Genomic DNA, 144,179 nt, shown 5'->3' with positions numbered 1-144,179 from the left:
TATTTCTCTTTTATAAATTGTAGCAATCTCTTCTGCCTCTGAGGTTTTTCTTTAGCCTTGCTCATTCTTCCTTCAAAGCTCAGTATGTTCTTGTCTCAATATCACTAGCAAGCTGAGCTGTGATTCCCCTGTGTCTAGAAAATACAGGCAGTTTCACCACAGATCCTAGGTTGCACCATGGCTACTTTAATCCAAGAAACTTCCATTTTTCTACATTTTGCTTACTGTCCACTAGCCTTTCCTCTATCTTTGAGGTAGCAATCTACATGCCTTAATTTTAATAAAGCATCTCTCACAGGGCACCTTATTAAATGCCTTTTGAAAAATTAAATAGCATAACATCATTCACATTCCCCATATCAAGGCTTTCTTTATAAAAAATCCATTATATCATTCAAGCGTGACCTGTTCTTTGCAACCCTGATGACTTGCTGTGGCTTTCTAAATGTTCACTAATGTCATGTCACATTATGGATTCCAACTGGGTGGTTTTATGATTTTATGCTACTTGCTGGGAGTTCTGCTCAGCCAGGATACATTATGGGAAATTGAGGGTATGCTGAACACAATTTTATTATTTGCCAAGGGATAGTGGCACAGAAGGGAAAATTACAAATAACGCTGTGGCACGAAGAATCAAATAATTTTAGGTAGAAAGGCAAAGACAAAGGGGAAGGGAGAGAAGTGTCTAGGTGTTTAAGGGCATGTCATCAGGAATGATGAATTCTTTATTCCAGGTGAAATTTCAGTATTACTCTGACCCAAGCCTCTACTGTTGTTCTTGTCTCTGAGTGTGTAAAATGTTGTTTTCTTATAATTCCACCATCAACCACCCAACTCTTCCACAAAACATTCTCCTTGTCTTCACCCATGGTCTCCGATTTCAACAAATCCTCACACCTTCATCCTCTTTCCTTTTGTCTGAATAAACCAAAATATTTCCATTTTACAGGCAGGTCTTAATATTTCCATGATCTACTTATCAAGAAATAGCCAGTCATAAAACATAAGCTCTGGTGTCCCCTGAGGTTCTATAAATATCTCACCTCTTCCTTTCTGTTTATTACTAATAATGATATTATCTTCTTCCCTTTATGCACTGACAGTATCAAACTCCAATTTTTCCATCTCTGTTTTCCTCTGTTCTGTGAAAGCACTTATCTTTGCTCCTTGAGTTACCCTTAATTTCCTCTGCAAAGCTAACGAAAGACATTTGCCTCCTACCACAGACATCTCCTGTTAATTACTAAGCTAAATTCCCCAACCACAAATAAAATGAGACAGTGCAGTAGTTTGGCAACTTGATTTACACTGAGCTTTCATCTCATTTCCTCTCTATCATAAAGATCTCCATTCCTCTCCTTCAGTATCTCCAGCTTCCAACCCTACTTTGGTCCAACCACAATTGAAACACCTATTTTTGCTTCATATCCACACTGATGTAAATCATCTCCTTCACAACCTGCCAGTTCTCAATCTCACCTAGAATTTTTAGATCATAAGGCATAGAAGCAGAATTAGGCCATTCAGCCCATCAACTCCATACACCTGCCTTCTCACTATACCCTTTGATGCCCTGACCAATCAGGAAACTATCAACTTCTGCCTTAAATATATTCACGGACTTGGCTTCCATCACAGTCTGTGGCCAAGCAGTCCACAGATTTGCTACTGTCTGGCTAAAAAAATTCTTCCTTACCTCTGTTCTAAAAGATCACCCATCAATTTTGAGGCTGTTCCCTCTAGTTCTGGATACCCCCACCATAGGAACCATCCTCTCCATATCCACCTTATCTAGTCCTTTCAACATTTGGTAAGTATCAATGAGATCCCCCACATTCTTCTAAATTCTAGTGAGTACAGGCCCAAAGCTGCCAGACACCCCTCATATATTAAACCCTTCATTCCCGAAATTCTTCTTCTCATAATCAGTCCTGTGCCTTCTGGCTTACCCATCCAACCTTGCTGAAATACACTGGCTCCTGATTCATTAATTTTCTATTCAAAATTCTTAGCATTTGTTTTAAGTCTCTCCAGTTCCTTGCATTCCCCCAAGTCTGCAACCTCTCAAAGCATTTCATCGCTGCTGATGTGAGTGCTACCGGGCAATAGTTATTAAGGCAGCTCACATTATTCTCCTTTGGCACTGGTATAATTGTTGCCTTTTTGAAGCAAGTGGGAACTTCTGTTCGTAGGAGTGAGAGGTTGAAAATGTCCTTGAATACTCCCACCAGTTGGTTGGCACAGGTTTTCAGAGCCTTACCAGATATTCCACCAGGACCTTCCTCCTTGCGAGGGTTCACTCTCTTTAAAGACAGCCTAACATTAGTGTCTAAGACAGAGATCACAGGATCTTCAAGTGCAGCAGGGTTCTTCACAGCTGTAATTATATTCTGCCTTTCAAAGTGGGGCATAGAAGGCATTGAGTTCATCTGGTGGAGAAGCATTGTTGCCATTCATGCTATTAGGTTTTGCTTTGTAGGAAGTAAAGTCTTGCAAACCCTGCCAGAGTTTTCATACATCCGATGTTGCCTCCAACCTCATCTGAAGTTGTCTCTTCGCCCTTGAAATAGCTGTCTGCAAATCATACCTGGTTTTCTGGTACAAGCCTGGGTGGCCCGACTTGAATGCCACAGGTCTAGCCTTCAACAGATGACATACCTCCTGGTTCATCCATGGCTTTTGATTTGGGAATGTGCAGTAAGTCTTTGTAGGCACACACTCAACAACACAGGTTTTAGTGAAGTTGGTAACAACTGCAGCATACTCATCCGGGTTTGAAGATGAATCCTTGAATACAGTCCAGTCCACCGATTGAAAGCAGTCCTGTAGACGCTCCTGTGCTTCCCTTGCCCATGCTTTCTTGGTCCTCACTACTGCTGCTGCAGTCTTCAGTCTCTGCCTATACTCACGGAGTAAAAGTCCAGCCAAGTGTCAGACTTCCCAAAGTGAGGACGTGGAATAGCATGGTAGGCATTCTTAATGGTGGTGTAGCAATGGTCAAATGTATCATTTCCTCTAGTATTCCAAGTGATCTGTTGATGGTAATTGCTCAGTGATTTTTTTCAGACTGGCCTGGTTAAAATCTCCCAAAATGATCATGAGGGCATTAGAATTTGCTTTTTCATGCATGTTGATCCCATTGCTCAGATCATCTAAAGCCTGATTGATGTTGGCCTGTGGTGGAATGCATACTGCTACCAAAATGACCCCAGAGAGCTCCAGCGGTAGGTAAAATGGACGGCACTTAACTGCTAGATATTCCAGGTCTGGTGAGCAGAATTGTGACGGCACTGATATATTCCTGCACCAAGAAGAGTTGATCATGAGGCATACTCCTCCCCTCTGCTTTTGAGAGACTCTATAGATCTATCCTGACAGTGTATAATAAACCCACAGATCTGAATCGCTGCATTGGGGTTAACCAGGATCCGTGAAACAAAGGACACTGACCTTCTCTTTTGCCTCTCCTCCCCACCCCCCCCCAATCTTTCTGCAACTAATATCTGTTTTATTTTTCCCAATTTTTAAGAAAGGTCATTATCATTAACTTTTTTGCCTTTCCAAAAATACCATCTGGCTTGCTAAACAGTAGTATCATTATTTCAGATTTCAGATCTGGGTATATAGACATTGTTTCCATTTGTTTCTGCAACTTTGTTCACTAGAGAAGATGATGTTGGCAATATACAGTAAAAATAGAGCAAATCACACAATTAGAAAGGTTAATAATAAAATAACTAAATGTGGTTAAATGGTTCCCAACATTCAAATTTGAAAAGTCAAGAAGAAATAGCTCCAAGGCTGTTGAGAGAAGCTGCGGAAATTGCCAAAGCTCTAACCTTGCTTTGATATCAGAATTAAATCAGAAGATTGAAACAATTGGAAATATTATATGCTTCTTCAAAATAGGAAGAGAGACAAACATGACTCAGCCTAAACCCATCGACGGGGATATTTTAGTATAACAAAGATCAAAATTAGTTGCCATGTGGCTGAGCAACATTTTAGTCCTGTTTACTGACCTTGACTCTACCTGGCAAAAGTCTGTCAATTCCAGTTTTGTAAAAGGAATTTAGGTGTTAAATCAGAAAGAGATAAAAAAGAAATTAAAGTGAGGTTTAGTTTGACAGGATCTATCAGAATAACTGAAACAGAAGACTTGTCATTGAAAATCAAATTACAATACACTTCTGTCTTTTGAACTTCATCGCGCATGAGCAGGATCACAGACCACTGTTAGTGAAAGACAAGAAAATAGCAAACCTCTGCCTTGGGTAATTGAATCTAATTGCTCTGTATCCAGCATACAGTTTAGCACACCACTAAAATGTTCCTATTTATAAAACAATTCTCCTTGTTGTGGTGGAAGGAGATACAGCTCCTGATATTGAGTGATGGTTCGAGGTTACATATTAGCCTTACAGCTCTTAAAGAGAGAACCACAACAGCTGAAGCACATCGAATATCTATAAATTCTCCTTACTTGGGTGAGCTGTACTCATTGTAGTGCAAATAAAAATCAGATTCAATAATTCTCATTCTAGAGTTTATTTTCAGCACCATAAAAGACATGTTAAAAATTAAATATGTAAGTAGAATTTTTTTATGGAAGTGCATATCAGGAAAATTCAGTTAGGTATGTGGTCCTGGGCATTATATGGAATAGAACATCCCTTGCATGTTTAATATGCTCTAAGGTCTTCCTTCTGTTTCTTGTGTGGTTATTGACCATATGGAGGAAAACAAGTAAGTCATTGATCTGGTTGTAGGCTACTGAAGAGGTCAATGGAAGCGAGAGACCTGAGATTAGGACAGGAAGAGGAGAGGTGGTTCTTCAGTAATGGGATAGAGGTTCAGATTAATGCCATACTTGTAGTCCTGATGAAGGGTCTCGGCCTGAAATGTCAACTGTTTCCATTTCCATAGATGCTGCCTGACCTGCTGGGTTCCTCTAGTATTTTGTATGTGTTACACTGGATTTCCAGCATCTGCAGAATCTCTTGTATTAATACTTGTAAGAGATGATGAAAGAGATCCAGTGCATAGAGTCAGAGAGATGCAGCACTCAAAAAAGCAGCATGTATCATCAAAGATCCCCACCATCAGAATTAGCGTCATGACCTCTTCTTGTTCAAAGTCTGAAGACCCACACCACCAGGTTCAGGAACAGTTACTTTCCTACAACCAAAAGTTTCTTGAAGCGACCTGAACAACCCTAATCCTACCTCAGCAATGGAACACTGGACCACAACTGGCACTGCCATGGATTGTGTATATAATTGTCTCTTTTTTCACTAATGTTTGGTTTTGCACAGCTTCCTCTTCCCACTCTCTCTCTCTCTCTCTCTCTCTCTCTCTGTCTCTGTCTCTCAACTCTCTTGTACTATTTATGTATAATTTATATTCTATGTGTTGTCTAGATCTATATGTTTGTGATGCCGCTGCAAGTTTTTCAGTGTACTGTATCTCACTGTACATATGTGTATTGTGCACATAAACAATAAACAACTTGTAAAGAACCTCTTTGGCCAGGTCAGACCAGGCTAATCTGACCAGCAGGCACCGATTTACAGTAAATCTACACCATCCCATTTTATTCTACCCATACTTCCATCAAGCCTTCCAGACTCTATCACTCACTAATGCAATAGAGGAATCTTACAGTGGCCAATTGACCTGTCAACTGACATGTTTTTTCGGATGTGAGAAGAAACTGGAGCACTGAGAAGAAACCCATGTGATCACATGAGGAACATGCAAACTCCATAGAAACAGCACCAGGATCACTGGAGTTGTGAGGCAGGAGTTCTACTAGTTACAACCGTGATAGACTTTTTTCTCTTTAAGAGGCACTTAACTGAAGCAAATCCCCTTTGCTGGGTTCCACAGGCCAAGACTTTAGGCAGAAAATCTTAAAGCTTCAGATGTTAGAATCTGACAGAAAAACAGAAAACAGGAAGCTGTAAAGGAGAGTTAGATTGAACCAATGTCTCTGGAGAGATTTAAAAAAGAGAATATTACATACTGGTGACCTTTTATAGGAATGTAATTAGCAGTTTTTGACTGCATATCCCTGGAGTGTAACTCCAGAACATCTCCGAAATGGTTGGATTTAACATATCCCTTAAAAGTTTTTACGATGTTGATGCAAGAAGCAATATCCATGATTTGAGGTGCTGGTAAATCACAGTTTATATTTCTTCAGTCTTTAAAATATAAAGTACATTTATTATCTAAGAATGTATGAATTATACAAACTTGAGATTTGTTTTCTTACAGGCAGCTGCAGAGCAAGAAGCCCAAAAGAACCCAGTCAAAAAAAAAACCCAAACCTCTCTACGCACAGAGAAAGAGAAACAAAAAACAAATCATGCAAACAATAGAAGCAAGCAACAACAATAGCATCACGAACCAAACTGAGTCCTTAGATCCAAATCCCGAGAGCCTCGCTGCGCCTTGCTATTGACTTCCATTTTTCATGCATCGCTTTGTTGTTCTGATCTCTGTTCTCCCCTGAGACCACAAAAAAATCACTTGCTGTGAGATACACCAGCACCCATTCCACACACAGAAATGGTTGCAACCTCTCATATTTATTCAGTTCATCAACATTTCTAGGCATCTGCTGCCTGTCACTGCTGGTACTATACCTACGGACCCCTGATTTCACCCACTTCACACTCGATCAACATCAAGATCCCAAACTTATCAGCAACGGGGCTTCTGCAAGCTTCTGTCCTGATGAAGGGACTCAGCCCAGAATGTCAAATCTTTGTTCCCTTCCATGGATGCTGAGTTCCTCCAGCATTTTGTATGTGCTTCTGCAAGTTCTTCTATAATTGCTGTAGCGTAAAACAGGCTACAAGATACAGCGTCTAACCAAAACAGCTTTTATTGAAGGCAAATGTGCTCAATGAACGATAATGGTTAATACAACAATATATCAGATGTCACTCCATTCATGGAATGCATATTTCTTAAAGGTGTAAGAATGTTCATATATGCTAATCATTGTTTCTGCTACATGACAGAGTTTCTAAGAATATTTTCTAAAGAAATATCACTTTGCTTTCTATTTGTTTAAATGGAATCAGAGTTCCACCATTTATTTACTTGAAATGAAACTGAGTCTACAATGGAAATGTGCTGAGATTTTTCCAGCATATCTGAAAAGACTACTTAATATTTTGGTTGTGTTTCTTTCATGATTACATGCATAATTGCACTTGCACTGATACAACATTGAAGAAAATGTTCTACTGCATCACTCCTTATGAAAAAATGGGAGAGGGAGAGGGGAGGGAGAGAAAGAGGAGGAGAGAGAGGGGAGGGAGAAGGAGAGGGAGAGAGGGAAAAGGGGAGGGAGGGGGAGAGTGAGAGGGAAAGGGAGGGGGAAATTCTCTGGATGTTGTTTCATTAGAATAGCCTTGTTAGAGTTGATATGGAGATGGTGGAAGAGTCTAGGACCAGAGGGCACAGCCTCAGAAAAGAGGGGCTTCCATTTAGAATGAAGATGTGGAAGAATTTCTTTAGCCAGAGAGTGATGAATCTGTGGAATTTGTTGCCACAGATGGCTCTGGGAGTCAAGTCATTGGGCTAAGGCAGAGGTTGATAGGTTCTTGATTAGTCAGGGCATGAAGGGCTACAGGGAGTTGGCAGAACAATAGGGCTGAGAGGGAAATAAATTAGCCATGATGAAATGTGGAGCAGACTCGATGGGCCAAATCCCTAATTGTTCTCCCATAATTTATGGTCTTATATGATTAAGTTGTTCAAAACAGTGCGAAAATGAGTCAGAATAGTAGGACCCAATTCTCTTTCATGGTGAGAATGAGCCAACACTTTGCATAGATACAATGCTTTTAAATATAGTAAAGTATTCTGAAGTGCTTCTCAGGAGAAATATCAATCAAAACTGGACATTGAGCCATGTAGGGGATTTAACTAATGACCAAAGGCTTGGCTCTAAAGGCTCTTAAAGGAGGAAAAGAGAGACAATTTAGGGAAATTAGAGCTTCAGCAGCTAAAGCTTGACTACGTGTGGACCAATTATATTTACAGATGATTGTACGACATACTGGAGTGGCAGAGAAATCACAGAAGTTTTTAGAGGCGTGCTGATTACAGAGATCGAAAGGGGTGAGTCCATTAATGAATTTAAACACAGATGTCAGAATTTAAAAAACTGAAGCAAAACTTAACCAGAGCCTAAAGCAGTCATCATATACGGAAGTATTTGTTGGACAGAAATAGGTGTATGTAGGACACAGGTGTCAGTAACTTGGATGGAATTTTCAGTAAGTAGAACAAGACCAGAAGGACAAGTATGGACAAGTCTAGAGAGAACAAAGGTCTGGATAATGGCTCCTACAGCAGTTGAGTCAAGACAAGGGGAGGGTCAGGCAATGCTGTAGAGCTAGAAGTAGGCAGTCATAACAGTGCACACCTACACGGCAGAAGATTATCACAAGGTTGCAAACAGTTCCTCTCTGGACAAGTCAGGGAAAGGGATGTAGTCAACAGCTAGGGAGCAGAAATTGTCCTAGGGACCAAATAAGATACCTTTGGCCTTCCCTGTACTTGAGTGGGGGAAATTTCTGCTTATTTACTGTTGTATCTTAACTTAGCAATTCAGAGTAGCCAGAAAAGTGGTGATGAGATACCGCTGAATATCTTCATTGAGCCTGCATTTCATCCTGATGTTACCAAGTGTCAGTGCGCAGATGGGAAATAGGAAGAGGTGAAAGATTTTTCCTTGGGACACATCAGAGATAACAGATTAAGAACATGTATTACTGATACCAGATTTTTATTTCCTGTTAATGCTAAACTGATTCTCAAATTGCCGCAGAGGTATTTCACTCATTCTTCAATTGGTCCTGGCTGTGGAGTTCAGTAACATAATCATTAGACTGCTGTTCCTTAGGATGCATTAACTACTATAAAAAGCATGTGTGATTGGGGTCAAAGAAGAGCACACCTATTCAGATTAATTGTTGCAAACATCCAGCTTCCGTGCTACAATTTCAAGGTTATTCTTTGTGAAGACGGGAACACTTGAAGAAGCTATACTCTGAAGTATGTCAGCTCTTTGTTTATGAGTAGTTCTCCATCGGATCGAGACGGTTGCCCAGTTTCAGTGTATTTGTTCTGTTAATACATGGAATGCTGCAGCAGCCAATGGAAGTCCTGTTGTTATTTCTAAAAAATCAACTAACAGCAAAAAAAACTTTCCAATAGGCAGCTAGGCACCTATGATGCTGTAATTAGTGTCCCCTATTTGCAACAAGCACCAAGGGTTAACTGACAACCAGTGGTACATCAGCTGTAATCCTGTGTGCCCTTCTGATTTTTGATGGACAATTAATTCCCAGAGGCCGCACAGCCTGAAAATAAAAATGACAGCTGCTGGCAATTTGTGCTGTTCATCTGATTCTAACGTTTAGATTTATATCACATTAATCCACAGAGTCTGAATTGCTAATGATATTTTCTACTTCAAAAGCAACAAATACTTGTATTTTTATTTCAACTCTGGCATAGAGAACACCCATAGGTACTTTACCAAAGCACAAGGAAGAGGAATTCTAGAGCAAAGATGGGGGAATTAGTAAAAATGAACAGGACTACAAAAACAAAATATTTGTAAAGCCTGGTTGTCTGAAATACAAAACTGAAAATGGAAACATTTGTAGGAGGGAAGGGTTAGATCGATCTTAGCGTAGACTAAAAGGTTAGCACAACATCATGGGCCGAAGGGCCTGTACTGTGCTGCAAGATTCTATGTCCAAACACTGGATATGGAAAACCAAACAGCATCCATGGAAAGGGGAGCAGTTATCTTTCAGAAAGATTACTTCAATGAATTTTTAATGAGGATTTTAAGGAGAGATAGAGGTAGAAGTGTTTAAAGAAAGCTATTTGAATGGGGATCTAGGTAGTTTTAGCTTCTTAATGGAAAAGGAGGATGCAAAAGAGCCTACAGGAAATTTTGAGTTTGATGTTGGGGGGGGGTGGTGGTTTCGCTAGGATAGAAGAATTAATGGAGGAAGTGATGTGTGAGACCATAATACAGAGATGGGAATTGGAGACACTCAAGAACCTGAGGGCCAATGGATGGAACTCAAGAGAAGGGAGAACAAAATAGGCTAGGATGATTCACAGTGCGTAAGTTTATGGAGGGTGGAGGATGGGAGCCCTGGATGCCAGAAGAGCACTCCAATGGCCAACGCTGGAAGTGGATGAGAATTTCAGCAGCATGTAGACCACCAAAGGACAGAAATGGACAATGTTATGGCCTGCTGAGTTCCTCCAGCATTTTGTGTGTGTTGCTCAGATTTCCAGCATCTGCAGATTTTCTCTTGAATGTTATGCCACTCCTGTTAGAGCATGGAGTCAGAAACACAGTTTGAAGTTGAATCAGAATCAGAATCAGGTTTATTATCACCGGCATGTCTCGTGAAATTTGTTAACTTAGCAGCAACAGTACAATGCAATACATGATAAAATAAAAAGAAAAAAATAAGTAAGTAAATCAATTTCAGTCAGTATATATATGTATATTGAATAGATTAAAAACAGTGCAAAATCAGAAATAATATATATAAAAAATAGTGAGGTAGTAATCATGGGTTCACTGTCCATTTAGGAATTGTATGGCAGAGGGGAAGAAGGTGCTTCCTGAATCACTGAGTGTGTGCCTTCAGGCTTCTGCACTTCCTTCCTGACAGTAACAATGAGAACAATGGCAACATTTTATGGGTCATGTGATGGGAGCAGGATGGTGCACTTCGTGAGGAGAAAGGCTGAGGGGAGGAAAGATGTAGGTAGAGATAGTAGGGAATCAATTCAGGTGTGCAAGATGAAATCAAGGCCTGGAGGGGCGAGTTACAGCATTTGTTAGGAGGACAAAATCTGGTTGGCTGTTGAGAAGGGGTGTCATTGTAATAGTCCGGTTATAGGAAGGAAAACTGGTCTTACATTTGGAATGGAGAGAATTGGATGTTGTGATTTAGCTGGGTGAGAGTGATGACTGAGCAAGAGAGACTACAAGGAGTAAGCTTTCAATGTTGTGGACTTACCTGAAATAGGAACACAGCACTGCACCCAAGATCCAGAGACATGCTCAGCTAAGGCTCACTTAACCATTTTATAAGGACCTTCTTCTGTATGTTTGGGCTGTATCTTCCTCGGGCACACAGACTTGAAAATCACAGAAAGGGTTGATGAGGCATGCAGTGAATGAGGTTGAATGTTTCCATGCACGTGTGGGCTTCTCCAATGCATTAGTGCATAAACTATGCTGAAGCAAACTAAGATGATGTACATTTCCCAATGAAATTAATTTGTGTGTTGCATATTAGCACTGTGTCATGCGATATACATTTGTGAGCAATTAGCCCACGAGATGGGAATCAAACACAAGTCACCCAAGGTGTTGGAGTTGGCTGGTGAAATTTGTCATATCAAAGTATGCGGGGCAGGAGGTTTAGGGGAATAGTGCACCGCTGTCACAGAGGATGTATTTCGAGCTTTGGCTGGACTGAGATCCTTCATGAATGCTTCAGGCTGACACCCTTCACCAAGTCCTAATGAAAGGTCTCAGCCCGAAACATCGACTCTTTATTCCCCTCCATAGATGCTGCCTAACCTGCTGGAGTCCCTCGAATATTTTGTGTGTGTTACTCAGAGATATTCAATTACCTTTCTTTTGTGCAACCAAGCAAAGATGAGAGAACTGAAATGCAGAAACTGCAATTATTTACACAGCTTTTTTGTCCAACTTTATCATAGAAAATCAATATTATGTGCTGCTACTAAATTTCAGCCGCTGAGTAAACCTTTATCTACACGTTAATCTGGTCATTTGTTTTAATGAGATATTTATGTTTCTCCATGAGTGTTCAGTGACCTTTCTCAGATCAGTTATAGTATACTAAAACACATATAAGCGTTTGTGTAAAATGACTCAAATCCTATTACATTGATCGTGTTGGACCTAGAAAGCAATTGTATCATTACTGAAAGTTAAAGTGTGCATGGTTTTCAATCTGCCAATTTATTTTTGCTTTTCTATAATATCATCTCTTAAAATATGGCTTTAAGAATTATCAGCTACAATGGTGAAATTATACATTTAGCTGATACAATGCTAACTCAGTCATTTTATACTGAATGTGAAGTTAAAGTAGTAGATTTGCCTATTGAAGTTGGCTTTTAAATTGAACATAAAGTAAAAAGTATTAGGAAAAACATAAAGTGATTACTATTTATTGTCAATTTTCCTTACTCTTTATCTGGAGGAGAGCTCTGCTGACTAGTGTTGTGATCTAAATGGAAAAAAAATTGAAACCTAATGCATTAATAATGAAGGCAATCCAAGAATAATTAACAGTTGAATATATTGTATGTTTTCTGCTGTATTTGAGGAAATACACAATTAATTGTACAAATAATTGAGATAAATTAACAAGCTTATTTTTTTAAACAACAACTCACACTTCTCCAACTCTGTATATCTGGGTTTATGAATTTTTAACATGATCCCATGTGGAACCATCAAAATATATTTCAGTGAATGAAATCATTATTAAAAATAATTTTTAGTTATTCAGTTATTGAACTAAAAATATACACAACTTTAATACTGCTCCTGGTAGATGATGTCTAACCAATCTTATAGAGTTTTTCGGGGAAGTTACCAGGATGAAGGCAAAGCTATGGATGTTGTCTACATGGACTTTAGCATGGCCTTTGACAAGATCCCACATAGGAGGCTGGTCAAGAAGGTTCTGTTGCTCACCATTCAAGATGAGGTAGTAGATTGGATTAGACATTAGCTTTGTGGGAGAAGCCAGAGAGTGGTAGTAGATGGTTGCCTTTCTGACTGGAGGCCTGTGACTAGTGGAATGCCGCAGGAACTGGTGCTGGGTCTGTTGTTGTTTGTTATCTTTATCAATGACCTGGATGATAACGTGGTTAACTGTATCAGCAAATTTGTGGATGACACCAAGGTTGGGGGTATAATGGACAGCGAGGAAGACTAGCAGAACTTGCAGTGAAATATGGACCAGCTGAAAAATGGGCCGAAAAATAGCCAATGGAATTAAATGTCGACAAGTTCAAGGTGTCATACTTCGATAGGACGAACGAGGGTAGGTGTTACATAGTGAATGGTAGAGCATTGAGGAGTGCAGGGGAACAAATGGATTGGGGAATACAGGTGCATAGTTCATTAAAAATAGAGGCACAGGTAAATAGGAATATTGGCCTTCATAAATCAATGTATTGAGTACAGGAGATGGGATGTTATGTTGAAGTTGTACAAGATGTTGGTGAGGCCTAATTTAATAGAAACATAGAAAACCTAAAGCACAATACAGGCCCCTTGGCCCACAAAGTTGTGCCGAACATATCCCTACCTTAGAAATTACAAGGCTTACCCATAGCCCTCTATTTTTCTAAGCTCCATGTACCTATCCAGGAGTCTCTTAAAAGACCCTATTGTATCGGCCTCCACCACCGTTGCTGGCAGCCCATTCCACGCACTCACCACTCTTTGCATAAAAAACTTACCCCTGACATCTCCTCTGTACCTACTCCGCGGCACCTTAAATCTGTGTCCTCTTGTGGCAACCATTTCAGCCCTGGGAAAAAGCCTCTGACTATCCACACAATCAATGCCTCTCATCATCTTATACACCTCTGTCAGGTCACCTCTCATCCTCCGTCGCTCCAAGGAGAAAAGGCTGAGTTCACTCAACCTGTTTTCATAAGGCATGCTCCCCAATCCTGGCAACATCCTTGTAAATCTCCTCTGCACTCCTTCTATGGCTTCCACACCCTTCCTGTAGTGAGGCAACCATAACTGAGCACAGTACTCCAAGTGGGGTCTGACCTGGGCCCTATATAGCTGCAACATTACCTCTCAGCTCCTAAATTCAATTCCACGATTAATGAAGGCCAATACACCATATGCCTTCTTAACCACAGAGTCAACCTGCGCAGCTGCTTTGAGCATCCTATGGACTCGGACCCCAAGATCCCTCTGATCTTCCACGCTGCCAAGAGTCTTACCATTAATACTATATTCTGCCATCATATTTGACCTACCAAAATGAACCACTTCACACTTATCTGGGATGAACTCCATCTGCCACTTCTTAGCCCAGTTTTGCATCCTATCGATGTCCTGCTGTAACCTCTGACAGCCTTCCACGCTATCCACAACACCTTCAACCTGTGTGACATCAGCTAACTTACTAACCCATCCCTCCACTTCCTCAAGAAGGTCATTTATAAAAATCATGAAGAGTAAGGGTCCCAGAACAGATCCTTGAGGCACACCACTTGTCACCGACCTCCATGCAGAATATGACCTGTCTACAACCACTCTTTGCCTTCTGTGGGCAAGCCAGTTCTGGATCCACAAAGCAATGTCCCCTTGGATCCCATGCCTCCTTACTTTCTCAGTAAGCCTTCGATGGGGTACCTTATCAAATGCCTTGCTGAAATCCATAGACACTACATCTATGGCTCTACCTTCATTAATGTGCTTAGTCACATCCTCAAAAAATTCTATCAGGCTCGTTATGCATGACCTGCCCTTGAAAAAGCCATGCTGACTGTTCCTAATAATATTATACCTCTCCAAATGTTCATAAATCCTGCCTCTCAGGATCTTCTCCATCAACTTATCAACCACTGAAGTAAGACTCACTGGTCTATAATTTCCTGGGCTATTTCTACATCCTTTCTTGAATTAGAGAATAACATCTGCAACCCTTCAATCCTCCAGAACCTCTGCCGTCCCGATGATTCAAAGATCATCGCCAGAGGCTCAGCAATCCCCTCCCTCACCTCCCACAGTAGCCTGGGGTACATCTCATCTGGTCCCGGCGACTTATCCAACTTGATACTTTCCAAAAGCTTCAGCACATCGTCTTTCTTATTTTGGAAGATGCTGTGCAGATTTGGTCACCTGCCTACAGGAAAGATGTAAATAAGGTTGAAAGAGTAGAGAGAAAATTTGCAAGGATGTTGCTAGCAACACGCACAACACATTGGAGGAACTCAGCAGGTCGGGCAGCCTATAAAGAAGGTGGGGGGAGGGTGGGAAGGAGAAGGCTGGTAGTTTCCAGGTGGAAATCCAGTAAGGGGAAAGATCAAGGGGTGGGGGAGGGGAAGCAGGGAGGGGATAGGGAGGAAAGGTGAAGACGGAATAGGGGAAAGCACAATGGATAGTAGAAGGAGGCGGAACCAAGAGGGAGGTGATAGGCAGCTGGAGGAGGGGGCAGAGTGAAACTAGGATGGGGAAGGGAGGGGGAGGGAATTACCGGAAGTTGGAGAAGTCTATGTTCATACCAAGGGGCTGGAGACTACCCAGACAGTATATGAGGTGTTGCTCCTCCAACCTGAGTTTAGCCTCATCATGGCAGTAGAGGAGGCCATGTATGGACATATCTGAATGGGAATGTGAAGCAGAGTTGAAGTGGGTGGCAACCGTGAGACCCTGTCTGTTGTGGCAGATGGGGCGGTGGTGCTCGAAGAAGTGGTCCCCCAATCTGCGTCGGGTCTCACCGATGTAGAGGAGGCTGCACCGGGAGCACCGGATGCAATAGATGACCCCAACAGACTCACAAGTGAAGTGTTGCCTCACCTGGAAGGACTGTTTGAGGCCCTGAATAGTGGTAAGAGAGGAGGTGTAGGGACAGGTGTAGCACTTATGCTTGCAGGGATAAGTGCCGGGTTGGAGATCCGTGGAGAGGGACGTGTGGATCAGGGAGTCGCAGAGGGAACAATCCCTGCGGAAAGCAGAGGGGGGTAGAGTGGGAAAGATGTGCTTAGTTGTAGGGTCCTGTTGAGGGCGGCAGAAGTTGCAGAGGATAATGTGCTGGATCTGGAGGCTGGTGGGGTGGTTGGTGAGGACAAGGGGAACTCTGTCCCTATTGTGGTGACGGGAGGACGGCGTGAGGGCGGAAGTGCGGGAAATGGAGGAGATGTGGGTGAGGGCATCATTGATGACAGCAGAAGGGAAACCATGATCCTTAAAGAAAGAGGACATTTGAGATGTCCTGGAATGGAAAGCCTTATCCTGGGAGCAGATGCGGTGGAGATGGAGGAACTGGGAATAGAGAATAGCATTTTTGCATGTGGCAGGGTGGGAAGCGGTTTAGTCGGGGTAGTTATGAGAGTCAGTGGGCTTATAGAAGATGTCAATGGACAGTCCATCTCCAGAGATGGAGACCGAGAGATTGAGAAAGGGGAGAGAAGTGTCTGAGATGGACCAAGTGTATTTGAGGGCTGAGTGGAAGTTAGAAGCAAAGTTGATGAAATTGATGAGCTCAGCATGGGTGCAGGAAGCAGCACCAAGGTAGTCATCAATGTAGCAAAGGAAAAGTTGGGGAGCAGTACTAGTATAGGTTTGGAGCATAGACTGTTCCACATAACCAACGAAGAGGCAGGCATAGCTGGGGACAATGTGAGTGCCCATAGCTACACCCTTGGTCTGAAGAAATTGGGAAGAGCCAAAAGAGAAGTTATTAAGTGTGAGTACCAGTTCCGCCAACAGGAGGAGGGTGGTGGTGGTGGGGAACTGGTGAGGTCTATTGTCCAGAAAGTAGCGGAGGGCTTTGAGGCCTTCTTGATGGGGAATGGAAGTGTATAAGGCACCACCTGCCTTCTCCTTCCCACCCTCCCATCATCTTCTTTATCGGGCCCCTGCCCCGTCCCTCTTCAGTCCTGACCCGAAACGTTGACTGTTTGTTTCCATGGATGCTACTCAAATGATCTCCGTTTAGGTAGCAATTGAGATAACCCCAATAGCTTCTGTGGTACTGAACTTGAAAAAAAAGAGTATTAGTTATTCTTCATAGAATTGACTCCTGATCAATCTCCAGGGAAGCATATTTACCGACGCCAGTCAAGGACAGGATTAACTATTGTTTTCATCAATAAGTAGTTTTAAAACTATGCAGATCTTTATAAAATTAATAAACAAGGGTTAGAATAAGTAATTCAGGGGGTCAAGATGGTGCCAGCGAAGATTCCTCAGATGACATCTTCCAGATAGCAAATCTCTTCAATGATTTCACTTTTTCTATGCCTTCTGCTTGTTCTTTTTGTTTTGTCTGTGTTATAGAAACTGTTGGAATCTGTGACATTCAGTTTGGAACTCAATCGAATGATCTTGTGCCCTGCTGCAAACTGGGAGCTGCCTTGCAGAGAAGATCAGAAACGGGGACCCGAAAATACGAGCTGACTCGTGGAAAAGACCAGAGATGGGGCATGGGGTCATGAATGATTCCATCTCTAAGTGGCGAGGAAGATTGAAGCATCGAGGTGAATGTAGAGGGGGTCAGCGATCGCTCCTAACGGAGGGCGCCAAGGCAGTGACAGTCAGCAGCCAGGTCAGCGGTTTTTGGACTTGGGTCGTCAACATTTAGACCTGGCATGGTGGTTTTTCTTCACGGAAGGATTGAGTTCATGCAGCTACTCTCCTTGTATGCTGACGGAAAGATGTTTTCGATATTCTGAGACCTAGGTCTGTGATTTATACTGGTCTCCTTCAGTTTTATGGTGTTTTCTTTCTTGTGGCCGATGGCGGGTGAGTAATCAGTTAAATTTTTTGTGTGTGAGAGGGCGGTTGGGGGTTTTGATGCTGCTGCCACTGTTCTTTTCTGTGAATGAGGGGTCGGGGATTGTTATTGTAGCTGTTTCTTTCTGCGGGGAGGGCATGGGATTTTGGGGTCTGCGGGTTTTGTTTCTTTTTTTTGTGCTGGGGGGTAGTTGATGTTTTTTCTTTCAACAACTCCCATGGTTATTCTGTATTTCATGGCTATCTGGAGAAGATGAATATCAGAGTTGTATTGTACATGCATACTTTGACAATAAAATGAACCTTTGAAGGCCAATACAGATACCGTATGTATTTTCAGAATGCTACTGTACCCCTCCCCCCCACCCATCCTTCATACTGCACTGTTATTGATGGTGATCATAGAGTGAGGAATAAGCAAAGCCCACCCATACAATCCCTTCATGCTGGAAATGGCACTGCCATATACTCAGTTACGATTCTTGAGTCTGCACCTGAGACATGCACCTGCTATTTAAAAGGAGACAAAAAATGTTATACATACCTTACACCAAGGCATAGCATCCGGCATGCATTCTTTTTTTTTGCAACTCAAAGAAGGTGACCATTATAAAAACACTCTCGCTCCCAATTCAAAAAATTATAGAGCAGAAAGAGATCTTTCTGTCTCATGCAACCATGCTGATGTTGGCTACTCACTGTAATTAACCAACTTAATCTCCCTTTCTTTAAAGATCATCCCTTTAAAATAATTATCCAGTACCACTTCAGATAAGAATGCAGTCTCCACCTCAGTACCCTCTTGTGGTGAAGTGCTGCAAAAATATTCTTCCTGCTTTGTTCCTGTTTGCTTTTGTCCTTCACATTTACGGCATGATTATATGCTGACCTTAAGTGCTCTATGTTGCTTTGTCTCTACACTGCTTTAAATAATAAATGGACCATGAAGCAGCAGAGAAACTCATTGATGAGTTTGCCAGGAACATTGTTGATGAAAATCTAGCACACAGATTGGTTGCATCAGTACATATGCGTGAGGAAGAAGTGTAAGACAAAACTGCACATAAGTTCAGAGTTGGGAACGATGACGATGCCAAATAGCCACTGACTGTCCACCTGGGTGTCCGAGGTATTGATAGCGTACCTTCCTGGTGGTTCAATGTACACATTATTGTTTCATGTACAAAATTATTACAAGTAATATATAAAACTACCTTCAATGTATAAGCTGTATACATAATGTAAATTGATTTCATGTTTACACTTGGATCCCATGCTCAAGGTATCTCATTATACAGATGTGATTATTCCAAAATATCAAAAAAATCCAAAATCCAAAACACTTCTCGCCCTAAGCATTTCAGGTAAGGGGTGCTCAACCTGTATTAATAAAATATAATGTCAAACTTTGTATACCTAGCACTTTGAGGTGTGCAGCATTTTTCTCTACTGACACTACTAAGGCAGATACATTCACATTGCTCTCTGTGGGACACAGATTAGTCCAGCTTTCTGTCCAGGCCCTCTGCATAACAGCAACAGCTTTTACCGCAAATTAATTAATTGTATATGAAACACGTTGGAATGTTTCTGGAAAACAATGTTTCATAACAAAAGTTCCTCTCCTCAGCAACAACAGGAAGAAAGTTATATTAAATTACCAAACTGACATGAACAAAAATGAGGATTCAACCTACACAATGTCTTCCACTTTGGAAAGCCCACACAGTACATTGATCACAGAATCATGTTCTTAAACAGTGCTTTGATTCTTGGATTCACTACTTTTGAATACTGTCACTGTGAAAGTTTTCCAGCTCTTGGGTCTAAGAATCTACATTTACTAGTTTGATGCCTTGAGAAACAATAGATCAGAAAGGAGAAGTACATGGAACATCAAAACAGACCAGCAGCAAAGTATAAAAAAGTCATTTGATAATACTGTACTGAGGTTATTTTAGTAGACAACTTTTAACAATGAAATGCACACATTACCTTTTGAAATAATCAAAATAACAGCACTTAAATTGTGGCATTCGGTGTCACTACTATATTTGTGAAAGGTCGAAGCAAGTAATTTCTCCAAAGACATTTAGAGGTAGATGATTACCACATCATATTCCACTATGTTTAAACATTGTTAGACGTTTGCAAATTAGATTTAGGAATCTGAACATTAACATACCTTCTTCCAAGACCGAAAGACATCATAAGGTACATGATGTCGTATTAGCTGAACAATACTTAACACGTTCGGATGAAACTATCTAACCTGATAATTTAATTGACTGCTAATCTTTATTTTGAATATATTGTTATGTATTTAACATTTCAGTAATATTGATTAATATTGTAAATATATGGTTTGATTAAGCATTCTTGTTCATTTAAATAATTCATTATGGGTTATTTGTAAACTACGTGATTTGCATACATCATGACGCTACTACGTGATAAGTACATGCCTTGCTTAAAGTAAAAATTGAAGTACATATGTTTATCTCCTGGCTCCCCATTTTCCTTTTTTGGAGTTACAAAACATAGCAGTGATGATGAGGTATCTTAAAACCGAACCCAAGATGACTACCTACCCATTGAAGCACAGTGAGACATTCAAGTAAAAAAAATGCAGCGGAGAAAAAAAACAGTGCAGAATGTGCTTTTTTTTTAGAAAAGGAGACGTTTGACTTAAAAAAAAAGCAGAGGGCAGAGAAATTCACCTGTTCATAAACAGTGAGCACCAGGTGATAATAATCATAAAAAAGAGCAGGAATTACTGGCTATATCGGAAAGATAGACATGTTCGATTGCACAAGGGATAACTGGATATTGTATGTTGAGCGAATTGAACAGCATTTTAAAGTGAATGGCTAGCCAGTGAGAAGCGAGTGCCAATTTTGCAGAGCACATTGGATTTAAAAGCATACAATTTGCTTAAAGGTTTAACTGCTCCAACCAAACCAGCTGAAATGAGCTTTGCCTATATCATGACTGTTAATGCAGGAATATTTAGAACCAAAGCCATTGCTTATTACAGAATACTTTAGGTTTCATAAGTGGAATCAAAAGGAAGGGAAGTCCATTTCAAAGTTGTTGGCTGAATTGAAACAGTTGTCTGAGCATTGTCAATTCAGTGATGGGTTTAATGATGTATTGAGAGATTGTTTTGTTTATGGAATTTTACAAGAAAGCATTTAAAAATGGCTCTTAACTGAAGCACAACTTGCATTTAAAAGACCAGTTGAAATACCTATATTGATAGAAACAGCAGACAGAGCCGTAAATGAATTGCAGTCAGGAAATAAAGTGAGTATGAACAAAATTGCAATGTCTAAGTGGAAACCTGCCTGGCCAAACAATTTGTACTACTGTTGTGGCAGGGGCTCACATACACCAGATGAATGCAGTTTCAAAGGCAAAATCTGCAGAAAATGCAACAAAGTAGGACAAAGAGCATGCTTGGCAGACAAAAATTAATGGACTACACAGGGAAGAGAAAAAAGCTAAAAATTCAAGTTACAGTTTCAAAAGAGCACTATTCTGCACGCTGCTGATGAAAAATCTGATAGTGTTAAGGGTGACACAGGACTGTGTAGTCTTGAAATTTATAATGTGAAAATAAACAATAAACAAACAGTATGGTTTACACCAGAAGTGAAATACAAATTAATTAAAATGGAAGTGGACATTGTCTTGGCTATCTCAGTTGTTCCACGAAAAGTATTGAACGACATTTCAAAGATACTGAACTGAAGCCTGCAGATATCCAATTAAGAATTTGTACTGGCAAAAAGATAACTCCTGTGAGAATGACATTTGTGACAGTGAAATACAATAACCAACCCCACATATTGGGCTTGTATATGGTAAAAACAGGAGGGCCAACATTGTGGGGATATGAGTGACTGAGACACTCAGTCCCTCTCTCTCATTGGAAACTAACAGGTGTCTCTTAGTCCTTCTTTCTCAGGGAGAGATCTGTACCCTGCCCGGTGTCTCTCAGTCCCTCTCTCTCAGGGGGAGAACTATCATATCTCCTACAATAGAGTCAACAGAAAGCAAATAAACAAAGTTACTGGATGATGGTGCAACTGTTTCCATACTGTACACCATGAACCATTGCTCAACCAAAGACAAATAGGTATTGGTGCCAACCTCTGTGCCTCTGATTAGAGAGCATATTGGACCAAAGGAAAACCTGTTGCTTAGAGGAATTTTGAAACTGACAAAAGCAGTGGTCTGACTACAACAGTTTTTGTAGGCAGCCTATCTGAGAAAGCCTCTGATATGTTAATCAGGCAATGACTTGTGAAATGTGGCTATGTTTTAAGCTGCAAGGGAGTTTGATAAGCTTCAGGAAAGTTGCAAGCATGCGACTTTTGTGAGTATAAAGAACCAGAATCTACTCTGTGTGCATTAAGGCTATTGCATGAACATCAATTGGGAGGTGAAAAGCTGAAAGTAAAACTGGATGCAGATACCAAAGCTCAGCTGGATGAATGGAAGGCCAAAAAGAGTGAATGGAGAAAGAAAAACAGAGGATTTGTCAGATGATGTTGATGTGGGGAAACCAAGAGGAGCGATCAGATCGTAAAGGGAGCAATAGAAGGATTAATAAGAGAATGATCCACTGTACTAAATGTGCCTTCCCAAGATCAAGATGCATAAACTAGAAGAAGAAAAGGAAGGGGAAGAAAGGTGCCCAGAGCTTTCAGAAACACTTCCCACAATCCCAGAGTCAACTCCTACAACCACAATGGACCTGAGATTTTTTTCACAGTCACAAGTCTCACCTGCAAAGCAGAGTGACCTCCTTGTCAGGAAAGACGTTATTCTATAGGAGTAAGAAATCCTCCATGGTAGTTGCATCTTTAGGCCTGAATGGGACAGTTTAAATTTACAATGCTGTGGATGTGTATAGTAGTTCTATTATATAGTATACTGTGTATATAGTTGAGATTCTTTCTCTTTTGAGTTGGAATTTATAGCTAATCAGGGAAGGGTGTTGTGTATATAATATTTCGGTAATATTGTAAATATATTCTTCGATTAAGCATTCTTGTTTGTTTAGATAATTCATTATGGGTTATGTGTAAGAATACGTGAATTGCATATGTCATCACGCTATCACATGATACATACTCACCTTGCTTAAAGTAAAAATGGAGTATACACATTGATCTCCCGGGCCCCTTGTTTCCCTTTCAATTAGTTTTTACGTTTTGGAGTTAAAAAACTTTACATTAATCTTTAAAGTAAAAGATGCAACAGCTGTTAAAATCATAAATGGATTAATTGTATATGAATGAACCAAGAATTTCTGCACTGAGTAGTATAATTTTAGGATGAATGATTAGAATCATTCAACAGATATTCGTAAAGTATCAATATAGAACAATGTCAGAAGTTACTAGTCTTATCACGGGAATCCATTCCAAAAATATATATTTAGGTATGTATGGTCTAACAGGTCACTAGGAATGAATGAGACACAATGAGGAGAAAAGAAATAAATTGGAAACAGGACTAGTGACAATATTCTGAGAAATGGCTTTGACTCCAAATGGTCTCCTTCAATAGCATGGAAGTACAAAAGGAAGACCTTATTTTTTCATTAGCCGGCTACAGATAAAAAGACATGTCCAAAAGTAATTTTCCAAAGGAGAGCAGGAAGGTCAATCTAGTCAGGCAGAATCTGTGGAAAGAGAAACAGAGATAAGTTGCCATTCCGATCGAGGATCCTGATCTAGAACAGCTCTAGAAAATGGAGTAATTTGCTGTCCGTGGGGAGCTTGGACATTCTCTGTGTGACTGCTTGGGTTCCCTCAAGGTGCCCCAATTTCTCCCCACATGTGAAAGATACACAGCTGGGTAGTTTTACTGGCCACTGAACTGCCCATAGTTTGTGGGGGAGAGTGTGTGAGTGTGTGTGCGCGTGCGCGCGTGTGTGTGTGTGTGTGTGTGTGTGTGTGGGGGGGGGGAGGGGGCGGGGAATGTGGAAAGAATAAAATAAGATTAGTTTGATTCTATGCTTGGTGGTTAACTCTGTCTCACTTGGCTAGAAAGCATGTTTTGAAGCTCTGATACCTGGTTTTATTTCAGATTTCCAGCTAGCACAGGATTCAGGTTTTGGCAAGTGAAATTGTTTGAGATTAACACCTCGCTAAAACTATCAATGAACTGCACCAATGAACAGTGCAAACAAGTGAGATCTGGTGATTTATCATTGGATTTGTTGCTCTTACTCATCCCTCAGGAATGAGAGTGCTTGAGTAATTGGATTTGCCTTCTTCAAGAAGAAGTGGTTTGGGGAGGGTCGGTTGCGTGTTCCCACCCGGTACAATACCTAAACATCATAGGTGGCAATAGAACAGGGAGGGGGAGGGGCCGGATGATAGTGGAGGACCAAATTGACCAAACTCATCTATTGTTTGGACAACAGCCCTCAACAAAGAACACTTACACTCTTTGAAGGATGAAAGAGGGAAGCTGAAGGTTAACATTTTGAGTCTTATGCATCAGAGACAATTACTTTTTATGTTGATTTTGCGAAGCAAAATACATAAAATGCTGGAAGAACTCAGCAGGTCAGGCAGCATCTACGGAAATGGATAAAAAGTCGACGTGACGGGCCGAGACCCTTCCTCAAGACTGATTTTTCAACATAAGTAATAGATTGCCCTTTGTATTCCCGCCCGGCTGGGTACGCGTATATTATGTACAGAATCCCTGAATGCAGCGACGAGGTTAGATGTCCAGGTTTTGGCTGACCACATCTTCAAACCAGTGGCCCTCATACTTCTTTCGATCCTGCATCAGGTTGGATTACGTGTAGATTGCTCCAGCTCTTCCGGGTCAGAAAAACAGGGAAAACCTAAGCAACTGCCCCCACCTCTCCTCCCCAAAAAAAATCACAGCGGCGGAGCTCGTGGTGCATCCGTCGGACAAGTCCAGTCAGCGGAGTAAGGCAAACGCGAGCACACCCCACACGCCACCACACACCCAACAGGCGGCTTGTTTGTTTGCAGCTGCCAGCACCATGAAACAGTTCGGCGGCGGCAGCGGCAGCGGCAGCAGCTAAGAGATGGAAGATAAAAAGCCAGCTGGCATCAGGCACATCTCCAGCCCTGGGCGGTCAGGAGATGCAGCCAGAGCCGGGGGAGGAGGCGGCGGCACGGTGCATCTGTCCCAGTGCGACCTGAGTGTGATCAAGGGGGAGCACGGCCAGTCCGACCCGCAGGAGATCATCCGACGAGCGCTGGACTTCAAGAGCCAGGGCAACCAGTGCTACAAGGAGAAGAAATTCCGCGAAGCCATCGGCAAGTATCACCGGGCACTGCTGGAGATGAAGGGCTTCCTGTCAGTGGGCGACTCCGAGTCCTCGTCCTCCGCGGTCCAGGTTCACCCTACCCCGAGCAGAACGTCCGTGAAACTGACCGAGGAGGAGAGGAAGCTGGTGGAGAGCAGCGAGATCGAGTGCTACAACAGTTTGGCAGGTGAGTCGCCGTCAGCCGGTACGCGATCTGTTCGTGACCCTAATTGTTGCCGTGTGTTTCGATAAGGGAGAGTTCGTTTTTTTTTTACTTTCGAAAGAGAAGAAGGGGTTAACACCATTCGCTGTCTCTTAGCAGAATGTTTTGGCTTTCTCAAGCGAGAAGCAGCGAACATGGAAATCACAATCGAAGACAGTTAAGCGAACGCAGTGAGATGAGCGACGAACCGAACTGCACATTTTTGTTGGTATCTCGCTCCACCTGTTCCTTTACCCTTTGATCATCCATACTGTCTTGGGTGTTAACATTTGCAAATGGGATTTGCTGAGATCTCATATTATGGAAATAGTGACATCACAGTGTAGATTAGTGCAAGGTTTAGTGATACAGACCATTACAAATGATCCACCAGGATGTTATTCAGTGAAATATTCCTCACCACGTGAACGTCCTTATCAAATACTGATAAATGCATCAATGTCAGAGGAAACAGCAATTTCTCTGTCAAGAGCAAACACGTTATTATAAATTTATGAATCAAGCACAAGTTTGAGTTTGGACTGCTTGGCTCAGTATTTAAGTTCTATCATTTCATCATGAATGTTTTTGAAGGGTGCCTGTTGACTTGTGGTACCAGCATCAACTAGTGATATGGACCCTAAAACAATTTACAACACCCAGAGCTTAAGCAGGACAGGCGACCCATGCAGCAGGCATAAGGGAACGGTTGTCAAGATCTCACTGCTTTTAAGCACAGGGCTTAAAGCCTTTGCCCACCCATAATGTTTTTGCATATCTTTTGGGTAAGGGAAAGATTTGCTGCAGTATGATATGTATGAGGCCTACATTCTGAGCCATTGCTATTCACTAAACACAGTCTGTATTTTCTATGTTATGAATATTTCAGAAGAATATATTAATGAAAGACCTAAAGGTCTTTGAAGAAAGTGGAAAAATCTGAAAGATATATTAGATCAAAAAGCTGGTAGCTTTTAGCATTTAATGTGTTTATGACTCAATATCAACATCTAAAATAAGCAGTTAATGGTTGCATATAAATTCACATGATGTCAAGCGGAGATCATGAATTAATCGGTGTCATAGTTTGCATACAAAATAAATACATTAGCACAGTGCAGGGAAGCTTCAGCCTGATCACACGAAACTCTGAAACATAATTGGAAAAATTGTCTCAATTTTCTGTAGTGATAGTAATAATTATACATGAGACCATTAGGAGTGTGAAAGGTAGTTGTGAGGTGGCCAGCCACTCATTCATCCATCAAAGAAATGGTTGACCTATAAATTAGGCACTGCATGAAGGTTTCAAGCCAGCTTGTGCACATCAGAGATTTTCTTCTTCTAGCTGCCGCAATTTTGTACTAAAAGCTGTTTCAAGTACATATTTCATGTAAGGCTTGGGGCATTCTGCACTATAATGCAATTTGAAGAAAAAGCCTTATTGATCTCCAACATTATGCAAAATGTGTGGCCACCTTACCTTGTTTTGCTGTAAGGTGATGAAGCAAGGTAAAGAAATTTTCCAAGTCTGCAAATGGAGGAGTGCATGATGGTCTACAGTATTTAGTAAAATGGGAATGTCATCAGCTGATGCCTTTCTGCTACAACATGCAAAAGGTGAAGTGACATGAAATTGTTAAGAATGCCTTGTAATCGCAGTCGGTTCTGAAAGATGTCATGAGAAGTTGGAGAATTCCAAAATTGGTCTGCTTTTCTATATGCAGTAAAGCACCATAAATTAAAATATAATAGTTAATAATAGAATATTATTGGAACTAATTTAACATTATGATGCTATATCTTAGTGTGCACTGCATGTAAATCTATTATAGTAAACTGCATGTTGTGATATTTAGCTGACTCATGTTCTTTCTGTGTGTAGAAGTACTTAGAATGGAGACAAGATAGCTAATGCGGATATTCGTTATTTCTTGAGGTCATTTAAAAAGACTCCGGACTGTTCTAAATTTAGAACAGCCCTGCCTTGTGAGGTCAAGGGACTACAAATTGAAAGAGGTGTATCTCAAGTGGCAGAACTAACATTAGTTCTTTTGTAGTTTTCCTGAAATTTGATTGGAAAGATTGTGAGGCCAACTTTGGGTGGAGGTTTGGATCTGCAGAAGGCTAGTGTGGTTTCTCCATCTACACCATTTCATGACTTTGATATATACTTGCATTTGTAACTTTGATGATTTTTCCGAGAGGATGTTGATGATATTATTGGGGCAAATAGTCATCAGGGATTTTGCTCTGACCTCTGTTGGAAGTGTTGTGTGTAGTGATTGAGTAATCAGAAGAGATATCAAGCTTTTGTGATCCAGCAGACATTGTGTGCCCTTGAAAGGTAAACTGTGCTTTACAATTAACAGCTGGTAAATTGATTTATTATTGTCATATATACAGTGAAGACTTTGTTTTGCATGCCATCCATAGAGATTATTTAATCACATCAGTGCAAGGGAATAGTACAAAGTAGTACAATAGCAGAATGCTGGAGCACCGCAAAAAGCAGAATTTCCTAGTGGCCAACCATTTTAATTCCAATCTCCATTCCCATTCCGGTATGTCAGTCCACGACCTCCTCTCCTGCCACGATGAGGCCATTCTCAGGGTGGAGGAGCAGCACTCCATATTCTGTCTGGGTAGCCTCCAACCTGATGATATGAACATCATTTTCACCAACTTTTAGTAATTTTAGCCCCTCTCCCTTCTCTCCTTCAGTTCCCTGCTCTGATTCCCCCCCCCCCTTTACCTCTTCTTGCTGCCTATCACCTTTTCTGGTGCTCCTTCTTTCCTTTCTCCAAGTCCACTCATCTCTCCCTATCAGATTCCTTCTTCTCCAGCATTCTGCCTTTTCCACCTGTCACCTCCTTACTTCTCACTTAATCCCCCCCTCCTTCACCCGCCTGGCTCCACCTTCAAGCTTGTTTTCGTTTTCGGGATTCTTCCCCCTTCCTTCCTAGTCCTGATGAAGGGTCTCGGCCCGAAATACTGACTGTTTATTCCTCTCCATAGATCCTGCCTGACCTTCTGAATTCCTCCGGCATATTGTGTGTGTTGCTGAGAATGCAGAATAAAGTGTTACAGTTACAGAGTACACTGAAGGCAGGCAAGAAGATGCAAGGCCTTAATGAGGTGGATTGTGAGAGCAAGAGACCATCTTACCATACTAGGGAAACATTCAATAGTCTTATATTTGCAAATAAACTAAAATTTGATCACGGAAATTAAGCTGTTTGGAAAATGGAAGAACTGAATTGCTTTATAACACATTAATATTTCTTCGATATTGATTTTCCCTTGTAAGAAATTATCACCTTTTAAAATATCTTGCTTCCATTTCATTTGCTCATTGTTATTTTCTTTCAATATAACTTGATTTCTATTTCCTGATTCTCAATTAATTGATTTCTTGATTTCTATTTCCTGATTTAACCTGATTCTCAATTCATTTCTTTGCCTGCACTCTGTAAACTCACCTCATATTTTTCATTGTGGCTTAATATCCATCGCAATTCACTTCGAATACTTATTGGCCGGCATCATGGGAGAACAGTCAGAGATAATGTGATATGTTTAGCATGAGAGCATCAGCAGAAATAAAAACTGGCTCTGTTGGCCACTGAATGATAGCGCAGTTCATTTGCCAGATATTCATACTGAAGTGCTGTGGTCTGAAATCTCTATAAGAGTCTAATAGGTTGCACGTGCCTGTGGTGTTGGGTCAGAATGGAAATAGGATTTGGTGAAGTTAGAAAAAAAACATCATACATTAGAGGACTTTCTAATGCCATAGCAAAGTTACTAGTTGATGTGGTCAGCAAGATTTCACTAGATGGGGCTCTTGTGTCAGAGAGTTCTTTCCATATAATGCTGCAGACATCTGGCAGCCTGATGTCTCCATAGACATTAGCAGAGTGAAAGAGGCTGCTGGTTTTTGTACCCTGAGGGTTGGTTTATCAGTACACCATTGATATTAGGCGCTCTTGCTATTACACTGTTATTTTCTCACTGCAAGGCCCACCTCATGATCACTCAAAGTGGCGATACAGTTTAAAGCACAAATCGTTACAAATATTGAAACAGCATCAATAGCTGGCTTTTTCATGCCATCTTCACCATGGGAAGATCTCCCAAAGCACTTCCCAGGAGAATTCTCAAACAATGTTTGATACTGAACTACACAGAGTAATCTTAGGACAGGTAGCAAAATGCTTAGTCAAAGTAATATGTACTGTAGTTTTAGTTTAGAGGTACCTGAGAGGAGATTTAAAAATGCAGACACATGAACTTCGGACACCTTAAGTGCCAATGGAGGAATAGTTTAAATTTGAGCTTGTGCAAGCAGCCAGAACCGGTGCAGCATGATTATGTGGCGTGTCAGCCGAGGTGGGGACGGGCAAGACCAGGTAAGGATTTGAAAATGAGTGTGAATATTCACGCCCATCATGGGCACTAGCCTCCGTAGTGTCCAGGACATCTTTAAGGCGCGATGCCTCAAAAAGGCAGCGTCCATCATTAAAGACCCCTATCACCCAGGTCATGCCTTGTTCTCTTTGCTACCATCAGGGAGGAGGTGCGGAAGCCTGAAGGCACACTCAGTGACACAGGAACTGCTTCTTCCCCTTTGCCATCCGATTTCTGAATGGACATTGAACCCGTGAATATTACCTCGCTACTTTTATATTTCTGTTTTTGCACTACTTATTTAACTATTTACTATATATACGCACACACTGTAATTCACACCTTTTTTTTGCTTTTTTCCTATTATTATGTATTGCATTGTGCTGCTGCCACAAAGACAATAAATTTCACGACATATGCTAGTGATATTAAACTGGCAAATTCTGATTCTGATCCTGATATTTAAATGTTTTGGATTAGGACCCTGATGTCTGTCACAGAGCTCAAGTTCAAGTTTATCGTCACCGGTATGCACACCCAGGTTATAAACACCATGAAAACTAGTTTTACTGCAACAGCAAAATACATTGCAAACATAACAGACATAAATTTCACAAACTTAAATTAACAAATTATAGATAACTTATATGACACAACAAAGCAAAAGTAACTATATATACATACACACACACACACACACACATATATAAGTATATATATATATGATAACAAGTGCTCAGGGTGCTATGTCAGGAAAGAATGAATCAAGACATTGGAATCAGTGGACTGAATTTTTCCCCTTGGAGAGAAAGCCAGATAGGAAGGTGGGCAGTTCACCCAGGAAGGGCTATCCCACGCAGGAAGACCAACCAGCCATACCCTTTCAACATTTAAAAATGTTACGTTCTAATGTAGTGTGAAGGTCATTTACCATAACCCTAATGCCTTCATCTTCGAAATATTTTCGCTGTGTTTTATTAAGACAAATTGTTTAAGTTGCTGGGTGTGTGCAGTAAGAAACAACAAAATAGGTTTGCTTTCTTGTTGGTACACTCATATTTCCATGGTGATTGGCTATCAGTCAAAGTTGTGACAAAGCTACTATTTTGTAGGATTTTATCATTATAGATTTGGAGGTTTCCAATTAATTCTGAGCAGTAGAAGATTCAAGTTTTCAAGCTGTCACATTCAAGTAACAACGTGTGAGATTTTGAGCTTCAATGCTTTAATACCTGACCAGAGTAATGAAGTGCTGAAGCTTTACTATATGTCATAGCCATCGTCTTTGAAATATTGGACAACCAGTTAGAAAATACCTTGATAAGATGCTGTAAAATATGATGTTTTTAAGTCTTTAATGAAAGCTTTACTTTCAATTTAGTTGAAACTCCAGTCACATGTATTTAAGCAATTACTGATGCATTGCAATTTTGATCAAAGGAACCAGCGGCATCAAAGAACTGAGCAGACAGAATACAGGTTGAGTAACCCTTCTCCTAAATGCTTCCAGCCAGATGTGTTTTGGATTTCCAATTTTTTCAGATTTTGGAATACATAAGTTCAAGTTGAAGTTTAATTGTCATTCAACCATATGTGAATACAGTACTCATGAATACAGCCAAACAAAAGAGCATTGTTCTGGGGCCAAGGTGCAAAACACAATGCCGACAATTATACATAGCACAAAGCACATATAGCACACATAAGACAGCAAGCACATATAAATATCAGTAACATACAGTTGCACAAAAAAAAATATAGTCCATTATCCTGTGTCCCATGGAAGTTGTGGCAGTCTGCAGTTGAACACAATACAGCTTGTCTTCTGTCAAATGGACACTGGGAGCAGCACTGACTCCAGCTTGGATGCCACGCCACACCGCCTGCGATGGAGTGCACTGTCTCCGATGCCTCTCTCCTGGGTGTCTGTAAACAGGCATCACTGCTGCTCGGGGCCTGGTCCTTGCATTGACCAAGGCCACGCAGTTCCCTCACCATCTGCCCCTGCAGTCCACCAATAAGTTAGTGAATTGGACTTTCAGCATTTCATATTAACAATGTCCAACAGGGTGTTGCGATCACAGGAAAAGCAACTATGATGATCACACTATTAAACTTCACACCGCCTTCACGCACCAACTTCTCCAACGCCTCTCTGGCACAGACAGAAGTACAATCCACACCAAGTCCAGTTCCTTCGGTTTCTCTGCCAACGAGCTACTCACTCGCGCGGTAGACTCGCAGTACTTTAAATTTTTTAATGTCTAGCAAGGTCTTGCAATCATAAAAACATATTTTAAAAGGACAATAACACCCTTGGTTGGCCCCGTAGAAGCCACTGCGATCAAATGCACCGCCGTCTTATCGGAAGCTAATGAGATCTAATGAGATAGCTTGGGATCGCCATCATTCCCGACTCTGAATTTATGTACTACCGATACGCAGTGTTTGCTTTACACTAGTTTATCACGTATGCACCGATGCAGCCATATAGTGCATTAGATTTTCATCAGCGATGATCTTGGGAAACACATCAGTGAATTCCTCTGCTGTTTCGTGATCAGCGGATGCTTTATCACCATATTTCTTTAACAATTTAATGTTGTATTTCTGCAACCAGCCTGCTTAATCTTCACAATTACCTTCAATTTTCGGCTTGTCATGATATATCTTTGTTTGTTTCATGATCAGCATACCATTAAGTTGCATATGTTCACTCCAATGCTGATGAATCCACTCTTTCAATGCACAATCGAGATCTTTTTTCGCTTTATGCAGTGTTTTTTATTCACTTCTGTTCATTGCATACGTGAGGTCACTTCTCAGAACTGTCTGTGGTGCGCAGAGACCTGTGCATCGTCTGGGAACCTTCCCAGTGCCTTGTGGAATTTTCCATTTGTGACGTCATGTCTGCACTCAACAGAATTTTGGATTAGGGATACTAAAAGAGAAACAGCTGAGAGATGATCTGTTGGTTGATACCACCTCTGATCACCTGGCTGTACTTCTACTCCCAGCAGAGAATAAAGAACACAGTACTAGTAGTGAGAAGCAAAAAGGTATGGTCAAGGGAGGTGGAGGAACACTTACAAGACTGAACAATATTCAAGGACTCATCAACTCATCATTGTCACCAATTTCATCAATACCTATGTGGATGTGTGTGTGCCGTCAAGAACATACTGGACATACTCAAATGAGCGGTGGATGAACCAGAAGATTTGTAGTCTGCTGAGGGCGAGACCTGTGGTATTCAACACCGGTGATCAGATTTGTACAAGGTCTCCAGGTATGACCAATAGAAGACTACTTTAAGGGCTAGAAAACAATTCTAATTGAAGTTAGAGATTGAATTGGATGTATATCAGCTCTTTCAGAGTTTGCAGGCCATTACTTCCTACAAAGTGAAACTTAACATCATGAATGACTGTAATGCTTCACTCCCAGATGAGCTCAAAACCTTTTATGCACACTTTGATAGGAAGAATAAAACAACACCAGTGTTAATCCCTGCAGCATCTCTGTCTCAGAGGCTGATGTCAGAACGTCTTTCCAGAAGGTGATCTCTCACAAGACGTCAGGTCCTGCTGGTGTATCTGGTAGGGCTCTGAAAAACTGTGCCAATCATCTGGTTCAAGGACATCTTCAGTCTCTCACTGCTGTAGTCGGAGGTTCCCACCTGCTTGAAAAGGGTGACAATCATACAGTGCCCAAGAAGACCAGGGTGAGCACCCTCAAGGACTGTTGCCCAGTGGCACACACATCTACTGAATCTGCTGCCATTTGCCTATTGTCACAACAGGGCTACAGCAGATGCAACCTCACCGGCTTTCCACTTGGCCTTGGGTCACCTGGACAATACTAGTACCTACATCAGGCTGCTGTTTACTGATTACTGCTCAGCATTCAACACAGTCATACCCTCAGTTCTAGTTAACAAGCTCCAAAACCTGGGCCTCTGTACCTCCCTCTGTGACTGAATCATTGACATCCACTCCTGGAGACCACAGACTGTGCAGTTTGGAAAGACCATCTCCTCCTTGCTGACAATCAACACTGCGCACCTCAAAGATTCGTGTTTAGCCCATTGCTCTACCCTCTCTGCAGACACAATTGTGTGGCTAGGCAGAGCTCAAATGAAATTTGTAAATGTGCTGAAACAACTATTGTTGGCCGAATTTCAGGTGGTGACGAGGAGGAGTACAGGAGCGAGATAGATCAGCTGGTTGGGAGGCGTTACACATCAACCTTGCACTCAACATCGGTAAGACCAAGGAATTGATTGTGGACTTCAGGAAGGGAAAGTGGAGGGAACACGCACCGGTCCTCACTGCGGGATCAGAAATGGAAAAGGAGAGCAGGGTTGTTCCTGGGTGTCAATATTTCTGATGATCTGTTCTAGGTGTGTATTTCATTAGGGGTTTGAGGAGAATTGGTATGTCATCAAAGACACTCACAAATTTTTGCAGATGATTTCTACAGTGGAGAGCATTCTAACTGGTTGCATCACCGTCTTGTATGGAGGAGACACTGCACAGGTTTGGAAAAAGCTGCAGAAAGTTTTAAACTCAGCCAGCTCCATCATGGGCACTAGTCTCCCCAGCACCAGGACACTTCCCAATTGCACAACCCAATTTACATCAGTGGTGCGCAAGTAGAACAGATCAAAAGCTTTAAGTTCCTCGGGGTCAATATCACAAGTGACCTGACTTGGTCCAACCAAGCAGAGTTCGCTGCCAAGAAGGCCACCCAGTGCCCTTACTCCTCAGAAGACTAAAGAAATTTGGCCTGTCCCCTAAAACACTCACTAATTTTTATAGATGCACCGTAGAAAGCATTCTTCTAGGGTGCATCACAACCTGGTATGGAAGTTGTCCTGTCCAAGACTGAAAGAAGCTGCAGAAGATCATGAGTACGGCGCAGCACATCACACAAACCAATCTTCCATCCGTGGACTCACTTTACACCGCACACTGTCGGAGCAGTGCTGCCAGGATAATCAAGGACACGACCCACCCAGCCAACACACTTTTTGTCCCTTTTCACTCCGGGAGAAGGTTCAGGAGCTTGAAGACTCGTACGGCCAGATTTGGGAACAGCTTCTTTCCAACTGTGATAAGACTGCTGAACGGATCCTGACCCGGATCTGGGCTGTACCCTCCAAATATCCGGACCTGCCTCTCGGTTTTTTTGCACTACCTTACTTTCTATTTTCTATTTTCTATTTATGATTTATAATTTAAATTTTTAATATTTACTAATTTTTACTATTTTAAATATTTAATATTTGTAATCCAGGGAGCAGGAAGCGCAGAATCAAATATCGCTGTGATGATTGTACATTCTAGTATCAATTGTTTGGTGACAATAAAGTATAAAGTATAAAGTACTTCCAAAAGGTGATGCCTCAAACGGCAGCATCCATCATTAAGGACCCCATCACCCGGGACATACACTCTTCTCACTGCTACCATCAAGGAAGAGGTACAGGAGCCTGAAAGCACACATTCAGCAATTGAGGAACAACTTCTTCCCCTCTGCCATCAGATTTCTGAATGGACTATGAACCTATGTACAATGCCTCATTATTTTCCCACTCTTTTTGCATTGCTTATTTAATTAAATTTTCTTTTTTATATATACTTATTGTAATTTATAGTTTTTATTATTATGTATTGAAAAATACTGCAAATTTCATGACATATGCCAGGGATATTAAATCTGAATCTGATTCTAATTGAAGGGAAAGGAGGAAATCGGAATTTTCTTTTGATTATGTCTTGGGAGTCAAACGGTGTTGCAGGTTCAAATAACTCAGGGAGGAAAAGTTTTAGGGTTAATATTAAAGAATTATTCATGTAAAAATATTTCCTCTATTGAATAGATTTTCAGGCTGATTAATTGGGGAGAGGATTCTGAAAAGATTTAGATAACAATTGAAGGCTGCAATAAAGAGTATTTAGGATCTTTCTTGATGAATGGATTCAGATGCTTGGGATGACCTTCACTCATAATGATCTTACATGGAAGTATATGATTAGGCCACACGTTGGAACTGTGAGAGCTAATAGTTGGAACAGGTCAATAGTATAGGTGGTGGTTCGCAGTCACTATTGTGGAATGGTTATGGAGAGAAAAGGAGAAACAAGCCGGGATGAATAGAAAGAGAAACCAAGAGAAGGGAAGCTGTATCATGAAATTGTTGGATTTTTAAAAAACTCTTTCTCTTTCACTTCAGTCCCTGAGGGAACGAGTTAGCCATGTTTTACCCCGTCTGGGCTATATATGATTCTAGGTCTCCGGACAGGGTGCGCATGGAGCTTGGATGTACTGGAGCTGCTGAAGCACAATGTTTGGACTGGGATGTGGGAGTGGGCAGTATCTGCTTGCTGAACCCAGTGCCACTCACATCCCAGAAATGAATAAATGAGAAAAAATATTCCAAAAATGAAATAGCTGAGAATCAAGAAAGGGTAGAGTTAACATTTTGTTTATTAAACTGAATTGCAGCAATCAGTGGGAAATGGTAGCAGCAGCAGTCACAGCTTAGCATCAGCGATTTTTGTCCACAGTACATGCCATGGGGAAGATCTTAGCCAGCTCCTCAGTCCATTCTGTGAAGATGGGAGCATGGTTGCAGTTTACAGCCTCAAGTTACTTTCTCCTGATTGCTCCTTCATGGCAGCTGTGCAGCTTTATCTCGGAGTTTCACTACTGAGTTGCTTGTCACTTCCTGGAATCCAGCCTATTCCACTTAAAAGGGCACCTGTTCAGTGCATGTCTCATTAATTTTGGCAGAATGCTGATCTTGTTAAGTGGATAATGTTCCTTCATGAAGTGAGAACCATTTGCAGCACATTAAACCAATGCGGCAATATTGAAAGCTTCTCTTGTTTCCTTTTGAAAATTCCTCTTTTTATCATTCTTCTAAAGCTGTCATTTTAACCACTGTAAGTTATTGTCATTTTAATTGCCTGTTTAAAGCACTTGTAGAAATCCAAGTTGTCAACAACGCCGACTTTAGTGACAGAGCAGCAGAGCTGAAGGACGAAAGAGTTTTAGTTATAAACACAAGATATTCTGCAGGTGCTGGAGAAGCTCAGGAAGTCAGGCAGTTCCTATGAAGGGGAATAAACAGTTGACCAAGGCCCTTCATCAGCATTCTTGAATTTACCTGAATTCTCCCTTACCTCAACAGCAGATTTTCTTGGTGTGAAAGGAAGCCACATGGATCAAGATGGTTGCCATATTTTTATCCCATTCTGATCTCCTGAATTAGACAGTCTCACCAGTTCAACATTTATAGCTTGTCACAGAAATGGGGAAGGTAATTTTGTTGGGATGCCTGCTGTTAATCATTATGGATTAATCATGATTGGAAGAGTACAAGTACGCAGTGGGCTGTCATCCATTACCCAGGCTCACTTGTCTGGTTTGCAGGAAGATCGGTGCTTTCTATGTGGCTGCGTTTGACTAGATATGGATGTGGAACCAGGTGGGTATTGAGCCAGTATACATCAGATTCTGGATTCCAGTACACCAATTTGTTAGATTATTCCCTAGTGAGGAAAGAAAGATCATTTATAGATCCATTTATCTGGAGTCAAGAGAAGTCTGAAAGTAAATATAGCAAATGGGAAATGACCAATGAAAGACAGGAGAGAGGAAAGAAAAGTGGAACAAAATAAGTTCACTTTTGAAGGTGAAACAAGACTTGGCTGCCAGAGTTTAGATTGGCAACACACAACTATACATCAGATTATGTAAACAACAGGAATTCTGCAGATGCTGGAAATTCAAGCAACACACATCAAAGTTGCTGGTGAACGCAGCAGGCCAGGCAGCATCTGTAGGAAGAGGTACAGTCGACGTTTCAGGCCGAGACCCTTCGTCAGGACTAACTGAAGGAAAAGTGAATAAAGGATATGAAAGTTGGAGGGGGAGGGGGAGATCCAAAATGATAGGAAAAGACAGGAGGGGGAAGGATAGAGCCAAGAGCTGGACAGGTGATAGGCAAAAGGGGATACGAGAGGATTATGGGACAGGAGGTCTGGGAAGAAAGACGGGGGGGGGGGGACCCAGACGATGGGAAAGAGGTATATTCAGAGGGACAGAGGGAGAAAAAGGAGAGTGAGAGAAAGAATGTGTGCATAAAAATAAGTAACAGATGGGGTACGAGGGGGAGGTGGGGTCGTAGCGGAAGTTAGGGAAGTCGATGTTCATGCCATCAGGTTGGAGGCTACCCAGATGGAATATAAGGTGTTGTTCCTCCAACCTGAGTGTGGCTTCATCTTTACAGTAGAGGAGGCCGTGGATAGACATGTCAGAATGGGAATGGGATGTGGAATTAAAATGTGTGGCCACTGGGAGATCCTGCTTTCTCTGGCGGACAGAGCGTAGATGTTCAGCAAAGCGGTCTCCCAGTCTGCGTCGGGTCTCGCCAATATATTAAAGGCCACATCGGGAGCACCGGACGCAGTATATCACCCCAGTCGACTCACAGGTGAAGTGTTGCCTCACCTGGAAGGACTGTTTGGGGCCCTGAATGGTGGTAAGGGAGGAAGTGTAAGGGCATGTGTAGCACTTGTTCCGCTTACACGGATAAGTGCCAGGAGGGAGATCAGTGGGGAGGGATGGGGGGAACGAATGGACAAGGGAGTTGCGTAGGGAGCGATCCCTGCGGAGTGCAGAGAGAAGCGGGGAGGGAAAGATGTGCTTAGTGGTGGGATCCCGTTGGAGGTGGCGTAAGTTACGGAGAATAATATGTTTTGCCCCGTCTAGCAGAATTAGTCCTTACTCTTAATAATTTCTCCTTTGGCTCCTCCCACTTCCTCCAAACTAAAGGTGTAGCTATGGGCACCCGTATGGGTCCTAGCTATGCCTGCCTTTTTGTTGGCTTTGTGGAACAATCTATGTTCCGTGCCTATTCTGGTATCTGTCCCCCACTTTTCCTTCGCTACATCGACGACTGCATTGGCGCTGCTTCCTGCACGCATGCAGAACTCGTTGACTTTATTAATTTTGCCTCCAACTTTCACCCTGCCCTCAAGTTTACCTGGTCCATTTCCGACACCTCCTTCCCCTTTCTAGATCCTTCTGTCTCTGTCTCTGGAGACAGCTTATCCACTGATGTCTACTATAAGCCTACTGACTCTCACAGCTATCTGGACTATTCCTCTTCTCACCCTGTCTCTTGCAAAAACGCCATCCCCTTCTCGCAATTCCTCCGCCTCCACCACATCTGCTCTCAGGATGAGGCTTTTCATTCTAGGATGAGGGAGATGTCTTCCTTTTTTAAAGAAAGGGGCTTCCCTTCCACCACTATCAACTCTGCTCTTAAACGCATCTCCCCCATTTCACGTACATCTGCTCTCACTCCATCCTCCCGCCACCCCACTAGGAATAGGGTTCCCCTGGTCCTCACCTACCACCCCACCAGCCTCCGGGTCCAACATATTATTCTCCGTAACTTCCACCACCTCCAACGGGATCCCACCACTAAGCACATCTTTCCCTCCCCGCCTCTCTCTGCATTCCGCAGGGATCACTCCCTACGCAACTCCCTTGTCCATTCGTCCCCCCCATCCCTCCCCACTGATCTCCCTCCTGGCACTTATCCATGTACGCGGAACAAGTGCTACACATGCCCTTACACTTCCTCCCTTACCACCATTCAGGGCCCCAAACAGTCCTTCCAGGTGAGGCAACACTTCACCTGTGAGTCGACTGGGGTGATATACTGCATCCGGTGCTCCCGATGTGGCCTTTTATATATTGGCGAGACCCGACGCAGACTGGGAGACCGCTTTGCTGAACATCTACGCTCTGTCCGCCAGAGAAAGCAGGATCTCCCAGTGGCCACACATTTTAATTCCACATCCCATTCCCATTCTGACATGTCCATCCACGGCCTCCTCTACTGTAAAGATGAAGCCACACTCAGGTTGGAGGAACAACACCTTATATTCCGTCTGGGTAGCCTCCAACCTGATGGCATGAACATCGACTTCTCTAACTTCCGTTAAGGCCCCACCTCCCCCTCGTACCCCATCTGTTACTTATTTTTATGCACACATTCTTTCTCTCACTCTCCTTTTTCTCCCTCTGTCCCTCTGAATATACCTCTTGCCCATCCTCTGGGTTCCCCCCACTTGTCTTTCTTCCCGGACCTCCTGTCCCATGAACCTCTCGTATCCCTTTTGCCTATCACCTGTCCAGCTCTTGGCTCCATCCCTCCCTCTCCTGTCTTATCCTATCATTTTTGATCTCCCCCTCCCCCTCCAACTTTCAAATCCCTTAGTCACTCTTCCTTCAGTTAGTCCTGACGAAGGGTCTCGGCCTGAAACGTCGACTGCACCTCTTCCTACAGGTGCTGCCTGGCCTGCTGCGTTCACCAGCAACTTTGATGTGTGTTGCATCAGATTATGTTCCTGTTTGGATAGTGGCAGTCCAGTTCAGTACTATATCCAGGTCGCCGTGATTTTCCTTGCATTTGATCTCTATTCTTGATCAATACTAACGTGTATAGGCATTGCAGCAAGGACTTACTTTTTTTTCAAATCTTTTTATTATTATTATCCAAAATTAACATGAGTACATCGAAGTAAGCAACACTTACAATGTCTCAAGAAAAAGAACATTATTTTAAAGATTGAAAAAATTTTGGTGATTAAAAAAAACCCTGCTAAGCAAGAAAAATGGGCGAAAACCCCATTAGGTATTCAACCCCGGAGCCATGCATCCTACAAGAAGCTTCTAAAGATAAACATCAAACTGCCAGCAAGAAAAAATGTACCAAAAATTTGCAATTAGATCGTGGAGGAAATCTATCATTTAACTCAAATGATAATAATGAGCAAATGAACCCCACCTTTTCTCAAAATCAAACGTAGGTTCAAAGGTTCAACTTCTAATTTTCTCCAAACTAAGACATAGCATCACTTGAGAGAACCATTGTGACAAAGTGGGAGCTGATGTATCCTTCCAGTTCAACAAAGTGGCCCTCCTAGCTATCAACGTAACAAATGCAATAACATTTTGGTTAGGCACAGAGATACCACGGATATTTTGAGGAATTATTCTAAAAAGCACAGTTAATTTGTTAGGTTGTAAATTAATTTTAAGTGCTTTAGAAATTGTTGAAAAAAACTGACTTCCAGAACTGTTCCAGTATAGAACAAGACCAAAACATATGTGTCAGTGTAGCTGTCTCAGTTTTACATCTATCACAATGACTATCAACATTAGGAAATATTTTAGATAGTCTCTCCTTCGTCAAATGGTAATGATGTACAATTTAAAATTGAATCAGTGAATGACTAACACAGATCGAAGAAGAGTTAACCAGCTTCATAATCCGTGTCCAATCCTCCGTTATAAAAGTAAAATTGAGTTCCTTTTCCCAATCTTGTTTAATCTTAAATAAAGGACGCTTATCCCATTGTAATAATAAATTAAAAATTCTTCCAATAGAACCCTTCATCGAAGGGTTCATACTCATAATAGTATCTAACAGGTCACCATCCAATATGTAAGGAAAATTACTTAAATATTTTTGTAAAGAATATCTAACTTGAAGGTATTGTAAAAAGTGTGAGTATGAAAGAGAATACTTATCAACTAATTGCTCAAAAGACATCAATCTATCTTCTTTAAATAAATCCAAAAAAGAATTAATACCGTTATTTTTCCAAAGTAAAAAAAATTGGATCACTCAAAGAAGGCTTAAAAAAGTAATTTCGACAAATTAAACTACAAGGTTTAAATTTTTTGAGCTTAAAAAAATTGTGGAACTGGAGCCAAATTTGTAAAGAATGCTTAATCACAGTGACCTCTAATGAAGGTTTTGCTAGTACACAAACATTAACTCATTGGTGAAGCACTTGATTAGGCAAATATTGTGGATACAATTTTAACTCGGGTCCCATTTCTATCAAGCCTTTCCTTTCTGTGCTTCTATTCATTTTAGCTACTCCAAACCTTGGCACTGGACTCATTCTGCCTCTTTCACTCACTGTCTTCCTTTAAAACATAATCCTCCCAAGGAAATATCAAGCAAAAACTTGAAGTGGCAAATGGCACTATGGGAACGAAATGGAGGTACGTATGATCGGTTGTCAGCCCTGACAAATCACTCACCCTGTTCATTGGTGTCTTGACAAGGAATTTCAGCGGTGAAAAGCAGGGAAGGAAATAAACTCATTAAAGCTTTGCTGAGAAATGTTTGACAGACAACAGAAACGCATGGGTGAGTCTGAGCAGGTATGCTCTTACCTGCCATCTAATGTGATCTTTGACACAACGTTTAAAGATACCTTCCCACATTGACAGCTAAGTGTTTCTTGTTAATCTTTAAGGGGGACCTGCTGCTATTTATGCATAAAATATAAGTGGCAGAGTATTAACTTAAAGCTGAACAGCTCCTGGATATGTCCATTTGTGCCAATTTAAAATAGATGCCGATAATCCCTGTAGACATCTGTTGTTGGAGACTGATGATTAAAAAGAATTTTGCAAATCCATGTTCTCCCAAAGCACTTCCCCGCCAATTAACTATCCTGAAGGCTGGTCATTGTACCAATGTGTAAAGCACTGGTTTACACACAGCAGCAATCTCCGAAGCAAAACACTGTTCTTTCTGAAGGGTATGATTGCACTGGACAGGATGCAGAGCTGATTGACACCAGACTGCGGGTTGGGTTGGAACTCTTCAGTACTGAGATGACACTGGGTTTGTTTCCCTTCGAGCAGAGGAGACTGAGTGGAGATCTGATTGAGCGAAACAAAATTACAAGGAGGTGTAGATGGTAACAAACTTTTCCTCATAGGAAAGACCGAGGGCATAGGTAAAAGGCAGGAAGTTTGAAGGCGATCTGAAGAAGAACCTTTTCACCAAGAGAGTGGTTGGAATCTAGGAGGCAGTCTCCCACAATGTTTAGGAAACACTTAGGTGATCACTTAAATTTCCAAAGCACAAAGCACAATGGATCAAGTGCTGGAAAATGCGATGAGTTTACATGGTAATCAAAGGTCTGCATGAACTTAGCCTGTTTTCGTGCTCTCTGACAATGTGCAGAGAGCATCCATTCTTAGTTTTGTCATCTGAAGATAATTGTTCCTTAGCGTACCCTGGAAATTTCCTCAATTCTATTAATGCAGTGGGACTTCAATTTCCAACCAAAGAGGGCAAATGAAGCCTCACTTTTATTAGCTTATCCAAGAGGCTACATCTTTGGCAGTACCAAACTCATTCATGCTCCGTACTTCAGCCTCAGAAGGGGTACATGAGCGTGTGCCATGTTGACTCACAAGAGCTATCACTGCGCCATAGTGCAGCGGTAATTGTTTCAGGCCTTCGCGAGCGAACGACCAATGTGGCTACTCCTCTGATTCTGAGTGCGGTACTGTATTTGGTGTATTACCAAATTCCAGCCTCTCACTCGATTTGAGAAAACATTATTCCTGGGGACTCCACCAGGCATTTCAAGTTAGAATAGAATTTGAGCCATGATTCTTTGCAGCAACTGCACAGTTAATTATTTCTCTCTGGGCAAGTGCCTGTGGAATCCAAATTATCCAGATTTCTAAAGCATTATAGGAACAGCTGATGTAATCACTGCCTCCCATAGGAATGGATAATTTATTAAACTCTTTTGTGTTTAAGTTATTGAATAAATATTTGGTGCAGTTCATAGAATCATAGATGCACTGAAACAGGTCTCTCAACCCACCAGTGTAGGACTAGTATAAGTGGGTGCATACTGACTGTCACATCTATTTATATTAATCCCTTACTAATCCCATTCACCCACACGATGTCTGGGGGTGTAATCAGGCTATTGCCTGTGAAAGGAGAAGAGGTGCAATAGTGCTGTGTCCATCTGTTATTCATGAACACTTGTGGCAATAAAGAGTGGGATCTAAGCTTCATTTTGTACTCCTCACCTTCCCATTTGACCCCACCCACCATGTGCATTGTAATTAAGGGCCAAGTTAGCTCAGAACAGGAATTAAATAGGAGGCCTTCCATTCCGTGTGATTACCTCAGGCAGTCTTTTAAAAATCCACTGCAAATGCTCGTGGACCAGCTGGCAATGCACAAGTGTTTTGTTATCGAGACAATTCCCTAGAGTCTGCTGTTGAGTAACTGAACAATTTAGCACAGGTGTCTGAAGGTCTGGTCATGGAAAGAAACTCCATGATTATCTAAAGGATTTGTTTCACTCTCTTCTGCAGAAACCCATCTATACACAGAGCAATCTTTCCAAAAGCAGCCTCCCAGCACCTGCCTAAAGTATCTTTTCACAGAGAAACAGGTGCAGTGGACTGCAGAGTAATGCTTTTCTTTTAGAAGTCCGTACACTGGAAGAAGCTGAGTATATTAGTCTTCTCCTTTGCAGCGATGTAAACATCTCATGGGGCACCCAAAAGCCCTAGGTCACATGTGCAGAGCTCTGCTTGGCATTGCATGTGACCAATAGCTAAACCCCCACTGCAAGACATGAGGTAAGAATTCTTGAAATGCAGAAGTATGAAATCGCAGGGGTAAAACTGCATACTACAATGGCACATGGGATGCCATTTACCAAGGTGACCTTTGTGAAAGGGCAAATCATACCTCCAATATTTCTGTCAGTATATCAGATTCTTGTGCCGTCTCTTTAATTATTCTTTGTGAATTTCATTAATTGAATTTGAGGGTAGCGCAAGCAGAGTATTGCTGATGTAAGTGGCGATGGAAGAGGAGTTTTCCTGTGCCGTGATGTAAGGAGGAATACAAGATCTCAAGGTTACAGTCACTGAAGCATAATTTGTGTATTTCTGCCACTATAAACACAACTGACAACTATTTCTAGAGCCATTATTTCCCATCAAAAAGCTGAGCTTTTAAATGATAATCCAGGTGTTGATGTAAATAGTTCACGTAACTTCCTGGGACATCTACCCAATTCCTCCCTCCCCCTCCCCACTGAGCTGTGGACATAACACTTTTTGCTCATTTGTGACCTTGTGCAAGTATGGCTGCTTACTGTGTTGATATCATAAACCTGGCATATTTGCCTCTTTGATAACTCCTACTTGGTAGTACTTGAAATCCTGAGCAGCCTCCCTAACGGCTGTGCACCGTGTAACTCTGTGCTTAACAGCTACTCCTCGTGTCTGCCGTCAATGCCATGAGTCTTCATTGGACCTGTCTTGGAGTGCTTTCCTTCCTGTAGCAGAAGTTTAGGAATTCCAGAGAGGATTCCACTCTGTTCTGGAATCTTAGGAATGTATAAATCCTTCATATATTTACTGTGGTTGGATCAGTGTTGCAGTGATGAAATAAACATAAATTTAAGGTGGGTGATGTTGTGGCAACTAGAGTTAATGGAGATTCTGCAGATGCTGGAAATCTTGAGCAACTCACACAAAATATTGGAGGATTTCAAAAGATCAGGCAACATCTATGGAGGGAAATTAACAATCGATGTTTCTAGCCTAGGCTGTTCATTTGGACTCTTGAAACATCATCAGGACGTGGAATCTTGTCCTACCATGCTATTTTCGAAAGGCAGTCCAGACTGTGGCTACCATGTTTCACGACGTATAAGCATGCATGTCACAGTTATGTAGTAGTGCTGTCACTGAGACAAACTTGTAGATGTTTAACTCTGTCTTTAAAAGTATGCTCAAATCATAGATAGTTGACCAAATACGCAAAATCCACACTGACTTTAGAAAGGTGTGCTACAATATTGATATCAATAACGGCACTATTATGCGGGATGCTTCCTTGATGGAAGACCTTGTCCAATTGTACTTGAAGATCATAAATCAGGTGGCACCTAGAACTGCAGTGAATGTGACTGAAAGATTACTTCAGTTTTCTTTAGACAGTTACTTAACTTAGACTGTTATTTGATGAGAGATTCTGATCCAAAATATTAAATGTCCTTTTCTCTCCATCCCACCACCTTTCTCCACACACACACACACACACACACACACACACACACACACACACACACTCTCTCTCTCTCTCAAGTTAAGGAAACATATATAATTTTTTACATAAAAACTTTGTTCACTTCCTTAATTATCTGCATCAGTTCCAATTATAATTTGCTTAAACACCATTAACAAATGCTCTAATCCTGCTGAAGACCAGACAATGCAGGAGTTGAGATTATACAACCAGATTATTAAATCAAGGCTTTGATCAACTTGAAACCAATGTGAGGAGAGTGATAATGGATGAGTAGGTTCAGGGTTGGAATTAGCATGTGGGAAAGGTAGTTATGATGAATTTGGATCCAAGTTGGATGACTTGCTAGAAGATTCTTGGAACAAGATGGAAGGTTATGTTGAGAGGTAATAAGAGGATGAGGTTTTCTGCAGCGGATGACTACAGTGATTGGTCTGGGTGAGGGAGAGTAGGTGCTTGTGGTATGGAACAGATGTCAAACTGGATACTTGCCTTGGAGGTAAATGTAACAGCACTGATTCTTAGAACAAGTTGACGGGTCAAGTTGAGAGGTAATGGAGGATGACATTTTCTGCAGCAGATGACTACAATGACTGATCTGGGCAAAGTAATGGAGGAAGTAGTAGGTGTTAGTGGCATTGGAGCAGGTGTCAAATTGGATACAGGTAAATGGAACAGCACTGATCAAAACGGTTTGAGCATTTGGTCGAGGGAAAGATATTCAGATGAGTAGCTAATGTACAGAGTTTGAGGTGGAGTCTAAAGACAATGCCTGCATAAATTCATGAAATTTATTTGGAAGATATTTCTGCTAATTCAATACAAATCCCCAGATAAAATGGAGTAAGAGTTAAAGATAGTGAAGTTGTGGAAGGAAGTGGTAGTGAGTTGGAGCTGAAATAAAAATGGAAAATACTCAAAAGATTCAAAGATTCATTTCATTGTCAGTCTGCATGTACAATACAACTCTGATATTTGTCTCAGGATCAGCAAGTGTCTGTGGAGAATCCAAATTAATATTTTAAGGTGATGAATTTTCATCAAACTGAAAAGGGTTTTAACGAGGTTTCACACCAAATGCCGGAGGTTCCTCAGGTAGAGGAACAAGATTTAATATATAGAGAAGGAGACAGTGAGGGGATGGTTAGGAAGTACAACTGGAAAAATCTGTGATTGGCTATAAAAATAGGAGAAATGAAACAGCAACAAGGGTGATGCTACAATGTGAAAGTTGGTGACAGTGCGAGATAGGTGCAAATGTGAAGTAAAGGCACGGGGATGAGTGGTTTATTAAAGAAACAATTTGGATGTCCGACAAGTTTATTTTTTGTCTCATTAGAAGAGTGTAAGAAACTGAGGATGAGAAGCAGTGTGGGAGTGGGTCAAAGAAGTAAAATGGCAGACACCTGGGAGCTTGTCATCACACGAGTGGACTGAATGGAAATGTTCCACACGTGGCTCACCCAATTTGCATGTGATCACTCCATTGTCGGTGGGGGGGGGAGGCTACACTGTAAGCAACAAAGATTTTGTGTGAAGTTGAAAGGAATCTAATTTAATTGATCTTTTATTTGTGAAATCAAATATCTTTTTCAAGAATAGTCACCACATTATAGGAAGAATGTGACTGAGCTGATAAGAGCATAGAGCAGATTCACCAGGAGGTTGCCTGAACTGGGAGACTTTAGTTATGTAGAGACATTCAGTGGGCTGGAGTGAAGGGGAGTGAAGGATGACTTGACAGAGGCATAGATAGGATTGATAGAATCTTTTTCCCATGTAGGGACATTAAAAGCAAGAGGATATTGGTTTAAGATGAGAGAAATGTTTATTTACATGGAATGTGGTTTGTTATCTGGAATATTATGACAGAGGGGATGATAAAATCAGATAACTGATATATTTAAGAGGCATTTAGTCGAACACATAAATAAGCGCAGCAGAGATGGATACAGTCCTAAGGTAGATATGTGGGATTAGTATAGATGGGCAAAAAGATTGACCTAGATGCGGTGGGCTAATGGAACTGTCACTGTCTCTAGTAACTCTGAAGTGAGTGTAAGTGAAAATAGGGAGGGGGCTAATGATAAACCTCAGGCACACCACCACTAGGTAATCTGCTTTGATCAGCCACTTAGTGATGACTGTTTTCAACCTCCCCAGTGGGCGAGGCATATAGAAGGAGAATGGTATGGCTAAAACTGGAAACAGGTTTAGCATAACAAAAAAAAAGTTATATCAGATGCCATTTGTGACTTTGATATGTTCCATTACTATTGTGAGATAGAAACATACTTAAAGGGATTCAGACCTGGAGATCTAGGAATAGTAAGTGTGATGAAAGCGTGCTCAAAGACTTTGAAAAGGAATTGGAAGAAGGAGATAAGGTGCCTGCTTGGAATGACAGATGAGTCAAGGTATCACAGGTTATCGCTCAATGTTAATATAACCGTCAAATGTCTGGTGCAGAATGTAGTTAAATAAAAAAAAATGCAGACACTTGCCTGACAATAGGATCTAAAAATATCCTTACTGGAAATTGTAAACAGATAGCAGATCCTTAAAGAATCTGCCAGTAATTTATTGTGAGAAGGGACTGTGCACATGCACTGGAAGAGGAAAATTCAAATGGTCTGTAACAGTGGCCAGGCTCCCAGTGTTAACTCTCTGCTCCCAATCTCACCTCTTTGACCATGGCCTTCCTCCTCTCACAACAATCTTCAAAGTAAGCTCAAGATGCAATATCTCATCTTTGAATTATGCTCATTACAGATTACATATTTTATTTTGTCTAGTAGTTTTACATAGTAAGTATTTCCAGCATCCATATTACAGTTTTCAAGCATTCTTTTCACATCCCTTTCATAATTTAACATTACGCCCCCTAGACTAATGTAATTTAGTGTTATTGCCCTTTACTCGTTTAATCTCTCCTGCCTTATATCACATTGCAAATCTTCCCATTTGTTCTATTTTCTTTTCTCCACTTATTCTTCCTCTTGAAACCACCTTATCTATTCATTCCCAGTTCTGTTGCAAAGTTGTTGCCCTGAAGCATTCCCTCTCTTTCCTCCTCCCCAGATGCTGCCCAGCCAGCTGATTATTTTCAGTAGTTTTTGTTTGTATTTCAGATTTCTGGTACTAAACTATGAATAACGTGACAATTCTCCAAAATGTGGTTTTTCCTATTAAGTACCACTTGTATCTTAAACCACAACAAAACATCACAGCTGCACTCAATTCTGCCAACTCTGACATCCACATTGATTATAGTAATCAAGAGGCAGAACTGTATCAGATTTCCTTTCTCTTCTGTGGTTCAAGGAACTGAAGCTATACTTAGCTTCTGCTCTGTGCCAGCTAAGACCAGTTCAGTCCATGTAAAGACCAGGAGAATCTGAGATTGTTCTGGTGTACAGAGCTATGAAGGCTAAAACCAATGTATCAATAGGATTCGTTCATTCGTTATGTGCCATGTCCTATGATGTGGGCGATCATGGTCTTTCCAAGATAATGATTGTTCTGGGAAAATTTTTTGCAGAAGTGGTTTGCCATTGCCTTCTTCTGGGCAGTGTCTTTACAAATGTGTTGACTCCAGTCATTATCTATACTCTTCAGAGATTGGCTGCCTGGTGTCAGTGGTCTCATAACCAGGACTTGTGATGTGCACCAGCTACTCATACAACCATCCACCATCTGCTCCCTTGACTTCACTTGATCCTGATCAAGGGGGTTAAGCAGGTGCTACACCTTGCCCAAGGATGGTTGCAGGCTAGCAGAGTGCCTTGCACCTCCTTTGGAAGAGATGTATCTCTATCCTGCATCCATACCAAGAGAATTACTGCTTATAAAATTGGGAAGATGGTGGAGTGTGCAGAATAGCTGAGGGGGAGCTAGAGGTGAAGTTTTGATTGATTTTGGAGTGAGGATTGCAAAGGTAAGAGTTTTATACCAACAAAGCCTTTCCTGTCCTGCATGCTGAGTTCTGGTGTTATACGAGCCTGATCTGCAACATCTGGCACAAGCTCACAAAAAATGATCTAATACAGCCATTTGCCTGATTGAGAATGGAGACAAGAAAGACAGGTAATGAAGATGATAGAGAGTGAGAGTGTCCTTTGTCCATTGCCCACTGGTTTCCTGTCCAAGAATATAGGGAGATGATAGGGATGCCACAAAAAAAAAACACACACACACACACACTTCATGATATACATAGACATAGATACATAGAAAATAGGTGCAGGAGTAGGCCATTCGGCCCTTCGAGCCTGCACCGCCATTTATTATGATCATGGCTGATCATCCAACTCAGAACCCCGCCCCAGCCTTCCCTCCATACCCCCTGACCCCCGTAGCCACAAGGGCCATATCTAACTCCCTCTTAAATATAGCCAATGAACTGGCCTCAACTGTTTCCTGTGGCAGAGAATTCCACAGATTCACCACTCTCTGTGTGAAGAAGTTTTTCCTAATCTCGGTCCTAAAAGGCTTCCCCTCTATCCTCAAACTGTGACCCCTCGTTCTGGACTTCCCCAACATCGGGAACAATCTTCCTGCATCTAGCCTGTCCAATCCCTTTAGGATCTTATACGTTTCAATCAGATCCCCCCTCAATCTTCTAAATTCCAACGAGTACAAGCCCAGTTCATCCAGTCTTTCTTCATATGAAAGTCCTGCCATCCCAGGAATCAATCTGGTGAACCTTCTTTGTACTCCCTCTATGGCAAGGATGTCTTTCCTCAAATTATAATAATCTGTTTTCCTATTTTTGCCACCAAAGTGGACAACTTCACATTTATCCACATTAAATTGCATCTGCCATGAATTTACCCACTCACCCAACCTATCCAAGTCACCCTGCATCCTCTTAGCATCCTCCTCACAGCTAACACTGCCACCCAGCTTCGTGTCATCCGCAAACTTGGAGATGCTGCATTTAATCCCCTCATCCAAGTCATTAATATATATTGTAAACAACTGCGGTCCCAGCACTGAGCCTTGCGGTACCCCACTAGTCACTGCCTGCCATTCTGAAAAGGTCCCGTTTATTCCCACTCTTTGCTTCCTGTCTGCTAACCAATTCTCCACCCACACCAATACCTTACCCCCAATACCGTGTGCTTTAAGTTTGCACACTAATCTCCTGTGTGGAACCTTGTCAAAAGCCTTTTGAAAATCCAAATATACCACATCCACTGGTTCTCCCCTATCCACTCTACTAGTTACATCCTGAAAAAATTCTATGAGATTTGTCAGACATGATTTTCCTTTCACAAATCCATGCTGACTTTGTCCGATGATTTCACCGCTTTCCAAATGTTGCGTTATCACATCCTTGATAACTGACTCCAGCAGTTTCCCCACCACCGACGTTAGGCTAACCAGTCTATAATTCCCCGGTTTCTCTCTCCCTCCTTTTTTAAAAAGTGGAGTTACATTAGCCACCCTCCAATCCTCAGGAACTAGTCCAGAATCTAACGAGTTTTGAAAAATTATCACTAATGCATCCACTATTTCTTGGGCTACTTCCTTAAGCACTCTAGGATGCAGACCATCTGGCCCTGGGGATTTATCTGCCTTCAATCCCTTCAATTTACCTAACACCACTTCCCTACTAACAAGTATTTCGCTCAGTTCCTCCATCTCACTGGACCCTCTGTCCCCTACTATTTCTGGAAGATTATTTATGTCCTCCTTAGTGAAGACAGAACCAAAGTAATTATTCAATTGGTCTGCCATGTCCTTGCTCCCCATAATCAATTCACCTGTTTCTGTCTGCAGGGGACCTACATTTGTCTTTACCAGTCTTTTCCTTTTCACATATCTATAAAAGCTTTTACAGTCTGTTTTTATGTTTCCTGCCAGTTTTCTCTCATAATCTTTTTTCTCCTTCCTAATTAAGCCCTTTGTCCTCCTCTGCTGAACTCTGAATTTCTCCCAGTCCTCAGGTGAGCCACTTTCTCTGGCTAATTTGTATGCTTCTTCTTTGGAATTGATACTATCCCTAATTTCTCTTGTCAGCCACGGGTGCACTACCTTCCTTGATTTATTCTTTTGCCAAACTGGGATGAACAATTGTTGTAGTTCATCCATGCAACCTTTAAATCCTTGCCATTGCATATCCACCGTCAATCCTTTAAGTGTCATTTGCCAGTCTATCTTAGCTAATTCACGTCTCATACCTTCATACGTGAGTGATGATAAACCTGATTCTTATCTGGGTTTCTATTGTGCACTAAGAGTGGGAAGGGAGCTAAGAAGGAGTTATTAAACTGACTTGTAAATCCCAACACTACTTTGGACTATATTTCTTTTATCTCTCTCAACTTGCAGAGTGTTGCTATGTTTATTTTATTGTGTAAATGAGGTTTATTTAAATTTGTTAATTTGTTTGCCATGTTAGTAATGTATTGTTGCAAAAAGTTATTTTTTGTGGCATTTATACCTTGAGTACATATGCACATGATGATAAGCTTAAACTTGATAAACCGGTAGGAGCAAAGTCAAGGGGTTGACATATGCTGATACTGAAACAGGAATTACCCTAGGAAAATTAGTTTGTGTAAACTACATTTTTTTTCATGATGGAAGCACAATGCTAAAATATAACTTGTTTGGTTTGCTTCATTTTAATTTGGGCACTTCACCCTTGCCTCTCCCAAAGCTACTTCCATACTGGCATCCTTGGGATGAGGTTATTCCTAGTGCAGCTCTCCTTTTATGAGAAGAGGGTCTTGGGCCATGGGATGTTTTTCATGGAAGTTTCTGGGACACTAACCTTTGAATTCTGAGGCAAACAAAATAGTCCCTAAGTACTATGCCCCTTTCCATCTAATATCCCACACTCCCAGCCTCCCCTACTCCCTCCATTTGTAACCCCTATGAGCCTTTGGTCGACCTCTTGAGTTCAGTCTGGGTGAGAGACTGGAAGTAGCATCTTCAGAACATAAATTGTTACAGATTGTTGTGGTATAGAAATAGGCCCTTTGGCCCTGAACATCTATTCTGACCTTGAAGTACCTATTGGAGCAGCACCACATCTTCCGACCTGATAGCGCGAACAGTGATTTCTCTAACCTCTACTATTTTCTTCTCCTCCCTCCTCTCTTTTTCTATTCCCCATTCTGGTTACTCTCTCAGCCCTTCTCTTCTCACCTAGCTGGCACTTACCCCTGGTTTCCCATCTCCTTCTCTTTCTTCCATTATCCACTGTCCTCTCTGATTAGATTCATTCTTCAGCCCTTGACATCTACCACCTATCACCTCCCAACCTCACTTCATCCGTCCTCCCCCATTCATGCGTGGCCCCACTCACCTGGTCTCACCTATCACCTGCCAGCTTGTACTCCTTCCTCTCCCACAATCTTTTTGTTTTGGCTTCTGCCCCCTTCCTTTCCAATCCTGTCGAAGAGTCCAGGCCAAAACTGTTGACTGTGGAAATCAGAATCAGAATATAACATACACTACCCCATTTGGTGTGCAGCAACTGAGGGATATTGCTAAGAATATCAGGACATATATGCCCAGAAACGATCCTATGGAGCCGTTCCAGGCAATTGGTTACCAGAGAACAATACACAGTCCAGATGATGCCAAGGAAAAGAGATTGGTTATAGTGTGCTTGCATCCGAACATACACTCCACTTTGCTAGAAGCACAGCTAGGGGAACAAATGAGGAGTTAAAGAATGTGATACTCACTGTTGGGTAATAAAGCAGTGACCCAATAGTTGAGGTAATTAAATGTTAGCAAAGGAAAGGAGAATACCAGACTACATTTACACCTCGTCTATGGATGGTGTTCCAAGGGGTGTACGGATTAAAATTAAATTGAGATCATTTAGAACCAGAAGCTGGTTAAGAACATTAATATCTCATAGTACTGACAAGTCTAGAAAGATGTGGAACTGGGTTCTTAGGAAAATGGTTAGAGCATTGAAGACGGAAGTGCAGGAGTTAGATTTTAAATTTAGGAATACTTCAGAGGGAGCTAGAGTGTCTCCACTTCAAGAAAGTAGACGGGCCATTGTGTGGAGAAATGCAAGTCAGGGCAGAAGCCAGCAGAGTGATTGCAGAAAAGAAGTAACATAGTGCTGGAGTGCACCTTCACCCAATCAGGAGAACTTGAGGGGTGCAAACATCCCGGTGCAGTGCTCAGATCTGCTATTTCAACTGTGGTAATGTGGGTCATTATGCTCAGAACTGTACAGCAAACAGTTCATATAATCTACATCCTAACAGACCAGAGATTGGAGTTACAGAAACATCAGAAGGTGATGGAAATTTTGTTGAACTGGGGATGCCATGCTTTAAATTTGTTGAATGCTTACTTTTGCATGATGAATAACTTCCAACATTTTTTTTGTTTTAAAGTCGTAAAGTAATATATTCCCTCAGTTTTTTTGTGATTATAACTTAATATTTTGGTGTTAGTGATTTTCTGCTTTAAACTATGGATGATTGTATGTTTGAGATATGTGAGGTGTGACTGTGTGTGTGTGTGTGTGTGTGTGTGTGTGTGTGTGTGTGTGAGAGAGAGAGAGAGAGAGAATGAGAATCTTTTTGTTTATTCTTTCAAAAGTTTGTTCAAGTATTTCACAGTGGGATCAGTGGGATTTAACTGTTTATTCTAAGTCTTACAGTTTCTTGTGAACGTTTTGAAGGAATAAAAATACAAGCATGGATATTTGTTTTATATTATCTATGTTTTTGGTTTGTGTTTCTTTGTTTTCCATCGAATTGGTTTTAGAGAGAGACCCGGATTTTACCCTGGCCATATAGAATCCAGGTTAAGGGGATGGAAATCCATGTTTCTGTATGCCCATATTTCAGAGCGAAATGAGCATTTGGGGAAATTGCTCATTGGTGGACAGTTAAATTGGGAATTTGAAATTGATATTTTGGAAGAGTGGAATATTTGGGAACAATTCTTGAAGTTGTTTTCACTAACAAGACTGTTTTCTTTTTACAGAACATAAAAGATGTTGTTCAACACTTTTGAGGTATTGATTTTGAGTTTGAGTTTATTTGGAAATTAGTTTTGATGCAGTCGTAGTGTAAGTCATGTAAATTACAAATGAAAACACATATTTATCCAGCTGCTGCTGTATGGTCAAATTAAAATTACTTAGTCAGTCAGTCCTGACACTGCAGGGTTGAGATGCAGTTGTAAAGGATATTAAAGTTTCTACCTTCCTTGAAGATTTTCTTCATTGTACAGGAGAACAGCACAGATGTCAAGATATGATAGTAAATGATCCCAGGGGATCATATGTATCGAAACAAAAGGTGGGAGCGGGGAATTGGAAAGAGATCAGATAAAACAATTACCCAAGTACAAAGACACAAACAAAGGAAAAACTCTATTTTTTTCTTGTAAACACAAGGAAATCTGCAGATGCTGGAATTTCAAGCAACACGCATAAAAAATGCTGGTGAATGCAGCAGGCCAGGCAGCATCTATAGGAAGAGATACAGTTGACGTTTTGGCTGAGACCCTTCGTCAGGACTAACTGAAACAAGAGATAGTAAGAGATAGTATTTCTTTTTGTAGGTGGGTTCCTCACGAAAGAAGAACCAACTATGGGATATACATATGGGAGAGTATAAGAACACAAAGGTGAAAATTCACTCAAAATTATCCAGGGGGAATAAGAAGGGTGACAAGTTTTCAAAACAAAATTTTTGCAGACGGACAGGGCAGTTGCAGATTGTGGAAACTGGAAGACAGAAGAAGCAATGGGTTAAGGTTATGGATTTCAGAGGAGTAAAATAAAAACAGAATTACAATAACCGAAAGGGAGAGCAGGGTCAGAAATATACAAAAAGCACAAGGGTGTGCTTACTAAAGTCTGAGCGGTCTTACATGAAACTTGTGGTTCCAGATTGGGGGAATGGAACCAAATAAACCGCTGATATGCATGACCTATGAGGATACCAGGGAGATGAAAGTGCCCAGGAAGGGCTAAAGCAAAATGTCAAACTTTAAACGCAAGATTTCATTTAACTCAAGATGAGGGGAAAATGTATTTTTTTGCAGTGGAATTAACTATGTCTGGGATCATGGTGTGTCTTACCCAGAGCCATTACAGTGGACAAACGTGTCAGCAGTGATGTCGTTACCTGGTGAGCTCTCAGAGATCAAAAACAACTTTTCTCGATGGATTTGGGTAATGCAGGGCTAACAAAGGATGTATAGAGATTCTAATTTGTATTGTGCTGGGGTGAATGGTTTGATGGGTGTGGGTAAAATCTTAGGTTCCCAAAGAATACAATCGTATAGTTCTTGTGTTAGATTCTAGACGTGACACTATCATGTATCCCAGAGGGAATAATAGTCAGTTTTTAGATCCAGTTACTAAGCAGCCCACAGGTAATGTTGGCCTTGGTAAATTTACAGTTCTTTGGGATCACACACATGTGAATACTGAGAGGAGTGGTGATTCACATGAGATATTTCTTTTGCGACAGTTACAACCAAGAATTTTCCAAAGGTAGCTTCAATCATTATTGACTGTACACAGGAGAATGCTGTGCAGGGAGGAAAGAGTGAAAAGGTTCACAGTGTGCCCAAGTATTATGAGAATACTTGTGGTTTCAGTACTGATGAAAATTGTTCATTATCTATTCTGCCTATGAATAATCTGTCTTTCTTGCTAAAATGCACTGGTGGGACAAACATATAGTGACAGTGGCACGAGCTATACCAAGGAATGGAAATAATGCCATTTGGAAAGTGACAACGTAGCCACTGGAAACGTAACTTTACGCCTGGCTATTGGAGGACGAACTTTGCCTCAGCCAGCAGTAGATGTGGTAATGAAGGTGAACTTCAAGATCCAACACACTGATATGGAACATATTTATGGGACTATGTTGTTACCAATTTGCCACCTTACTTGACTGCAAACTGTACATTGAGTTATTCAGATTTTTGGAGTAAGTTTTGGAATTGGGGATTAGTCATTCAAATGCATACATGGGTGACAATAGTATCACATGCTGCTGCAATACTCATTTTATGTACGTTGATCATTGTAATGCTAATGTATATCAACTTAGAAGTGGAAGGCTGAAGTTATGCAAAAGTTATAGGATGATGCTCTTATAAAACAGAAGAAATGATTGTATAAAGAGTGTGTGAATTTGGTAAATAAATGTTATCTGTAACTTTATACGATGTAAGTGTGGTACACCTACTGGGGGTTCGTGGCAGTCCTACAGGCAGTCAACAGAATGAGAGGAGGATAATAACTCTAAGATAAATATCTTTGGATTAAGAGGAGGGAGATGTTGGTCAGAAAGAACTACAATCTACAAATCAGTGAACAGAAATGAGGCAGGTGCGGTAGAAGCAGACAGAACCAAAAGTCTTTGTTACTGCTATGTGGTGGTAGGAATGGAGGTGGCCATTTTGTGAGCCTGTCCTTGCAGCCGTCTTTTTGTGAACAGCTTGGTGAACTGATTCTTGCTGTGGGGTAACAATCAGAGCAGTTGAATGAGGACACAATGAGTTTCTGCTAATGATCTGCTAAACCTGAGACCATTCTCAGGTAAGTCTTGAAGAAGGATCTTAAAATGTTGACTGTTCATTCATTTTCACATATGTTGCCTGATCTGCTGAGTTCCTCCAGCATTTTGTCTGTGTTCTCTCAGGTAAGGAGCTGTTTATTACATAAAATGGCAGGTTTGCAGGAACAGCCTGTGATCTGGGTCCAGCGTTTGGCTGACTTGGTTGGACTGGTTTGAACCTGTCAAAGTTGGACAGAGTAGAAGTTATTACCTAGATAACAAAGCTGAAGGGAGAGCCATAAAGCAAAACTGCTTGTAGCCGTGGGCCACATCCAATGAGAAGCTGACACAGGTCAGTCAGATGACCTTGAGCCAGTGAAATTGGAACATCGTAGACTGATCTAATGAAGAAAGGAATAAAAATGCAGGATTTTAGGAGTACAAGCAGTGACAACATTCCGGAGGCCAACTGTCATGTATGTGGGTGACTCCTTGTCAGATATTTGGAGATCACATCAGGACCACAAGGAATGCCTGGCCAGCTTAAACTTTTTTTCCTGGGTAATACCTTTTATCTTCTTTGACTGTTCTTGGAGGATCTGGGAAACCTAGTGGGTGTACATGCAAGTACTCAGTTGCATAAATTCACGTGCTTGTGAACTAGGCTGATTAAGGTATTGTCGATAAATAAAGATTTTCTGTGTGCCTAACTAGTCAATATTATTGAGGGGTGCTCCTTGTAAATGCATCTGTGCAAATATGCATTGCCCATTTAGAATTTACCAAAATGTCATTGGCCATTGCACCTGGACTATGCAAGTACACCTGTCAGGGTGCACTATAATTTCTAGGCACCTGTCTTTGCCGAAACAGTTGTCTTTTCCAGGAAAGCTGTCTTCAGAACCGAGGGCGATTTAAGACACAAAATATGTCTGCTGTACATAACTTCAAATGACAAGATTAATGAGGGGAAACATTATAGCACAGTACTGGATAATAGGCAGCCTTTTAACAGACAGTTATGTTTCAGGCAATCTCTTGTTTCATTCCTTTCTACTGACAGAAGGTAGTTAAAAATAACTCTTTTCTGCCAGACCTTCTGTACTTTTGCATTATATCACTTAGCAAAATGAATGGTGGTTGAAAAACACCAGAAAAATAAAAAAAATTCTCAGAAGACACCAGTGAACCACACCACCATGGCTGTAGGAGAGATGGTGGGAAGTGGGGGGCGGGGGGGGGCGGTTGAAGGATGACTCCAAACCAGACTGAAACACAGATGGTTGAGGCCCCCTCTATTCAGCATCCTGTTAGGAAATGTGCAGTTGCTGGAGAACAAAATTGAGGATTTAAGGGCAAGGTTGCTGTATTGGAGGGAAATGAGGAATTGTTGTGTTCTATGTTTTACTGAGGCGTGGCATACTTAGAGCGCGCCGGACATGGCAATCAGATCTGAAGGCTTCTCGATACACAGGATGGACCGAACTGCTGACTCAGAAAGGGTAAAAGGTGGAGATGTGCCTTTCTTGATAAACTCTCTGTGGTGCTCTGATATGACAATTTTGTTGTACTCATGTTCTCCCAACCATTCTATTTGCTAAGAGAGTTCCCCATGTGATCCTGACAGCTTGATCACTTGGCTGTTCTTCTCCTCTCTGCACACATGCAGGAGCCAAAGGGCAAGGCCCCAGAGATGAACGAAGAGTCTATTGCAGGACACAAGGAACACTTACTGGATTGCTTTGAGTTGGTGGACTGGGCTGTGTTCATGGACAAGTCTGTGCATCTGAATGAATACACCATGGTAGTCACGGACATTATAAAAACAGTCGTAGACTATTGTATCCATACAAAATCATTCAGAGTCTTCCCCAAACAGAAACCCTGGATGAACCATGGGATCTGCAATCTGTTGAGGGCCATATCCATGGCATTCAAGTCTGTCGAACAATAAAGTTAGAAGAAGGCCAGGTACCATATCCGGAAAGCCATCTCACAAGCCATGTAACTATTCTAGACTAAACTTGAATCAATGAAGGCTGCTCAATAGTTATGGCAGGGCTTGAATGCCGACACCTCTTACAAAGTGAAATCAACCAATGGGTGACAACAGGTCAGCCTGAGGTACCCTCCTGCCTCAGGCAGGCGTCAATTATACCAGTGCCTAAGAAGATCACAGTACCCTGCCTCAATGACTGTCATCTAGTAGCACTTACATCCACTGTGATGAAGTGTTTTGAGAAGTTGATGATGAAACAAATCAACTTATGTCTGAGAAGTGACTTAAATCTGCTCCAATTTGCCTATTGGCACAACAGCAAATGACATTTCATTGGCTTTTCACTCAAACCTGGAACATGTGGACAGCAAAGATCCATACAGCAGGATGCTCTTTATCACCATGGCTCAACATTCAATGTTATCATCCCCTCAAAACTAATAAATAAGCTTCAACACCTTGGCCTTAATACTTCCTTGATTTCCTCACTTGCAGACCCCGGTCACTTTGAATTGACGATAAAACCTCCTCCACAATCTCCAACAGCACAAGTACACCTCAAGGCTGTGTGCTTAGCCCCCTGTTCTACTCACTTTACACTTATGACTGTGTGGCTAAGCATAGATCCAATACCATATTTAAGTTTGCTGTTGATACCTCTGTTGTGGGTCAAATCAAAGGTGGTGACAAATCAGCATTTAGGAGGGAGATTGGGAATCTGGCTGAGTGGACCCACAGCAAAAATTTCTCACTCAGTGTCAGCAAGAACAAGGAACTGATTATCGAGTTCAGGAGGAGGAAACCCAAGGTCCATGAGCCAGTCCTCATCAGGGGATCAGGGATGGAGAATGTCAGCAACTTTAAAGTTCTCGGTGTTACCATTTCAGAGGACCTGTTCTGGGCCCAGCACATAAATACAATTATGAAGAAAGCACAGCAGCACCTCTACTTCCTCAGAAGTTTGTGAAGATTTAGCATGACATCTAAAACGTTGACAAACTCCTATAGATGTGTAGTCTATACATTGTGGAGATTACATTGACTGACTGCATCACAGCCTGGAATGGAAACACCAATGCCCTTGAACAGAAAATCCTACAAAAAGTAGTGGATACAGCCCAGTCTGTCATGGGTAAAGCCCTCCCCATCACTGAGCACATCTACACGGAGCGTTGTCACAGGCAAGCAGCATCCATCGTCAGGGACCCTTACTGCTTGTGTCATGCTCTCTTCTCACTGCTGCCATCAGGAACATGATACAGCAGCCTCAGGACTCACACCACAGGGTTCAGGAACAAGTGGAGGTTGTCGGGACAATATGTGCACCGCATTTCCCTTGGAAATATTGGATTGCGTAACGGGAGGGAGAGTTTAAAAATCGAGCTGGGGCAGCCGGGACATTCTGACCACAACAGTTCCTTTGGAGACTTTGGAATGTGCAGCAGGAAAGAGTGTTCAAAAGAAGTGAACAGGGTTAGTTGAGACATTCCGCTCATCACAGTTCACTTGGAGACATTAGATTATCTGATCAGGCAATAAAAAAAAAATCACTGTTAAGCAGAAAGTCCATTGTTTGAGCAGCCATTATGAGTGGGCCCCTGTTAGAGTGGGGAATTCAGGCTTTGCTCATAGAGGATTCAGCGAGGATAGGCAGAGGCTGCAGATAGATTTTTTTTGTTGCACAGTTAGAGATGTGGGGATGCCAGGCAGGATAGTGGAATGTTCCTCTTGCAGGATGTGGGAAGGCAGAGACCCCCAGTGCCTTTGTTGACTACACCAGCAAGAAGTGCATCCAGCTGCAGACCATGTTAAGGAATTGGAGCTGGGTGAATTCCGGATCATGTGGGAGGCTGAGAGGTTGATTGACAGGCATACAGAGAGGTAGTTACACCCAAGGTGCAGGACACAGGTAACTGGGTGACCATCAGGAAGGGGAAAGGGGATGGACAGTCAGTGCAGAATATCCCTCAATAACAGGGATACCGCTTTAGAGACTGATGGGGAGGGGGATGACCTCACAGAGGAAAGCCACAGCTGTCAGTTAGACTGCATTTATTTCAATGCACATTGATTCATGGGTAAGGGGATGAAGTCAGAGCATGGCTTGGCTCTGAGGATTGGGATGTTATAGATATAACAGAAACGTGGCTTAGAGAAGGGTAGGACTTGCAGGTCAATATTCCAGGTGTGATAGTACAAGTAAACAAGAGGGGGTAACGCACACAAAATGCTGGAGGAACTCAGCAGGTCAGGCAGCATCTATGGAAATGAATAAACAGTCGACGTTAACACCGGAAAGGTAGGGGGAAGATGCCAAAATAAAAGGGTAAGGGGGAGGGGAAGGAGGATAGGTAGAAAGTGATAGGTGAAGCAAGTTGTGTGGGAAGGGTAAGGGGATGGAGGAGAAGGAATCTGATAGGAGAGGAGAGTGGACTATGGAAGAAAGTGAAGAAAGAGGGCCACCGGGGGAGGTGAGGAGAAGAGGTAAAAGGCCAGAGTAGAGAATAGAAAAAGAGACAAGGGGAGGGGAATAAAGAACTTACTGGAAGTTGGAGAAATCAAAGTTAATGCCAGCAGGTTGGAGGCTGCCTGGACAGAATACAAGGGATTTCTTCTCCTCCCTGAGAGTGGTTAATGTGCTACCGAAGATGAGCGACAACTTACTGGTGGTTCCCAAAGCAAGAAATACAACTAAATGCTTTATTAATAACACTCTTTCTGCAAAATATCATGGTAATCGATCACCGCAGATGATGAAGAGGCAAGTGAAGGCGAGGCTTACTCGAGGGTCAAAGTTGGATTGAGGTCAAGGCATGTTTGAAGCGCATGGTCAGAGGGAGGCTTTGAGATGGAGTCAGGGTGTGTGAAGTGGAGAAAAGTCAGAGTGGAAGAGTTTTGGAACTTGTCCACCTAAACTGAGAGCAAGGTCTGATCAATCTAAGTGCCTGGCCAATTTGAAATGGTCGGATATGGGCCGAAACGTGGCAGCCAGAGCATGTCATTGCTACAGGGCCTGGGTCTTGGGCCGAGGAACGACTCAATTTTTGGACAATTTAAATACTCGGCAGGATGGATTGAAAAGGCAGGGAGTCAGGACCAGGGGTGAGGGACGGGTGAGGTGAGGGAACGTTTGCTCTGCGCTTCACTGCACTGAGACTGAGGCTGTGGGCCTGCTCAGGAATTCATGTCTGAGTGCTCTGCGACGCTCTGGGATTCATGTCTGAGGGCTCTGCGACACTTTGCTCCACAGTGTGATAAACAGATCCTGAGGCTGTAAGCCTACTCTGGATGCGTCGGGCCTCATTTCTATGAACTTACTTTCATTTTGAATGCTGTTGCCAGCTTTTATTGTTTTTCTCTCTCTGCGCTTTGGGTATTTATTGGTCTTTTATTTTAATGGGCTTATCTATTTTTAATTTGTTGTGATACAACACAGAATAGGCCTTTCCTGCCCTTCAAACCACACTACCCAGCAATACCCTGATTTAATCCTAGCCTAATCATGGGACAATTTACAATGACCAATTGATCTACTAACCGGTATGCCTTTGGACTGTGGGAGGAAAGTGGAGCACTCAGAGGAAACCCAGAGGTCACAGGGAGAACGGGCAGTGGTGGTTCTTTTATGTTTCTTGTTTTGTGGCTGTCAGTAAGGAGTCGCATCTCAAGGTTGTATAATGTACTTTGACAATAAATGTACTTTGAATCATCATGGCAGAAGAGAAGGCCATGGATTGACATGTCGGAATTGGAATGGGGATAGGAATTAAAATGGTTGGCCACCGGGATCTGCTTTTGGTGGATCGAGTGGAGGTTTCAGAGGAATGAGAGGGGGTATTGCCTTCTTGATGAGGGAGGGTGTGATAACAGTACTTAGAAATGATATTGTTGGAGATCGTGCATTGAAGCTAAATGGGTAGAACTTAGGAACAGTAGGGCAAGTGTCACTATAATGGGATTGTATTATAAAATCCCCTAATAGCCATCAAGAAGATGAGTAGCAGGTGGTGTTATGTACCCCGTAACTGGGTTGCCAAACCAGCAGAAATGAATCACTCAGTTGGAGTCTGGATTACTAGAACTAAGAAAGTTTTATTAAAGAAACAAGCAACACAGTACTCTAATCAAAAGGATAATAAATGCAACAGTTCAGCAATGATAAACACACATGTACACAGAATTAAGATAACCGGATCAATCAAGCTCTATCGTTGTCTAGGGGTAAATGACCAGTTTCAAAGTGACGCAAAGTTCAGTTCAGTTCGCAGTAATCGCTGCCGTGGCGATGGACAGTGGGGGGAAGGAGAGAGAGAGCAAAACAAATGAATATTCAAGGCTTCCACACAGACCTTCGCAGTCAGCTGTCGGGCGAGTCCTTTGTGATGTCATCTGAGGTCACCGACCGTGACCCCTCCGTTTCCAGATACGATCGTTTCCCTGCGGTGAACCTGGCACCCAGGCAAGGGTGGACACACACCAGGTTCCCGCCAATCGTGCCTTTCCACCCTGTGCGTCTATGGCCTGGTCCCGCAACCGGCCTTCCAAAACTTGCCACCGACTTGTGAGAGACGCACCGCTTCCAGGGTCTCGTTACCTCGGGTGTCGTGTGTGTCCTGCCTTAGCGAACCTGTCCCTTTTTATCCCCCTGCTGGGGTATCGCCTGTCCATCACTTCAAACAGTTCAGGGTTCAAAGGGGGAGCCGCTCTTGACAGCTCTCTCCTTCTGTTACTCTCTCTCCCGTCCCTTCATTACACATCTCCAAATGCTGCTCCATTGTTTTCCTTATCTCTCTCTCTCCTGAAGACAGGTGGTAGACCAACTGCTGATCCCACTGGTGCCAGCACAGGACAGCTAACATCTTTATCTATGTGTATTCTTGTCACACTTCCCCCCTTTAAGGATTTTTACCGGGGTAAAAACTACAAACATGAATACATTATTTGATACACACATATACACATCTTTATCAGCTATTTGGCTAATACAGCGAATTTGAAGTCGTCAACACCTTGACAGACAGTCAGTAATCACATTTTCCGTTCCTTTTATATGTGTTATTAATAATCCCTTAGACCAGGCTCCAACTTAGCATACTTCATAGTGGCCAAAAACACTGATGAATTGCGATCAATGTAACCTCTCATTGGGTTTCGTCCCGGACCACAATAACAAGGGTCGTCCCATTCCGACTTAGTTTTCTCTCGCAAGGGCTTAGTAGGAGGGAGAGGGGTAGTAACCGCAGAGTTATTGCAAAACTTCCTACAGTACCCCACCATCTCCAAGAGCCTTCTGAGGGCCCTCTTGTCTGTCGGGGTTGGGATGTCAGAGATAACCCGCACTTTAGCTTGCATCGCTGCCAGCTGCCCCTGTGTCACCACAATTCCCAGGTAAGTGACCTTCGTGTGGACGAACTCATTTTTTTCAGGGTTCACTATCAAGCTGGCTTCAGACAGTCGTATTACATTGCCAATACACACCTCTGTGTTCGTCAGCCCTTTTGTCACTGAATTACTCATTCTATATGGCTGTTGCTCGCTAGGCTGACCTGGTGTAACAAACACCTCCCAACGTCCCAGTTCTTTGCATCGCCTCAGGACAATCAAACACACGTGTGCGAGTCGTTTAATTACTTCTCCTAAAGAGTCGCTTTGTTCGGGGATTAAGGGAGAGACCTTATCAGCAGACCTGGCCAAAACAATAGCCTTCTCCCATCTGGTTGATACCATACTCATCTTTTCAAAATGGTTTTTTTCTCTTATCAGGGGGACCCTAGCTTCATGGATTTCCGCGCTAACACCGACTAGGTTTATTAGCATATCAAAAGCCTGTGACCGTCTCAGTTCGCGTCGGCCATAATCAATAACATCCTTCCCCCGGTGCAGCCGGTAAACCTCTTTCATGATTCCACCAACTGTTCCCTCCAGTACCGCAAAATGTCCACCGGGGGGTACCTTGTGGGCCAGGTTAAAAACCTCATCCCCATAACTCTTTTGTACCACCCCCCATTCCTCATCTGCGGGTACGGTACTTGGTCTCCCTTTCTTCCTTAGCACTTCCTCCTCCACACAATAGCCTACTAGTTCCCTTGTTAAGTCTGTGTCAGAGAGAGCTGTCTCTGCCAAAACCATCAGCCCCTCATCTCGCTCCTGCGCCTGCACAAATTCTTTCCTGGCTAATGCTAAGTCTGTCTCAGCTCCCTCACTACTTCTTGTTTCACTACACTCCTTCTTTTCACTTTCTACCCCCTTCTCGTACAAGGCTGGCAGAAACGTCTCAGCTAAATTTACTACCGCAGTCCCGTGATGAACCTGTGAGTCCATGGGCGGGGCCTCAATGCTGGCAGGCTGACCTGTCAATCTCACGGCTGGGAACACGATTCCCCCGGCGAGGTCATTACCGAGCAAGACTTCCACGCCTTTCATTGGTAATTCGGACCTCACCCCGATCGTGACTAGTCCAGAGACCAGGTTGCTTTTTAAGTGTATCTGGTGCAAAAGGACAGCCTCTGTCCCTTCCCCAATACCTTTGACTTTGACCTCCCCAGTCTCGGTCTCTGAGCTAAACTCTAATACACTCTTCAGTATTAGTGACTGACACACTCCCGTGTTTCTCCAGATACGCACTGGAACTGGTTTTAACCCCTCCTTCACTGACACCAATCCAGCCGAGGTAAACCTCTTGCGCCCTTCCTGAACTTTACCAGACCTTTCCTCTCCTAGCGGTTCGTTCACCAGCTCGATACAGCCAGTGAAAATCGCCATTTTTCCTTTTCCCGTCTCCTTCTTTGGGGCAAAGCACCCGGACGCAAAGTGTCCGACTTTCCCGCAATTATAACAGACGACCCCAGGAGACTTCCTACCAGACTGCTCCCGGTCTACCTTATCCTTCTCACTAGTCCCCGGCTTACTTCCTGCCTTTTCTGGCGGACTCTCCCCGCCGTCCTGACTACCCTTCTGGTAGCCTTTACTCGGGGCAAACTTCATTTTATGCGTCAACGCATACTCATCCGCTAACTTAGCAGTTGCGGCTAATGTGGCTGCCTCTTTCTCATCTAGGTAGGGTCTCATACCCTCAGGGGCACAACCTTTAAACTGCTCAATCAGGATCAGCTGTAGCAGTCTGTCATAATCCCCCTTTACCCCCTTCGAGGCGCACCAACGCTCACAATATGTCTGCATCTCACGGGCAAACTCTAAATACGTGCAGTCCCACTGCTTCCTCGCATTCCGGAACCTCTGCCGGTATGCCTCCGGGACCAACTCATAAATTCTGAGGATGGCCTCTTTCACCACCTCGTACCTCTGGGCATCTTCCGCGGACAAAGCTGAGTAAGCTTGTTGGGCTTTCCCTTTCAGTACACTCTGAAGCAAAACTGCCCACTTATCCCTCGGCCAGTCCTGACTTGTAGCAACTTTTTCGAAATGGAGAAAGTACCGATCCACGTCGGTATCGTCAAATGGGGGAACCAGCCTAACCTCCTGGGTCGCCCTGAACCCTCCACCTTGGTTCGGCACGGGCCCCTGCTCGGCCCTTACCTTTAACTTCTCCAGCTCAAATTCCCTTTCCCTCTGCCTCTCTCTCTCTTCTCGCTCCCATTGCCTCTCTTTCTCTTCTCTCTCCAACTGTTTCTCTCTCTCTCTCCTGCCTTTCTAACTCTCTCTCTTTCTCCCGTCTTTCTAACTGCTTCTCTTCGTGTTCTAACTGCCGTACCCGGAACTCGTGCTTGAGTCTCAGTTTTTCAAGCTGCACCTGTACCGCATCTCCGGCAGGTTTTTCAATAGACACCACCTCCAGCTCGCCTTGGGGAAACACACCTTTAGATACATAGTGCTCTATGATAGCTCTGTGTATCTCCTCTCTCCTTATTGTTGACTTCCCCTTAGCAAGATTCAACCGTTTGGCCACAGCTACCAATTCCGATTTCCTGGCATCCTCTAATGCCTCCAAGGTCGGCGCCTTTATAATTTCCTCAGCCTCCATTTCTGCTGTTTGTCTTTTCTTTCTTTCGGAAATTTTGACCCAATCAGTTTACTCCGTCCCAAATTTAGTGTTCAAAATCGCGGACGAGAACCCCACTTATGTAACGTACCCCGTAACTGGGTTGCCAAACCAGCAGAAATGGATCACTCAGTTGGAGTCTGGATTACTAGAACTAAGAAAGTTTTATTAAAGAAACAAGCAACACAGTACTCTAATCAAAAGGATAATAAATGCAACAGTTCAGCAATGATAAACACACATGTACACAGAATTAAGATAACAGGATCAATCAAGCTCTATCGTTGTCTAGGGGTAAATGACCAGTTTCAAAGTGATGCAAAGTTCAGTTCAGTTCACAGTAATCACTGCCGTGGCGATGGACAGTGGGAGGAAGGAGAGAGAGAGCAAAACGAATGAATATTCAAGGCTTCCACACAGACCCTCGCAGTCAGCTGTCGGGCGAGTCCTTTGTGATGTCATCTGAGGTCACCGACCGTGACCCCTCTGTTTCCAGATACGATCGTTTCCCTGCGGTGAACCTGGCACCCAGGCAAGGGTGGACACACACCAGGTTCCCGCCAATCGTGCCTTTCCACCCTGTGCGTCTATGGCCTGGTCCCGCAACCGGCCTTCCAAAACTTCCCACCGACTTGTGAGAGATGCACCGCTTCCAGGGTCTCGTTACCTCGGGTGTCGTGTGTGTCCTGCCTTAGCGAACCTGTCCCTTTTTATCCCCCTGCTGGGGTATCGCCTGTCCATTACTTCAAACAGTTCAGGGTTCAAAGGGGGAGCCGCTCTTGACAGCTCTCTCCTTCTGTTACTCTCTCTCCCGTCCCTTCATTAACATCTCCAAATGCTGCTCCATTGTTTTCCTTATCTCTCTCTCTCCTGAAGACAGGCGGCAGACCAACTGCTGATCCCACTGGTGCCAGCCCAAGACAGCTAACATCTTTATCTATGTGTATTCTTGTCACAGTGGGTACAGAAATTGCTCATAATTGTAAGAATGATGGGGTTGTATTTGCAGGAGATTTTAACTTTGTAGTCATTGATTGGGCCAGACAGTATTATGATGGACTGGAATTTGTGAAATAGGTCTTAGGAAGTTTCCTGCAGCAATATATAGACTCTGGAGGGTGCAATACTGGACTTTCTCCTGAGGAGCGAGGCAGGGCAAGTAACTGACATAGCAGTCAGTGAGCTTTGTGTCTAGTAAGCACTCTTCTGTTAATTTTAGGATGGCGATGGAAAAGGTTAGGACAGATCCACAGGTCAGGACCTTAAACTGGAGTAGGGCCAATGTTAGGGAAATTAGGCAGGAGGTTCATTCAGTGAGCCTGTGTGAAGGGAAAGGAATGGCAATGAGAGGCTTTTTTAAGAGGGATAATATGAGTCCAGTGGCAGCAAGTTCCTATAAGGGTGAAGGGTAAACCTGGCAAGTTTAGGGAACCCTGGCTAACGAGGGATATTGAGGTTTTAGTTAACCAAAAATAGGAAGTGTACATTAGGAGGTTGGGGTTGAAATGGTGACTATAAAAAATTTAAGAATGCTCTTAGGAGGGAATCAGGAGGGCAAAGGGAGAGTATAAGATAGATCTGGCAGGGAAGGTTAAGGAAAATTCCAAGAGGTTATGTAGATTAAGAGTAAAAGGATTGCTGGTGGACAGAGCAGTTAGAATTAACAGGGCCACCTATGTCTCAGAACACAGAAGAGGAGTGGGATATATAAAAGATATTTCTCCTTGGTGTTTACCGAGTATTAAGGTTGATAAATCCCGTTGGTCTGACAGAATGCTTCCTTGGACTCTGTGGGAGGCCAGAGAACAAATTGTAGAGAACCTTGTGAAGATGCTTGCTTCCTTGTTAGCCCGGTGAAGCACAATGACGACTTGCGGGTAACAAACAAAAAATTACTCTATTAATCACACACTTTCAAGAATACGATCACTGCAGTCATTAGCCTGTAACTCCTCTTTTGGAGTTGAGCTTTTGAACCGCCTGTTTGAACTGGCATTTTTGTGGTGTGACCCGAAGCCTCAAAGGTGCAGGATGGTTGTGGCATGGCGTGTACGGGCCAGATTGATGGTGCTTGGCTTGGGCCCGTGAGTGGGGAATATGCCAATGTCTGGCCGTTGCTGGAGTAGACTTGGTGATGATTCATTGTGGTAGAACCAAGGCAAGACGAACGGAGCCAATGCAGAGTTCAGGCAGCAAGGGCTAGGCCCGAGAGTGAGGAAAGACCCAAGGTTTGTTTGATTTAGGAACCAGGCTGAATTGGAAAGGTCAGGTATGGGCCGAATTGAGGCCGTGGAGCGCGGGCCCGAGAGCGTATCGAAGTGGCTGGGCCCAGGCCAGATAGTGAAGAAGGATTTAAGGTTTGATTGATTTAAGCGCCGAGCCAGATTGAAAAGGTCAGGGTGTCGGGGCCAGAGGCAAAGTATAGGACGGGTGTTCGGCTCGCTGCTCTACAAGATTTACTCATCTCTGTGCTGAACTGAGGCTATGGCCTGAAAATAAAGGGCTTCTGGATCAGCCGCAGTGATGGCTGGCTTTGTGGCTGTGGACTCACTTTCGTGAACTTCAGTTCTGAACTAGACAATGGGGTGACCCGTTGGGGCACCCTTTGAGAGAAGGGTAGTGCAGTCTGATGTGACCAGAATGAACGTTAGTCCTGACAAAGGGTCTCAGCCTGAAACGTCGACTGTACCTCTTCCTAGAGATGCTGCCTGGCCTGCTGCATTCACCAGCAACTTTGATGTGTATTGGTTAAATTTTCCTGAATGCTATTGCTATCTCTTTGATTTGGAAATTAAAGAAGAAACACTCAGCTTATTAAAGAAGAAAGACGCATAGCAAGACAAATATGTGACCAGAATGAACATTAAATATCCATGAAGTAAATTTGAAGGAATCAAGCTTGCTGGGTCAGATCTGGAATTAAATGTCCGATGTAATAATGGATTTGGCCTTGAATAATCACAGAAGAATTCCATCGATTCCTAGTTGGAATGACTTCTTTGGCACCAAAGGATGTCATTTGGAAGAGGCAATTGTATTGTCTGATGTTCTTCCTGAACTCGTTTGCAATAGGTTCATCATTGCTGTACAAATTGAGGAGTTCATTAGGCAGAGGCTGCAAATTGCCTATCCTGACCTTCCCCTTCATACAGCAGAAATGTGTGGTTTCTCCAGTGAATAGGAAGGCATGACAGAGAGGGCATACTCTGGTCATCGTACCAACATCAGCAGAAATGTGACGGCATGCGAGTCGTGCATCTTGCTTTGCTCTTTCTCTGTCGAAGTATTGTCATCGAAAGCGGCCATTGTCATCTTCAGCAACTCACGCAATAATTACTCTGTGCCGCATATTCTCGAGTTGATCTTTCCTTTTCTCCTCTGTCTCTTCCTCTCTCCTCCTTCTCTGCCTGTTTTTGTTTTTCTGGAGACGCGCAGCCTTTTCATCCTTCGTCCCTTCATCTCTTCTACCATTTGTTCTTTCTCTCTGATCCTAGAGTCGTGCAGCCCTGGCCTGATCGGATTCTTGTTCTCTCCTCAGACTGTGCCTATTGTTGTCATTTTGGAGACGTGCATGCCTGTCCTCCTCTGTCTCGTCTTCTTTCATCTTTTTTGTCCTGACTCTTTGATCCTGGAGCCATGCAGCCCTGGCCTCATCTGATTGTTGTTCTCTCCCTCTCCTTGCCACTTCCCGATAGCGTTTGGCATCATCGCTTGACCATAATGCCCCTCTTCTCTTTCCACGCGGCATAATTAGGCTATCCATATATTTTTACCGTAACGCTTGATAGAAGATAGGAAGCATAACACCAAAGCCTCCAAGCTGCTGAGGCTGGCCGTGCGCATGCATCGTGGTGTGGCATCGCGGTCTCCATGGAAGGTGGAAGCGGCTCTGTGAGCATCGTGAGGCGCTGCTGAGGCTGACCGCGCGCATGCGTCGGGCTGTGGCGTCGTGGTCTCCGTGATAGCCAATCGGGTCTCGGGTGAAAGGCAGCCTGTTGATTTTTGGTGAATGAGCAATTTTATACGGATATATAACCCTGAACTTTGCCTGCATTCTGTAAGTTGCACATCTTAATTCGATTTAGCCAAAAAAAGTGCCGCTGTAATGCACCGTTTGCGCTAATTGGATGTCACAAACAGACAAACAGACAGACAAAGCATGAGAGTTTTAGTAGTATATAGATGGTATTTGCCTAATTTTGTTGTAGGCATGATTTGTTTTTTTTCTGCATATTGGGTGTTTGATGGCTTTTTTAATGGGTTCTACTGGGTTTCTTTGTTTTGTGGCCATCTGTAAAGAGATGAATCTCAAGGTTGTATTTCGTATGTATACTTTGATACTTTGAACTTTTGAATTTGGGGCAGCTCCCTAAGACTGGAATCTGCCTACATAGTTCCTTTGTTTAAGTAGGGTAACAAGGACAAGCTAGGAAACCACAGGGCTCTCAGCCTGCTATTAATGCTAGTTATTAGAGGATTTACCAGTATTGTATAGAACATCTGATTAGGAGGAGTGAGCAGGGCTTGGCATATGGGAAGTTATATTTGATAAATATTTGATATGTCTTCAAAGATGCAGCAAGAAGGATAGATGAGGGTAGGTCAGTGGATATTGCCGTTTTGGAGTTTGAAAGGGTTTGACAAGGTTCCACATAGTAGGGTGCTCTGGGAGGTTAGGTCCCATGGAATCCAGGGAGAGCTGGTTAGAGAGATTCTAAATGGGTTCAGAGCTACGAAGCTGAGGGTTGTGGTTGAAGATCATTTCAGAATGGAGGATGGTGTGCTGTGGGGTTTGGTGTTGTGACCCTTGTTATTCATTATTTCTATGATTCAATGTGAGTGCACAAAGCTTTGTCAGTAAGTTTGCAGATGACACCTAAGTTGGAGGTGGTGTTGATGGTGAAGACGGTTATTGTAGATTACATTAGTATTTTGATAATGTAGGGAGGTGGGCCAAGGAGTAGCAAATGGATTTCAGTACAGATAAGTATGAGGTGATACATTTTGAAAAATCAAACCAGGGTAGGCATTATACTCTGAATGTTCGGATACTAGGGAGTGTAATGAAAAAAAAAGGAGTGTAGAAGTACAAATGCAGAGTTAATTGAAAACAGCATTACAGGTGGACAGGGTGGTTTAAAAGGCATTTAGCAAGCAGGCCTCCATTGGTCAGGGTATTGAGTATAGGAGCTGGGACATTAATCTGCAATTGTATGTTGTTGGTGAAGCTGCAGTTGGAATACTATGTACCGTGTTGGTGACCATGTTTTAGGAAAGATGTGGTTAAGCTGAAAAGAGTGCGGAAAATATTTATGAAGACGCTGTCAGGACCTAGGGTTGGAGAGTCCAAAACTTGATTCAGGGTGAGAGGGAAAGATCTAAAAGTGACCTGAGGGGCCACATTTTCATCCAAAGGATGCTGACTATATGGGATAAGTTGCCAAAGGAAGTGATTGAGACAGGCACTGTGGTATCATTTAAGAGGTACTTAGAGAGGCACATTAAGGGGAGAGGCCTGGAGGGATATGAGTCAAGCATAGAAAATTGGAATAGCTAGATGGACAATATGGTCAGCCCAGACTCATTGGACCGAAGGGCCTGTATCCTTCCTGTGTTGCTCTGTGACTCTTACGGGGACATGGATAGTAAGTGAAAATATAGCCCTTATATATAACATCTTTTGTGTAAATGAATAGAAAATGTACCGATGGACTGGTGAGAAATGTTCATTACCTTTGTAAATTCTCTGCACAGTCATCATCACTGAAGTCATTGGCAAATTGCTGAATTGTAGATCTCAAAAGCTGCAAGGAATATTTTAGTAAATGGTTTGCTGGCTGCTCTCATTACGGAGAAGAGCTGATGGTAGCTCTTTACAAAACGACAGTGCTTCACACAAGGTAGAATCAATTTGAATAGAGTAATGTACTTCTTCCAATGGTTATTCTCTTCCAACAGTTACTCATGCCTGCTGTTGCTTCTTTGCATTTATATGATGACTTTAACCAAATGACACATCCCAAGATGCATAATCACACACACACAACTGCTAGAGAAAGAGGTGTGAACACAGGCGACCACAAACTTGATCAAAGCGGTTGACTTTGAGGAGAGAGGTTTCGGAAGAAAATCCCAGAGCTTTGAGTGTGGCCTGTTAATGGACAGCTGCACATTGTGGGATTGAAAAAGTCAGGCCCAAGTTGGAGGAGTGGAAAACTGGTGGATTGTGGAGCCAAGGAAAAGCTACAGAATTATGAGTGAAATGATAGAAACCTTTGCAAAGATAATTTTAAATTTGTTTCAGTGACTCAGGAGCCAGCAAAGATGCGACAAGGTATGAACATTGAATTTTCCAATTTCAGGTAAAAGCATTTTCCTTCCATGCTCACTCACTGAGTTTCATTTGCTCCGGTTGTTCACCTTTGCATCCCCCTCCACCTCCAACTTCTCACCTGCTTCCATCCGTCCATCATCCCACCCGCATCTGGTGCCTCCTGTTACCTACCAGTCCCCATCCCAGCCCTAACCCCCATCCACCTCGTACCACTCTATGCAGCTGTTCTTTCCTCTTACCTCACACTTCTGGTGCGAGGTCTGGAACTCAAAAATGGACTTGCACCTTTTTCCTGCACAGACGCTGCTTGACCATCTGACTTCTCTCAGTATTCTCTTTGCTCCATGTTCTAGCATCTACACCTTGCCCATCAGCCTGGGCTTATACCTGATGAAAGTAGGATGGCAAAACTCAGGGATCCAAAGGACAATCATTGTCAGTCTCAGAAATTGTATGCAAAGTTATTCTGGCCGAATAGGGTTGTACTTTAATGCAAAAGCAGCCAATCTGATATTGTTAGTCTGTGATATCAACAGCAAAATGTTAGTTCACTGCAAGCTACTTAAAGATGTTAGAAATGGAAGCAGAAGGATGCCGTTTGCCCTTTGTGCCTGCTGCATCATTTAATCTGTTGATTGAATGATGCAGAATCAGTTGCCCTTTTACCTCAGTGCTGCCTACCTGCATTAATCCCATATCTCTATTTGTCCTTCTCTTCTGAGGCTATGCCCTCTGGTCCTAGACTTCCCCATTTTAAGAAACATTCTCTCCACATAACACTGAGACTTTCAATATTCCATACGTTTCAATGAGCACTCCTCACAAATTAACCCTTTCATTCACCGGATCGTTCTCGTGAATTTCCTCAATGCCCATAAATCTGTTGATCCGTCTTAAACACATTCAGTGGCTGAAACTCCACAACTACAGAGGGTAAATTCCAAATGACTGCAACCATCTGGGTGAAGAAATAGCTGACCTCATATTTTGAGTCTGCGATCCTGGGTACCAGTCACACCAGCCATGGAAACCCTCACTTCCACATCCTCTGTCTCAAATTCCACAAGAATTCTGTGATTTCAGTAAGATTGCCTTCGTTCCTCTGAACTCAGGAGAATATCAACTTAATTTCTTTAAAAGGCAAATCATTAACTGAGGAATTAAGGGCTGTGGGGGAAAAATGGTGGGGGGTGGGATTAAAGAAGAACCGGCAAAAGAGTGAGATACAAATGCAAAGTGCGGAGACTGATAGAAGCAGGAAGAGGAGAGTGCAGGCAGAAATAGAAGTAAACCAGAAAGGTAATTTAGTGGCAAGAAAGAGGTAGCTAGAATTGAGGTGAAATGAAATTAGATAACTTCATGCAGAAAGAATGTTCACACTTGCCAGGATTTTACCAAACTACTTGATCGGCATATAGTTTGCAAATTATACCTACGTCACATCTGATAAGTAAACCGGCATTGATAAAGGATGATGGTTCTTAAGTTCCAGATGACTAGAGAGCAATAAAGAACAGGGGCTTGATGACTGGGGCACTGAAGGGACAAAGCTATTCACAATCCCGATGATTACAATGAGGGGCTGAGTGTGGTATGACTGAGTTTGTTATTGATACTGACCCAAGTGACTATGTACTTTGAAGCAACACACAGAATGCTGGAGGAGTTCAGCAGGACAGGCAGCATCTATGGAGGTGAGAAAAACAGTCGATATTTAGGGCTAAGACCCTTGAAGTCTGTCTGCGTCCTCACAAGGAGATGTGGCCAGGCTAATTGGATGGACAAGGAGAGGGCAGATCGAATATAACGTGGATAGAGACAAAATAGAAAGGTAGAATTTTACTTTTTAATGGTAAGAAAATGAAACAGTATATTGGTCCTTGTTTTAAAAGGATTTGAATACAGAAGAATTTGCCTTGGACAGGATTAATACTGGCATTTTTAATGCCATGGACTAATACTACTAAGGAATGGTCTGAAGATCCCAGGTTGCTGACCCCTGACTGAGGGGGTTTCTTACCCTCTATGGTTTGAAGACATCTCATCCCATCTTTGCCTCCAAATTCCAGGTCAGTGATGGAAAATCTTCAGTCTCATTCCCATGCAATGTCATTATTTTCCAAGCTGGCATCTGCTATCTTCTTGTAGTCGGAGTCCACCTCCCCTTTGAATAGAGCAGTTTGACTTTAAGTAATAAGAACTTCCACTCGCATCATCTTCCCTCTGCTTCAGTCTCCTGCTGAGGAATGAGCCACTCGACAGTGAGGCAGGCTCTAGCTGCTCACTTAAAGCAGTAAGCAGCTCAAAGTTGCTGCATTGCCTGCAACAGAGGCAACAGGCGTTTATTAACCAAGCTCTGTGCTCTCAACTAGGGCCATCTACTTTAGACTTCACTGTATCTAAACTTCTCTGGTTTCTTAAAATCACTCCTAATCCCCTTGTGTCCCACTTTTCAATGTTACCTGTCAATACTCCTTTGAAGTATTAAAAGATTTTGTTAAGGTGTTTGATCACTGTTCCGTGTATATGAAATCAAGGCTTGGGAGGTACAAGCTCAGCGACACTCTGCCTTCCGCTGCTGTTTGTTTTCCTCAGGCAGCCCCTCAATAGTGAAGGGGATCGCTTCCACTCTGCTTCTGTGGTTCTCAGACTGACGAAGGAGGGCAGTGTGGTGACCACACACCATGGGTGGGACTGCAGGTGCTTGATGGGTTGTTTGGTAGCTGGTGCACCCTTCCACTGTTTACACAGGATTCTCTGTACTCCCAGAGAACGGATGGAAGGAATGCACCATCCCCGAAACATATGCCACCTGCCCTTAGATGCTCCTCTGTCTTGAGTGACCAGGGGATGATGTCCCAAAAGTTGGTGGGAATGTTACACCTTTTCAAGGAGGTCTTCAATGCCATTGAATCGTTTTGTCTGTGAAGCTGGTCATCTCTTGCCAGTCAGTACGACGTAGCCTGCACAGTGGAGCTGCCTAGGTACCCAGAGCTTTAGTATAACTACAATGTGAATGATGGGTGTGTGGGCCTGAGAAAGGATGCTGATGTTAGTCTGCTTATCTATCTGGTGGATTTATAGTGCTTGGTGCTAAAAGTCTCTGTGGTATCTGCTCAAAGTTCTAGGTTCCTATGGTAGGTAGTCCATGACTCCAAAGTGTGCAACAGGGCAGGGTTCACTACTACCTAGTAGTCCATGAGCTTTAGGCTCTTAATCTTTAGTTACACTTTTCTTCAGTCAGCCAAAGACTATGATGAAGCACCAAAGGCAATAATGCATTTCATCACTAATGTCTAGCCATTGACAGATGGTTCCTAAGATAAAAGAAGTGGTCCATGTTTTCCAGGAGGTTTTGTTTGGGGCGGGGAGGGTGTTGTATTGTAGGATCAGGTTGGTAAAAGACAGATGTTACCTGTAAGATCCTCTCAAATGCTTGTGGCTTCCTCCCATCTTCCTTCAGTCCCCCTCCCTTCAACCTTTAATCTTGGCCAAACAGCAGGATGCAAGAGGGAGGGGGGAGATAAAGGATTTAGATGGTGGGGGGAGGGTGGAATGTGGTTGAGGCATTGAAGGGTAAGAGATTTGAGAGCAAGCAGAATTGAGCCAAAAAAGTGTTAAGGTGATCATAGATGGGTGGGGCAAGGAGGAGGCAGTGGGAGAGGGCATGAGGGCATCTCCATTCAAATCCATCTGTTTGTGTGTGTGTGTGTGTGTGTGTGTGTGTGTGTGTGTGTGTGTGTGTGTGTGTATGGCTGTGTCCATGCAGCAGAACTTGGTCTGCAATTGAATTGGGGTCAAGATGGCGTCGAGTTGTGGTTTCCATCGAGGTTGCAGCTCAGATTTATCTTAAATTTGTTTTCGTATTCTTAGTTCTAGGGATTGTTTTGGAGGCTGAGATGGGTGTTAGGGGTCAAGTTAGGTCTTAGAGGTCTGTGGGGTATTAGGGGACAGGTCAGAGACTAAGCCTCCTTTCCGTGTCTGACAGTGACAACATGGTCCTGGTCAAATGTTGGGTTAGTAGACCAGCGAGGATGAGGGCTTATAGCACCAGCACACCCTCCACTCCTGCTCCCGCCCCAGGTCAATGAGTTGTTGGCGTGACCTGTGATTGGAGTTCCCTGCGGGCAGGAGATGTGAGTGCTGGTGAACCTCTAGGTATATACACAAGGCAGCAAGACTGGAGGTGGAGGGCCCGTCACTGGTGAGCCTGGAGATTGGGTCCTCACTTGTTGTCACTGGCAAAACCTAGGTTGATACTGAAGATCAAAGCCCGAAGGTCGTTTGGAAGTCCAGATCGAAACCTGAAGTTCAATCAGAAGTCCAGAAGTTGAGGCCCAATTATTGGAGTTGAGTTTGCAGACCCCTGCAAGTCCAATGGGGAAATTGAAGGCCCAGTGTTTGTGAATCCATGAGTCCTCTGGAGGCTGGATAGTAAAGACAGCCTGTTTTGGGGGTTAGAGGACTCTTGTATGTGCATGGGTGGTTGGGTGGGTGAGAGTGAGGTAGGAATGGGGCTTGTTTTGCTGTTGTTGCTTTGTCACATGGTAGGTGTTGTTTTGTTGTGTTCTGTATTGTCCCGCCAAGCATTGTGGACATACTACATTGGTACTAGGATGTGTGGTAGTCCCTTGCAGGCTGCTCCCAGCACATGCTTGGGCAAGTTGGTTGTTACACAAATCTGAATTTATCAAGACATCACCTATGGGGAATCTTCCACTCCTCTGCTGTTCTGGCCTACCTGAATTAGACAGATGTCCATGATTATGCCCAGATGCGGGCATGTAGCTGGCCGCTTGGCATCAGAGCTGGAGATCAATGTAAATTGTTGTCTTCAGGCAAGTTTAGAAGAGATTCGAGGTGATAAAATTGCTTCAGAAAATGTTAATTTTAGTAGCATCACTGAATGTGCCCACCTTGTTTTGTAAATAATGCGGAGTTCCTGTTTAGTAATAAAGAGGTACTGCTGGGGTTTGCAATGCTGTTTGCCAGTGTTTTTCCTAGCTATTATTCCTGTTGATGTTAGACAACCAAGCAAGAGGTGGTAGCAGTTAATCTAATTCAACTAATCACTACTTTCAACAGCTAAGTTTAATAACAAGGCTAGACGATCACCTGCGTGGCAACAAGACAGAGAATCAATAGCTTCCTCTGATTCATTTTCGTGGAGCTACCACTGAGCACTTAAATTGGAATACTCATGCCTTCTGAGATGGTGACAACTCCTTGTTGTTACTTGGCTGGCTCAGGAGCTGAGTATCCTTGTTTGACAAGGAACTGCAGAATGCTGGCAATTCATGGCAATTTTCCTTTGCGACTCATGCTGAAATGTGTGGCTTTCAAACAGCAAGATTGCTCAGAGGACAATTTAATGAGAAGTTTGTTAATTATAGACTAAACAGTCTTTTTGTTAAAAGAATTAGTTTTACAGACTTTATTTTTCTGCTAAGCAACACAAGTTTCTAGCAATATCAGCAATGAACCATGAAAAAGAAAATCAAGGGGGCACTTATACAGTATTTCCATCAATCAAGTGATTTTTTAAAATGTATTTTCATTCTATCAAGCACTATTTTTATAGCAGCCCCACCTTAACCCATTTTAGTTTCCCTATATTCCCATGTTTGGTGGCGGGGTGGAGATATGTCTCTACCAAAGGAGATGTAAGGTGTTCCTTCCCTCTGCTAGCCTGCAGGTCACCCTTGAGTAGGGTGTAGCACCTGCTTAAGCCCCCTTCTTGACCTTCAGGGTCACGTGAAGCCATAGGAGCAGGTGGTGGATGGTCGTATGAGCAGCCGGCGCGTATTACAAGCCCTGGTTATGGGACCACTGATGCCAGGCAGACCATCTCTGAAGAGTACTGATAATGGCTGGGGTCAACCGTGCTGTAAAGACACTGCCCAGAAAAAGGCAATGGCAAAACAATTCTGTAGAAAAATTTGCCAAGAGCAATCATGGTCATGGGACCATGATCACCTACATCACATAATGATGATGATGGTAATATTGCCATGACCCCATGCACCTCCCCAGCCCATTATCACTCACTAGGCACTTGGGGGCAATTGACTGTATATTTTAGGAATGGTAGAGGAAATTAGAGAACCAGGAGGAAAATAACACAGACACAGGGAGAGTATGCAAACTCCACATGGACAGCACCAGGGGTCAGGATTGCTGATCCCATTTTACTCTCTTATTCCCATCAAGTTCCCCAAGATTCTACTGCTTGCCTATACATTAGGGGCAATGTACAGTGGCTAGAAAACCTACTAACTCACCCACATCTTTTGAATGTAGTGGGAAAACAGGGCACTTGGAGGAACCCACACAGTCACAGAGAGAATGTGCAAACTCTGCACAAAGTGTGGTGCCATTGCTTCACCTTTCCAGCACACTGGGCTATTCTTTCTCCATGCCCTGCTTTATCTCCCTCTGTTTATGCTCTTCCAAACAGGTCAGCTATGGTTAACTAGACAGCACTGACGCAACTGCGTCAGCTGGACAAACTGGTTCTTGCCTCTACAGCAGGTATTTCTGTTTGTTCTCTCTACCATTCTCCCTTTTCTTCATCTACCAACTAGTACGTCTTTGGACTGTGGCTGGAAACTGGAGCGCCCCAAGGAAACATGCTGTTACAGGGAGAACGTACAAACTCCTTACCGGCAGCTGCGGGAATTCAGCCGGGGTCACCGCTCTTCCTTCTCATGATCCTTCCGTAGGCCAATATGTTTTCTAACCAGAGGCACAGAGGTTGGCACCAACATCTGTTTGTCCTCTGTTGGGCAACGGTTCTCGGTGTTCAGCGTGGAGACAGCTGTGGCATTTTCCAGTATCTTTCTTTCTGTCAGCTCCATTTCAGGGGATGTGGCATGCAAATGGTGGCTGGATCTCCAATCGAGGTGTAGCTGTCTCAGCCACTCACATCCTCACAATGTTGGCTTTCGTGTTTTTATCACATACAAGCTCAATGTGGCTTGTTGGTTCTTGTATTTCACTGTCACAAATGTCATTCCCACAGGAGTTATCTTTCTCCAGTATAAGTTCTCAGTTGGATATTTGCAGGCTTCAGTTTCATATCTTTAAAATACTGTTCAAATTCATTTTTTGGAATGACTGAAATTCTAATTCTATTTTAATTAATTTGTCCCAATGGTTTGCAATTCCAATAATATAGCACCACACCAGCCCTGCGCTTGTGTTCAGGTGTATGATTACACTGGTTACTTGTGAACAGGAACTGAGAATCAAAAATGTAAGGTTTTCCTTTTGAGAGAAAGAAATAGCAGGTGACATTGGTAGAAAAAGTGCTGGGAAAGAAGGCATGAGGAGAGTATTTAAAAGATTTTTCTCAAGTTGAAGGAGCACAGTGGATTTTGGTGTGGCAGTAAGAAGTACAGGTTTAGGCAGACAATGCTCAGAGAGGAAAGTGGATGGTCCTGGTATGCAAGTAGATGTCATAGTTAAAGCTCCTCTCAAAGTTGTGCTGAGTTATACCTATGCAAACAACTGAGAAATTGGACAGTGGAGTAGAGGTGGAAGATGAAATGTTCTGTTGAGTGACCTCTTGCCTATTCTCGTCTCCACTGGATTACACCAGGGAACCAAAGCCGTTAAATTTGACTGAGTTACTGTGGGACTACAATGAGTTACGGAGTGAATGCCTTGGATGAGCTCACCGGACCATCCCCTGATGTCCAACAGCTCATCAGATCTTCTCGAACACATCCTCTAAATCTAGTAAGTAACTCATATCATGTAGTGTAAATGCCATCCAATAAAAATCCTTGTGTGACTTCTGAATAATCCATGGTGGGAAGGAATACAAGAAATTTGCCCCGTTATCTTGCTTCCTCTTAGTAATCATATGCTTGCTTTACATTTCTCTTATTTTGTTATGAAGTAATGCAGCATCAAAACAGACCCTTTGGCCCGGGACATCTATTCTGATGCCACCAAGCTAGTCCCATTTGGATAATATCCCTGCAAACCACTCCTATCTATGTACTCATGCAAATGTACCTTCCTCAAGAACTTTGGCAGCTCATTCCATGTAAGCACACCCATTGTGTGAAGAGTTTGCCCCTCAAGTCCTTTGTAAATCTTTCACCTCTCACCTTAAACTTCTGCCCTCTAGTTTTTGTTACCATTTCCCAAAACATAGATAGTGCTTCTAATGACAGAAGCGTTAGAAGCTTCTAATGATTTTATACATCTCTGTATGGTCACCTCTCAGTCTCCAGCATTTCAGGGGATTAAACTCCGAGCTTGCCCGATCTCTCTTTATAATTTAGGCCCTAGAATTCTGGAAGCATCCCTGTAAATCTTTTCTGCATTTTTTCGTAGTTTAATGATGCCTTTCCTATAGCATGGAAACCAAAACTGTACAGATGCTCCAACTGGGGTCTCAAAAGTGTTGTACAACTTCAACATGATGTACTCAATGTCCTGATTGATGAAGTCAGCATACTAACCACCTTCTTCAACACCTTGTCCAGCTGTGACGTCACTTTCAGTGAACAATATACTTGTGCTCTTGTGTCCCTCTGTTTCACAACACTCCCTAGGGCCCAACCATGTGTTCTGTTTGTCATACCCTGGTTTCACTTTTCACTTGCCAAAATGCAATAGTTCACATGTGTCGAGACTGAAAGCCATTTGTCAATCTTTGGCCCACTTAGCTAGCTGATCAAGATCTCATACTGAGGTTGGCTTTAAATTCCGAATGAATGTTTGAGGTATATCTAAAATTGTTGGGATGCTATTCTCTGAATGAGAGGAATTTGACAATAGTGGTCTGGGTCTTGGTGCAAAGTAAAACATGTCATTTCACAGCTTCTAATAAATCTAACACAAAGACATTGTTTGTAACTAAGGGCCTAATTGACTATTAATGCTGGGGACTTAAATAAAGTTTACATATGAGATCTGCATACAGTGATCTCTTAGTGTTTCATCACTAATAACAGGTGCAGTATGAATCAATAGTTCTGAGTTATTAAGCTGATAGCACGGATAAACACAGCTAAAGTTCCATGGGGAAAATGGAATGGAACGATTTGCTAAACAGATGACAAGAAGTAGGAGCTCAAAGGTTAGTATGAAGCACAGTCCAGCTGCCCAGAATGGCATGTAAATCTGAGTGTATATGCTTTTTTGTGCAATCATAAAAAAACTTGGTTGTGATTGCTGATGATTATTTTGAATGAAATGTTACTCACGGCCTCTGTGACTTGCCATCAGTATTGCTGATGTTGGTCACTGTCAGGCTTCAGTTCAAACAGATCACTGTCAACAAAACTGTCATTCATTTGTTTTGTGCCATGTTGTATGGCGTTGGGTGATTATAGTCTTTCCATTGTTCTTGGCAAATTTTCCTACAGAAGTGGTTTGCCATTGCCTTCTTCTGGGCAGTGATTTTACAAGACAAGTGAACTCAGCCATTATCGATTCAGAGATTGTCTGCCTGGCATCAGTGGTCACATAACCAGGACTTGTGATATGCTCCAGCTGTGCACGCCACCCTTCATTACCTGTTCCCTTGGCTTCAAGTGGCCATGTTTGTGGGGCTAAGCAGGTGCTACACCTTGCCCAAAGGTGACCTGCAGGGTAGCAGAGGGAGGGAGCGCCTTATACATCCTTTGATAGAGATGTGTCTCCACCCTGCCTCCCGGCAACAAAACTATAGGAAGAAAAAAAAACACAACCTCCAGTCAACAGTTAAAATATTTTTGTGGATTACAAAATACAGATTGCACCATTCACGGTAAGGATAAAATTTGAAGTACTAAAAATGAAATACAAATTCAATTAAGAATATTTAATAAGAAACTAGGAATGAGATTTTTAAATTGGTTAATACTTCATCACTATGTGCTCGTCATTCCCTCCTACAATTTAAAGTGGTTCATAGGGCTTATATGACCAAGGATAAGTTATCTCGTTTTTATAGGGATATATCTTCCTACTGTGATAGATGTTACAATGGAGAAGCTTCACTTACTCATATGTTTTGGATGTGCCCAGGTCTTGGAAGATATTGGAAGGAAGTATTCCAAACTTTTTCTGTATTCTTTAGAGTAAATTTTAAGCCTAATCCTTTGACTGCCCTATTTGGTATTGTCGGAGGGAAAGGTATCATTTGAAGACATCTGATCTGCACATTCTGGCTTTCATCACTCTTATGGCTAGAAGGGTGCTTTTGTTTAAATGGAAGGACACTGTTCTGCCTAATCATGCTTAGTGGTTACGGGATGTTATGGCGTGCCTATATTTACAAACGTTTGTAGAAAAGATTCGTTGTTCAATTTCTGAATCTAACCAAGATTTTCAAAATTTGTGGGGGCCGTTTTTAAATTATTTTCATAATCTTTGATTTCTTGTTAAAGAACAGAAGTTGATTAATAGTATATTTTATTATCTGATAAGTTTTTTTTCTTTTTTTTCCCAAACAGCTTCGACTTTGGTAGTGGGAGTAGATCTTTTTTTAAATAAAATTGTTTATATTCTAATATACGAATTAATCTAATCCAAATGAATATAGAGTAAGGAGTTCATTAATGTGATTCAATATACTGTATCTGGTATTTTTTTTGTTTTATAATGTGTATTCTCTTGAACTCTATTCTTCTATATAGAAATCAATAAAAAAATTGGAAAAGGAAGAATATTTATATGAGGAATTTCAAATCACACACACACAATATTTGTCTTTAGAGCTTAAAATTAATTATGGTTTGGTAATCTTACAGTGAGACCAGTTTGTAAATTCTTGTCAGATTTCTTCGATGGAGGTGGAGCAGGCTGCAAAACAGCACGGCCTTCAGTTTATAATCTGAGGTGCTGGAAGGTGCAGGAGTATGTGTTAGAAGCTTGGTGCAACCACTGCATAGGCTCTGAGGTGAAAGACCACAGCCGAAGCTCCTACCACCACTGGTCATTGAAGGACTGGGCTCTCAGTAACATCTTCGTAAATGTCTTATTGATGAACTGTTTAGTGATGAAACAGAAGCGACATTGGTGTGCTGCAAGGGGATATGTTATACAGTCAGTTAAGGTAATATATCCCAAGAGTGCACTCTTCAGAGAGAGTAGTGATGGAGAAAACAAGAAAAAACATTTTGGGAAAATTACTTTCTATGTTTGGTTTTATATTTACTCCGTACTGAGATGTGGACACCGCATAGTAAATTCTTTTGTAGTGGATGTTTAATCTCAACCTCGGATGGTTGTAGAGCCCAGATCTTTGCAATATTTAAGATGGAGATAGATATATTTATGACAGATAAGGGAGTTGAGAACTATAGGGAGCTGGCACTGAAAAGGAGATGAAACCTGGGATCAACCAACCATGATCATTTTGCATGGGAATGCAGGCTTGAGGGCCAAATACCCTAACGCTCCTCCTATTTTCCAGTGCCCTTGTTGGCATTGCCTCATTTGATATCTACCTCTAATTGCTCCTGAACTGAGAAGGCGATTGAGAGCAAATCACATTTGTGGAGTTCCAAACAGATCAGACTGGACAACACACACAAAATGCTGGAGGAATTCAGCAGGTAAGGCAACATCTCTGGAAATGAATAAACAGTTGACATTTTGGGCCGAGACGCACAAGAGAACAATTGTGTACATTGCTAAACCAATGTTTGCTTTCCATCCCTGAAAACTATGTTTTTTATATTAATTTCAGATTTATTACATTGCTTGATTATTGAAAATTATCAACTGGTTTGGTGAGATATGACCTTGTACTTCTGAATCAATGGTCCAGAATTCTAGCAATCAGTGACTCAACCAGTATACCACAATGCTCAGGAGGTCTACTGTAATTTTGGATAGGTAGTATATAGTGATACATCACTGTCTGTAAGGAGTTTGTATGTTCTCCCTGTGGCTATGTGGGTTTCATCCAGGTGCTCCAGTTTCCTCCAGTCCAAAGACATACTTGTTGGTAGATTAACGGTCATTGTACATTATCCTGTGATGAGCCTAGGGTTAAATCAAGGGTTGCAAAGCAGCACAGCCTGAAAGGCTGTAGGTGACTACTCTGCACTGTATCTCAATAAAAAAATATATGCTTTGATAATTTACTTTGAGCTTCAAACTAGATTGTGTGTGTGTGTGATGCAAATAGGCTGCTACTGAAGGACTAACCAATTTAACAGCATGGCCTCTGAACCTCAATCATGTTAATAAGTATACAAAGAGGCACCCATTTGCTTAATCCTTATTTTAGGTACACAGCCAATTTCAAGTTCAGGCTCACTAACTGAAGTGGCAGAAAAATCAGCCAATTATTTTCATTCAAAAGCACACAAGTTGGCTATGTCATGGTTTAAGCAATTCAGCAATTTTCAGTTTGTTCACAGTCAGCCATTTTGTCAGAGAACAACTCATGAGGTTTCTGGTAGACGAATTGTTCAAAAGGCCCCAAGCTAACTCTAGTGACAGCAAATTAAAATAAGTACATTCCAACAGCTTTCTAAAACTTGAGGAAATAATAATTTACTTCATGTTGTTATACCGATCTGAGTGTTGGAACATGCAAAATGTCAGCAAAATATTCCAATGAGAAGAGTAACCTGATTTAGAAATAACACATGCTGTAAGTGCAAAGAAACAAGAATACTATCTTAATGACAGGCAAGTAATAATGCTTGTGGTTCAGTACACCACTGTGAAGGGTTGGATATTTTTATGTTCTGTAATTTCAAAACATTAAATTAATTCAAAAGAAGAGAAGGGAATCTGAAACATGGGTGTAACATTGTCTTTAAGTGAGGCACGCAAGTATCACGTGGTAGTGTGATGATGTAGGTAATTGGATATTTTTACATATAACTCAAAGTTAATTATTTAAATGAACACGAATGGTTCATCTATGTATATATATACACACACACTCAAGATAATTGAAATATTAAATACACAACATTCCTTTCTGCTTAGCTATAAACTCTATAACAATATAGTTTGCATCTCCAATTATATAATACAACTGCTACATACACACAGCCATAGCAGAGTAAATTTTAAATTGTTCCATTCTGGAGGATTTCTTCTCTTGTGGGATAATGTCTATCCTGACAAAGGGAATCACCCTACATGGGAGGTGAGACTCGTGGCTATGAAACAATCTCAGGTCCTGGGGCCTCCTCCATGGTGGTTGTAGGAGTTGATTCCGAGACTGTAGAAAGTGAATCTGATAGCTCCTTTCTTGTTGTCCTTCGGTGGTCCGATATGCTTTCTAATCAGAGGCACAGAGGTTGCCACCAACATTGGTTTGTCCTCTGTTGGGCAACAGTTCACGGTGTTCAGCGTGCAGACAGCTGTGGCATTTTCCAGTATCTTTCTTTCAGTCAGCTTCATTTCAGGGGATGTGGCATGCAAATGGTGGCTGGATCTCCAATCGAGGTGTAGCTGTCTCAGCCACTCACATCCTCACAATGTTGGCTTTCCTGCTTTAATCACATACAAGCTCAATGTGGCTTGTTGGTTCTTGTATTTCACTGTCACAAATGTCATTCCCACAGGAGTTATCTTTTCACTAGTGTAAGTTCTTAGCTGGATATTTGCAAGCTTCAGTTTCGTATCTTTAAAATGCTGTTCAAATTCATTTTCTGTAATGACTGAAATTCCAATTCCAATTAAATTAATTTGCCATTCATTTCAGGCATATGCCATATTGCTTGTCTGTTGTTAATCTTCACACTGTAAATTTCAAAGCTACAGAATCATGTGTTACTCTCATCACTATCAGATTTTTCATCAGCAATATGCAGATTAGTGCTCTCTTTCAAACTGCAAGTTGACTGTTTAGCATTGTCCCTTTTTTGTGCCGACAATTTATTATTGTCTGCTTGACGTGCTCTTTGTATGCATCCTACTTTGTTGCATTTTATGCAAGTTTCACCTTTAAATCTACATTTGTTTGGTGCATGTGAGCCCCTTCTACAAGAGTAACACAATTTGTTCAGCAAGGCCGGTTTCTGTTTAGACATTGCAATTTTGTTCATGCTTACTTTCATTCCTGAATGCAATTCAATTGCATCTCTGTCTGCGGTTTCTATTGAAACAGTGATGTCCACTGTTTTTTTTAAATGTAAGCTGTGATTCAATACGAAGCCACTTTTGAATGTTTTCTTTGAAGATCCCACAAACGAAACGATCTCTCAATGCATCATTAAGACCATTACAGAACTGACAATGCTCAGACAACATCTTCTATTCAGCCACTTATGGTGAAATGGACTCTTCTTCCTTTTGATTCCACTTATGAAATCTAAAGTGTTCTGCAATCAACAATGGCTTGGGTCCTAAGTGTTCCTGCACCACTTTTTACAATAGTAGCAAACCTCATTTCTGACGGCTTGATTGGAGCAGTCAAATGTCAAAGGAAACTATATGCCTTTAACCCTAATGCACTTAGCAAATTTGGTACTCACTTCTCAGTGGTTCTTTCATTTGCTTCAAAATACTATTCCAATACCTCATTATACATGAGCCAATTATCCACTGTGTAATCAAACTCGTCTATTTTTCTGACGTATCCAGCCATTTCAGATTTTTTAAAAATGATTATTATCACCCGGTACTCACTCTTTATGACACCGTGAGCTCCTCTGTTTACAGCTATTTTCAAAACTTCAGTTCTCTCCATGTTTCTTTTAGGCTCAACTGTTCTTAGCAGTGTTTTATTTTATTTCACTGTGCTCTAATAGGTTGCTAGCCTCTCAGGTTCATTTTAAAAACCCCTTATTGCCAATGTTAAGTTTTGTAACTTCAAAACATTGAATTAATTCAAAAGAGGACAAGAGAGTATGAAATGTGGGTGTAACTTTCTCTTTAGTTTAAGCAAGGCATGCATATATCACATGGCAGTGGGATGACATAGGTCATTACATATTTTTATATATAACTTGTAATTAATTATTTAAACTAACAAGAATGCTTAATCAACCAATGTATTTACACAAGATTACTCAAATATAACTGGAATATTAAATACAGAACAGATATGTTACCAACATCCCCTCAAAACTAATCAGTAAGCTCCGAGAGTAGACCATGGCCTCGATACCTCCTTGTGCAATTGAGTCCTCAATTTCCTCACTTGCAGACCCCAGTCAGTTTGGATTGGCAACAGCTCCTCTATGATCTTCATCAGCAGAGGTGCACCACAAGGTTGTGTGCTTAGCCCCCTGCGTTACTTGCTTTACATTTATGACTGTCTGGCTAAGCATACCTCCAATGCCATTTTCAAGTTTGCTGATGGGACCACTGTTGTGGGCTGTATCAAAGGTGATGATGAATCAGCATATAGGACGGAGGTTGAAAATCTGGCTGACTGGTGCCATAATAACAAACTCTTGCTCAATGTCACCAAGACCAAGGAGTTGATTATTGATCTTTGGGGAAGGAAACTAGAGGTCCATGAGCAAGTCCTCATCAGATAATCAGAGGTGGAAAGGGTCAGTAATGTTAAATTCCTTTAAATTCCTTGGTGTTATTAGCTTAGAGAACTTGTCCTGGGCCCAGCACGTTAGTGCAATTATAAAGAAAGTACAGCAGCGTCTCTAATTCCTCAGGAGTTTTCCAAGATTTGGCATGACATCTAAAACTTTGACAAACATCTATACATATGTAATGAAGAGTATATTGACTGACTGCATCACAGTCTTGTAAGGAAGCACCAATGTCCTTGAATGGAAAATCCTACAACAAGTAGTGGATACGGCCCAGTCCATCACAGGTAAAGCCCTCCCCACCACTGATCTCATCTACAAGAAACCATATTGCAGGAAAGCAGCATCCATCATCAGGGACACCCTCCATCCAGGGAATGCTATTTTCTCGCTGCTGCCACCAAGAAAAGGTACAGGAGCTTCAGGACTCACATCACCAGGTTCACAAACAGTTACTACCCCTGAACCAAGGGGATAACTTCACTCGCCCCTTCATTAAAATATTCCCACAGCCTAAGGACTCAGTTTCAAGGACTCTTCACCTCACGTTCTCAATATTAATGGCTTATTTATTTATTATTATTATTTATTTATTTTGTGTTGGCACAGTCTGTTGTCTTTTGCACACTGGTTGAACGCCGAGTTTTGTGTGGTCCTTCACTGATTCTGTTATGGTTATTATTCTATAGATTTACTGAGTTTGCCTGGAAGAAAATGAATGTCAGGATTGTATGTAGTGACATATCTAATTTCATAATAAATTACCATTGAACTTTGAACTATAGAATACAAGTGATCAGGTATAACTTTACATGGCCCAGTAGACTGAAAGTGGACAGGATAGGAAATGAAGGAAGCATATGAGGATCATGTTATGGAAATGCCCTCTTGGCATTACTACCATCTGAAAGGAGATATGGGAGCCTGAAGAACCACAATTAATAGTTCAGGGACAGCATATTCCCTTCTGCCACCAGATTTTTGAATGGTTCCTGTCCCCATGAACGCTAACTCTTTATTCCATTTGTCTTGCTCTATTCATTAATTTGGCAATTTTTAGTAATTATATATAGTTGTGCTGTGCTGTGTTGTATTATCGGCACTGAACAAAGATTTGGGAACTAACTAACAGGGGAACCCTTCCATGGCCAGTTGCTGCTGTTGCCAAGGTGTCACAGGAAAAAGTACCTATTTCCTCAATGGTGCAGAGAGTCCTGACACTTTAAGGAGACCCATTGGTGGGGGGCACAATTGACACCTTCCCCAATATTAAATGAATATCGAAAACTATTTTATTATTGTCTCTAATTTTCAACAAGTGAGAGAAGCAAAGGCTTTATCCGTTAGTGAAGATGTCCGGGTTGGTCAAGTGTCCCATCTTGTCCTGGTTATTGTTTAAGAGATCTTAAGATCAGCATTTTGGACTGAGGGAAAATTGTCTTTTCCCTTGCAATACCTGGCTGTACTGATGTGGTGAAATGATACGTATGGACAGCAACGTTTTTTCACTGAGCCTCAGTACATGTGATGACAATAAACCAGTTATCAATTACCAGATCCTCAGCGCTGAAGTAGAAACCCAGACAGATCAACAGCAAAGGTGAGCCCACATGGGAGACACGTGGATGTTAAATGCAGCTGTTTCATAATTGTTTCATAATTGAGGTGGGCACGTTTGAAGCAAGACTGAAAAATATTACAGAAGAAAGTAGAAGTTTCTAGAGTGAGAACTGCTAGGGGATCTGAAGCAGCATGAGAGAGTTGTGTTAAGAAAGTGGCTTCTTTGAGGGGTGTGAGTGACATAAGAGTAAAGCTCGAGTGGTTTGGGAGTAGCCCTTTAACCCTAAGATTACACTGTGGCCTCATTACTCACTAACCACAGCTTCCAATGATGCCACTGTCTCCATAAGATGATAAAATATGGTAATTATGGAAGTAAATTAATCTGAAGCTGTTAGATCATAATTACATGAATTATAAGAGGGTTATAATAAGGGTTTCATTATACTTTAGGCAGTATTTTAAAGTTGGTGCACTCAGTGATTGATTAGGCAGCAGCTACAGCATTGTGGTGAATGTACAGTTTCCATTTGGAAACAACTAATTCAGTGCTTTGAATCTACAGCGCACTGGAACACAGCAATGGAATGAGAGATCTGCTTTCAATTTAGTGTGGTGGAAGAAATGTACCCACCCGATTTCCAATGGATAGACCATATTTGTATATACCATACTCTATGAGGAGTAACATGAGGGGGAACTTCTTTACTCAGAGAGTGGCAGCTGTGTGGAACGAGCTTCCAGCAGAAGTAGTTGAGGCAGGATCGATGTTGTCGTTTAAAGTTAAATTGGATAGATATATGGACAGGAAAGGAATGGAGGATTATGGGCTGAGTGCAGGTCGGTGGGACTAGGTGAGAGTAAAAGTTCGGCACGGACTAAAAGGACTGAGATGGCCTGTTTCCGTGCTGTAATTGTTATATGGTTATATGGTTATACTCTAACTTAAGAGTCATCAAATCATACAGCACCAAAACGGGCTCTTCAGCCCACCAAGTCTGCACTGACCATCCAGCATCCATTTTCATTAATACCTTTATTCTCCCTTATTTCTGATCAACTTCCTCCAGATTCTTCCTTACACCTCTCCTCACCTACACAATAGGATAATTCCCTATGGCCAATTAATCCCATGGTTTTGAAGTGGATTAAAACGTTTTTAGTTTTCATGTATTAACTTAAGGATGGCTGCCACATGACTAAACTGCCATTTAAATCCAATGATTACAAATTGTCACCAACCATTTATTTCCTTGCCATCCTCCATGAAAAGCCTGGTAGTAACTGGGTATGCTTCTTGCTGCCTTGGTAAAGGAACCAGCATAATCAAAGACCCCACGGGCCTGGACATTCTCTCTTCTCCCTCCAAATCAAACAGAAGATACAAAAGCCTGAACGAACATAGTGCCACCCTCACGGACAGTTTCTATCCCACTATTATAAAACTATTGAATGCTTCCCTAGTACAGTATGACGGACTATGGACCTCACAATCTACCTGTTCATGGCCTTGTACTTTATTGTCTACCTGCACTGCACTTTCTCTGTAACTGTAACACTTTATTCTGCACTCTGTCATTGCTTTACCTTCTACTTCCCCCATTCTGTATTGTAATGTAACGGCCCGTATGAATGTTATGCCAGACAAGTTTTTCACTGTACTTTGGTACATATGACAACAATAAACCAATTTACCAATTTTCAATTATGCTCCAACTCCTTATCTCCACTAACTGTGGCAATAGTTTCTGTCATTGGTATTGGGTTATTATTGCCACATGTACCAAGATACAGTGAAAAGATTGTCTTGTGTACTGTCCATGCTGATCAGATCATTACACAGTGTACTGAGGTAGAACAAGATAAAGCAATGACAATGTAGAATAAAGGTAACAGCTACTGAGAAAGTGCAGTGGCACAAATAATGATCAAGATCACAATGAGATAGATTGTGAGGTCAAGAATTCATCTTCTACAAGATCTGATAACAGGGGAATAGAAGCTCTCTTTGAGCCTGGTAATATGTGCTTTTAGGCATTTGGAACTTCTGCCTGGCAGGAGAGGGGAGAAGAGGGAATGTATGGGGTTGGTAGAGTCCTTGATTATGCTGGCTGCTTTACTGATGCAGTGAAAAGTATTGTCAGAGTCCATGGGGTGGGGGTGGGAGGAGACTGGTTCTGTGAGGTTCACAACTCTCTTCAGTTTTTTGCAGTCATGTTCATTACAGTTATCATACCAAGTCATTATACATCCAGATAGGAAGATTTCTGTGGTGCATCAATAAAAATTGGCAAGGGACAACAGCAACGTGACAATTTCTTTAGCTTTCTGAAGTAGGAGAGGTGCGGGTGAACTTTCTTAGCCATGGCATCAACACGGTTAGACCAGGACAAGTTATTAGTGATGTTCACTGCAAGGGATTTGAAGCTCTCAACGTTCTCAGCCTCAGCACCATCGATGCATGTACACTGTCTGTCCCTTGCTGAAGTCAATGAGATGTTCTTTTGTTGACAGTGAGCAAGAGGTTCTTGTCATAACACCATGCCACTAAGCTTTCTTTTCACTTCCTGTACTCTGACTCATTGCTATTTGAGATGTGGCCTATTACTGTGGTAATCATGGAAGCATTGTGTACAGAAAAGCCCTGTTAATCTACTGTCTGACTATTTGGAAATCCCACTGGTTTGGTATCTAGCATGCCAGGTGATATTTGTTGAACTCTTTTCACTGGGGCTCTGGTTCCTGAGATCCATTTATACTGATCAGATCCCTATTTGCCATGCTCCCTTTAAACATATAAGGGTTACTGGAACATTTGTTAGAATATTTTTAAAGTATTGTACATATTAAAATATATGGTATGTTTCTATAGTGTACCTTAAGTACTATAGATTAATGTAGTACATTAGAATAATCATTTTAACAGGAACATTAAACATGTGTAAGGGTATTAACAATAGGCCAGATAATCTGGCGGTCTGGCACCAACAAAACTCGAACTATGCTGGGATTATTGGAGTTTCATTGCATTGCTATCTATTGTGTTGTGGGTAGGGTGGTTACGTGAGAAAGCAAGATCAGCGAGTGGCTATTGTGACTTTATTATGAAGGTAGAGATTCAGAGGAGAGTGTGATGAATTAAGATAGAGGTTCACATTGCTGAGATTGAGGACACTTGCAACAAGAGTTGAGGGAAGAAAACAGTTAAGATAACTTGGAATTTTGTTTTGGATCCTTCAATGAGAGGCTGTTACTTGAGGGGTGAGATGCTGTAAGGAGAAAGCATCTGAATGCTCAGCAGTAGTTGGGTAATTAGAGTCCCACCACTTCAGTGACTGTTGCCAGTTCTGTAACACTTCACTTTACCATGTCTGTCTTTCATGTGCGAGTCCCCCTGTTCATTACTGAACAGTAATAATATTTATTATTACTGTGGTGCAGTGGTAGAGTTGTCAGTGTGGAATTCACACATTCTCTCTATTAATCATATGGGTTTGCTTCCATGACCTAAAGATGTGCAGGTTGCCCATAGGAAATATGTAGTGAGTGATGGGATCTATGGAGAGTTATTGGAAGTATGGAGCAGAAGTGTTAGAGGGAAAATTAATGGAGTTGTGAACTGTTATTGATGGCTCAATGGGCCAAAAATGGTCCCACTAGAGTGTAAAGAAATATGGAATGGAATCTTGCTGGGGCAATGATAGAGCAGAGTAAGAGCAGGCTTCATTTGTGGGGAATTTATTTATTTATTTATTTAGAGCTACAATGTGAAATAGGCCTTTCCAGCCCTTTAAACTGCACTGCCTAGCAATCTCCAACAAGAACCGGAATGACAGAGCGGAGGAAGGGGAAAACAGAAATAAATCTAAGATAGTGAGCAGTAAAGATGTCAGGAAAGACAGGCAGGTGATGGGGCAAATTTGTAGCCATTGGGATGAGTTGCAGTGCGATAAAGTTGCAGTGAAATCAAAGCGAAAAGTACCAAATACTGGTCTTAAGGTGTTATACTTAAATGCACACAGCATAAGGAATAAGGTGGATGATCTTGTCGTACAGCTACAGATTGGCAGGTATGATATTGTGGCCATCACTGAGACCTGGCTAAAGGATGCATGTCTCTGGGAGCTGAACGTCCAAGGATACACGGTGTATCGGAAGGATAGGAAGGTAGGCAGAGGGGGAGGCGTGGCTTTATTGGTAAGATGTGATATTAAATCATTAGAAAGAGGTGATATAGGATCGGAAGGTGCAGAATCTTTATGGGTTGAGCTAAGAAATAGCAGGGGTAAAAGGACCCTGATGGCAGTTATTTATAGGCCTCCAAACAGCTGCAGGGATGTGGACTACAAATTACAACAGGAAATAGAAAAGGCTTGTCAGAAGGGCAGTGTTATGATAATTGTGGGGGGTTTTAACATGCGAGTGGATTGGGAAAATCAGGTCGGCACTGGATCTCAAGAGAGAGAATTTGTAGAATGTCTGCGAGATGGCTTTTTAGAACAGCTTGTTGTTGAGCCCACTAGGGGATTGGCTGTACTGGATTGGGTATTGTGTAATGAACCGGAGGTGATTAGAGAGATTGAAGTGAAGGAACCCTTAGGAGGCAGTGATCATAACATGATTGAGTTCACTGTGAAATTAGAAAAAGAGAAGCCGAAATCTGATGTGTCGGTATTTCAGTGGAGTAAAGGAAATTACAGTGGCATGAGAGAGGAACTGGCCAAAGTTGACACTGGCGGGAAAGACAGCAGAGCAGCAGTGGCTGGATTTTATGCGAGAAATGAGGAATGTGCAAGACAGGTATATTCCAAAAAAGAAGAAACTTTTGAGTGGAAAAAGGATGCAACTGTGGTTGACAAGAGAAGTCAAAGCCAAAGTTAAAGCAAAGGAGAGGGCATACAAGGAAGCAAAAATTAGTGGGAAGGCAGAGGATTGAAAAGTTTTTAAAACCTTACAAAAGGAAACCAGGAATGTCATTAAGAGGGAAAAGATTAACTATGAATGGAAGCTAGCAAATAATATCAAAGAGGATACTAAAAGCTTTTTCAAGTATATGAAGAGTAAAAGACAGGTGAGAGTAGATATAGGACCAATAGAAAATGATGCTGGAGAAATTGTAATGGGAGATAAGGAGATGGCGGAGGAACTGAATGAGTATTTTGCATCAGTCTTCACTGAGGAAGACATCAGCAGTATACCGGACACTCAAGGGTGGCAGGGAAGAGAAATGTGCGCAGTCACAATTACGACAGAGAAAGTACGCAGGAAGCTGAATAGTCTAAAGGTAGGTAAATCTCCTGGACCAGATGGAATGCACCCTCATGTTCTGAAGGAAGTAGCTGTGGAGATTGCGGAGGCATTAGCAATGATCTTTCAAAAGTCGATAGATTCTGGCATGGTTCCGGAAGACTGGAAGATTGCAAATGTCACTCCGCTATTTAAGAAGGGGGCAAGGAAGCAAAAAGGAAATTATAGACCTGTTAGCTTGACACCGGTGGTTGGGAAGTTGTTGGAGTCGATTGTCAAGGATGAGGTTATAGAGTACCTGGAGGCATATGACAAGATAGGCAGAACTCAGTATGGATTCCTTAAAGACAAATCCTGCTTGACAAACCTATTGCAATTTTTTGAGGAAATTGCCAGTAGGCTAGACAAGGAAGATGCAGTGGATGTTGTATATTTGAATTTTCAGAAGGCCTTTGACAAGGTGGCACACATGAGGCTACTTAACAAGATAAGAGCCCATGGAGTTACGGGAAAGTTACATACGTGGATAGAGCGTTGGCTGATTGGCAGGAAACAGAGAGTGGGAATAAAGGGATCCTATTCTGGTTGGCTGCCGGTTACCAGTGGTGTTCCACAGGGATCCGTGTTGGGGCCGCTTCTTTTTACATTGTACATCAACGATTCAGATTATGGAATAGATAGCTTTGTGTCTAAGTTTGCTGATGATACGAAGATAGGTGGAGGGGCCGGTAGTGCTGAGGAAATGGAGAGTCTGCAGAGAGACTTGGATAGATTGGAAGAATGGGCAGAGAAGTGGCAAATGAAGTACAATGTTGGAAAGTGTATGGTTATGCACTTTGGCAGAAAAAATAAACGGGCAGACTATTATTTAAATGGGGAAAGAATTCAAAGTTCTGAGATGCAACGGGACTTGGGAGTCCTTGTACAGGATACCCTTAAAGTTAACCTCCAGGCTGAGTCAGTAGTGAAGAAGGCGAATGCAATGTTGGCATTCATTTCTAGAGGAATAGAGTATAGGAGCAGGGATGTGATGTTGAGGCTCTATAAGGCGCTGGTGAGACCTCACTTGGAGTACTGTGGGCAGTTTTGCTCTCCTTATTTAAGAAAGGATGTGCTGATGTTGGAGAGGGTACAGAGAAGATTCACTAGAATGATTCATGGAATGAGAGGGTTAACATATGAGGAACGTTTGTCTGCTCTTGGACTTTATTCCTTGGAGTTTAGAAGAATGAGGGGAGACCTCATAGAAATATTTCGAATGTTGAAAGGCATGGACAGAATGGATGTGGCAAAGTTGTTTCCCATGATGGGGGAGTCTAGTACGAGAGGGCATGACTTAAGGATTGAAGGGCGCCCATTCAGAACAGAAATGCAAAGAAATTTTTTTAGTCAGAGGGTGGTGAGTCTATGGAATTTGTTGCCACGGGCAGCAGTGGAGGCCAAGTCATTGGGTGTATTTAAGGCAGAGATTGATAGGTATCTGAGTAGCCAGGGCGTCAAAGGTTATGGTGAGAAGGCGGGGGAGTGGGACTAAATGGGAGAATGGATCAGCTCATGATAAAATGGCGGAGCAGACTCGATGGGCCGAATGGCCGACTTCTGCTCCTTTGTCTTATGGTCTTATGGTTTAACCATAGCCTAATCACAGGACAGTTTACAATGACTGTGGGAGGAAACCAGAGCAACTGGAGAAAACCCATGCATTCAGTGGGGAAGATATACAAACTCCTTACAGAGCTCGCCGGGATTGAACTCCAACTCCGAACTGCAATGTCCTGAGCAGTCATAGCATAGCGTTAGCTGCTATGGCGCCCTTAGACCTGAAAAGAGTGGAGAAATTGGTGTTCATCTTCCATTATCCTCTGTGATAAAGAATGGGTCCTGGTAAATGGAAGGCGACATAGTAACTCCACTACTTTAAAAGGGAGGAAGAAGAAAATGGGTAACCACAGTCTGATTAACCAAGGAGATACAATGTTGCAATCTGTTATAAAGGATAATAGGACCAGTAGGATGGCGAACTACATAGGTGTTTGGGTCACTGGCTCTTACTGGTCAGTGCATTGAGTAAAAGAGGTGGGATGTCATAGAACATAGAACAGTACAGCACAGGACCAGGCCTTTTGTATCAAGTGGCTAACTAAACCTATCTCTGCTGCCTACACAATGCCCATATCATTCGATTTTCCTCAGATTCACATGTTATAGATGTAGAAGTCATTAGTGAGACTATACGCAGTATTTTCTGCAGTTCTGTTCTCCTTGCTATGGGAAGGATGTCATTGTGCTGGAAAGAATGCAAAAAGAGACTCACAAGAATATCGCTGGGACTGGAAGGCTCGAGTTGCGAAGAGGGACTGAAAACGGAGGGGCTCTTTTCTCTGGAGTGTAGCAGCGGAGGGCTTGCGGCGTAGATAAGATGAATAACTACAGAAACTACACAGCATAGGTTTAAGCTGAGAGGGGAAAGATTTAAAAGGGACTGGAAGGTCTTGTTTTTCATACATGTGGTGATGGGTATATGAAACAAGCTGCCAGAGGAAGTGGTAGAAGCAGGTATTTTTAAAAGCATTTAGATATGCACAGAGGTGGATAGGAAAGGTTAAGAGAGATACGAACCATTTGCAGGCAAATGGGATTAGCTCATGTCGGCAACTTGATTAGGATGGGTGAATTCCTCAGGGTAGTATCCGAGGCCCAATTATCTTCAGCTGTTTCATCAATGAACTTCTTTTAATCGCAAGGTCAGAAGTAGGAACTTCTGCCAATCACTGCACAATTCTCAGCACCATTTTGTGACTGTTCAGATAATGAAACAGTCCACATTCAAATGCGGTAAGGCCTAGTCACTTTCCAGGCCAAGCTGACGGGTGGTAAGGAACATTCGCAACACGCAAGTGCCAGGTACTGCCCAAGCTCAACAAGAGAAAATGCAGCTGATATCAATGGCGTTACATCTCTCAATCCCCCACTATCAATATCTTGAAGGGTTACCATTGATGAGAAGCTGAACTGGAGTGACCATATACCCAATGTGGCTGTAAGAGGCTAGGAATCCTGTGGCAAGTTAATCACCTCCAACCACCACAAAATATGTCTGCCATCTGCAAGGCTTAAGCCAGGAGTGTGATGGATAAATGCAACTTCAATAGCACTCACAAAGAGTACCATGCAGAACACAGCCACCCACTTGTTAGGCACCCCATATGCAACCATTTACTCATCCCTCCACCACACAGTAGCAGCAGATAGTAACATCTACAGGGTGTACGGTAGAAACTTGCTAGGACTGTTTAGGCAGCACTCTCCAAATCCATGACCCCTACCACCTAGAAGGGCAAGCGGTTAGCAAAAGAATGGGAACAATATCACTTCAGAGTTTCCCTCCAGTTCATACTCCATGCTCACTTGAAATCCATTGACATTCACATTGCCATGTTAAAATCATGGAACTCTTCCCTAAAACACTGTTGATCTGCCCAAATCTCAGGGACAGCAGTGGTTCAAGAACACTGCCACCACCTTCCTAAATGCAGTTAAGGATGGGCAATTAAGTACTGGCTCTGACCGAGAATCCACGTTAAAGTTGGGCCAATTTTCTCTGTGTAACTCGATTATAGATTGGGAAATGTTGAAGTATAACTGAAGGAGTGAATGAAGTATAAATCTGGTTGTTGTAGTCTTTGAATGTAAACACACTGTTGAAGCTGGCAGTTAAGAAGGAAATTAGCACACCGGCCTTCATGAAAGAGGTTTTGAGAACGAGAGAAAGTTGCCTTACTTCAGTTATGTAGAATCTCGGTGAAAGTAACCATGAGAACTGTGTAGATTTTTCGTGTGTGTTGCATGAGTACTGTGTGCTGTTTTGGTCTCTTTATCTAAACAAAAGTTCATCAGATTGATTCCCAGATTGATCTAACTTCTGTATGAGGAAACATTGAGTTGACTAGGTCTGAATTCAATAGAGTTTAGAAGAATGAGAGAAGATCTCATTGAAATATGTATAATTTGTGCATGGCTCCACAGGCTGGTCGCTGAGAGGAGGTCTAGAATGAGGAGTAAAAGTCTCAGCAAGTGGAGAAAGATATTTAAGACACAGATGAAACCTTCATTCAGAAGGTGAGAAGCTGTAGTATTTTCAACCACAAAAGACTGGTGGAAGCCAAGTTACTGAATATATTTAAAAAGATGATATATTTTACAAAATATATCAAGGAGTAGAGGGAGAGAACAGGAATATAGCATTGTGTAAGGGTCAGCTATGATTGTATTGAATGGTGAAGCATGCGTGAAGATCCAAGCACCCCACTTGTGTTCTTCTCTTATTACGGTTCTCAGTTTGGCAGAGAAAATGGAGCTCCAAATATTAATGAATTAATATTTTGAAAATCAAGAAAATACTGAACAAATTTAGACCCGTTTTCACTCTGGTTTTACAGTGCTAAAGAGATAAGGGACCCCTTCTTTGAGATTGCTATAAATCACCGAGTAAATTCAATACTGGCAACTTCATGATCTAATTATACTAAGCAATTTGCATCAGCATGAAGCCAAATGTGCCAGAACAGTTTTGTACTGATGCAAAATGTGCAGGTGGCAATGGGTGATCTGGTGAAGCAAGTTGATGCTCTGGGCTTATAAGAATTTTATTGGAGGACCTAAGTACTTCTTTAATGAATGCTCACATCAATAATATCATTCCTTTGCTTTCATTTTCCTCATAAATTGAGAATAATTATTGCGTGAAATAATCATCGAATAGACTTCATTGCCAAATATATCAGGTGCAATTAGTAATGAGACTTTGAACTATCATTGCCTAGAAATTAGATCATGTAATGCTGTTTTGAAAATGGATTTTATCCAGAGTGTGACCTTCTCTAGGTCATATCCCGTCTCTCAGGAAATTTGACCTGGCACTTCCGGTCACGACACAAGCTAATCCATCTGATACATTTTCCCTGTTGGATGCGGTGACATCAGTCCTCTTGCAATGTCACACAAGGAGTGCTGGCAGCTAGAAATGGATGGCATTGGCCCAAGGATCACCCATCACTTGGCAGGTCTTTGCTACACTGCTTGTTCTGTGACTGCACCATTCAAAGGACAATTTCTACAGAAAGGTCAATTGCATACAGCACACTTATGTTTCTTACACTGTGAAAAGACAGGATGTGCTGTCGAAGCAGAGTAAATATGTCAGGATCACACTTAAAATTTTGGGCAAAAAACTTAAAGGAGATGTGAAAAACTCAGAGGGCATTTTGACCTGGACAGCATTGCCTGAGGAGACATTCAAAACAGAATTAGTCAGTGCTTTCAAAAAGGAATTTAAATTTAATAGGCACTTACTTATGTTACGTACCCCGTAACTGGGTTGCCAAACCAGCAGAAATGGATCACTCAGTTGGAGTCTGGATTACTAGAACTAAGAAAGTTTTATTAAAGAAACAAGCAACACAGTAGTCGAAAGGATAATAAATGCAACAGTTCAGCAATGCTAAACACACATGTGCACAGAATTAAGATAACAGCATCAATCAAGCTCTATCGTTGTCTAGGGGTAAATGACCAATTTCAAAGTGACACAAAAGTTCAGTCCAATTTAGTTCAGTTCGCAGTAATCGTTGCCATGGCGATGGACAACGTGGGGGGAGGGAGAGAGAGAGAACGGGAACGACTGATCATTCAGAAACGGCTTCCACTCACAGACCGGCGATATTGCTCACAAGCAGCTTTCGGGCGGGTCCTTTGTGATGTCACCTGAGGTCACTGACTGTGACCGCTCCTCCAGATGCGGTCGATCCTCTGCAGTGAACCCGGCACCCAAGCGAGGGTGGACACACACCGGGTTCCCGCTGATCGTACCTTTCCACCCTGTGCGTTTAAGGTGCGGTACTTCCCACCGACTCGTGAGAGGCGCACCGCTTCCAGGGTCTCGTTACCTCGGGTGTCGTGTGTGTCCTGCCTTAGTGAACCTGTCCCTTTTTATCCCCCTGCTGGGGTATCACCTGTCCATCACTTCAAACAGTTCAGGGTTCAAAGGGGGGAGCCGCTCCAGACAGCTCTCTCTCCCGTCCCTTCATTACACATCTCCAGATCGCCTGTCCATCACTTCAAACAGTTCAGGGTTCAAAGGGAGGGGGAGCCGCTCCAGACAGCTCTCTCTCTCCCGTCCCTTCATTACACATCTCCAGATGCTGTTTCATTGTTCCTTATCTCTCCTTCCCCTGGGGACAGGTGGCAGACCAACTGCTGATGCCACTGATGCTAACCCAGGCCAGCAAACATCTTAATTTTATGTGTATTCTCGTCACAGTATAAAGCAGTTTTCAAGATTGTGGTGAAAGAGTAGGTGAGTGGATCCAATGCTATTGGTCTATTAGGAGTGGGGAAAGACATGATAGGCTGAATGGCAACCTTGGGCAATTATACCAGTTCTACGATTGATACTGCAGGCTCACGTGCAACTGTTTTCATTGGCTGAGAGAAACTGCAAATGATAAGAGGTTAGACTTACCTCCATTTCAGCACTTAATCTCGGATATCTTGATGGTATCCTGCTGACTACACTTCACAAGAGGGAGTTTCAACTTGGGCATTGCAGGTGGTGAGGTCCTCAAGGGAAGAAGAGGAGCTGACCCCAATCCCAAAGAATGTGCAGTGACACACGCTGGTACCTCAATCTTAGAGGAATGACATCTCCTTGGCTCAAGTTTAGGAGGCACTCGTGAGAGAGACAGGAGGATAGAGCTGCTGTGCACATCTCCCAGAATTGCTTTGGCCATGTCATTCAAGATTATGGTCACTTTCAACTTCTTCGGTCCTGGGACCAATCCAGCCACCATGATTGATGTGTGTCAGGCCTCTCAGTTCATTCCACACCACAACTCTGGGAAGGTCATTGACATTCTCTACTGCAGGGCAGTAGATTTCCCATTCCCTTCCGTGGTGCAAATGTAGCTTGGTGAGCGTGTGGGTTTGAGTCTGAAACGCGAGTTTGAAACCCGCGTTGATACCTGTCAATATTGTCTATGACTGAATGGGATTTCTATTAAGACCTCATCGTGAGTGGAGGTTTGGGGGGTGGGGTAGGAGGAATGGCAAAATTTGTAGTAGCCTTGGCGGTTGCAGAGATACTGAGACAATGAAAGGAATCGGAGAACAAAGGAAAGAGCAAAATGGAAGGTCAGTGATCTGGTGGAAGGAGGGAGGAATTTGATGAAAAAAGGTTGGAGCAAAAGAAGATAATTAGCCAAGTGCTGAAGAAAAAGATGCCTTTGAGGAAGACGTAAGTGGCAACAGCAGATTGGGGTAGAAAGAATGATAAGTGTCTTGCCTATGATAAAAGGTCGTATAGCAAAGGGGCAGGCCTTTAAATATCACCATGTCCACACTAACCTTCAAATCATGCTAAACCTGTTTTTTAGCATTTAATCCACCGCTTTCTATGCCTTGCTGATTCAAGTGGGCATTTAGGTAGTTCTCACACCCGTGATGGTAGAAACAGGATGATCCGGCAGATAAATGCGTGGCTGAGAAGCTGGTGCAGGGGGCAGGACTTCAGGTTCTCGGATGATTGGAACTCTTCTGGGAGTTATGAGCTGTACAAAAGGGATGGGTTGCACCTGAACCCAAGGGGAACCAATATTTTCACAAACAGGTTTGTTGGAGCTGTTGGGGAGGGTTTAAACTAATTTGACAGGGTGATGTGAATGGGAGTGAATGGACTCAGGATAGGACAGAAGGTAAAAATGCAAAGATAGTGCGCAGTCAGACTGTCAGGAAGGGTATGTAGATGATAGGATAAAATTACAGCCAGCAAGGTGAGTGTCAGTGCATTTGGGATGTAGAATCAAAAGGGTAGCCAATACAGTACTCAAAGTGTTATACCTGAATGCATGGGATATAAGAATAAAGTTGCACTATTACAGATGGTCAGGTATGATGTTGTGGCCATTACTGAATCCTGGCTGAAGGATGGTTGTAGTCGGGAGCTGAATGTCCCATGCTACACATTTTATCAGAGGGATAGGAAGGTAGGCAGAGGGGGTGGCCTAGCTCTGCTGGTATAGAATAGCATCAAATCAGTAGAAAGATGTGACAGGATTGGAAGATGTTGAATGATTGTGGGTTGAGTTAAGAAACTGCAAGGGTAAAGGACCTTGATGGCAGTTATATGCAGGCCTCCAAACAGTAGCTGGGATGTGGACTACAGATTACAATGGGAAGTAGAAAGGGTGTATTAAAAGGGCATTAGTATGATAGTCATGGGAGATTTTAACATGCAGGTAGATTGGGAAAGTCAAATTGGTAATGGGTCCCAAGAGAGTGAATTTGTTGAATGCCTAGGAGATAGCTTTTCAGAGCAGTTTGTCGCTGAGCCTACGAGGTGATCAGCTATCCCGGATTGGGTGTTATGCAATGAACTGGAGGCAATTCGGGAGCTTAAGGTAAAGTAATCTTTTGGAGACAGTGATCACAATATGACTGAGTTCAACTTGAAATTTGACAGGGAGAAAGCATTTTAGTGGAGTAAAAGAAATTACAGTTGTATGAGCGAGGAGTTGGCCAAAGTAAATTGGAAGGAAATGTTGGCAGGGATGATAGCAGAGTAGAAGTGGCTTGAGTTTCTGGGAAAAATGAGGAAGGTGCAGGATAGATGTATTTCAAAAACAAAGAAATGCTCAAATGGCAAAAGAGTTCAACCGTGGCTGACAAAGGAAGTCAAAGCTAAAGTAAAAACAAAAGAGAGGGCATACAAAAAAGCAAAAAATAGTGGGAAGGTAGAGGATTGGGAAGCTTTTAAAAATCAACAGAAAATCACCTGAAGAATCATTAGGAGGGAAAAGATGATATATGAAAGCAAGCTAGCAAACAATATCAAGGTGGATAGAAAAAGCTTTTTCAAGTATATAAAAGAGATATGGGAGTGGATAGAGGACTGCTAGAAAATAAGGCCAAAGGAATAATAACGGGGGACAAGGAGATGGCAGATGAATTAAATGAGTATTTTGCATCAATCTTCACTGTGGAAGACACTAACATTGTGCCAGATCTTGAAGGGTGTGAGAGAAGAGAGGTGAGTGCAGTTACTATTACAAGAGAGAAGGAGCTCAAAAAGCTTAAAGACATAAGTCACCCGGACCAGATGAACTGCACTCTAGGGTTCTGAAAGAGGTAGTGGGAGAGATTGTGGAAGCATTAATAATGATCTTTCAAGAATCATTTAGACTCTGGCACGGAGGACTGGAAAATTGCAAACATCACTCTACCTTTTAAGAAAGGACGGAGGCAGCAGAAATGAAATTATAGACCAGTTAGCCTGACCTCAGTGGTTGGGAAGATGTTAGAGTCAATTGTTAAACATGAGGTTCTGAAGTACTTAGTGACATAGGACAAAAAAGGACCAAGTCAGCATGGTTTCCTTAAGGGGAAATATTGCCTGACAAACCTGTTGGAATTCTTTGAGGAGATTACAAGTAGGATAGGTAAAGGAGATGCAGTGGATATTGCATATTTGGACTTTCAGAAGGCCTTTGTCAAGGTGCCACACATGAGACGGCTTACCAAGTTAAGAACCCATGGTATTACAGGAAAGTTACTGGCCTAATGCGAGGGGGCAGCGAGTAGGAATCCAAGGATCCTTTTCTCATTGACTGCCAGTGACTAGTGGTGTTTCACAGGGGTCAATGTTGGGACTGCTTTTTATGCTGCATATCAGTGATTTAGATAATGGAATGGATGGCTTTGTTACCAAGTTTGCAGATGATAAGAAGATTGGTGTTGAGGAAACAGCAAAGCTACAAAGTGACTTGGACAGCTTAGGAGAATGGGCAAGAAAGTGGCAAATGAAATACAATATTGGAAAATGCATGGTAATGCACTTTGATAGAAGAAATAAGTGTGCAGACTATGTTCTAAATGGGGAGAAAATCCAAAAAAAATCTGAGATGCAAAGGGACTTGGGAGTTCTTGCGCAGAACACCCTAAAGGTTAGCTTGAAGGTTGAGTCAGTGGTGAGGAAGGCACATGCAATGTTAGCTTTTATTTCAAGAGGTCTAGAATATAAGAGCAGGGATATGATGTTGAGGCTTTATAAAGCACCAGTGAGACCTCACCTTGAGTATTGTGAATATTTTGGGCTCTTTATCTAAGATAAGATGTGCTGGCATTGGAGTGGGTTCAGAGGCGGTTTACAAGGATGATTCTGAAATGAAAGCGTTATTATTATGAGGAACATTTGATGACTCTGGGCTTATACTTGCTGGAATTTAGAAGGATGGGGGAGGGGTGGAATCTTATTGAAACCTTTTGAATGTTGAAAAGCCCGGGCAGAATAGATGTAGAAAGAATGTTTCCCATAGTGGGGTAGTCTAGGACAAGAGGGCACAGCCTCAGGATAGAAGGGCGTCCATTTAAAATAGAAATGTGAAGAAATTTATTTCGCTAGAGGGTGGCGAATTTGGGGAATTTATTACCACAGGCAGCTGTCGAGGCCAGGTTGTTGGGTGTACTTAAGGAGAGATTGATAGGTTCTTGTTTGGCCATGGCATCAAAGTTATGGGGAGAAGGCCAGGGAGTAGGGCTGAAGAGGGGATAAAAAAGGATCAGCCGTGATTGAGTGGTGGAGCAGTCTCGATGGGCTAAATAGCCTAATTCTGTTCCTATGTCTTACAGTCTTATGGTCTATAGTCTTAAATTTGGTGAAATAATGTTGATTAAAATTCATAGCTTGGTTATGGAATGTTAAATTTTAGGACAGTTCAAATGGATTTATGTAGATGCTTCACATGTTGCATCTCACTGAAAAGGTGTGCCAGGAGAGGAGATGCTTCATACTTGTATTCCTGGCATTCGGTCAAAGAATGTCTGTATGTTTTTAATTAATGTAGTTATTCCTGGAATCTGGCATTACTGGTAAAGCCAGCATTTGTAGACTCTCCCCGACAGTCCCTTGAACGAGGTGGCTTTGCTAATGTATGCCCAATGACTGTTTATTGACTATAGCTCAGCACTTAACACCGCCATTCCTACAGTTCTGATCGAAAAGCTCCAGAACCGGGGCTTCTGAACCTCCTTCTGCAGCTGAATCCTCATCTTCCTAACCAGAAGACCACAATTTGCGTGGGTTGGAAATGACATCTTCGCCTTGCTGACAATCAACACTGGTGCACCTCGAGGTTGTGAGATTAGCCCACTGCTCTACTCTCTGTATATCTAAAAATTTGCTGTTGATAGAACCACAGTTGGCAGAATATCAGGTGGAGAAGAGAGGATGTACAGAAGTGAGATGTACCAGCTAGTTGAGTGATGTACTAGCTAGTTGAGTGTTGTCACAGCAGCAACCTTGCATTCAATGTCAGTAAGACTAAAGAATTGTTTGTGGACTTCAGAAAGGGTAAGATGAGGGAACACACACCAATCCTCCCAGAGGGATCAGAAATGGAGAGAGTGAGCAGTTTCAAGTTCCTGGTTGTCAATATCTCAGAGGACCTAACCTGGACACAACATATTGATGCAGCTATAAAGAAGGCACAGCAGCAGCTATATTTCCTTAGAGATTTGCAGAGACTTGGTATGTCACTCAAACCATTTGCAAATTTCTACAGATGTACTATGGAAACCATTCTAACTGTTTGTATCACTGTCTGGTATGGTGGTGGTGGGGTTGTGGGGTTGCTACTACGTGGGATGGAAGCTTCAGAGAGGTGTAAAATTGGTCAGTGCCATTGTGAGCACTGGACTCCGTAGTATCCAGACATCTTTTAGGAGCAATGTCTCAAAAAGGCACTGTCCATCATTAAGGACCTCTATCACCCAGGGGCATATTTTCTTATTATTGCTACCACAAGGAAGGCGGTATAGAAGCCTGAAGGCACACACTCAGCAATGCAGGAACAGCTTCTTCCCCTCTGCCATCCGACTTCTGAATGGACAGTGAACCCATGAACACTAACTCACTACTTTCTTTTTTTGCCTATTTCTTGCACTACTTATTTAATTTAACTATTATATATATATATGTATGTGTGTGTGTTTACTGTTTTTTTCTATATTTATCATGTATTACAATGTACTACTGCTGCAAAGTTAATAAATTTCAATACATATGCCAGTGATATTAAATCTGATTCTAATTCAAATGGCTATTAAAAATCAACCAAAGCATATATGACTTTTACTTGTGTATAGTCCAGACAGAATCGGACCACAGATTCCCTTCCCTACAACAAGTTAATGACCTAGATGTGTTTTTTGAATATACCAGTCTGGCCATTCAGAGTTATTTCCTCTGAATCCAAGTTTGCGTCACTTGATTGATTTAGTTTAAGTTGCCAGTGTGCGGTGGTACATTGTGTTCTCCTTTCACTGGGTCTCAGGTACAAGCTTCTGAATTGCTCGTCCAACAGTGTTGCTATTCCTGTCTACTCCAGCAGTGAACATGGATTTTTTTTCTGAACAGTGCCCTGGCCTGCAATTCCATCTCCCTGTGTGCATGAATTAAAATCAACTTTGCTGAAGCATGCATTGAGCACAGGAAGCCTCTGCCATGACCACTGCAGGCTCAGTAGGAGGTTTCATCCAGTCTACTGTGCTGCTGACAGCTAATTACCACATCAGCAACTATTTTAAGTTTCTTTCCCATTATTGTTTAAAGGTATTTTTAATGACTAGTATAGTAGTTCCGTATTATCTCTGACAAGTATAAACACAAGAAATTCTGCAGATGTTAGAAATTCAAAGCAACATACACAAAATGCTAGTTGAACTGAGCAGGTCAGAAAGCATCCATGGAAATCAACCAACAGTCGATGTTTTGGATTTAGACCCTTCTTCAGGACTGGGAATGAAAGGGGAAGATGCCAGAATGAAAAGTTGGGGGCAGGGGAAGGAGGCTAACTAGAAGGTGATAGGTGAAGTTTGCGTGGGAAAAGTAAAGGGTTAGATAGGAAGAAATCTGATAGAAGAGGTGAGTGGACCAGAGGAGAAAGGGAAGAACTAGTATTTGCGTGAGAAAAATATTGATTTGGGGAATTAAACTTATCAATAGATATGATTGTTCAGGATGTTGGTGTGTAAGTTTACTGACGAAGGAAATGGCTGTGATGAAGCAGATGGGCCCATTAGTTACATTCTGTGCAATAAGGTTCTTTGTTGTGAATGCAGATGTCTTTTAGTTTGGTATTATTTACTCCTCATTAAGCTTAAAAGTGAAATTAAACCGTGCAGCGGGAGTTGTTCTGCCTATTGCATCCTTGGTTGAATCATAAAAAAATTACTACTTAGAGGCTATTTTTGGGGATTTGGGGTTGCACCCATCTTCTATCATGTGGGAACTCTGTTTGTGATCACATATCTGATTGGTGAACAGTTTGGGTTGCAAATAGTTCACCTGTGCAGGACCTGTATACACCTAAATATATTTTTTTAGTTTAATGAAAATTTCAGCCTCAATCGCTCTTTAAAAGTGCTCAAGTTGTCCTGTTCCTGTATTTATAATGGCAGAGAAGGGAGCCAAGTCACTGCTTTGCTGCTTACTCCCAATAGATCAACCCCATTCCCTAAGGTGGAATATAACCATATAACCATATAACAATTACAGCATGGAAACAGGCCATCTCGGCCCTTCTAGTCCATGCCAAACTCTTACTGTCACCTAGTCCCACCGACCTGCACTCAGCCCATAACCCTCCATTCCTTTTCTGTCCATATATCTATCCAATTTAACTTTAAATGACAACATCGATCCTGCCTCAACCACTTCTGCTGGAAGCTCGTTCCACACAGCTACCACTCTCTGAGTAAAGAAGTTCCCCCTCATGTTACCCCTAAACTTTTGTCCTTTAACTCTCAACTCATGTCCTCTTGTTTGAATCTCCCCCACTCTCAATGGAAAAAGCCTACTCATGTCAACTCTATCTTCCCCCCTCAAAGTTTTAAATACCTCTATCAAGTCCCCCGTCAACCTTCTACGTTCTAAAGAATAAAGACCCAACTTGTTCAACCTTTCTCTGTAACTTAAGTGATGAAACCCAGGTAAATTTCAAATACCTCTATCAAGTCCCCCCTCAACCTTCTACGTTCCAAAGAATAAAGACCCAACTTGTTCAACCTTTCTTTGTAACTTAGGTGATGAAACCCAGGTAATATTCTAGTAAATCTTCTCTGTTCTCTATTTTGTTGACATCTTTATAATTTTGTGACCAAAACTGTACACAATACTCCAAATTTCACCTCACCAATGCCTTGTATAATTTCAACATTACATCCCAACTCCTATACTCAATGCTGTGATTTATAAAGGCCAGCATACCAAAAGCTTTCTTCACCACCATATCCACATGAGATTCCACCTTCAGGGAACTATGCACCATTATTCCTAGATCCCTCTGTTCTACTGCATTCTTTAAAGCCCTACCATTTACCATGTATGTCCTATTTTGATTAATCCTACCAAAATGTAGCACCTCACATTTATCAGCATTAAACTCTATCTGCCATCTTTCAGTCCACTCTTCTAACTGGCCTAAATCTCTCTGCAAGCTTTGAAAACCTACTTCATTATCTACAACTCCACCTGTCTTAGTATCGTCTGCATACTTACTAATCCAATTTACCACCCCTTCATCCAGATCATTAATGTATATGACAAATAATATTGGAGCCAGTACAGATCCCCAAGGCACACCACTAGTCACCGGCCTCCAATCTGACAAACAGTTATCCACCACCACTCTCTGGCGTCTCCCATCCAGCCACTGCTGAGTCCATCTTACTACTTCATTTTACTAATTCCCTATATCCCTTATTCTCTCACATAAAGGCATTAACAGTTAATCAAATCTTTAGAGAAGCTAACCTGATCAATTTTTCCTTCTCAGAATAAATCCCTTTCTCTTTTAGTTAATATAATAGGTTCTGCTTTCACATTATTTCTGTTAAGATGTTCTGCAGTCTAAAAGCATTGTTCATGGAAAGATTATTTTTAAGGCCTCGTTCCTTAAGGTTGTCGTAGCTGGGGGAGATAGTGGGGATAGACCTAGACTACCTATTTATGGTCGGCTGGTGGCACAGTGACATCAGTGCCGGACTCCGGAAAGGAGGTTCCCAGGCTCGAATCCAGTCGGGCCGTTTCCGAGTACACTTTCCAAGCGTGCCGGGTTGAGTGTTGAGCTCACAACTCAACCTCGTAAAATAAACAAAAATACTGTACTGCAAGATGGCTGTGTGAGGAGTGACACGCCACACAGTCTCTCATTCTGTGCCTTGTAAGGCATGAAAATGCCCGACGTTGGCCTGTCAGGCCTCAGTCGACATCATCATCATCATCGTCACCTATTAAATGCTCCCAAAGGCATGTGTCTCAGGTTGCCTCTGACAACCAAGTCCAGCTCCTGGCCATCATGTGTTGTTTAGCTACTTAGCCCAGTGGAACCATTTCTAATGACAGGAGGAGGGGAAAAGGCAGGTTATTGGTACCTTAAACCAGTCGCTTCGTCAGTCGTGATTGGCAGCTCAGCTAGGAGAAGGAAAACGCTGATGTCAAACTTCCGCTGCCTTGCTACTGTACCTACTAATGGGAAGGCTTTGGGAGTAAACTCATTGACCTTCAGTCCCGAGGAAATATCTGGATCTGGAGTCCCTAAAGCAATCCACATTGAGTTCCACACTGACGGGTAGCTCCTGTGATGCCCCTGGTGCCAAACTCTATCAGTCTCTGCTGTTTCTTTAGATTCATCAGCTGTGTGGAGAGGGGAAGCCTGCTACATGGGCACCAGCTTGCTCTCCATTTCGTACTGTCCTGGCTTGCATATCACATAGACAGCTGAAACACAACATCCGTGGTTGACCCCAATCAACAGAGAGCCTCATTTTTAAGCCCTCCCTTACATCTTCCAGTAATAAGGTATGCTTTCGGTGTAAGGATTGTAGGATCTGTGATTGTATTGATTAGTTTTTCATAAAAGAGTGATGTCACCTTATCTGAGATACATTAGCAGTTTTCCATACAAGGTTCTCCTTCAACCCTGAAATCTTTGGCGAGTTCTGCATACCTCCATTTTTTTTGGTCATCTATACATCCCTGACTTTCTTTCCTGCACCAGTGGTAACTGGGCCTGTAGACATCCATGCCTGAATTGTAGAACGTATAAATCTCTTTCAAAATCTTTTCATCACCTGAACGAATATCACTGCTTTGGCATGGTGTTGACTTTTGTTAAATAATTCTCCTGTAAAGTTCATGGGGTATTTTGACTCCATTGAAAGCATTCTTTAATTGCAAGTTATTGAAAGTTTACTAATATATCTGCTGAAGCTATTGTGATGACTGACAGTGCTTAATCTTGGGCGCTGTGTGCACAGAGATTGCACATTCTCCGTAAGACAGTGTGATTTTCCTTCCACACCCAAAGATGTGCAAGTTAGTAAGTTAATTGGTCAATGTAAAAAAAAGAGAGAAAAGATGAAATATGAACGTAAGCTAGCCAGAAATATTGAAGAGGATACCAAAAATTTTTTCCATAAGACCATAAGATATAGGAGCAGAAATAGGCCATTTGGTCCATCGAATCTGCTCCGCCATTCAATCATGGGCTGATCCAATTCTTCCAGTCATCTCCACTCCCCTGCTTTCACCCTTTGATGCCCTGGCTAATCAAGAACTTATCTATCTCTGCCTTAAATACACCCAGTAACTTGGCCTCCACAGTTGCTCGTGGCAACAAATTCCACAGATTTACCACCCTCTGACTAAAGTAATTTCTCCACATCTCAGTTCTAAAAGGACGTCCTTCAATCCTGAAGTCGTGCCCCCTTGTTCTAGAATCCCCTACCATGGGAAATAATTTTGCCATATCTAATCCGTTCAGACCTTTTAACATTTGGAATGTTTCCATGAGGTACTCCCTCATTCTCCTGAACTCCAGGGAATACAGCCCAAGATCTGCAGAACGTTCCTCATATGATAACCCTTTCATTCATGGAATCATTCTCGTGAATCTCCTCATGAACCCTCTCTGATGTTAGTAAATGCTTGCTAAAATAAGGAGCCCAAAACTGCACACAATACTCCAAGTGTGGGCTCACGAGTGCCTTATAGAGCCTCAACATCACATCCCTGCTCTTATATTCCATACCTCCAGAAATGAATGCCAACATTGCATTCACCTTCTTCACAACCGACTCACCCTGGAGGTTAACCTTTAGGGTATCTTGCACAAGGACTCCCAAGTCCCATTGCATCTCTGCATTTTGCATTCTCTCCCCATCTAAATAATAGTCTGCCCATTTAATTCTTCCACCAAAGTGTATGAACATACTATTTCCAACATTGTATTTCATTTGCCACTTCTTTGCCCATTCCCCTAAACTATCTAAGTCTCTTTGCAGACTCTCTGTTTCCTCAACACTGTCCGCTGCTTCACCTATCTTTGCATCATCGGCAAATTTAGCCACAAATCCATCAATACCATCGTCCAAATCATTGACATACATCGTAAAAAGCAGCGGTCCCAACGCTGTTGAATTTTTTGAGGATGTGACTAAACACATTGATGAAGGTAGAGCAGTAGATGTAGTGTACATGGATTTCAGCAAGGCATTTGATAAGGTACCCTGTGCATGGCTTATTGAGAAAGTAAGGAGGTATAGGATCCAAGGGGACTTTGCTTTGTGGATCCAGAACTGGCTTGCCCACAGAAGGCAAAGAGTGGTTGTAGACGGCTCATATTCTGCATGGAGGTCGGTGACCAGTGGTATGCCTCAGGATCTGTTCTAGGACCCCCTACTCTTTGTGATTTTTATAAATGACCTGGATGAGGAAGTGGAGGGATGAGTTAGTAAATTTGCTGATGACACAAAGGTTGGGGGCGTTGTGGATAGTGTGGAGGGATGTCAGAGGTTACATCAGGACATTGATAGGATGCAAAACTGGGCTGAGAAGTGGCAGATAAGTGTGAGGTGGTTCATTTTGTTAGGTCAAATATGATGGCAGAATATAGTATTAATGATAAGACTCTTGGCAGTGTGGAGGATCAAAGGGCTCTTGGGGTCTGAGTCCATAGGACTCTCAAAGCTGCTGCGCAGGTTGACGCTGTAGTTAAGAAAGCATATGGTGCTTTGGCCTTCATCAATCGTGGGATTGAGTTTAAGAGCTGAGAGGTAATTTTGTAGCTATATAGTAGCCTGGTCAGACCCCACTTGGAGTACTGTGCTCATTTCTGGTCGCCTCACTACAGGAAGGATGTAGAAACCATAGAAAGGGTGCAGAGGAGATTTACAAGGATGTTTCCTGGATTGGGGAGTATGCCTTATGAGAATAGATTGAGTGAATTTGGCTCTTTTTCCTCCTTGGAGCGACAGAGGATGAGAAATGACCTGATAGAGGTGTACAAGATGTTGAGAGGCATTGATCATGTGGATAGTCAGAGCTTTTTCCCAGGGCTGAGATGGCTAGCATGAGAGGGCACAGTTTTAAGGTGCTTGGAAGTCGGTACAGAGGAGATGTCAGGTGTATGATTTTTATTCAGAGAGTGCTGAGTGAGTAGAATGGGCTGTCGGTGACAGTGGTGGAGGTGGATACGATAGGGTTTTTTAAGAGACTTCTGGATAGGTACATGGAGCTTAGAAAAATAGAGGGTTATGGGTAACCCTAGGTAATTTCTAAGGTAAGAACATGTTTGGCACAGCTTTGTGGGCCAAAGGGCCTGTATTGTGCTGTAGATTTTCTATGTTTCCATGTTTCTATGAACTCCACTGGTAACCATCAACCAGCCAGAATCCCTTTATTCCCACTCTCTGTTTTCTGCCAACCAGCCAATGCTCCATCCATGCTAGTAACTTCCCTGTAATTCCATGTGCTGTTATCTTGCTAAGCAGTGTCATGTGTGGCACCTTGTCAAAGGCCTTCTGAAAATCCAAGTACAGCACGTCTACTGCATCTCCTTTGTCTACCCTGCTTACAATTTCCACAAAGAATTACAGTAGGATAGTCAGGCAAGATTTTTCTTTCAGGAAGCCAGACTGGCTGTGGCCTATCTTGTCATGTGCCTCCAAGTACTCCGTAATCTTATCCCTAACTATCAATTCCAACAACTTCCCAACCACTGATGTCAGGCTAACAGGTCTATAATTTCCTTTCTGCTGCCTTCCGCCCTCCTTAAATAGCAGAGTAACATTTGCAATTTCCCTATCATCCGGTACAATGCCAGAATCCATTGATTCTTGAAAGATCGTTGTTAATTCCTCTGCAGTCTCTCCAGCTACTTCCTTCAGAACCTGAGGGTGTATTCCATCAGGTCCAGGAGATTTATCCACCCTCAGACTATTAAGCTTCTTGAGCACCTTCTCAGTCGTAATTTTCACTGCACAAACCTCACTTTCCTGACACTCTTGAATGTCCGGTATATTGCAGACATCTTCCACTGTGAAGATTAATGCAAAATACACATTCAGGTCCTCTGCCATCTCTTCATCTCTCATTACAATATTCCAGCGTCATTTTGTATTGGTTCTATATCTACCCTTGACTCTCCTTTACCGTTGAAAAAGCTTTTAGTATCTTCTTTGATATTAGTTGCTAGCATCCTTTCATAATTCAATTTTTCTTCCTAATGAACTTTTAGTTTCTGCAAGTTTTTAAATGCTTTCTAATCCTCTATCTTCCCACTAGCTCTGGCTTCCTTGTATGCCCTCTCTTTTGCTTTTACTTTGGCTCTGACTTCACTTGTCAGCCATGGTAGTGTCCTTCTTCCCTTTGAAAATTTCTTCTTATTTGGAATATATCTGTCTTGCACTTCCCTTATTTTTCGCAGAAATTCCAGCCATTGCTGCTCTGCTGTCCCTCCTGCAAATGTCCCTTTCCAGTCAACTTTGGCCAGTTCCCCTCTCATGCCATTGTAATTTCCTTTATTCCACTGAAATACTGACTCATTAGATTTTATTTTTTCCCTCTCAAATTTCAGTATGAACTCAATCATATTGTGATCATTGTTCTCTGAGGATTCCTTAACCTTAAGCTCTCCTTTTACCTCCAGATCATTGCACAACACCCAATCCAGCACAGCCGATCCCCTAGTGGGCTCAACAACAAGCTGTTCTAAACGTCATCACTTAGATATTCTACAAAATCTCTCTCTTGAGGTCCAGTACTGACCTAGTTTTCCCAATCCACTTTCATGTTAAAATCCCCAACAATTATCATGACATTGCCTTTCTGACGTGCCTTTTCTATCTCCTGCTGTAATTTGTAATCCACATCCTGGCTGCTGTTTGGAGGCCTGTATACAACTGCCATTAGAGTCCTTTTACCCTTGCCATTTCTTAACTCAACCCATAGAAAATCTACACCTTTCAATCCTATATCATCTCTTTCCAATAATTTAATATTATTTCTTATACGTAGAGCCACACCACATTCTCTGCCTACTAACCTATCTTACCGATATACCATATATCCTTGGACGTTCAGCTCCCAATGGCAGTCATCCTTTAGCCAAGTTTCAGAAATGGCCACAATGTCATACTTGCCAATCTGTAGCTGAATTTCAAGATCGTCCATTTTATTCCTCTCAGTCTAGTATTTGTTGCTTTCTGCTTTAACTGCACCACGCTTCTATTGCCCTGTAACTGATGCCACTGGCTTTGATTAAGCCTCCTCTCCTGCCTGTTCTTTCTATAAACGCTGTCGCACACCATCTTTCATTTGTTTCTGTTTTCCCCTTCCTCGGTCCTATCACTCCGGTTCCCACCCCCCTGCCAAATTAGTTTAAACCCTCCCTGAGAGCTCTATTAAATGTGCCTGCCAGGATTTTGGATCCCTTTGGGTTCAGATGTAACCCGTCCTTTTTGTACAGGTCGTACCTCTCCCAGAAGAGACCCCAATGATCCAGGAATCTGAAACTCTGCCCCCTATATCAGCCTCTCAGCCACACATTAATACGCCTGATCGTGCTATTCTTGCACTCGCTAGCACGTGTCACAGGCAGCAATCCTGAGATTACTACCCTAGAGATCCTGCCTTTCAGCTTCCTACCTAGCTCCCTGAATTCTCCCTTCAGGACCTCCTTCCTTTTTCTACCTATGTCATTGGTACCAACATGTACCAAGACTTCTGGCTGTTCATCCTCTCCCTTCAGAATACTCTGCACCCGATCCGAGACACCTCGTACCCTGGCACCTGGGAGGCAACACACCATGCGGGTATCTCTATCAGGCTGACAGAACCTCCTGTCTGTTCCCCTCACTATGGAATCCCCTATGACACTGCATTCCTCATCTTCCTCTTTTCCTTCTGCACCACGGAACCTGACTCAGTGCCAGAGACCCAATCGCCATGGTCGTTCTCTGTCAGGTCATCCCCCTCAACCGCATCCAAAACGAGATAACGATTACTGAGGGGGATGGCTACAGGGGTGCTCTCTACTATCTGAGCTCTTTCCCTCACTTCCCTGACCATCACCCACTTGTCTGACTCCTGCAGCCTCGGGATGATTAACTCCCTGTAGCTCCTCTCTATCTGCTGTTCACTCTCCCTAATAAGCTGTATTTCAGATATGTGAAGAATAAAAGAGAGGCAAGAGTGGACATTGGGCTGCTGGAAAATGACTCCAGAGAGATGGTAATGCGGGACATTGAAATGGTGGATGAACTTAATAAGTATTTTGCATCAGTCTTCACTGTGGAAGACGCTAGCAGTGTACCAGAAATTCTAGGGGCAGAATTTAGTGTTCAGGGCAGAAGTGAGTGTAGTTGCTAACACTAAGGAGAAGGTGCTTGGGAAGCTGAAAGGTCTGAAGGTAGATAAGTCACCTGGACCAGATGGACTTCACACCAGGGTTCTGGAAGATGTAGCTGAGGAGATTATGGAGGCATTAATAATGATCTTTCAAGAATCACTGGATTCTGGAATGGTTCCAGAGGACTGTAAACTTGCAATGTCACTCCATTCTTTATGAAGAGAGAGAGAGAGAGGCAGAAGAAAAGAAATTATAGGCCAGTCAGCCTGACTTCAGTGGCTGGGAAGATGTTGGAGTCCATTATTAAGAATGAATTTTCAGGGTACTTGGAAGCATATGATAAAGTAGGCCAAAGTCAAATTGGTTTCCTTAGGGGGAAATCTGTTGGAATTCTTTGAAGAAATAACAAGCAGGATAGACAAAGGAGAATCAGTGGATGTTGTTTACTTGTATTTTCAGAAGGCCTCTAACAAGGTGCTATATATGAGGCTGCTTAACAAGATAAGAGCCCATGGTATTACAGGAAAGATACTAGCATGGTTAGAAGATTGGCTGACTGGCAAGAGACAAAATGTTGGAGTAAAGAGGGCCTAATCTGGTTGGCTACCAGTGCCAAGTAGTGTGCTGCAGGGGATGATATTGGGACTGCCTTTTTTCATGCTGTAAGTCAAGGATTTGGATGACGCAGTTGATGGCTTTATGGGCAGGTTCACAGACGATACAAAGATGAGTGGAGGGGCAGGTAGTGTTGAGGAGCAAGGATCTGCAGATAACTTGGACAGATTTGGAGAATGGGCAAAGAAGTGGTAGATGGAATATAGTGTGTGGAAGTGTCTGGTCATGCACTTTGGTAGAAGGAATAAAGGGATAGATATTTTCTAAATGGGGAGAAAATTCAAAAATCAGAGGTGCAAAAGAACTTGGGAGTCCTTGTGAACTTGCTGGTTGAGTCAGTGTCAAGGAAGGCAAATGGATTATTAGCATTCATTGAGAGAGGACTAGAGTATAAGAACAAGGATGTGATACTGAGGCTTTATAAGGCACTGGTCAGACCACACTTGGAGTATTGTGAGTAGTTTTGGGCCCCTTATCTAAGAAAAGATGTGCTGGTATTGGGGAGGGTCCAGAGGTAGTTTATGAGAATAATTCCAGCAATGAAAGGGTTAACATATGAGGAGCATTTGATAACTCTGGGCCTGCACTCATTGGGGTTTAGAAGAATTGGGGGGGGAGGATCTCATTGAAACCTATTTAATATTGAAAGGCCTAGATGCAGTGGATGTGGAGAGAATGTTCTATAATGGGGGAGTCTAGGACCAGAGGACAGAGGCTCACAATTGAGAGATGTCCATTTAGAGTGGAGATGAGAAGGAATTCATTTACCCAGAGGGTTGTGAATCTGTGGAATTAATTGCCTCAGATGACTGTGGAGGCTAGGTCATTGAGTATATTTAAAGCAGGAAGTTCTTTGGTTAGGCAGGGTGTAAAAGTTTATGGGGAGAAGGCAGGAGAATGAAGTTGAGAGGGGTGATAAATCAGCCATGATGGAATGGCAGACCAGACTTGATGGGCCTAGTGGTATAATTCTGCTCCTATGTCTTATGATCTTATGTAAATTGCCCTTAATGTGTATGTGAGTGGAAGAATTTTGGGGGAGTTAATGAGTGTGTGTAGAATAAACAATGGATTAATGTAGGATTAGTGTAAATGGGTTGATAATGTCTAGCACAAACTTGGTGAGCTGAAGGGCCTGTTTCTATGCTGTATCTCAGTATGACTCAATAACTTCTGGGAAAAGTATGGCCAGGTTATCAGTCTCTACAAATTGTGTCAAATTGTGACAGGCTTTTACCCTTCTGGCAATAGAATTTCAAGCTCCTACTTTGTCATTGAAAGCTGTTCATATGAAGCTTTCCTTATGAGAGTAAACCTTTTCGCCACAGGGACAAATGCTGTCCCACACCAGGATAGCAACATCCATGAACATTGACATATGTTCAAGCAAATACCAGGCATCAATTGTTGCAGGCCACAACCATCTAACTGTTCATTTTTATCATGAAAGATGTTTGTACCTGCCACCAAGAGTATCAAGGACAACAAAAAGCCCAAGTGCAGCAAAATCTCATGTCGTCTCATTTTTGTGTTCCAATCTATGTTAAATCTCTAATCATTTATTCCTTATATTCTCTCTTCATTTTCCTCAATAGCTTGCTTACTACAAGCGGAACTAGTGAATTATGAGCGGGTGAAGGAATATTGTCTCAAGGTCCTGAAGAAGGAAGGGGATAACTTCAAGGCTCTGTATCGCTCTGGTGTGGCCTACTACCACCTTGGAGATTATGACAAAGCGCTATATTATCTGAAGGAAGCAAGGAACCGAGAGCCAACAGGTAAGGGATCTTTTTTTTCCTCTATCTAACTTGAGATGCATACAGATATGTGCAGAGTTAAGTGTATTCTCCATTTTGTTTCTCAGACATATTGAACCAAATGAGAGGGAGACATTTAATGTGACACTTTAATTTAAAAAAAACGTGCTGCACAAGGAAGCTCTGATCATCATGGTCTTCCTGCCATTGGAGGCTGGTTCTCTCTCAATAGTTTCATGTTATTTAATGCTGGACTACAAAAGAGCTACGTAATTGACGATATCCCCGAGTAAAACTGAGACGCTAATTTCCCTATGATTCAAGCAAGACTGTAACATTTACCTTTTGTAGTGTGGGATGCATTTCCATTAAGCTTTCTGGAACAAAGGCTGGGGATAAGAAGGGTGGATTCCTCTTCACAGACATAAGGTACTGCAGATGCTGGAAATCCAGAGCAACACCCAAAATGCTGGAGAAACTCAGCAGATCAAGCATCAACGTTCTGGGCCGAGACGAAGGGTCTTGATGAAGAGTCTCGGCCTGAAAAGTCAACTGTTTATTCCCTCTATAGATACTGCCTGACCTACTGAGGTCCTCCAGGATTTTGTGTGTTGCGGTGGATTCCTGTTACCACTTCCATCACCTTGGACTTTTGAGTAAAGGGAGTTAGTGCTGTGCTCCTTTGTGTGGGGCTCTGGAGGTAGGAAAGGATATTTTCAACGCACAGTGATCAGTTAGGGTGGTGGGGCCCAGTGAATTGCTGAGGGGGTAGGTTATTTAATGCTTCAGAAGCTGGTGATGAGCTGTCTCAGGACTCTGTCAGTCTGACAAATGGTTTCAGTCATATAAAGCATTGAGGGTGTTAATCTTGCATAGTAACTAGGTTTGGGGCCTTTTGGTCATTGTATTATTGAAGTAGACAGAAGACATGAACCAAGCAGCTTCTTATGCCTACACTTGGAGCTAATTTTCTTGCGCTGTTATGGAAGTATTCTTGAGACACAGATTATGTGGGGAAGAAAGAAAATACTTTTGAAGAATTTCACATGTTCAGTAATTTTAAAAAATGTTGGACACATTCAGCAGGTCAGGCAGTGGAGAGAAACATAATTACCATTTCAAGTTGGAGACTCTTTGTTAGAAATGCACATGTGATGGAGAGTTAGAAATTCAGCTTTAGTAACTCGTAAGGGAAGACCTGTGAAATGAATATTACTGATCCTTATTGCTTTCGAAATGTTTGAAATGGATCTGTTCTTTTGTACTGTCTGAGCTGTTCTACTACAATGCTAGAAGGGCAGAATTTCAATGCTCTCATTCTTAAACTCCCATTGGGCCACTTGTACCTGATTATGTTGATTTGGTATCTCCATGGCTGCCAACCACACCAAGTTGCGGTACAAAAAAATATTGTGCAGGATTGAGGGGTATGATATCACCACTGTTCCAAGGGTTGAACGTTGCTCCAAAATGTCACTTATTTTGTTTACTGTCAGTATCAGAGAAAAATAGGTAACAGAAAAATTTACCTGCTCTTCAATGAGATTTCCTGAAACATGAACTCTCACAGTTCTACTTGCAAGTCAAAATGGCAACAATTTAATTGTTTCTGAGAGGCTGAAGGTATGAGGACATTTAATGGAGGAAGGCGTAATGTCTGAGTTAGCTTGAAGTCAGGCGTGTGCTGAATCTTCTGAATATCAGGTTTGAACCCTAATCTGATGAATTTGCTTGAGATACTTCCATATCAAGTTTGATGAAAGTTGGTAAATTGGCTTATTATTGTCAGATATGCCAAGGTACAGTGAAAAACCTCTGTTCATACAGATCAATTCACCACATCAGTACATGTAGGTAGTACGAGGGAAAGGCAATATACAAACACTAGGGTGCAAGGATATGATGAGGTAGATTGTGAGGGCAAGAATCGAGAATCCGTTCTTTATTTACTGGGAAACTATTCAGTAGTCTTATAACAGTGGGACAGAAACTCCCCTCGAGTGTGCTGGTACGTGCTTTCAGGGTTTTGTATCTTCTGTCTGATTTGGGGGGGGAGGAGGTGCTGAAGAAGTGAGAATATGAAGAACACTGAGGCTGTCTACCAGAAGAGTCAGAGCCGTCTCTATTTCCTGAGGAGACTGAGGTCCTTTAACATCTGCCAGATGATGCTGAGGTGAGTCTGTGGTGGCCAGTGCGATCATGTTTGCTGTTGTGTGCTGGGGCAGCAGGCTGGGGACAGCAGGTTGAGGGTAGCAGACACCAACAGAATCAACAAACTCATTCGTAAGGCCAGTGATGTTGTGGGGATGGAACTGGATTCTCTCACGGTGGTGTCTGAAAAGAGGATGCTGTCTAAGTTGCATGCCATCTTGGTCAATGTCTCCCATCCACTATATAATGTACTGGGTGGGCACAGGAGTACATTCAGCCAGAGACTCATTCCACCGAGATGCAGCACAGAGCGTCATAGGAAGTCATTCCTGCCTGTGGCCATCAAACTTTACAACTCCTCCCTTGGAGGGTCAGACACCCTGAGTCGATAGGCTGGTCCTGGATTTATTTCATAATTTACTGGCATAATTTACATATTACTATTTAACTATTTATGGTTTTATTACTATTTATTATTTATGGTGCAACTGTAACGAAAACCAATTTCCCCCTGGAATCAATAAAGTATGACTATGACTATGAATGTTACTCTACGAGGGGAGATTGATAAGTTCGTGGCCTAAGATAGAAGGAGTTAATCTTAGAAAACCTAGCACATTTATTTTTCAACATAGTCCCCTCCTACATTTACATGCTTAGTCCAGTGGTCATGGAGCATACAGATCCTTCTTTGTAGAAGTCGACGTCTTGGATCTCCAGAAGTGGTCTACAGCAGGGGCTATTGATAAGGTAGAAGAAGATGAGTTATTAACTTCAAATTTTCTGCATTATCATTCAAAGAGTTGAACGGCACATGCATATAACGAGAGCGTCTTGGACCTCCAGGTGGTCCACAGCAGGGGTGATTGATAAGTTTGTGACCTAAGGTAGGAGGAGATGAGTTATACAGCTCTCATTACATGCACGTGGTATACAGACTTACTAATCAGACCTTAAAAGCAAGCGAGGCCCCAGCACTGATCCCTGCGGAACACCACTGATCACATACCTCAAGTCAGAACAACAACCCTCCACCACTTCCCCTCTCAATAAGTAAGATCCCCACAGGCCCTGGGGACTCTATAACCTTGAAATTCTTCAAACGATCACAACTTCCTCCTTCCTGATAGCAACATGTTCCTCCCCAATCTCACTCTCCCCCCACATCTTTCCCCCTTGATGAATATCAATGCAAAGTACTCATTTAGTATCTCACTTGCTTCCTCTGGCTCCAAGTATAAATTTCCTTCTTTATGCTTAACTGGTCATATCGTCTTCCCAGCTACCCTCTTGTTTCTAATGAACGTTTAAGATGTCTTGGAATTGTCATTAATGCTACTCACCGAAGACATTTCATGGCCTACTTTTAGCGCTCTTATTTAAGTTTTTTTTTTTCCCTGCTTCCTTCATATTCAAGTGTCCTGTCTGATTCCAGCTTCCTAAACTTTACATATGTTTCCTTTTCCTCTTTGACTATATTTACAACATCTCCTCATCCAAGGTTGCTGAACCTTGATCATCCTTCTTCCTGCTCACAGGAACTTGTTGGTCCTGAATTCTGAATAGCTGGTCTTTGTACAACAGCCGTGTATCCGATGTGGATTTGCCCACAAACAGCCACTCCAAATCGATTCCCTAATTGAATTGAATTGACTTTATTACTTACATCCTTCATGTACATAAGTAAAAATCTTTATGTTACAATGTGTGATTTATAGTAATTTATAATAAATAGTATGTACAATAGGACAGTAACAAGATGGTTAAATATGAACAGTCAATATAACATCGAAATACAGTTGTGTCAGCATGAATTAAGCAGTCTGATAGCCTGGTGGAAGAAGCTGTCCCACAGCCTGTTAGTCCTGGCTTTTATGCTGCGGTACCATTTCCCAGATGGTAGCAGCTGCTACCTAATGCTGTTATAACTATCTTTTGCCTTTATTCAGAGACCAGGGAATCAATGAAACTAGAAAGCTTCAAAATTTCAAGATTCAGGTTTCTTTGTCACGTGTACTTCGAAACATAGTGAAAAACGCCAATTGCGTTAACAAGCAACACACCCAAGGATGTGCTGGGGGCAGCCCACAAGTGTGGCCACACATTCTGGTGCCAACATAGCTTACCCACAATGCTTGGCAGAACATTACACAGAACACAACAAGCAACAAATAACAACAGCAAAATCAAGCTACATTCCTCCCTCCTACTCACACAGATAGACAGTCAATTTTACACCAGGATAGGCCTCCTGCTCCAGCTTTTAGCAGACACAGACTCAGGCTTGAGGACTGGGGTTCAACCTCCACAGTGGACCAGCAGACTCAGCTCCCACCAATGGGCCTCCACTTGCATTGTACACAAGGAAAGCCGTGCGTTCTTCCTCAGCTGGCTAAAATAATTCTGGACTTGTGGACTAGAAAAAGATATGAAAGGTTCTTGTGCAATAGACAATTTGATCCACTAAAGTTTATCCTTATTAATTCCAGGCTCCCCGGCCTCAATCTTTGGAACAACTCTGCTGATTTTGCCACAGTTATATTTCCTGATGAGATCATAACAAATCCTCATCAACCTTTGCAATATCGAATCTTAAAGGCCAGAATTATTTTGAGCTATTCAGAATGTATGTTATCAGGAAATACTCAGTTGGATCATCTTTCTCCGAGTGCAATTCCCCCTTAAAATTTCAGTCCCTTCCACTTATTAAGGAATGTATTCCAGTGACCCACAGGGCTGAGATGTTACTAAGGATGTGGAAGAGATTGGTGAGATGATCTGAAGACTGAAAATGCAAAGGTATTGGCAGCCTGATGTCCAAATCAAATTAACTACAGGTCACCTTTCAGATATTTTTGGCAGGTTCCTTGCCCAAGATTCAGTCTGATGGACAAATGTCACCAATGTAATAGGTCCAATGGCTCAAGGCCACAGATAGAACATAAAATAATTCAGCACAGGAACAGGCCCTTTGGTGCTGATGCTTCCAGAGCATGATGCCAAATTAAACCAATACTTAATGCCTGCACATGGTCTCTATCTCTCCATGCAAGTGCCTATCTGAATATCTGTTGAACACCACTGTCATATCTGCTTTCACTACCACCTGAGGCAGCTTGTTCCAAACACCTATGTAAGGGTGGAAGAAAATCAGAGCAGAGGGGATTAGAAATGTCGAGAGGTTGGGAAAAGCCCTGTGGGATACCATGATGGAGATCGGGGAGGGTGGACTTGTGAAAACGGCAGGGTCATCACAAAGGCAGTTAGATGCAGAGACTGAAGGAGTTTAGAGTCAGGAGGGATCATCATGAGTGGGCCACTTTTTAACAATGTTTCACATCATCCAGGGACAAGGGAAGAAGCAAAGAAAGTATACACAGTTGTGTGCTGCAGGAATTAAAATAGGGTAGTGCAAGTAGGTTGTTGGGCTGGGGGGAGGAATCCTGTGGGGCAATGAAGAGTTCATCAACTGGGGGGAGGAATCCTGTGGGGCAATGAAGAGTTCATCAACATATTGCTGTAGTTGTAAAAAAAAAAAGGCAAGACAGCGGCTATACTTCATTAGGAGTTAGAAGAGATTTGACGTGCCAACAAATACACTCAAAAACTTCTATAGTTGTACCGTGGAGAGCGTTCTGACAGGCTGCATCACTGTCTGGTATGGAGGGGCACAGGACTGAAAGAAGCTGCAGAGGGTTGTAAATCTAATCAGCTCCATCTTGGGCACTAGCCTACAAAGTACCGAGAACATCTTTAGGGAGCGGCGTCTCAGAAAGGACCTCCAGCACCCAGGGCACGCCCTTTTCTCACTGTTACCATCAAGTAGGGCAGGGGTCCCCAACCTTTTTTGCACTGCAGACCGGTTTAATATTGACAGTATTCTTGTGGACCAGCTGACTGGGTGGGTGTTAAATAGGGTTAAAATCACCTCAACATGTGCAGAGTGACAAAGCTTGTCAGAGAATTTTGCAGCATCTAGGTCAGTTGCAAAAATGGAATTTAATTTGGACAAGTGTGAAGTGTTGCACTCTAGAGGACACATCTAAGAGGAAAATATGCAGTAAGTGGCCCTGACGAGCATTGATGTACACAGGGGTAATAGGGTGTAGCACAGTTCAATACGAAGGAGAGTATGAAACAAATGCATATTTTTGCTTCAATTTTCTTTTCATTTAATTTCTTGCAAAAGTGTCCTCATGAGAAAAACTACACCTTAAAATATTTTAAAATTTTCAGAGTCAGTGGGCAGACTTCATATAAATCAGAAGAGCAAGGAGAGAGTTAATAATAACCTTCTAGATTCACTCCTTCAAGGACACAAAGCTGGTATCTTTACTGGACTGGGAATATTCATGGCTCAAGCCTTTGGCTTTGAATTCCCTGTTTAAGGTCAGGCAGATAAACGTAGTTTATGCTTTTGACGATCCAGTGAGTGATGGCATGTGGGCTTACGCAGTGATGCCAGACAATGCATAATTCTTATCTGATGTCACTTGCACAGAATTCTAGCTTGCACTCAAAATGCTGAAGGCAGTGCGAACCAGAAGTTGAATTAATTTTGGTGTTAGTTAAGGGGCTGCCAAAGAGTCGGAAGCATCAAGCTAGGTCTGGGTTTGTGTCTTTAAATTTCTATCGGTATTAAGCTCTCACCCACTCCCTGCCCCACACTTGTCATCCTCTTCAGGGCGCCTTTCACCTGCATCGTCCCCTCCCCAGAATCCCTATTTGCCAGCACAGTCTCTCACCACCTCACTTCGTCTAACAAGGTGTGAAATCACAGGATGTTAACATGGGCCAAATTGCTTTTATTTAGAACTGTTCTCATCAAATGGGGGCTGGTACCTACTAAAAGGAGACAGGGCCTCTGTGTAGCATCTTGAATGTAGCACAGTACTCCTTTAATGTTGCTCCCAGTGTCAGCCTGACTTCCGTTTTCTTCTCTCTGAAATGAGGCAGGAACTTAATACGTTTCAGTTCAGAGGCACGATGGGCTCTGACTGAGCCACAGCTGTTACCATTCAACAAAATGGTACAGACCCTCATTATTTCTCCACTACTTGCATATTTCCTCCATATGCAACACACTATGATCCTCTTGGTGGTCAGATAGTCCATGAGCGCTAAAACTTCGGGTTTACATGAGCATGTTGTGGTGGACACGTGGGCAAGGGAGCAGTTATGAGCCAACATGTTAAGGGAGAAAGTGGAGGAAATGTGAAAAGGGTTAGTAGCACAGGAACTGTGCAGTTCTGGATCAAAAGTCAGTGAGATCTACAGGAAAAATCATGGGTATTATTGGTGGGGAACTGGGTTAGGATTAGTGTGGAGGTAGAATGATACTGGTTCAAACCGATCATAGTCATACTTTATTGATCCCGAGGGAAATTGGGTTTCGTTACAGTTGCACCAACCAAGAATAGAGTATAAATATAGCATATAAAACCATAAATAATTAAATAATAATATGTAAGTTATGCCAGGAAATAAGTCCAGAACCAGCCTATTGGCTCAGGGTGTCTGACCCTCCAAGGGAGGAGTTGTAAAGTTTGATGGCCACAGGCAGGAATGACTTCCTATGACGCTCAGTGTTGCATCTCGGTGGAATGATCAAATCATTGCATTGAGGTAGTATAATGTAAAAAAATAACAATGCAGAATAAAGTGCGACAGCCACAGAGAAAGTGCAATGCAGATAAACAATGAGATGCAAGATCTTAACAAGGTAGAATGTGAGGTCAAGAGTCCATCTTATTGTACTAGGGAACCATTCAATAGAATTGTATCAGTTGGTTAGATACAACCCTTGAGCCTGATGGTACATACTTTCAAGATTTTGTAAATTCTGGCCAATGGGAGAGGGGAGAAGAGTCAGTGTTTGGAGTGGGTGGGCTTTTTGATTGTGCTGGCTAGTCTACTGAGCAGCAAGAAGTATAGACAGAGTCCATTGGAGGAAGCTGGTTTCTGTGATGTGCTGAACTGTGTCCGCAACTGTCTGTAGCTTCTTGTGGTCACATGCAGAGCAATTGCCATACCAAGCCATTATGCATCAGATGGGAAGCTTTCTATGGTGTATTGATAAAAATTGGTAAGGGTTGACAGAAACATGCCAAATTTCTTTAACCCGCTAAACTTCTTTAGTGGATTGTTGGCCAGGGTGCTTGTTCTCACTTAGTAGTTTCTACTAAAAGGGGAAATTTATAAATGTTGGCTTTGGCATCTGATTATTGGATCAATTACTGGAAATGCTGCAGCTGGAAAATTTCTTCCACATTTTTTAACACCTAATGAACAATTTGTTCATCTCATTCTCAATGTACATCTATGTATCCATGCATTTCTGATTTTGCTTTAAAATTACGTTCCAGCATATTTTGCTCCCTTTCTCCATTTCTATTAAAACTCTCTCATTATTGAGACATGATGTCCTTTATCTGCGTTTTGATTTATTACCGTCTGAGGCAGCAATAATCTCTTGTGTCTTCTAAACAAACTACAATTGATTCCATTTTACCTCAACATTATTAGCTTTGACTTTTCTCTTTTATTTCATGAGTTCAAAGGACCCTGTTTCATCATCCTCCTTGTCCAATTAATTTTTCCACAAATATTTTCACTGCATTAAATTCCAGAGACATTGAAAGTTGCATAAAAGTATATTTGGGTTTTAATTAGGTATGCGGCCTACTTTATGAGTGCATGATAACCTGTGTGAAGCAAGTTCAAGTATTCCAGACATTTTTGACAATAGCAAACCCCAGTTCAACTGTCAAGAACTTTGTGGCCTCCAGCTGAATGACACTGTTGCACTGGTAAGGCCAAATACTAATTTCCTATTGATAATTGGCCTTGCAAAGGATTGTCATTTACATTTGGTGCTGCTGCCTCATAACTCCACGGAACTGAGTTCAGTCCTATTCGTAGGTGCTGTCTCTGGTGTTTGTACATTCTCTCCAGGACCACGTAAGTTCCATTAGCTGCTATCATTTTCTCCCGAATCACAAGGATACAGTGATAGATTAATTGGTTATTGGTACATCAGTGAACAACACTAGAACAGGCAACATTCTCCAGATGGTCCATAAAATTGTTTCTTTCACTTTTATGTCTTTTTCTTCTCAAAGTGGTTCTGGTTCCTTTGGAGTCTATGATCTACAGTTTGATGGCGTGCTTTAGGGCTGATTGAATGATCTGGTGCTTTGTTGTCTCTGAGAAGGTTCCACGGGGTGAGCAACCTTGGGGTCAAGAAGCTGAGAGATGGGACGTGAACCCATGATTTCTTGCTGATCTCGCCAATTCAAATGTTGAGGAAGTTTAAAAACATCAAGACAGGTGCGGGAAGTGAGCAAGTGTTCAGTGCTGTCTACCAGCCTCTCGTTGCTGCCGGAGGAAGATGTCTGTTTGTGATAGTCCTTCTCTCCCTCTCACTCACTGATCCCGAAGGAAGACCCTCTGATTGAGTGGTCTGTCTGTTTCCCTTGATGCTGTCGGCGGATGGGAACGAAGCTCTGGGCCTGCAGTTTGTGGATTGAACTGATTGCTCCTTTTCTGGTGCTATTTTACTATTCTGGGTGACATTGGATTGGGGTAGCCTGCAGATAATAAGCACTGATCTGAACTGAAAATGAACTGTTTTGATTTTGTTTTTTAAATTCTGTGTTTTTGCTTGTTTTTTCTTCTTGCCGTTTGCGAGATTTGTTTTCTGTGCATGGGAGGGTGATGTTTATCTTTGAACAGGTTCCATGGTGTTTCTTTGCTTCATGGCTCTCTGTGGGGAAGACGAATCACTCAGGGTTGTATACTGCATACATACTGTACTCTGATAATAAATGTACTTTGAATCCTTTGTGTCCTTTGAAATGCGCATGGAAAAGAGCTGCAAGTGAATTTGATTGGCATGTGAGAAAGAATGAGAATGTCATTGAAAAATGCTTTAAAAATGGGTAGGTGAATTTACAAAGGCCAAAATTTCATAGCTGAGGTCACTCATAAGCTAGGAATCCTCCATAATAACAATTGGGCCAACTACTTCAATATAAGTCTGATTAGATAGCCCAGAGAGGGGCAAACAGCAGACAGTTCAGCTTAATTACATATTATTGTTTCTTATATCTTTTGACCTAGAGGCAGGCAGGCATTCAGTTTACTGAGTCTATACTTTTATCTCAAAGTGGTCCCATTAACCCCTTTTTAAACGCAAACAACAGGAATTCTGCAGATGCTGGAAATTCAAGCAACACACATCAAAGTTGCTGGTGAACGCAGCAGGCCAGGCAGCATCTGTAGGAAGAGGTGCAGTCGACATTTCAGGCCGAGACCCTTCGTCAGGACTACTGAAGGAAGAGTGAGTAAGGGATATAAAAGTTGGAGGGGGAGGGGGAGATCCAAAATGATAGGAGAAGACAGGAGGGGGAGAGATGGAGCCAAGAGCTGGACAGGTGATTGGCAAAAGGGGATACGAGAGGATCATGGGACAGGAGGTCTGGGAAGAAAGACAGGGGGGGGGGGGGACCCAGAGGATGGGCAAGAGGTATATTCAGAGGGACAGAGGGAGAAAAAGGAGAGTGAGAGAAAGAATGTGTGCATAAAAATAAGTAACAGATGGGGTACGAGGGGGAGGTGGGGCCTTAGCGGAAGTTAGAGAAGTGGATGTTCATGCCATCAGGTTGGAGGCTACCCAGACGGAATATAAGGTGTTGTTCCTCCAACCTGAGTGTGGCTTCATCCTTACAGTAGAGGAGGCCGTGGATAGACATGTCAGATGAAGCCACACTCAGGTTGGAGGAACAACACCTTATATTCCGTCTGGGTAGCCTCCAACCTGATGGCATGAACATCGACTTCTCTAACTTCCGCTAAGGCCCCACCTCCCCCTTGTACCCCATCTGTTACTTATTTTTATGCGCACATTCTTTCTCTCGCTCTCCTTTTTCTCCCTCTGTCCCTCTGAATATACCTCTTGCCCATCCTCTGGGTCCCCCCCCCCCTTGTCTTTCTTCCGGGACCTCCTGTCCCATGTTCCTCTCGTATCCCTTTTTGCCTATCACCTGTCCAGCTCTTGGCTCTATCCCTCCCCCTCCTGTCTTCTCCTATCATTTTGGATCGCCCCCTCCCCCTCCAACTTTCATATCCCTTACTCACTTTTCCTTCAGTTAGTCCTGACGAAGGGTCTCGGCCTGAAACGTCAACTGTACCTCTTCCTAGAGATGCTGCCTGGCCTGCTGCGTTCACCAGCAACTTTGATGTGTGTTCCATTAACCCCTTTCCCCTATTTTCTATCCCTTGCCTATCAACTTTCCTTTGATTGTCACCCAGCTAGGCAACAGGCAATTTACATGTTTGATATAGCTTTGTGTACCTGTTATAGTCATTATCAGTTTCAATGTAGCTGTGCTTTATACATCTAAAGCTCATAACCAAAAATACATAATTTTGGAAAATAATAATCATGACCCAAGAAAATGCCCACAAAGTGAAGCAAAAATGAAAATGTAAAACTTTAATCTTCACTTTATTTTTTAGCTAGCATCTAGTTTTAGTGTGTTTTACTGTGCATAATCTCTACAATGTTACATCAAAAGGATGAGCTAGTTAGAGCAGACTTGATGGGCTGAATGGCCTAATTCTGCTCCTATGTCTTCAATAGACATGTCATGGTGATCACTCACAGCTATGGAGTAAAGCAGAACGTCACGTCTGAGAAACATTTAGATCAATACTGGGAGGTTTCAAGCCACTTACGTACCAATCATCTATGGGAAGAAAATGTAATTAGACTTCCATCTACATACAATTGAACTATTTAAGTGTTTTGCTATTTCCAAGTGGCACTTTGCAACATTCAGATTTACTTTTGTAAAATTGATGGAGATGGATGAATTTTCTCAGAAGTTCTGCCTGGTGTTCTCCACTTCAGGTCTGTTGACATGGATGTGTGTGTGAGAGCAGTGAGTTCCCTTCATTTCCTTCCCAATTTAACACAAATACAGCTTCTTTGACTTGTATCATGGTCCAGGTCAGACAAATGAATTGTAAAATCAGCCAGGCTCACTAATGAGTGCAGCTGTGCAGCCACGTCGGTCCTGGTCGACTGTATTTCTATCCAATTTACATCTGGTAAATTAGGTTTATAGGGACAGATGAAACACCCCATGGGACAAGGTACAGCCAGTCGAGTACTCTGTATCTCATGAACATTGCTGTCATGCTATAATAACATCTATATTCTGGGTGGAGCACAAGTATAAAATGGATATTTCTGAATGAACCCTTTGTCTGGTGCACACTATGATTCAAAGCAGAAAGAGATTTATTAGTCACTAGGAATTGCAGTAGAATTGAACTGACGTGCACTGCCTACTTGGCTTAAGGGAACAGACTAATGGACAAGGTTCCATTAGGGTTGCAAGTACTCATTTGCCGGGAGTTTTCCTGTTTTGAAGGATCCCGTGAGCAGTCCAGGAGAACCTCATGGGAATGCTCACAAAGAGGCCCACGCTGCTTCTGCGCAGGCACAACCTGTCTTGGTAAAACTGCACCAGGTATTTTGAGGCTTGCAGAGCACATAAAATTGTAAGCACAGCACTTGTTTCTGCTGACTGATATATTTTGAATCAATGGAAGATGGATGGAGAGGGTGCATATACTGTACAATTTCCATCTGTTATTTAAATCTCATGGACTGCAAAGGTGCCCAAGAGACTTCCTTGTTCTTCTCTTACTACCCTGAGATTCAGTAGAGAGGAACAGGAAATCTCTTAGGTTCTACTGGAACTTGGAATGCTAAAGTCTCTTAAAAAATTTAGAGGTTTTTTTCTCTACCTGTTTTCCCCTTCCTGAATTTATCTGTGGAGTTTTCAGGTGCTTCCTCCTGATTTTGGCAATAAAAAAATCAAAGGAAAAGAAAATATAGTGTCAAGTTTGTCCCAGAATTCATTATGGTTGTATATGCCCTACGTTAGAATATTTCATTGAGAGTTTTGATAGTTGTGTGTTGGCCAGTTTATTAGATTATGAGAATACTCAGACCTCTTTTATTGTCATTTAGAAATGCACACATACATTAAGAAATGATACAATGTTTCTCCGGAGTGATATTACAGAAAACAGGACAAACCAAAGACTAACGCTGACAGAACCACATAATTATAACATATAATTACAGCAGTGCAAAGCTGCTGTAACTTAGTAAGTTCAATAGATAGTACAGATGTGCACTGCATGCCTCTTGTTTGGATACTCAGCTTACAAAGTTCAGATATTGTGACAGCATTCTGCTGGACTGACATTCACTGAACAACACAAGCGACATGCTGGAGGAACTCAGCAGGCCAGGCAGCATCTGTGGAAAAGAGTAAACAGTCGAGGTTTCAGGCTGAGACCCTTCATCAGGACTGGGGGAGAAAAGATGAGAAGTCCGAGCAAGAAGCTGGAGGTAGAGGAGAAAGAGGTACAAGGTAGTAGGTGGTAGATGAAACTGGGAGAAGGAGAGGGGTGAAGTTGATTGGTGAAAGAGGTCAAGGGCTGCAGGTGGGGGAATCTGATAGGGGAGGACAGAAGACCATGGAAGACAGGGAAGGGGGAGAAGCACCAGAGGGAGGTAATGGGCAGGTGAGGAGGTAAGGTGACAGAGGGGAATAGGAAAGGTGAAAGGGGGGAGGCATTACTGGAAGTTTGAGAAATCGGTGTTCGTACTATTAGGATGGAGGCTACCCAGACAGAATATAAGGTATCCTCCAGCCAGAGTGTGGCTTCATTCTGGTAGTAGAGGAGACTATAGACTGATATGTCAGATTGGGAATGGGAAGTAGAATAGAAATGGCCAATGAGAGATACCACTTTTTCAGGCAGACTGAGTGTAGGTGCACATCAGAGTGGTCTCACCGATATACAGGAGGCCACTGGATACAGTAGATGACCCCAACAGACCCTATCCTTGTTGCTGCACTACCATTCTTGTGTATGAGTTACAAGGTTGTGGGTTCAAGCTTCATCTACAAAGTACAATCACCTCATTGACTTCATTAACAGTCCAGGGATGGAGAGGGTCAACCAGTTACCAATGGTAGAATACTGTAGCAACCTGCCTTGTGAAGCAAAGTCAATGAAGAAGGATCTTCTTTTGACACTTTTGTGTTCAGGTGGAGGGTATTGGAAACTTATACTTTAGCATATCCACTGAAAGTGCCACCCTAGGTATTCACAGGTTTTCATGGATCCTGCTTTTTAGCTCTAACTCTTTGTAAATCCTATGAACTCCCATGCTCAGCAGGAGGCACTCGATGCCCGTAAAGGGTCCAATTTTGATGTTATACAATGAGCAACTGGGAGAGCAGGTTGAATCTGAATTTGTAAGTTATCAGTTGCTTAACTCAGTACTATTCAATGCTGGTTTAAGGTGGATTACTCAGCCCTAATTTCACAATACATAGCCACACAAGAAGCTCACATATGACCCCCAAAATCATGCTGCTTTGTCAGTTAATTTGTTAGTGTAGATTACCCTGAATGTAGGTGGGTGACAGGACTATTGTATCAGGGTATAGATTAGAGATTAGATTATCTTTATTTGTCACATGTACATCAAAACATACAGTGAAATACATTGCGTGTGCAGCTTCGGGCTCTTATGCCTCCTCCTTGATGATAGTAATGAGAAGAGGGTGTGTCTTGGATGATGAAAGTAACTCATGATATATGCTGCCTCTTGATATAGGTGATGGGTGTGACAGAGACAATGGGTTACAGGGAACTGCGGGGAATTGGATTGATTTGAGAGTAGACAGCAATTCAATGGGCCAAATAGCCTCTGGTATTGTAGAAAAACATGAAAATACAAATATAAAAAAGTAACGTGATGGTTTCTCATCTTTGTTTCCAATTCCCAATGGGGTTTCATTCACTGTTTATCTCTATAACCACTTATAGTCCCTTAACTCGTGAGATTTCTGTACTTACCCAAATCTCCCTCACTGTGAGAACACTAATTTATTTGATCCTTCATTGCTGTATGTGTCTCCAGCTGGCAAGGCACCAAACTCTGAATTTCTTGCCCTTAACCTCTCTGCCTCACCACCTCTCTCCCCTTTTAAGATGTTTGTTCAAGCATTTCCCTTGAATCAGAACCGGAATCTTCATTTATTATCACTATCACATGCTGTGTACTTTGTTGTTTTGCAGCAGCAGGACAACAAAAAATTGCTATAAATTACAATATGAAATAGGAAAACATAAACTGTGCGAAAAGTGAGGTAGTGTTCATGGTCTGTGAGAAATCTGATAGTGGAGGGGGAGCAACTGTTCCTAAAACATATAGACTGTGCTTTCTGGCTCTTGCACCTCCTCCCTGGTGGTAGCAAAGAGAAGAGGGCATGGCCTGGGTGGTGAGGGACTTTAATGAAGGATGACACCCTGTTGAGGCATGTTGAAGATGTCCTTGGTGGTGGGGAGGCTAGGCCCATAATGGAACTGGCTGAGTTTACAACCCTCTGCAGATTTTTCTGATCCTGTGCATTGGTGCCTCCTTATCCTAGACAGTGATTCAACCAGTCAGAATTCTCTCCACAGTGCATCTGTTCAACCTTTTGCGTTCTATTAAAATGTAAAGTACTCTTTTTATTTTGGTATACTGGCTTATTACTCATTCTTTTTTAAATATGTACATGGCACATAGAAGAATCAACTGAAAAAAAAATTCACCGACCAACAGTGTTGAATAATCACTGTTTCAGGACACCTTGCAGACTGTATTTTTCCCAGATCTGTATTCTTCTGACTGCTTTCTGTTGCCACATATCGTGCATACAGAGCTTAACTAGAATTGATTCTCTGTACTATCGCTGATTATCCATTGCTATTATAAGAACATAAAATGAAGCAGGAATCATTCCCTGAAGTCTGCTGTGCAACTCAACAAGATCATGGCTAATCTTTTACATTAACTCTATTTTTTGTCCTATACCTTATTCCTTGATTCCTCTAATACGCAGAAATCTATCAGTCTCATTTTCAAAGGAATCAATGACTAAACCTCCAAATCCCTCCTGATAGAGAATTGCAATGAATCACAATTTTATGAGTGAAGAAAGTTCTTTCATTAAAGTAAGAAATGGGTAAACCTTAATTTTAAGACTATGAAACCAAGTTTTAGGCTCCTCACCCAGGGGGAAATATTGTCCAGTATCTATCCTATGAAGATTTCCAACATAGCACAAAAACAGGCCCTTCAGCCCAACTAGTCTATACTGACTAAGATGTCTCATACTAGTTAGTCCCATTTACCAGTGTTTGGCCCATAATCTTCTGCACCTTCTCTGTCCCTGTACCTGTCCAACTGTAATTCTTCAAAACACTGAATAAAGGGCTCACCTACTTAATTTCCCCTCTTAATTTCCTCTCATATGACAGACCAATCATTCCAGATTGGTGAGAATCTGGTTAATCTTGGGCAGCACGGTAGCCTAGTGGTTAGCACAACGCCTTACAGTATAGGCGGCCTGGGTTCATTTCCCACCACTGCCTGTCAGGAGTTTGTACGTTCTCCCCGTGACCGTGTGGGTCTCCTCTGGGTGTGACGGTGTCCTCCCACAGTCCAGAGAAAATTGGTCATTGTAAGTTTTCCAGTAACTAGGCTAGGATTTAATCAGGGGATTGCTGAGTGGTGTGGAAGGAAGGGCTAGAAGGGCCTTTTCTGTGCTGTATCTCAGTAAAAGTTTTTTTAAAAAAAAACAATTACAAAATTTGCTGCATTCATTCTGGAGCAGGAGTATCCATTCTTCTGATAAGGAGGCCAAAAGTGTACACACTACTCCAGCATGGTCTTACCAAGGGTCTATAATTGTAATAAGATGTTTACATTATACTCAAACTCTTTGGCCTTCTTCCTTTAAATTCTAAATTAATTTTTGTTTCTTATTCCATCCTTATTCTTTAGTTTTAATAACTTGAAATAACATTCAAAGAAGGCCTAGGAGAGGCAGTGTGTGCAAATATGACCCAACTCTAAGAACATAATACACAGCCCTCTGCTGTATGAAATCTAATCACAGGATGGCTGAAGATCTGATGCCTGATCAAAGTAGATGCAAAACGTTTAAGAGAAATTTGTGTTGCTTTGATTGGCATCAGCAATAAGCAAAGTGTGCAGGAAACTCCGGCACAATATTTCCTGAAGAGCTCTGTCCGTTTGCTCCTCTGAATGGCAACAAGATTAGAAGTTGAGGGCAGACCATGCTCTGTTGATATGGTCGAGAATGAGAGTTAGCCTGCCAGCATGGTGCCTGGAATAGGGGAAATCTTTGGTCACTGAAACTGTATTTGTGCAAGCAAACTTTGCAGACTGGGTCATCTTTACACATGTTCTTCTGTTGCAGATACAAATGTGATCAGATACATCCAGCTAGCGGAGATGAAACTCAGCAGAAGCTCACAGAAAGAGAAAGAAGCACTGTAAATGGATCCATTCCTCCAGGATTATGAGCAGACAATTGGAGTGCTGACTGGAGGGCTAGATTTCAGCATAAAACCTTGTTCTGTGGATTGGAGGCTTGCCTGCGCAACACTGACTCTGGTTCCTCAGCTGAAGGACTGCAGCATTGCAGAACGTACCAAGTTCAGCAGCTTTGTGGAATTGGGAGTGGACTGGACAAAAGCCCAGGCTGTGATGTCATTACAAGACCTTAGGCAAGATTGGTTAAGACTTTTTTTATACCTGCCTTGCTTGTCACAGAAGGTTAAACACTGAGAAAGCTCTTTTGATAACAGGAATTGGCAAATATTTATTGAAAACATGAAAGGCAGTGCAGTATCATTCAATAAGAATGGGGAAATAAGTGCTTTTGCAATGACATCACAACAATTCCATAAAATGGTCAACTCCAAATATCCTGACTAAAAACTGGGCAAGCGAGGCCATCTTAAAACAATAGGTTTTGTAGAAATAATACAAAACGTTTGTGCATTCTTGTACATTTGCACTGTCATTTAACCTTTTCTCGTTAAAGGTTTGGGATGGAGGGAAGAGCTGAGAGTGACTATTTATTAATCTAGGTCTTGTTTAAAATAATACACAAGAATTATTATATTAAAATTTAAAAACCCTGTATAGACAGTAAGAGAAAACAAGTATCTACTATTATCAATTTTGATATTTGTGCTTTAAATTAAAAGGTATAACTTTTCCTGAAGTGGAATTAGATGTGATGTGACACGAACATTAAGTATGCTCAGTGGAATGGTTAAAACAAAGTGGATGTGGAACACAATTGTTTGCAGAACTGAAGAACCATGAATTAACATCATTGTGCTTGTCTCAAGTTCCTCTGCCAAATATTTTAGTGAGAACCATTAGGGAAAAAAAGTGCATTTGGAAGCTAGAGAAATGAGAGAGAGAAAGGAAGGAAGGGAGAGAAGGCTGCCAAAAAAAGTCAAGATTTTATATATTTAACTCATAAACTTTAGTTTTTACATCAGTAGACCCCATCAGTTGCAGCACACAAATTCAAACAGGTAGTTCTAACACAACAGGTCTTAGAAATGTTAATACATGCATTGCCTAAGTTAACCAATGGTCACACATTCATTAATGTTATTGGCTTTGAGCTATTTAATGACTATGGGAAACTCTCTCCACAGTCCATCAGGCCCACTGCAAATGAATGCAAAATGACCTCATCATTTAAATGCAAGTGTTCCTAATGCTGCACATCAATTTGCCAAGAACTTGGAAAAGAATTCAGCTTTTCACAGTTACGTTATCAGGAGAGAGCCATGATGTTAATATGGCATAAGAACCAGAAGTCCTGGTATTGCATGGTGAAGGTAATGCAACAGTTGCTGGGTGTTTACACCGTTTTCTGTTCTACTTTATGATTGCACATATTTTGATATCAATGGTACGATAAGTATGTTGTTAAAGGAAGATACAAGATGCAAAATAATTACAGCACAACATTTGCTCTATTAGCCTTTGGTTAATCAGTCCCTTTATAATCTGAGTATTAGTAGTTGTGTTTAGACAGTGCAGTAATCACTCATGGTGGTTTAGAGGAGTGTACTATAAAATATATTTCAAACAAAATGTACTGAATATACCAATAGATGGTCACATTTATGTCAGGAGTTAAGCTGTGTGCTCTTATAACTAAGGAGACATTACTTTTATACAAATCTGAAGATGAAAATGTAGTCTTCAAAACTTGTCATTTCCAACTTCTCAGTTCATAATTAGTAAGTTATAATTCTCTCCCAATTACTTTACCATTTTAAGAGGGTCTTATTACTGGCTGAAAATAAAGCAATTTAACATAATTCCTCAGTCACATCTGAAAGCTCTGAATGTGTTTCAGCTAATAATGTAGAGTTGTGCAGTGCAACAATGGGTCCTTCAGCCAACCACATCCATACAGACCTTTCCGTCCATCTACACTGATCCCATTGGTCTGCATTGGGACCATATCCTCCTGTGCCTTGCCTGTTTAAATGTCAGCTAAACAACTCTTAAACATAGTTAAACATCTAAATTCATCATCTCCTTTTGGCAGTGTGTTCCAGATAACACCAATTGTCTGTTTAAAAAAAACCTTTACAACTCCTCCTTCATATCTTAAACCCATACCCTAAAATAAAGCTATAGTGCACTGCAACTCAGAAACAGACCCCTGAGTCTGTTTAGGCTGTGCTAAACTGCTATTTTCACTTGTCCTATTGACCTGCATATGGACCATACCCCTCCATCCCCTTCCCATCCACATACTTATTCAAATTTCTCTTAAGCATTTCAATGAAATATGGGGAGCAGGTTATGACTATCTACACTATTTGTATCTTTCAATCTTCTATTCTTACATACTGTACCTCTACCACAATTTCAATTGCATTTATCTAGGCAAATGTAATAGCCTCATAATGTGCTTCCACAAGCAGCAGTATGAAGACTGAATACTTAATCTGGAAATTTGATAATGAGAAGTTATTCCGTGCAAGAGCATGGATCATCTGAATCAGTGGGTGAGATGGATAGGTTATTTATTTGAGGTCTCCTCCGAAGTATAAACAACCAAGAGTGCTGCTATCATTTGTACTGTTTGCTCATCAAAGGGCAATCCTTGACCCCACAGCTACCAAAATGTTTAAAAGTGCTGGACCATAACTGAGTGGATAGACACTTTCTGCTTTGATGGTGGAAAGTAGCTCAGGAAGGTCACAATGCAACCATTTCAAAATTGAATGTAGAAAAGTCTGTTTTTACAGACCAAGTTATTTTGCTTCCATTTTTTATTATAGAAACATAGAAAACCTACAGCACAATACAGGTCCTTCGGCCCACAATGCTGTGCCGCACATGTACTGACTTGAGAAATTACCCCGGGTTACCCATAGCCCTCTATTTTTCTAAGCTCCATGTACCTATCTAGGAGTCTCTTAAGAGACCCTATCGTATTCGCATCCACCACCGTTGCGAGCAGCCACGTACTCACCACTCTCTGCATAAAAATACTTACCCCTGACATCTCCTCTGTACCTACTTCCAAGCACCTTTAAACAAGAGGTGGTGACTCTCAGTTGGTCAGGTTGAGGAGAATACTGATTTCTCATTACGAATTTATCGGTGACCATTTCATACACATACTTCATCCTAGGGGTGTATTAATATTATCTGAATGCTTCTGATTTTATGTAGAACTCCTTAATTAGTATGTTCTTGAGGAAAAAGCTGGTATTGATCACTCTATCAGTGTTAGTGATTTGTTAACAAAACAATGTGAAGCTTAGGGTTGGGTTGATCTTTTTCTAATCCTTTACTTAATTCAGTTCACTTTTAAATATTGAACCTGATGTAAATGTTTTTTTTCCACTAGCATCAATTAGTACTTATCCATTGTGTGTTCATGGTTCCGAGGTGCACATTTTAAGAAGATCCTGAGTTCACCTGTCAGTCTGTGTTGAGTTAATCAATTCGCACTCAAGAGGCAACTGGGAATGAATGAGACTACAAATGTGTGAGATTTCTGTTTCTCACTAGTAGGTAAGCATTGAAGAAACGCAGTCGTGTGGACGAGAACTGGATCAGTCTCGGTTCTATGACTCGCCACGCTGCAAATGGCCTAAAGAGACAACCGTGAGGAAAGGATATTATGATCTATTTTCTCTTTCTAGCTCTGGGCACGGAAGCCAATTGCAGCATACACTTTGTTTTGCTGATATAAGCAAACTCTGCACAGACCCAGAATTGAATCTGTAAAGCTTTCATGGTGGCTCAGACTTAGACAATCATTATCAGAGGTTCCACAGACCCCTCGGTTAATGGTAGGGGTCCAGGGTATAAAAAAAACATTGGGAACTCCTGCACTGGACAAACTCAATTGTCAAATAATCAAAAACAAAAAATAACTTGCTTATTCCAACATAAGTGGCCTTTCAGCCCATTTTCATCCATGTTGGTTCTCACCACTGCAGTCCAGTAAATCCTGTTCTCCTGTTTAATTTCCTGTAGCCCTGCAACCCCCCTTTGATTCTTTGCCATTTCTGCACATGTTTACATTTACCAGTGAATCTATAAGCACATGTTTGAGATGCAGGAGTGAAATCAGGTGGCCATGGGGTGAGGGGGGAACTCACAACACCTATACTGCACGTAAGGTCTGGATCAAATCCAGGTCTCTGGATTTGTCAGCCAGCAGCACTAACTGCTGCACCGCCTTGCCACCTAATTTAACAAGCGTTAAATGAAAACAAATAAAATCAATTGAGGAAAGTTGTGATTCCGGAAATCAAAGGGGCACTCTCGTATGGCCCATGCTCCACTGATGCTCACCTGGTCATGCGCTATTGTTAGGAGCTTGGTTGCCAAGGATGGAGGTACATTGAATGGTGATAGTAATTATGAATATACAACCTTAATTTGATCTGGATTTCTTCAAGAGTTGTCATGCAGTCTGCTTCTGGGTGTGATAGTTGCCTACGGTGAACTGATTTGAAGGGTGTACTGCTACCACCAGTCTGTTTTCTCTAGTGCTACTGCAGCTACCTTAATGTGCTGCCAATCAAGTCTTATTGTTTCATCTAGAAGGAGGGAGGATTTCATTTGTGTCACGTGAATTACATCATAACAACACATCTCAGCTGTTGTTCTAAACAGAAGAACTTTGACTTTAATGAAGTGTTTTAAAATTCCTTTATATTTATGTTTAAAAAGCCTTAAATTCAATGAATTTGCTCTCAAAAAGGAGCAGACAGCACGGATAAAACGTGCAAGATTTGGGAGAGATTGGCAGGTTTGTCTCAAATATTAAAGGTGAGATGATAAATATCGAAATATTAATATGTTGATGAAATGCACCGACTGGAGCAGATTAATTTAAGCAATTTACAGTAAGTGGAAGGTTTTTATACATTCAATTAGTTTTTAGCCTTTGCTGGGGACTGTTATGTTTTGTAACTCCAGAAACTAATTGAAAGAAAACCATAAAAGCCGGGACATTTGCCACCTTAGTTTTTCTTTCCTTCTCTTTGAGTGAGGTGCTCACTTATGATGTGGTGCCGTAATGACATATGCCATTCACATACTTCTTACATATAACCTTAATGAATTACATACACAAACATAGAATTCTTAATCAACGTATTTATAATGTTACTCAAATATTATTGAAATATTAAATTCATTACACTTCTCCCTGCTTAGCTATAAATGGCAACTCAATATAGAATGCTTCTTTGCATCTCAACTCAAAATATGTAATATATTGTTCTCTCATCATTATATAATATATATGCAAACAGTACGCTATATAATACAACTACTATACTGTAATAGATATCCACAGCATAGTAAATATTAATTTGTCCTATTCAAGTGTGAAGATTTAATTGCTGTGGAGAATTTCTTGCTTTGTGCAATAATGTCTTTCCTGATGGGTGGGGGTGGGGGGGGATTGCAGTGGTCACTCTGTTTGGCAGGTGAGACTTGTGGCTGTGAAACAATCTCAGTTTCCAGGGCTGCCTCTGTGGCGATCGCAGGAGTTAACTCTGGGACTGTAGGAAGTGGTTCTTTCCTTTCTTAAGAATTGAATCTGCTCTCCTCAACTGGTCAATGTGTCGTCTCCACTCTGTAAGAGAGTGGTCTAGTTCTGGTCATTAATCTTTCCAAGTACCCACTTTTGATCACATCTGTAGTCCATCACCAGGACTACTTGTCCAGGAGTGAAACATTGAACCTGCTTGTTTGAGGAACCCTCAATTTGTCTCAGCTGCTTGTCCTACATATTCATTCTGAGATTGGATTTGAGGAGATCCAAGCATGACTGCAAGGGAGGACCCAGGAACAGCATAGCTGTTGAGTTGTTTGTTGTGGAGTGTGCTGCATTATGATATGCAGGGAGGACCCAGGAACAGCATAGCTGTTGAGTTGTTTGTTGTGGAGTGTGCTGCATTGTGATATGCAGGGAGGAAATCAGCAAGCTTCTGATTCAGTGTAAGTGTTCTGCTGACACTGTTCTCAGCAAGTCCTTTAGAACCTGGACAAACCTTTCTGCTAAACCATTTGTAGCTGGGTGGTACAGTGCAGATGTTATATCAAGTCAAGTTTATTGTCATTTAACTATGTATACACATGTATACTGTCAACAAGCCGAAGTTTCTCCGAACCAGGGTGTAAAGCACAGTAGTACACATAACACACATAAAACACACAATAACTTAGGAAAGTAAAAATAAAATCTACAGATGAATTACACATAAATAAACCAAGTGTGTAAATTAAATATTGTAATATACAGAACAGATTAACTGGTGATACTTCAAATGTGATATGACAGGGACTTCAAAAGCCTAATGGCCTGAGGGAAGAAATTGTTTCCCATCCTGACCATTTTTGTTTCTATCCTGCCTGATGGTAGAAAGTCAAAGAGGATGCTGGATGGATGGGTGGGTTCCTTGAGAATACAAAGGGCTCTCATTAAATGTCCCCAATGGATGGTAGGGAGACCCTTATGATTCTCTCTGCAGTTCTCACAGTCTTCTGTAAGGACTTCCAGTCCAATGTTCTGCTGCTCCTATAGCAGATGGAGATGTAGCTTGTTAGGACACTATCAATGGTACTCCTATAAAATTCAGTTAGAATAGTGGTGGTGGGGAGGTCTTGCTTGCCTTAATCTCCTTAGTAAGTGGAGGCACTGCTGTGCCTTCTTGTTCAGAGGGGTGATATTAAGGGCTAGGTGAGGTCATCTGTGATGAGAACTCCCAGAAACTTGGTGGATTTAACTCTCTCTCCAGAAGAGCCATGTATTCGCAGAGGGGGATTGTTCATCTGCACC

The 144,179-nt window shown here is 42.1% G+C and overlaps 1 protein-coding gene across 1 annotated transcript; it reads left to right on the top strand.

Annotated features, from left to right (window-relative positions):
- Nucleotides 1-24,518: 24,518 nt before the first annotated feature.
- LOC140201509 (tetratricopeptide repeat protein 9A) lies at nucleotides 24,519-138,025 on the top strand. The gene is made up of 3 exons (XM_072265739.1): nucleotides 24,519-25,095; nucleotides 119,557-119,739; nucleotides 137,238-138,025. The coding sequence occupies exons 1-3, from the start codon at nucleotides 24,684-24,686 to the stop codon at nucleotides 137,315-137,317; spliced, it is 675 nt and encodes a 224-aa protein (XP_072121840.1). The 5' UTR covers nucleotides 24,519-24,683; the 3' UTR covers nucleotides 137,318-138,025.
- Nucleotides 138,026-144,179: the final 6,154 nt, after the last annotated feature.

The sequence above is a fragment of the Mobula birostris genome, chromosome 1 (assembly GCF_030028105.1).
Source record: "Mobula birostris isolate sMobBir1 chromosome 1, sMobBir1.hap1, whole genome shotgun sequence".
Lineage (NCBI taxonomy): Eukaryota > Metazoa > Chordata > Chondrichthyes > Myliobatiformes > Myliobatidae > Mobula > Mobula birostris.
Note: the sequence above shows the minus strand (reverse complement) of the source record. Positions and strands in the feature narration are given on the sequence as shown.

Excerpts from the sequence above, each read along its gene's own strand:
- LOC140201509 (XM_072265739.1), top strand. The coding sequence starts at position 24,684 with ATGGAAGATAAAAAGCCAGCTGGCATCAGGCACATCTCCAGCCCTGGG. Across the intron at positions 25,096-119,556 it reads GTGCTACAACAGTTTGGCAG|CTTGCTTACTACAAGCGGAA; the intron begins GTGAGTCGCCGT and ends TTTCCTCAATAG. Across the intron at positions 119,740-137,237 it reads AAGGAACCGAGAGCCAACAG|ATACAAATGTGATCAGATAC; the intron begins GTAAGGGATCTT and ends CTTCTGTTGCAG.